Source organism: Haliotis rubra, unplaced genomic scaffold (assembly GCF_003918875.1).
Source record: "Haliotis rubra isolate DU_JTF1 unplaced genomic scaffold, ASM391887v1 Scf343, whole genome shotgun sequence".
NCBI classification, from domain to species: Eukaryota; Metazoa; Mollusca; class Gastropoda; order Lepetellida; family Haliotidae; genus Haliotis; species Haliotis rubra.
The window spans coordinates 985,468-1,129,646 of NW_025767017.1; the positions used below are offsets into that span (position 1 = coordinate 985,468).

At 40.5% G+C, this 144,179-nt stretch overlaps 1 protein-coding gene across 1 annotated transcript; it reads right to left on the reverse strand.

Moving 5' to 3' along the window:
* Window positions 1-13,654: 13,654 nt before the first annotated feature.
* LOC124284719 (protein WWC2-like) lies at window positions 13,655-103,499 on the reverse strand. Its single transcript, XM_046720825.1, has 25 exons — window positions 103,316-103,499; window positions 80,189-80,298; window positions 77,050-77,144; window positions 74,338-74,446; window positions 64,353-64,512; window positions 56,128-56,257; window positions 47,412-47,540; window positions 47,021-47,172; window positions 46,202-46,366; window positions 45,598-45,687; window positions 43,312-44,103; window positions 39,718-39,783; window positions 30,568-30,654; window positions 26,153-26,339; window positions 25,654-25,851; window positions 25,248-25,321; window positions 24,510-24,613; window positions 24,047-24,165; window positions 23,351-23,602; window positions 23,050-23,148; window positions 21,683-21,833; window positions 21,295-21,368; window positions 20,323-20,346; window positions 14,880-15,007; window positions 13,655-14,024 (listed from the first exon to the last, which is right to left on the reverse strand). The coding sequence occupies exons 1-25, from the start codon at window positions 103,441-103,443 to the stop codon at window positions 13,901-13,903; spliced, it is 3,747 nt and encodes a 1,248-aa protein (XP_046576781.1). The 5' UTR covers window positions 103,444-103,499; the 3' UTR covers window positions 13,655-13,900.
* Window positions 103,500-144,179: the final 40,680 nt, after the last annotated feature.

Consider the following 144,179-nt stretch of genomic DNA (forward strand, 5'->3'; position numbering starts at 1 on the left):
TAACAATGTAAGGATATTCAGGAGCACCGTTCGTCGACGTTTAAGGGCAGCCGAACTCCGCTGTAGGCGACATGCAGTTCGTCTACCACTAACACCATATCACAGGCAGGCGCGCATGAGATGAAGTGGACGTCATGGCCGCTGGAATCAACGTCGATGCTCTAGTGTGCTCTTCACAGATGAAGGCAGATTCAATTTGTCCTTCCATGATGCTCGGCAGAGGTTTTATCGACGCAAAGGAGAGCGAATCATAGATGCAACCGTGGCCACGCATAACCGATTTGTCAAGGGGTCGGTCATGGGCATGGATAACTCTTCTGGACGTACTCCACTGCACGTGGTCGACGGTAATCTTACCAGTCAGCGTTATCGGGACGAGATTCTGTCTCCTATAGCAGTAGCATTCTTGCAAGCTATGCATGGCTTTTATGGTCGACCCTCTTTACTGCAAGATGACAACACTAGGTCTCATAGGGACAGGATTGTCACGGAATTCCTTAGGCAGCAGGGCGTAGGGCGGATGGAGTGGCCATCCTGCTAGCCAGACCTCAACCCAATTGAACATGCCTGGGATGAACTCGGTCGGCGTGTGTACACACGTGCACGTCACCCAGCACTAGTGGATCTCCCAGGACTCCGCAGGGCTCTAGTAGAGGAATGGAATGCAATTCCGCAAGCTTTCTTTATGAAAGGAACATGAGAACAAGGTGCACCTGTGTCTTGGATGCGCGAGAAGGGTACACAAGATATTGAATGACCGAGTGCTTCATGTTTGTCATTTTCATTTATGATATTTGCTTGTGCTGTTTGAACTTTTGTCTGTATGTCACGATATGTCACGTTTGTCAACACATTAAACATTATGATGACACTCTTAGTTCTATTATCGCCAAGTATATATTGGGGTAAGTACTGATGTTGCAGCCTACTCGTGTGTATATATGTAATGTTTTAGTAACGTCAAAATCATAAACATGTAAACTGTATCACTGATCACTAAGGCCGCCTCCGTGTGGTGTAGTGGTTAGAGCGTCCGCCCGGAGAGCGGAAGGTCAGTGAGGGTTCGATCCCCGACCGCGTCATACCAAAACGTTACAACGTCGATGGTCTAGTGTGCTCTTCACAGATGAAAGCAGATTCAATTTGTCCCTCCATGATGGTCGGCAGAGGTTTTATCGTCGCAAAGGAGAGCGAATCACAGATGCAACTGTGGCCACGCATTTGTCAGGGGGTCGGTCATGGGCAGGGATAACTTCTACTGGACGTACTCCACTGCATGTGGTCGACGGTAATCTTACCGGACAGCGGTATCGGGAAGAGAGTCTGGCTCCTATAGCAGTACCATTCCTGCAAGCTATGCATGTCTTTTATGGTCGACCCTCTTTACTGCAAGATGACAACACTAGGTCTCATAGGGGCAGGATTGTCACGGAATTCCTTAGGCAGCAGGGATGGAGTGGCCAACATGCTAGCCAGACCTCAACCCAATTGAGCATGCCTGTGATGAACTCGGTGGACATGTGTACACACGTCACCCAGCACCAGTGGATCTCCCAGGACTCCACAGAGATCTAGTAGAGGAATGGAATGTGATTCCCAAGCTTTCTTTATGAGAACAGGGTGTACCTGTGTCTTGAACGCGGGAGGAGGGTAAACAAGATATTGAATGACTGAGTGCTTCATGTTTGTCATTTTCATTTTTTGGGGGGTGGTCTATACAAATGATATTTGCTTGTGCTGTTTGAACTTTTTGTCTGTATGTCACGATATGTCACGTTTGTCAACACATTAAACATTATGATGACACTCTTAGTTCTATTATCGCCAAGTATATATTGGGGGTAAAGTACTGATGTTGTAGCCTACTCGTGTATATATGTAATGTTTTAGTAACGTCAAAATCATAAACATGTAAACTGTATCACTGATCACTAAGGCCGCCTCCGTGGTGTAGTGGTTAGAGCGTCCGCCCGGAGAGCGGAAGGTCGAGGGTTCGATCCCCGACCGCGTCATACCAAAAGACGTTAAAATATGGTACTTGTTGGTCCCTGCCTGGCGCTCGGCATTAATGGGTACAACAAGGACTGGTCGGCTCGGAGTCAGTATAATGTGTCTGAGTGGGGTATTCATGCTTCACTGCGGGATGGTATCTCAGTATGCTAGCACTATAAAACCAGCTTCAGTCTGGGCTAGTACAAGCAGCCGCACATACACATACACACGCATGCACGTCGTCATATGAGCGAAATATTCTCAAGCACGACGTTAAACTCACTAAACCTCACCTTACCTCACTAAACCTCACCTCACTAAACCTCACCTCACTAAACCTCACCTCACTAAACCTCACTAAACCTCACTAAACCGGGGAACCTCAGGACCACATATTAGACTGTGTCCCATGGTATAAGTATTTGGGTGTTCCTCTTTCTCAAAGCTTGTCGTGGCATAAACATTTTGATTATTCCATTCTACAATCTGAAAAGGCCCTGTATAGTATTATTAGGTCACTATCGACGTAAAAACCTATTCGCGGTGACATCTTTTTCAGGATTTTTGATTCAAAAGTGTTACCAATTCTACTCTATGGGGCTGAAGTCTGGGGGTTGGATTGTGATATTAGTTCACCAATCGAGAAATTTCAAACTTTGGCTTGTAAATATCGGCTTAGTGTCAATATCAACCCCTAATCACATAGTTCGGGGTGAGTGTGGCAGATATCCTGTCTGTTCATGCTTACAAACGTTGTATTAGATATTGGTATAAATTGTTGAAGATGCCAGTATCTCGTCTGCCCAGAAAGTGTTTTAACTTATTATTGCTAGATGCTAGCCATGGTAAAACAAATTGGTATCAAAACTTAAGTTATTACTTTACAATAAGGGATTTGGATATGTATGGGAAAGACCGTATATTAGTAGCTTAAATTCCTTCCTGTCTGAATTTATGATCAGGGCTCAACATATATCCCATCAAGAATGGCATAACTCGTTATCATCAAGTTCTAAAACTTATTCATATTCTCTTTTCAAGTTAATCTATCTATGGAACCATATCTTAGTGTTATTAACATTAGTCACTTTCGTATTGCACTCACACAGTTTGGTTGTGGTTCATATCAATTAAATATTGAGACGGGGAGATACACAAATAAGCCCAGACATCACAGGTTATGTAACATGTGTGATAATGCATATATAGAAAACGAGTATCATTTCCTTTTAGTGTGTACTGCATACAGTTCTTTGCGCACTATATATATTCCTGCCAAGTTTTACACATAGCCTCCTTTGTCAAATTTCAATATATTGATGACCTAAAACAAAACCTTTGTCATCAGAAATGTTTATTTATTATGCTGCAAAGCACCGCCAATAAAATATGGCTGCAAATATGTAATATTTGTATTATGGGCCGATAGCCTACATACACTCTGGGAATAAATAAACAGATTCCGAAGAGTCGTATACAGAAGACTTGACATGTTAATCTGATCAAAATCCGTTAATGTGTCACCTTTCAGTTGGTTATATTTTCATGCACACACTTGCAGCTCACTACATATATATATCCGGCATTAATGGGTACAACAAGGACTGGTCGGCTCGGAGTCAGTATAATGTGTCTGAGTGGGGTATTCATGCTTCACTGCGGCATGGTATCTCAGTGGGCTAGCACTATAAAACCAGCTTCAGTCTGGGCTAGTACAAGCAGCCGCACATACACATACACACGCATGCACGTCGTCATATGAGCGAAATATTCTCAAGTACGAAGATAAACCCAATTTCCCCTCACATATATATCCATTTCAAAGCCAATACATCACCAGCCACTTGGAACAACACGAACGGTTACTTGCGGTCGGTTTTCCGAAGCGGACGTATAATATCCACACATTTGTCTGCTGTTAACGTCATTAAAATATGAATCACAGAAAATGAAACGTAAAATGTACAGAAAAACTAAACACTAAAACTATTTCCAACGCATTTTGTCTTTTGATAGTCTTTTTTTGTCTATAATGTGAGTTTCATGTTAATGTTCGTGACTCATTTGATTTTTCGGCGCTTTTTTGGTAATGTTAAAGATGTTCTACTGGTTCCAGTTGCAAGACGTTTAATAGTTGGAATGAGAATGTGTGATACTTGGAAAATTGTAAACATTTGTGATATTTTGATTTGTGACCTACAATGTGTGGACAGATCATCATCTCAGTGGGGTTATATATATTTTATGAAAACAAATTGCAAGTGTAACATATGTTATATTTGGGACTGAGTTACACTTTCTTAGTAAAGTACAGATTCTATCTAGTACTGTGGTTGGGTTGAGTCCCATCCGGGATTCGAACCCACACCTTTAGAGTCAGGCACCTAATCGCTAGCACAAAGAGTAAGCCGCCTAACCTAAGAAAGTGGAACCCCAAATATAACATATGTTACACTTGCAATTCTAATTGTGTATTCAAATTGCAAGTGATTCCTAGGCATTTGATTGACTTTAACCTACAAACAAATTACGCCGCGCCCACTTACGATCTAGTCTTTCCTAATTGGCTGACATGAGAATGAGCGCGGATATAATTCGAATTGTTGTTTACAGTGTTTTGTTTTGTTCGTTTGGTTTTTGTTACAGGCCGCATTCAGCAATATTCCAGCTATATGGCGGCGGTCTGTAAATAATCATGTCTGGGCCAGACAATCCAGTGATCAACTGTTATGTTATAACATCATGAGCATCGATCTCTGAAATTGGGATACGATGACATGTGTCAACCAAGTCAGCGAGCCTGACCACCCGATACCGTTAGTCGGCTCTTACACAGCAAGTATGGGTAGCTGAAGAGCAATTCTAACCCTGATCTTCACGGGCCTGTTGGGGGTTCTACAAGATCTAAACCTTTTAAAACAAATAGTCAGTTTATACAACTGGAGCCCGAGAGAATATATGTTTATCATCCAAAACTTTGTTCGCCAGGAGATATCGCTTGTGTGAGATCAAACGATATCTCCTAGGAGATATCGTTTTGACAGTAGATTTTGTACAAATGCCCTGACAATGCTATGACGTCATGTACTTGATGACGTCACAATGCTATGACGTCGCTGCACTGCAAGTCTAATGGCAGTACCATGTTCAGAGATGTACATTTTTCATTGAAAATTAATGAAGAGTGATTTTGGATGATAAATAGAATCTCACCCTCGTGTCTTCTGATATCAAATATATCAACACTCGTTGATAAAAGTAAAAATATCCTCGGCAAGCCTCGGATATTTGTAACTTTATCAACTCGTGTTGATATAATTGATATCAGAAGACACTTGGGTGAGATTCTCTATATATATGGATTAGTTGCCTTATTAGTCTGGTTACACAGATTAGTCGTTACCCGCGCTGTGTTTACAGATCGCTGTCCTTCCGGCTGATTAGGTCAACGAAGTTCAGTAATGGCAATATTCTGAGTTCATCAGTTTAGAGTCGTTTTATGACATCTTCCCCAGGCATGGGATTAAATGACTATAAAAGTACGCTTTATAGTCAGCCTTAACACCCATGCCTCGGGACGGTGCTTCGTGAAGAAACCCATTGTCATTCACCAAACACTTTTTCCCCTCAAAGCAAATTCCATTGGGATAACAATTAAAGCCAACTTTGATCAAGGTTCAAAGACGATTGAGTATATCTGTATATCTGCCCCTCGTGGGATTTAGGTTTCCGACAGGTAAGAGGAGACTGAATGAGTGGGTGAATTTAGCTTTTCGCTGCTTTAAGCAGTTATCATTGCGCGCGTGCGTGCGTGTGTGTGTGAACCAGATATGGGGAATCGAACCCGGGTCTCCAGAGAGACGAGCGAACGCTTTAACCTCTAGGCTACCCCCGCAACCCCTAGTGGGGATTGAAGGGATGACGTGGTGAGCCTCACTTGTTATTTGATAGGGTCATCATACTCTATAAAATCTATCACTGGGTTGTCTGCCGCATTTCTATAGCAACATTATATAACGCTCTGAAGATTCCTTTTCAACTGGTTTATTGCACGTTATCATATCCCAGTTGCATGCAATTGTGTTCACTTTTAAAACATTGGACTGGTTCAGGCCTGATTATATAGGGAATGCTGTCATAAATAGCTAAAATCTTGCTGACTGTAAGTGAAGAACTACATTTGTATGAATCAATATGTACTACTCACACGATGTTAAAGGGTGAGTGAGTGAGTGAGTTTAGTTTTACGCCGCACTCAGTTATATTCCAGCTATATGGCGGCGGTCTGTAAATAATCGAGTCTGGACCAGATAATCCAATGATCAACAGATGTTAAAGATTGGTTCTATTTACATGATGAGTGTTAATATATCACGGAGCCAGTTAACAAGTGTACAACCTTGACCTTTAGACATGGAGCATGTAAAAACCTCTTCAAGGTCAAGTGTACAATGTTGGCCTTGACACAGGGATAGTTATGACAATGCTACAATGTCCATCAAAACGATCAAAATCAACCTTTTTCTGGTCTCCGTCTGGTGTCCGCCTCAATGGAATCGAGGACATAAGCCCAAGGCCATCTTTACCCCACAGGATTTTATTTCATGGACAGTCTTTTTCAATTTCCGACCCATGAAATCCGGGTTGGAATTGATCTTCAGTAACCCATGCTTGTAAGAGGCGACTAACGGGATGGGGTGGTCAGGCCCGCTGACTGGGTTGACACATGTCATCGTATCCCAACTGAGTAGATCCATGCTCATGCTGTTGATCATTGGACTGTCTGGTCCAGAATCGTTTAGTTACAGACCGCCTCCATATAGCTGGAATATTGCTGAGTGCGGCATAAAACTAAACTCACTCACTTTCCAATTATAATTTCATGCCCTGACCAGCTACCTTGAGTGGCACATGTGGTGTAGCCACTTATGCAAAATAGTCATGTAGCAGAGGATTAAACAGGTACAAACAAATCCACATTATTTACCTGTGAAAAACATATTAAATTACAAAAAGTAGTTTCAATTGTTCACACTGTAGAGCCCAATTTGTGAATTCCATGTCAAACTTCGAATCAGCAAAGACTGGACAAGCAAACAGCTTCAGGTCATCTGTAGTGCACATGCTGCATGAAATTCTCAGGTGGCTAACAAAACATGGCGCAGGTCAGTTGAAACTACTAACATCCTCAATCTATAATACTCTGAGGAATGCAAAACATATCCTTGATTGCCACAAGTTGACCTTTGTACTGACAAACACAATTGTGAACTGTTTGTCAAAGTTTTGAATCCACATCATCATTCCCCAGCCTTGTGCAGGAAATCCAGATCCTATACTTGGGTCATTCCGTTGCGTCCCAGAGGGCAAACTGAATGCCTCTATATAGCTACTGTGGCCATGAAGAATCAAACCTGTCTCCAGCAAGACAAGGTCATCCAATAAAAACAAACAAATTCTATGTTTAATATGTCATTTTATGCAAAATATATAAATGTTACATTTAATTTAAACAGACAATGTGCTCATAATCAAACCTGAGTATGAAGATATTAAGTTTGGCTGTGTACAGGATGCTAGAGTCTACAGGGGCACCTGTCACCTGGTCACTAACACCCACCACAGACACCAGGACCTCAGTTATCCACAAACCTCTCTATACCAAACTCTATGATCCAATGTAAACAAGTAGTCATACGTTAATATTTGATAAAGATTAAAAATAAAGACAAAAGCACAATTAAACTTATTCATCTTAAATCACTGATAATTAACAGCCTAACATAGATGCATAATATTTTTCTTATACCAGAAAGAAAGTCTCATTTCAGTCTATGTAAAGTAGCTGGTGCCTTGCTGAGGGTGTTTATGACCAGGTGATGGCGACAGAAGGGGCACAGAAAGAGAGATGTCAACTCGCATAGAACAGTTAGTATGGTTTAACACTACTCCAACAACACTGCTTCAGCAAGCCTCTAGCAGTGTCACACTAAGACACAGGTAATGGGGAACACCCATGCTGTTCAGCATGGGAAGAATGAACCACTGCCCTCTTAACTGTAACACAGCTATGTACATCGCCTGCCTATGTTGGTGTTGAATACACAAAGTCAACAAGCTTCTTAGTCCAGAACATAGTAAATTAAAGTAATATTGCTTTAAAGAGTAACAAACAAGTACTGGGCTCCGTTTCACAAACAATCATAGCGCTGACTGTCGTATCTCCTATACTGTAACATAGACTTACAACAGTCCTAGCGCTACGACTGTCGTATCTCCTATACTGTAACATAGACTTGTGACAGTCGTAGCGCTACGACTATCGTAACTCCTATACTGTAACATAGACTTACAACAGTCCTAGAGCTACGATAGTTTTGTGAAACAGGGCCTCAATTTACACAAAAGGTCTGTTTTATTAAAACACTACTGTATCAAATTAAAACATAATCATATACTTCTTGATACTTAGTATTTATTAAGGATATTCAAAACTGATTTTCATCAGGTCAATAGATCTAACAATACTAATCATCCTATCAATGTTAAGTAGTATATTATGGTTATAATTTAGATAAATGCAAGGCAGTTTTCTTCTGTGCATTCAACACCAACTTTGAAGAAGCATTTTCAGAGATAATGTGGAACCACACTCAGGAACAGTAGGCTTGGGACAGGAACCAGCTAATGTCTCTTTAAGAGTACAGTCCATACTTCTTAAAGTATTTTAAATGCCACGGGAACAAGATAAAATCTGGAGTTAGATACACAATAAGATTAACATAGGATCCGATCAATACCCACTCCCATAGTCTATTGGATGTGTTTCTAGGTTAACTTGCATTTTCCTCCCAATTTAAATATCTTACAAACAAAATGCAACCTTCAGAAATATGCAGTTCAACTTCTGGATTGTCAGCAACATTCAACAAGGAATCTACAGCAAACCAAGAGGTTGGCACCTTTAATGTTAAGAGGATACTTGTATCATCTATTCTTCCTACCAGTGCAGGAGTTGACAGGAAGGAAGGAAGGAAGGAGGTGAAACTACTTTTGATAATAAGCTCGTGTATATAATTATGACAAAGCAGAGTTTTAGAAAAGACGGTTTCACACCAAGTCTCCACTATTTTGACAAAAAGACTTCGTAGCAATATTGTTGGAGTCACATGTAAAATGTATGACAGGAGCCTTTCAATATAATTTACAACATGAATTCTTATGAGTTTGGAAAATGTTGGAATCAGGTCAAGTAAAACTAATTTGTTGCAAAAATGATCAAATAAATTGTACACAAATTAAAAAAAAGAAATAATATCACTGAATGTTTTCATGATCAACTTGAAAAGTAAGAACTTTATATGGCAGGATTTTCAAATCAAAATGGAGTTTTGAAAAAACATTTATTTCGGCCATATGATAAATTTCAAATTATTTAAGTTAACTCATGTCTCAATTCCACATGTCACTCAAACAATAACATGTTTCAAGAGTTTGTGTCAAATTGCAGTTAATTCTTGATAAACGTATGACAGAAGCACATATAAACTTAATTTGTCTTTCAAGCAAGGAGTAAATATTCTTACTGAAACAATCCAATTGACTTAGCACCAAACCAAACTTACATACAATTTCAATTTTTTGACAAATACCTTTGTTAAAGTGAGAGTTGACATCCTGTCAAGAACTAACTGCAAAATGAACACAATTCTTAAAGCTAGGAGAAAAACTTCAAAACAGAGTATTATCAACAAGTCAACGCGACTTTTTGTAAAACTTGCTACATTCTAGACAGAGCACCCACCAGCTCTCCCAAACATGGGAGGGCATATGGAACAGACAGTGTCTTGCACAAGTTCCACTGAACAAAACAGTTCCTCACAAGCTTCTCACTATACTGGCCTTGTGCTAGAGAAATGCAGCTTTTCACTTACATTAAGCCACTGGTGCGGGGATTTGTTCCACTAATAACAGCCTACTAAATTTCAAAATATTTTCTGGTAAAAATAATGCTACCAAAAAACTGGACTTTTTAACCCATTTTGCTACAACTTATAAATTTCCACAAAATATGACCTAAATGTAACCCAAATATGCTGGGGCAAAAGGTCTGCTTTTGGGACAAGTTAAAAATGCAGCATTGATGAACTCCATGTGCACCTTGCACACAGTGCATACAGGACCACAATGGTGAGTTCACAACCAAAATTCCTAAGTTTGTTCTCCAGAAAACATAACTTTCTATTACCGATGCTATTAATTCTATAAAATACTTGTCCAAATTTAATTTAACACATATGTAAAAGAATTTGAAGGCACTGAGATAAGTTACTCCAGCCAAAGTTTGGACACTGGTACCCAGTGGATGGAAACCAATATTTGCGCTGTTTCCTCAAATTGTTCAAGCCTGTGAGGATGGTAATTGTGCAAGACTCATCTGTGAAAGAAACAGTACAGGTTGTTAAGATTGATCAATGACGTGAATGTACATGAAGGGGTGCAGATGGGTACTCAAGAACATCGTCGCGTAATTCTTACAAAAATAACCATAACTGGTGTCCAGTTTTTTTTAGCAAAACAATTATTTCAGTTTTCTTCTTGGATATAAGTGACAAAAGGAGCGAGATGACTCCCATGTGGGTCCTCGTGAGTATATGACTGCTGTGACAAACAACTCTATACATACATATCTACGTGTTGTAGATTCACCTCAAGTCCCGTTGACGGCCGTACGGTGTTATCAGAGTGGTTGTCATCATCGTGTTTCACGACAAACGTCCCCACCCTTCCCGATGAGTTATCATATAAAATACGCTATCAAATATCATATGGCGTGTTATGTATAACATGGTTAATATTGACACAAGTGGGCGATACCATAATGTTGAGTATGACGGATGATTCTATGAAAATGTATACAATATTCAATATCATGATGGCGATAGATACTATACACACAATGACTATAGACAGACGATGGATGATGATGATGATGATGATGATACTAATACAATGTGGATATGCTCTATGAGAAATAAATATGATCACAGGCAGGAGTAACCAAATATTCCTGTTTCTACAATAGACTATATACAGTTAGACTTTGGCATGCATGTATTGTCTCACTAAGTAGATCCTTTTTATTTACATATCGTACAAAAATCTAATAACCATGTTTAACAGACGAGACCAAGCCTCGTCATGTAGATCTTCCGTTAATGAGTTTTCTGGAATAAAATCAACGAACACAATGTTCCTATTGCATGGTTTGTGCAGCACAAACACCACACACGTTCAAGCATACGATTGTTATATATCTACAAAATATGTAACATACACATTTTGTACTATTCCATATATACTATTCAACATTTCATAGGGATATTTCAAATGTCAAGGTAGAGGCTAAATCTGAATTTTTTGGTGTTTGGAGATGATGTACAAATTGGATGCAATTTGAGTGAGTGTAGGGTTACGCCACTTTTAGCAATATTCCAGCAATATCATGGAGGAGGACACCAGAAATGGGCTTCACACATTGTACCCATGTGGGGAAGCAAACCCGGGTCTTCGGCGTGACGAGCGAACACTTTAATTACTAAGCTACCACCGCCCCTGGATGCAATTTGAACTGGATCTAACACGTTTAGATTTGTTTCATAATATCCAATGTATAAATTGAATTGTTGTCTCCCGGCTTTCACAAGCTTTGAAACGAAGCTCAATATATGTTGGTTCCATGCCTAATTGACATCCTACTTGCATGTGAAGATCTCCATACATCTGGTCAGACTTCTCCCCTCCCTGGACACTGAGCATCCCTACCAAAAGTTGAGTAGGATAACATATTAAGAGTCACTGATGCTGTACAGATACTGCCAGCAAGCTTTCACGTCACTGGTAAAATGTAAAAACTGCGATATCACAAGTTATCACATGCACATATATCGTCATCACCAAATATGGACGCAGATTTCAGTATTGCCATAGTAACACCAGCATTCATATTCACAGTGTTTATAATCAACATTCTAAAAACACCTTTGACAAAGAACCCTTACAACTCAACCCAGGAACAGAAAGTTTCAGAAGTTACTACAAAAATGCTGGTAATCGAAAACAGGTTAAAAATTTAAAAACCTCTGTATCCATGGCACCAGAATATTGGAGGAAATTATTCTATTGTTTCCCACATGAAGTTCATCCACAAACAGAAACTTAGTTTCTGTCAAGATCCTCAAAGCATCTTTAGTTCAACAGTAATTACCTGGCTGAGGCATTGTACGAAAAAATAAGAAATGTTTCTTTTCCAGAATCATTGGCAAGAACATTTTACAAATTCATTGCCTGAAAGTATCAGTTGAAAAAGGAAAGCTGAAATGTAATAAAAAGTGGTCGTCATGAAAAGTAAAATGAGTTACCTCCCTTTGCCTAATGCCCTTCTTTGAAGTTTTGTCCATAATAAAACTTGGTTAAAAACTGGCGCTTAAAAATTACAATTTTCTAAAATTTATTAAGGCCACATTTGAAAATTTGGTGGGTAGGCAGATCCATACACCAAATAAATTAATTTAAAATGCCTTAGATTCATAATATCATGTTCTGAGAGGACAGCCATATTGTACGAAGTCAAGCCAACATCGATTCCAAGATGGAACAATGCCACTGCACACATACCATTCCCAGTGTCCTGTCAGTCCTATTACTAAGTAACCATGGCAACCTGGGCTTCAGTTCAACTTGCTACTGAGACAATTACGATTACAACCACTGAAGCTTCAGAGTGCTGACTTATAACAGGTACGGAAAGCTACAATATTATTAACTCGAACTAAATTGCACGATTTAACTGAGACATTCATTTATATATGAATATTCATAAACCAAAATTCACCGCAACAAATTCACTTTTATAGGAGAAAGACAACTGCAAACTTAGTTTTTGCGTAATCAACAATCTTTCCTTCGAAAGAACTGAATATAGTATACATATAGCCAATATATATACCTTCAGGGAAATACTGAATACAATCTTTTGATGTCAACCACTGTCAGTTAAGACGTGTATCCTGAAGCAGTATCTAGTCATCAATACCAGTTCATCGTTTCCACGACAACAGTTCTTCATTCTTTCTGCAAGTGGTATCATATAAAATTTAATGAGAATACAAAATTTAGAAAATACTTTTTGAGCTTCATTTTCACATCCAGTAGTAATACTGAAAAAATATTCTGATAATGTTCTAGCCCTTCGAATGATGAACTGGTTGTATAATGCTGATCATGAAAATGAAACACAACCACTCACCTAAAAACAAATTGGAAGGCTTGTCTCCATTTCAACTTGATTTTTTGGAAGAAATTTAGAGGTATATTTCTTTCTGTTCAATACTGACATGACAAGGCATTCATGTATTATAAAAAATAAGCGTGAAAAACGAAGTAAAATTATCGAAAATGATTTAGATTGTAAACTTTCCATGAAAATTAGTTGCCAACATTTCCTCAGATCATGTAAGTACTGCTAATCACATGACTACCAAATATGGTACTTCTGATCACATGACTACCAAATATGGTACTGTTGATCATATGAGTATCAAACATGGCCATATGGCCACATGGCATTTGTCTTCAAAGATCATGTCACCAACACGATCTTCATAGCTGTGATTTTCTCTTTTCCACTTAGCTGTTACGTGGTCACATTCTTGTTCCGTGACTTCCACAAGCTTTACCTCACCATCAGTACAACCATTGGTGTGAACAGCAAAACTGTGCCTGTGTTCTGTCCAACCAGTTCACGGATGCCAGGCAGCTCGTAAATGTCTCTCAGTGCTGACGACTTCCTCAGGTGCAGGTAATTCAACTTATGACTTCTTTCACAAATGGACATTTGGTAAAGCAATCAGACTTCTTCTCCAACTCTGTCATCGTTGAGGAATTCCTCCAGTCTGTCGTCCGTTGTGGCTGTTTCACAGGGTATGACAGGCACCTTCATGTTGACTGTTGTGAAAAACGCCATCTTTTCTCTGCAAGAAATCAACATAAATATTCAAGGTTTCCCTGGCAATATGTTTATAACATGTTTCACTGTCCTATCACTTTCATTTCTTCTAATATTTGATACTAACGGCATCAGAATATTCAAACTCAAATCAAAGTGTGCTCATCTGAAACTTGACATGCATATGCAACAGTACTGTCAATACAAGCAGTTTGATGACGGAGGAAACCTCTAGCAAAAGAGTGATTATGGTTTTACGTCGCTTGTAGCAATATTGTGGCAGGGGACACAAAAAATGGGCTTCACATATTGTACCCATATGGGGAATCAAACCCGGGTTCTCGGTGTAACGAGCGGACGCTTTAACCACTAAACTAACCAACAGCCCCTCCAGCAAATAAAGAGTTAGATACTCAACAATTCAGTGAAACCCACAAGCAGATGCACATAGCTGACACTAGCAGTATTACCAGATCAAACCTAAACCCAGGACCATTAGTTTCTGGCCGCCACATCTGCACTTCAAACTCCAATGTTTTAGACTCTGCCACCCCTGCCGTTCAAGAAACGTCCACTGAAATCAAGTGCTCGTCCCAAACTGGGACAACAACCAACAAGATGTATTCTAATCAACATGTCTTTGCTATAACGTGCAACTCTAGATCTAGGCAGGGGTGGAAGGCATGCTTTCATCTTCATGTACATTCTTGAAGACACATTTCACTTGCTATCTCTCTAATGGTTTCTGAACAGGAGCAACCTTGTGTCACATGTAGTAGAATACTGATTTGTTTTTGGACATATGTCCAGGTGTAAAAAGGGCTTTCACTACCTTAGACCCCCAAAAGAAATGACCATGTAACTCGCTGATCAGTTTTACCTGAAGTTGATGGCATTACACTGCTGACTTCCTCTACGCATGCGTTGTACATCTCTTGTGACCTTCTTCATGAGCTGCTGGGCACGACGATCTTGCTTAGACACATTCTTTGACGTCTTCTTTTGACTCTGCAAAAGAAGTAAAGGATTAGCTTTAACTGAAGAATATCCATCCTTGAGCCATTCATTAGCACCTGCATCATCTTAGGAGAGGAGTACAAGAGTTGGCTCCCTTCAATACAGGTCACTTAACATCATTGCAGGAAATCATTGGAATGTCTTAATTACAATCAATTTGGCATATTAATTGTGAGTCCGATTAAGATAAATTCACAGCGGTTCACGAATCGCAGTTTACCCACACTACGCCTTTTGGTTTCTGTAAACCAGAAATTCAAAATGGCTAGTTTTAGGAAACCATGACTGACTGACTGAGTTTGGTTTTACGCCGCTTTTAGCAATATTCCAGCAACATCACGGCAGGGGACACCAGAAATGGGCTTCACACATTGTACCCATGCGAGGATTCGAACCCGGGTCTTCGGCGTGACGAGCCAACGCTTTAACCACTAGAATACCCCACCGCCCCAGGAAACCATGAATACCATTTCACTTATATCACAGCTATATGAAGGAGAAATATCACTGTGTTCATTCAGTATTGTAAAACTCATAAAACAGGTATTGTGCAGACAAATGGACCAAACTAAAGTCATTTTAAACTTAGGAGCCAGCAGATCCAGGGTGTTAAGGATCACGGACACACCGGATCACAAAATATCAGCCGCCATTTAAATAAATTAACTTAACAAAACACCTTACAGACAGATTACAATTATACTAGATAAATATTACAACTAATACCTAGCTTTTAATATACTGATACATATATATAAATACAACAGCAACATTAAAATATATTATTCAGAATTATACATAATTATACACATATATATATATATTCGGAAATAATTCATATTTAACAACAATTGTTTAGACTGTGACGAACAGTACACAGTTTTCATACCATGCATGGACCATGCTATCTGTCATGTCAGTCAGTATATGTATGACACACATTCCCGCAGTGTTTACAAACAAACAGCATACATTACTTGAAAGGTCGTTCACGTCAACATTCTGTGGAGTACAATGATCGGGTCATAATCCGGCATGCCAAACATCTCAACTATTCCCCTCAGGCCCAGATTAGTGTTAATAGGCCATACATATTGTTCATAGCAATAACTAGGTCACTGCAAGCAAATTCCACATGTTGATGTACACTTTGATGGGTAATGCATTTCACTGAAGTTTAGTCTACAAGTTGTCCAACTCCAAAACATCTTCATTATAAAACTATTAGATACCTGCTTCAAACCATTAAAACTAGTTCAAAGATAACACAAATAGCTTTCAAGAAGAATATACATGCTCCAGGGCTATTAGTGTGCTGTACTGACTCTAGAACATGTATTAACCTTGAGGCAGTATGATGGGGCATGTTAAAGATCAAAGTCATGCTTGGTGTGAATCAATCATGCACTGACATCAATCTTGACAGCTCAATACTATGCGCTTATGAATGAATGACCTACTTGCTGACATGGTTGTCAATAGCAACATGACCTAAATCTTTGCCATTCAAATTCCACAGATATAAAACTCACATAACAACTGCATATGACGAATACATTAACATTCACACTTGGAGTCAAGGGAGGTAACTCACTTCAACTGACTGGCAACTGATCCCAACTACGAGCCTGGTTGGATGCAATCTTCTAAGCCCAAATGATTATTGCGAAAATATAAACTTTTAGAACCATGTGGTCTTGTTTACTGTTACATGTAACTGAGTCGAGCTCCAGTTTCCTAGTGACAGGCTGATCCCTAGCTACAATTGCTGTAAGTATATGTTAAAGTGTGGCAGTTATGCTTGCCACATCTTTATCGGCCCTGGAAATGCTACAGACTTGTAGCTCACTACATGAACAAGTTAGTAATGTAACAGATGACAAGTTTAATGTGGATGTGTGCCCCTATATAATGGTATGAGTTAATCTGGGGTTCAAAAGCATGATCAGATCCTGTAACAACCAAGGGCCATAACTTCAGTGATATGCTACAATAACTGGAAGACCCATAGAAAAACAATGATGAGAATCAAACCTGGGACAAATACATTCCATGCAAGACAGACTACCCTTTAGGCTAACTATTAGTACAACCACCTGACTACCATCCTAGCCCTGACTCTCATATTCACATCCAACCACCTGACTCCAATCCTACCCCCAGTCTAAGTAAACTTAGGCTCAGTATTATTCACTGGTATATACTGAGTCTAACAAACCCTAGTAGAAGGTCGTGTCAGATAACCTTTGTGCAACCTATGACCATCCAATCAAACGGGAGACAGCCGAATGGAATTAACCAATCAGAAAATGGCTACTATTTAGGCTTAAGTGTGACATGCAAATGAAACAAGATGCAATTGACAGTGTGCTCGCTTTGGTGTTTTTGATGACATGGTTACTATTAGGTTATATTTCCGCAAGGTGACGTCCTTTAATAAAAGACAAAATGCAATTTTCAGCAAGAGTTTACTCACTGATGTGAACAATAGAGCCCAACATGTGTATCACTCGGAAGCGATCGTGTTGAAATTATAGTATTTGGAATCGTTTGATTACACACATTTTCAAGGTAAAAATTCAAACGGTGTGTGCGAATGTTAACTTTCACGATTTGGTAAGCTGTGGTCTGATTGGTCAATTCAAAAGGTTAGCTGACGCGATCTTCTACTAGGGTTTGTTAGATTCAGTATAGCAGTGTAGTATAGATTATAAGAAAACATGATCGATTGCTTGGTCGTTTAGTCACTGCGACCAATCTTCGATTATTTCAATTAATCGGACCACCACTACAACACAGCACTACTCCTTTCAACATGACCTATACTTTGTTATAATACTGTCAATAACCTATCAATCCTCTACATATTTCATGTTCACTAATAAAACCAAGTGTTCTTGTATCGTTGTACATAATCTGACATAAAATATTCATGCCTGCAAACAGAAACCAAATGCTATCTCCAGAACTATCAGTCTCACTGCCTGATGAGAGGCAAAACAATAGCATCCTCGAACACACATGCAGTAAAAGTAGTACTTCTGTCTGACACAAAGCAAGGCTAATTTGTATAAGACAAATATTCAGCTAATATTCAGCATACTGTATAGTGTCTATAAAGATGCAAGAGTCATGATACATCACATTATACACACTCACAACCAACACATAACCAAGATAATCTAAGAAACGGTTTACCCTATTTTTATGCAAGATGATTCTGAAATTCATATGCAAATTCTCATTTTCATGCAAACAATATGTTCAAGACACGAAGTTAATGTGTTATTAAAGATGAATGAAGGGGCTTCTAACTGAAAATACATCAACGTTTTCATTAGTTTGTTAGATTTTTAATGCTGCAGTCAGCAATATTCCAGCTTTCACAGCAGCCTGGACCAGACAATCAAGTGATTGACATTGTGAGCATCAACACATGCCACTGGTGAGGTGAGGTGAAATTGGATTTAACGTCGTGCTTGAGAATATTTCGCTCATATATGACGGCGTGCGTGTGTATGTGTATGTGTGCCTGCTTGTACTAGTACTAGACTGAAGCTGGTTTTATAGTGCTAGCCCACTGAGATACCATGCCACAGTGAAGCATGAACACCCCACTCAAACACATTATACTGATTCTGAGCCGACCAGTCCTTGTTGTACCCATTAATGCCGAGCGCCAGGCAGGGACCAACAAGTACCATATTATAACGTCTTTGGTATGACGCGGTCGGTGATCGAACCCGCGACCTTCCGCTCTCCGGGCGGACGCTCTAACCACTACACCACGGAGGCGGTCATACGCCAATGAAGTACAATGACACGGAATCTACCAAGTCACAGAGTCTGACCAATCTGGTTCCCTATTATGACCAGCATCAGATGCTAGGGACCAATTAAAACCCAGAATCTTCACTGGGTTTTCTTTACTGGTTCCTGTACAACTAAATACAAGATGACATGACACTCCCACCAGTGTCCTTCAAGTTTGATCTCAGATTATTCGAATGAAGACAAACTGACACATCTGACCCAGAAAGTTGGGAATAATGACAAGCTCAGAACAGATGCTGAGGGAGTCGGAGAATTATTTTCACAAAACATGTAACAGTGAGAACTGAATCAGATAGAGAACATGATCTGCAGACTCCGGCACAGGACAAGAATCAGAAGCAGAGCAGGTTGTAGCTGTAAAGACTGAGGGACATCCTGGCACATCAAGGTCTGGTGAGATTCAAGTGAATAGCTGGCAGTAGGGTTCCTGCTTGTAAGATTCAAGGTCAGTGAGTGAGTATGGTTTTATGCCGCTTTTAGCAATATTCCAGCAATATCATGGCGGGCACATCAGAAATGTGCTTCACACTTTGTGCCCATGTGTGAATCAAACCCGGCCTTCAGCGTGATGAGCGAACGCTTTAACCACTAGGCTACCCCACAGCCTCTATTCAAGGTCAGAACAGAATCGAAATCAGGTGTGAGTGGTGAGGAAGTTGGTTAATAGACTTTATCATGACAGTGAAAGCTGCTGCTTGCCAGTCAGCAATATTCCAGCTATGTCATTAATGATGAGAGACAGAGTTCTACATAAAGAGCCCCAAGATGACCTCAAGGAGGATGTTCTTCTGAACAAGGGGTGCATTTATGACAAAGTTGAGCATTGTTAGAAGATATGGGCTTGACTGTCTATAGATACAAAGGAGATCATAAACAGGCAAAACGGAGCATTGAAAATGTCAACATATGCATACCTACACTATACACTACATGTATACCAAAAACTGCAACAGACTTTAATAACCTGCTTAATGGAACACCATACAAAGAAGACAATATTTAACTTGCCAAACTGGAAACAACTACAAGTGATACAAACCCACAACACACCTTGTGCATTGTGGTGTTTCTGTAAATGTAAATTACCGTTTTAATTAAATTAGCCAACATTGACAAGATTATGAAGAAATATTTTTTTGGGTACAAAGACAACTTCTTTAACAATTTTGATATTTCATGTCAATGTCAAATGGGTCAATGACAATATGTTGCTATTTTCTACTCTAAGGAAAAAGTTGTTGCATTTTCTGCAAAACTGTGTTCTCAGTACTCCCATTTTCAAGCTTTTGTAGAGTTCAGCTGATCCAATACTTACTACACAAGCTAGTCTTCTTGTCACTATATGTTTCAGTTAAACAAACACATGCTATATGAGAGGGCAGGGGTTAAACTGGGGTTAGACTATGCATTAGCATCATGCTATCATGCTGATTGGTCAACTGACAGCAGGATTAAACCAATCAAAATCTTACATGATGTCGTAGAATTCCCAGTTTCTGTAATGAACATAGCATAATGAGGAAGGAGTCTATGGAAGTTTATTCAGGAGGTAACAGAAGAAGACATTGAGACGTCAAAAAACTTGTCTTGGGGAAGACAGTTCCCTAAACTGTTTCGCACACTCTGCTGAAGAAAGTAACGACTCGGCATTACTCAGCAGCCAATCATGTGACTGGACTTGTAAATTATAAATCTATGATCCTACAACTTTGATATTGAGGAGTATGACAATAAGTCTTCATACATAAGAGTGACAATATTGTTAGATGTGTCCAGTCTCCAAATGATGACAAAAAATGCAAATTGTTGAATGAAAGGCTTAAGATGTGACATATGATCAGATCCTGCCTTCCAGATGAAATAAACGCTGAGGGAGTGTGGACACGACCCAACTGCTCAAAGTCAATTTAACTTTAAATTAAGACAGTCACTAAGATTGCTTTGTGCATGTGGGCAAACAGTTATGGAATGAGAGTGACCACTACTTTAGTCAAGGCATGTAAGCGTGATGAACAATGAATCCCAAAGTAATGGAGGTCTGAGACATTCACCACTTCCATGAAACAAATGAGCTGGTGCGATTCCAACGCATCCAGAGACATGATCAGGGTGATTCTGTGATTCACCATGGTTTCGGATACCACAGAATCACCTTTGCAGAGCATTACATAGGTGCCTTACATGACTGGACCAACCGTGGCCCCAGTGAACAATGGAGCTTCATCTCCAGTTTTACCCTTAATCTCCATGGGACAAGTCAACGGGGTACTGATGATCTACTGTGATCTATGATCTCCAGCAGGACCACCAAACCAAAAACATACTATTGACAAGCCTTGCTCTGGCAAGTCTTTGGATACTCTAAGGTATGTCAAATTGTAAAGGTGACTCTCAACTGCCTAAATTGTTGTCATACTTCTTATCAGTCACTTGTTTGAACTCACCAACTTCTCAGCATCAGACAGCAGCTTCTGCAGCTGGTCATCGTCAGACAACCAATTGGGCAGCTCTGTGGCTCCTGGAGGAGAAAGTGCATTCAGGTTAAAGGCACACTGCAGATAAATCATGATTTTAGGGCATAACATAGTGTCTCAGCAAATCAATAAATCTTCAAATCCTTGCTGGTATCCCTGTTTAATCAGCCTGTAAATAATCAACTCTGGGATGGGTAAACTAGTGGTTGATAGCATGAGTGAATGGTAGAGTGAGTGAGTGAGTTTGATTTTACGCCGCTTTTAGCAATATTCCAGCAATATCACGGCGGGGACACCAGAAATGGCTTAACATATTTTGCCCATGGGAAGGAACGTGGGTACAGATTCCATCAAATACCTTTTGACTTGGCCTCCTCCATAAGTCGCTTCAGTTCTTTTAAGCGTGTGATTTCATCGTTGAGGTGTGACAGCTTGACGTGGGAGGCCTGCAGGTCCAGCTCCAGGTCCAAGGACGTCCTTGGGTTCAGGTGGGCGGAGGACGAGGACGACTGAAACATCGTGAGGAGGTGCAGAATAAAAAATGCCAACCAGTTTGTTTTATCAAGGAAAACAATAAAGCATCCGTAATATTGGATGAATATGATCAACAGTATATTCCAGCCCAAGAACATATAGAAACAAGTTTAGAAGTGAGCACAGTTCGATGACATACCCCTACAATTTCCTCACTTTGGGACATGGAAATAGTTGACTATGATGATGTGAGTGTGGCCAGGTAACCATTCAAACACATTTTGCACAGTGGTTTACCAAGTCATGTTTCCATGGAAACAATAAACAAAACAATTTCTGTAAAACTTTAAAATAGCAAAAGGCAAACATCAATGGGTAATGATTAACATGTGTGTGAAGTTTGGTGAACCTAGCATGTAAACTTTAAGTTGATATATCCGACAAAGTTTGGAAGGAGGTATTGACGGACAGAATGAAGAAAGCAGCACTATATAATTTCAGGCTAAGTTACTTTATAGCGGGGTATAATTACCTCAGCAGAATAGTTATAGTGAAGATTCAACAACAGTCATGACTTACAAGTACACATTAGAAAACTCATTTGATGGGAATGGAATCAAAATGCTATGACCATGAAAGGAGTGAGTGAGTGAGTTTAGTTTTACACCGCACTCAGCAATATTCCAGCTGTATGGCGGTGGTCACCATGAATGGAAGTATTCAAATCAATGATAAATAGTATCATAGCAAAGTGGTATCACAATAATACACAATAATAAGTACATTAACAAAGACTATAAATGGATGATCATAGCATTGATCTTTTAGATGGGGAACAAACCCGTGAAGGTCCGGGTTAGAATGAGTCTTCAGTAACCCATGCTTGTCGTAAGAGGCGACTAACGGGATCGGGTGGTCAGGCTCGCTGGCTTGGTTGACACATGTTATCGGTTCCCAATTGTGCAGATCGATGCTCATGATGTTGATCACTGGATTGTCTGGTCCAGACTCGATTATTTACAGCCCACCGCCATATAGCTGGAATATTGCTGAGTGTGGGGTAAAACTAAACTCACTCACTTACTTAGATGGGGAACAAGGTTTTCAGTGTGACAAGCCAATGCCTTAACCACTTGGATACTCCTACTCAGTTCTATAAATAATTTCCACTGGTAATACTTTATAATGGATATATGGGCAAGATTTTGGACACAGAAAGGTTGAATTGTGTCAAAATGTTGTCTATCATACCTTGCCTTTCCATCGAAGACTTCTTCTCTCCAATGCATTTCTCTGGAATGGCCCTCGTTTGTACAGTGGCATAGAACTATCACTGTCACTACGATTGAGCTGAAAAACAAGAAATTGATTTTCACATTAACAAATCTTTGCATGAAAAGGAAAATCACCCCATTTCATTGAACAGAAATTAATTAAATACATTCTCATGAAGAAGTTTTCACCCATAATTAATCCATTCATCAAAAACTCCTTTACAAACAGCACAGCAAGGGGAGACAACTCTTGTCCTACGTTTTCCACAGTTACGCACCTTGCACACATAGCCTGGCGCTTGTTGTCTGCATGCCGGTGAGAATGTCTGTGACCGACGGATGGTGCTGTTTCGAATGTGATGATTGTGTTGCCTCCGTTTGATTTCTTTCACCAAATAATCTCCTTCGGTATTCGTCTCAGCATCACAGGTTTTGACATGTAGAGATTCATCCGACTCAGAGAAGTGGTCGTCCAGGTTTTCAATGTTTTCCAGCTCAGCAAGAACCTCCTGCATCATTTCATTGTAGTCCTGAAGTAGAGAGCACAAACAGACTGATGCCAATACCATTTTATATTGGTTGGTGTAATTGGCCTTAAACTCAAAAAAGAGTTAAACTTCAGCTTTTCCAGATCAGCAGTTACAAATCAATGAAAACCAAACACATTCTAACATGGCCACGGTAAGATACCAAAAGATACATGGTTTTTCTTTGAGTTTGCATAAAAAGATTTATATGCAATATTCATCCCTCTAACGAACAGCAGTTACAAAAAAATGTTGTGGCTATTAATTGAAAAAGAAATTAGGGGCCACTTTTCGGCAAAACACAAATTATTTTCCTGCAGCTTCCTCAGAAACAAACACATTCATACTTCTAAAACTATACTAAAAGCCTGTGAATAGACTTAATTCTCCCTTGTATACAGTTAATACCTGTGATAAAAGTCTAATATCATGAAGCTCGACTGTTACCTTCTCATCTTCTTCCTCCAAATCTTCATCATCTTCATCGTCCTCATCATCGTTTTCCCCAAATCCAGCCAGACGTGGGCTTGTCTCCCTATCTTGGTGGCTGGCCATATCCTCAGGACCTGTGGTCAGAGGTAATTGTCATATATTTAACAGCCCATGCCTCCTGATCAGAGGTAAAACTAGTCTTGTAGGACTCCGAGAGTGAGTCACTTTCATAAATATTCCAGCAATATCCCCAGGAACTGGCTCCACACATTGTACCATGTGTGGAATCAAACCAGGCATTCAGCCTGACAAGCACTTAGTGGCCAAGGGACACAACTCTGCACTATGAACGATAGTGAATCAGACCGAGCCATGCATGCCCAGTTCAGGCACAGAACACTATGTAGATGATCTTGGGCATGGAATGTCTTGCGTTGTTCTGGGACTGAAAGCAGAGACGTGCCGAGTGTGTGCTTACCTTGGTTCCTTGTAAGGGTGGAGGTCTGTGAGGAGATGATGGTCGACTCATCGCTGCTCTCTTCCTTCACTGAAGACACGGCAGGATGGGGAGACTTGAAGTGACTGAAATAGGCCACACTTATATATAATACACATCAGATTACACCGTCATACAATACACACACTGTCTTACATTACACACACTGTCCTACATTGCACACACTGTCCTACATTGCACACTGTCCTACATTACACACACTGTCCTACACAACACACTGTCCTACATCACAGTCCTACATTACACACTGTTCTACACTGCAGTCCTACATTGCACACACTGTCCTACATTGCACACAGTCCTACATTGCACACTGTCCTACATTACACACACTGTCCTACATTACACACACTGTCCTACATCACACACTGTCCTACATTGCACACTGTCCTACATTGCACACACTGTCCTACACACAGTCCTACATTACAGTCCTACACAGTCCTACATTACACTGTCCTACACTGCACACACTGTCCTAAATTGCACACACTGTCCTACACTGCACACACTTTTCTACTTTGCACACACTGTCCTACATTGCGCACATCATCTTGCATTGAACACATCATGAAATAGACTATTAAATATTGCATACATCATCCAATATTGCATACTGCATTATATATTGTATATACCATCACATTTAGCACACCTACCTGGCCTCCTTCACGACAACATCCAGGACTGGCTTCTCATCACGGCAGAGACGACTTACGCAGTTTGGCTGAAGAAGCTTCGAGGAGCTGTGTTACTCTGTCTGATGATTCTCTCTGAAATAGAACACATGTCCGAAATGAAAAATAATGTTCCTGTCTTGGGTAAGGTCTGGCTGAACATACACAGAATGTATCAAGCCAAAAATACCCCATTCTGGAAAAACAGAACATCCAGATGCATGTAAAACAAGAAGGAATATTTGCTTATCTGTGATTATCCACAAAGAGGTACCATGAAAAGTCCACATATCTTTGGTGATCATTTTTGGAATTCAAACCCATGACAATATCTAGCACAAGTCAGCACTTAACCCACGGTGAGTGAGGTAAACATGCAAACAACCTGGCAGTAATGGATGTCATAATCCCCACAAGTAAAGTGTTACCTGTGTGAGAGTTTGGCTGGAGGAGTGGCGTGTGTCGTCTGAGCTGAGCGTACTGCTGGATGATGGCTGACTGGCTTCACTTGATTTCTTTGTTCCTGTCCTTAAGTCGGACTGCATGAACTTAAAACTTAAAATGTTGTACCATCGAGTAGACACTTCCTTCGGGTCGAAATCAGCCAGACTCACTTGAGCACAGCCCTGTCAACAGAACAAGTTGCATTTTCAAAGAATTTCTGAGACATGAATTATAAATTATGCCGATGAAAACTAAACATCACAAAACCAAACAATAACAGGTATCAAAGGGCAAAACATTTTGCATGAAATAGTATAAGACAAAAAACTCAATGAAAATATGAAGAACTCAAACAATGATCCTATCTCTATGTTTATCAATGCTACAGATTTTACATCTGCGTGCAAATGTATTTTCATAAATTTCAAAAAGGAAAAGTTTCCATCAATGGAATCTGACACAGCTCATTTCTGTGGCACTCACCAGACACTCCTCCTCCCTCGTGGGGTGTACACTCCACACGTTAACCTGTAGCGTCTTGGAAGACAACTTCTGCTCTGCCAGGATCACACGAAATGTCTCAGCAAATTTGGTGTTCTTCAGATCTGGTAGCGTCTTCGTCTTCCACGACGTCTCCATGTTGTGTGGCAACAGTGCAGCTTTAATACATCTGAAAACCAAGAATATTATCATCAAACTGGGAGGGACAAAGAGGATAGCAGCTCTAAAAAAGGGGGTCAGTTTATTTCTGTCTAAGTACAAAATATTGTAGCTTGTTAGTGAGTAAATGCAGTTCAAAACCACAGTCAGAAATATTCCTGCTATAAAAATCAGCCATGGGCAGGGAAGCCAGTGCTTAAAAAACAACTAGCAGATTACAACAAAGGGAGGTAACTCTGCACACCAACAATTTTGGAGGTGCAACTGGGTGAGGTGAGGTGAAATCGGGTTTTACGTCATGCTTGAGAATATTTCGCTTATATATCGATGTGCATACGTGTGTATGTGTATGTGCGGCGGCGTGTACTAGCCCAGACTGAAGCTGGTTTTATAGTGCTATCTCTCTGAGATACCATGCCGCAGTGAAGCATGAATACCCGACTCAGACACATTATACTGACTCCGAGCCGACCAGTCCTTGTTGTACCCATTAATGCCGAGCGCCAGGCAGGGACCAACAAGTACCATATTTTAACGTCTTTTGGTATGACGCGGTCGGGGATCGAACCCGCAACCTTCCGCTCTCCGGGCGGACGCTCTAACCACTACACCACGGAGGCGGTGAGGTGCAACTGGGAATGATATGAGCATTGTTGTAGGTGATGAATATAACTTTCATACTGTACAACAGGGTTTTCTCATTCCTTCCAGAGACTCGCAAATCAGTATCTCCCTCATTCAGCAGAAACCAAGGAGGAGGATACCACTCACATCTTGTGTGGCAAAATCAAAACAAAATAGTTTGCAGAGTCTAGTTAATGTATGACTGCCAGCTCATTATCACCTGAAGTCATTTCACAGTTGAGCCACTGCGATGCAATTTGTCATGTTTCTGAGCTGCGTCCATGTGGGTGGCCATGAAATGTGTGCATTACATGCCGGATTCATCTACACTCGTTAAATTCACATAAATTCCTGGAATTCCATCCAGTTCAATTTGGGCACTTTTCATGCAAATAACACATTTCCCTTGATGTAAACAGAGGAATATATATCATACGGGCCTTCTCATCGGGTGGACATATCAGACAATCTCAGACAATCTCTGTCAAGCTCTGAAGCACACAGTCTCTGATGAAGACAATCCCTGAAGCTGTTGAGTCTCTCAAGGTTGTTTATTTCAACATCATTCCAAATAAATGTAGACGTTTACAAGATACACAAACTCAGAAAAGAACTTACAAGTCAGAAACTTCATAGTAGTTTGCTCACTTTTTGATACCCACCATAAAATATTCCAGATGGCAGATTTATTAGATAAAAGATTGCTATGCAGTCAGATAATGGTGTATGACAGGGGCAGATAGATGAATGCATATGAATCCATAACTTATGGGTGCCAATAACTTATCAGAACTGTATGGATTCAATATTGGAACAATATCAATGTTTGGGGCAACGATTTTGTTGTCCTGGAGCTTACGCCTGATTGGTTTGATGATGACAAACATCAAAACACTGAAGCAAGTACATGTGTTGAGTTATCTTTAGGCTTGCTGAATCAAACATTTAATAAGTGCAAAACTATAAAAAACAGATCAATTTCAATGACTGATTAGTTGGACTGGTCCAGTCACCAATGATGCTTCAGCCAGTTTCCAGCATCAGACATAATACTTACACATGGCCTCCTTCTGGGAAAGCAAGTGCCATCAGATTGCGGGCTTGTTCGATCCCTATCAACAACATCTTCTCCACGCCTTCGTACCTGGAACCAGACACAACACAGATTAAAATTAAGTCCAATGACAACAGTACCAGGAAATATAGATTGTACATTGCACCAGACAAAATCGAGAAAAACAGATGCTGACATCAGATTATGCAGAATATGACACATAAAAATCTGATAGATTATTGAAAAATCAGCAGCATCACAACTGACTGATCCCACCCTCACATTTGAAAGATATCAATCACTATAGTGAATGAGTGAGTGAGTGAGTGAGTGAGTTTTATGCCGCACTCAGCAATATTCCAGCTATATGGCAGTGGTCTGTAAATAATAGAGTCTGGACCAGACAATCCAGTAATCAACAGCATGATCATCGATCTGCGCAATTGGGAACCGATAACATGTGTCAACCAAGCCAGCAAGCCTGACCACCCGATCCCATTAGTCGCCTCTTACGACAAGCATGGGTTACTGAAGGCTCATTCTAACCCAGACCTTCACCGGTCAATCACAATAGAATGATATCAATCACAATAAACAGATATCATATCACAATTTACAGATATCACCATCACAATCAACAGATATCACCATCACAACAGACAGATCACTCAGATATCACTATCACAATCAACAGATATCACCATCAGAGGTGGACATTGCCCACAATCTCTAGTTGTTGGACTCCTGCCATAGAGTACAGGAACACCATCACTGGCTACCTCACCACCCCAGGATTAATTCAATGGGGACAAACAGACATGCATCAGTGAAGTCAGCAAGCCTGACACACACACACCCCACCCCCATCCAAACCCAATCACACAAGCCCATTATGTGCTTCTTACAACAAGCATGGGTCCTTAATTCTGGCTAAATATGTGAAACTGTATGACATGAAGAAATAAACCTTTCTAAGTAAATACAAATAAAAGTCTTCAAAACTAATAGATCTTCTTCTAATATCAACTGCTAAACACTTCTTCATTCCATGTCAAACAAGAGACCAAGATTGATTAATAATCTTTTTGTTCAGAGTGAAAAACGACACAATTTCAAACTTCCAGTTAAAGAATCCTTGTAAGCAGACGCCATCTGTGTTGAAGTATATGGCAGATCACCATGACATAGGTCAGTGGAAACTCATCTCCATCCCAATAATAACCCATGACATGAATTCCTCCCATTTCATCTCCTACCACAGGAACTAAGAAAGACGCAACCTTCTGATGAACATATGTGTGTGTCATTCCGAACCCTTGGAGTAGATCTTATATTGAATTACTTTGCTCTGCAAACTCTGGAATCTTTCCAATTCATTTTTCCAGCAATGTATAGCAATCAACATCCTCCCAACAAAACTAGCAAAGAAAAATAACAGTCAAAACAAATTCAACAAAACGTTTTTAAAGTATTATCAAACATCTTTCAAACCCTGAACATCTCAAAAAGGGAAAGTGCATCCTCTTCAGTCTCTGACAATTCTATTCGTCAAAAACAGACACTTAGTTCCAGAAATATAGGTATCTTGTTTGAAAATATAAATAAACTCCAAAACGAGCACGGAAAAGTTCTTCACTTAAGAGGTGAGGCAATCTAGACTTGAGCAATCATTCTAGACTTGAGATAGACTCCATGAATACTTAAGTCTCTAGGGCCTGGAGACGGGCTAGGTCATGAGGTGCTCCCTTGATTGCCAGCAAGACTCAAAGACAACTGAAGATGCTGGTTTCATGTGCACTCAAAGAGGAAATAGCCAGAAGAGTGTGCATCACTAAACACACAGCTTTGGACTGATGCCAAGATCTGCACAGAGGAGAGATGACAGTTTATCGAACAAAAATGGCAGAATGCTCTAGCCCATCGGGGAGTCTGCTCCCCAGTCTGTAGTGGAGAAACAGGTACACCTCAGGGCTGCTTACCTAGTCCGAAGGAAATATGATCATAGCTCAAGGTGAAGGTGTTCCATCAGAACTGTCAAGTAGATAGTCAAACTGAGCTTAATACAGCTCTGACTTAACTCTACTTCTACAAGCTGACCTAGATTGTCATGAAGAAATTAATGAGGGGGGAGAGAGGGGTGTCCTCGTATTGTACAGTACTGGAAACTAAACCTGGATCTCTGGCAAAACACTGACCTCAGACGAGGTCTGCACGGGCATGGTGTTGACAAACCTAGAAACGATTGTGTGTGGAGTTGAGTGAGTGGTTGAGTGAATTGGTAAGTGAGTGGATGGATGAAGGAATGGCGAGTAAGTGAAGGAGTTGGTGAATGGATTAGCAAATGAGTGAATGGGTGGATGGATGGGCGAGTTGGCCGGTTTGTTGCTTGTTTTCAGTGGTTGATTGAATGGGCTGCAAGTAACAAACAAACCAAAACTGGACACGACCAGAAGAGATTGGCATAGATCGGAGATGATCCGTGCTGCTTGTTCAATACACATATATACTATTGGGATGCAATACCAACCAGTCACTTCTCAGCATCAGACATCATACTTACACATGGCCTCCTTCTGGGAAAGCAAGTGCCATCAGATTGCGGGCTTGTTCGATCCCTATCAACAACATCTTCTCCACGCCTTCGTACCTGGAACCAGACACAACACGGATTAAAATTAAGTCCCATGAAAACAGTATCGGGAAATATAGATTGTACATTGCACCAGGCAAAATCATGGAGAAAAACAGATACTGACATCAGATTATGCAGAAAATGACACATAAAAATCTGATAGTAGATTATGGAAAAAGCAGCAGCATCACAACTGACTGATCCCACCATCACATTTGAAAGATATCAATCACTATAGTGAATGAGTGAGTGAGTTTAGTTTTACGCCGCACTCAGCAATATTCCAGCTATATGGCGGCGGTCTGGAAATAATCCAGTCTGGACCAGACAATCCAGTGATCAACAGCATGAGCATCGATCTGCGTAATTGGGAACCGAAAACCACCCGATCCCGTTAGTCGCCTCTTACGACAATCATGGGTTACTGAAGGTCATTCTAACCCGGACCTTCACGGGTCAAACACAATAGAATGATATCAATTACAATAAACAGACATCACCATCACAATAAACAGATATCACATCACAATCAACAGATATCACCATCACAATCAACAGATATCACATCACAATCAACAGATATCACCATCACAATAGACAGATATCACCATCACAATAGACAGAGATCACTCAGATATCGCTATCACAATCGACAGATATCACCATCACAACAGACAGATTACTCAGATATCGCTATCACAATCAACAGATATCACCATCATAGGTGGACATTGTTCACAATCTCTAGTTATTGGACTCCTGCCATAGAGGACAGGAACACCATCACTAAACACAAGCCTCAGGTACAATGCCAAGTTGTATACAACAGCTGAATTAGAAATGATTGAAATAATCAAGTAAGGATCAGAGAGAGAAAGAGAGAGGGAGAGAGAAAGTGTGTGTAAGTGAGTGAGTGAAGTTTTATGCTGCTTCTAGCAATATTCCAGCAACATCACCCCAGGAGATTACCATGTAGGGGAATGGAACCCAGGTTTTCGGTGCGAGGAGCGAATGCTTTAACCACTAGGCTACTTCACCACCCCAGTCAGGATTAGAAAATCCAGCCAATGACATCATGGGCAACTATTAACTCAATGGAGAGACACAGACATGTATCAGTGAAGTCAGCAAGCCTGACCCCCCCACCCCCCACCCCACCCCAAGCCCAATATGTTCCTCTTACAACAAGCATGGGTCTTTAATTCTGGCTAAATATGTGAAACTGTATGACATGAAGAAATAAACTTTTCTAAGTAAATACAAATAAAAGTCTTCAAAACTAATAGATCTTCTTCTAATATCAACTGCTAAACACTTCTTCATTCCATGTCAAACAAGAGACCAAGATTGATTAATAATTTTTTTGTTCAGAGTGAAAAACGCCGCAATTTCAAACTTCCAGTTTAAAGAATCCTTGTAAGCAGACGCCATCTGTGTTGAAGTATATGGCAGATCACCATGACATAGGTCAGTGGAAACTCATCTCCATCCCAATAATAACCCATGACATACATTCCTCCCATTTCATCTCCAACCACAGGAACTAAGAAAGACGCAACCTTCTGATGAGCATGTGTGTGTGTCATTCCGAACCCTTGGAGTAGATCTTATATTGAATTACTTTGCTCTGCAAACTCTGGAATCTTTCCAATTCATTTTTCCAGCAATGTATAGCAATCAACATCCTCCCAACAAAACTAGCAAAGAAAAAATAACAGTCAAAACAAATTCAACAAAACTTTTTTAAAGTATTATTAAACATCTTTCAAACCCTGAACATCTCAAAAAGGGAAAGTGCTTCCTCCTCAGCCTCTGACAATTCTATTCGTCAAAAACGGAGATTAGTTCCAGAAATATAGATATCTTGTTTAAAAATATAAATAAACTCCAAAAGGAGCACGGAACAAATCTTCACTTAAGAGGTGAGGCAATCTAGACTTGAGCAATCATTCTAGACTTGAGATAGACTCCATGAATACTTAAGTCTCTAGGGCCTGGAGACGGGCTAGGTCATGAGGTGCTCCCTTCATTGCCAGCAAGACTCAAAGACAACTGAAGATGCTGGTTTCATGTGCACTCAAAGAGGAAATAGCCAGAAGAGTGTGCATCACTAAACACACAGCTTTGGACTGATGCCAAGATCTGCACAGAGGAGAGATGACAGTTTATCGCACAATAATGGCAGAATGCTCTAGCCCATCGGGGAGTTTGCTCTCCAGTCTGTAGTGGAGAAACAGGTACACCTTAGGGCTGCTTACCTATTCCGAAGGAAATATGATCATAGCTCAAGGTCAAGCTGTTCCATCAGAACTGTCAAGTAGATAGTCAAACTGAGCTTGATTCAGCTCTGACTTAACTTTACTTCTACAAGCTGACTAGATTGTCATGAAGAAATTAATGAGGGGGGAGAGAGGGGTGTCCTCATATTGTACAATACTGGAAACTAAACCTGGATCTCTGGCATAACACTGACCTCAGACGAGGTCTGCATTGGCATGGTGTTGACAAACCTAGAAACGATTGTGTGTGGAGTTCAGTGAGTGGTTGAGTGGTTGAGTGAATGGTTAAGTGAGTGGATGGATGAAGGAGTTGGCGAATGGATTAGCAAATGAGTGAATGGGTGGGTGGATGGGCGAGTTGGCAGGTTTGTTGCTTGTTTTCAGTGGTTGATTGAGTGGGCTGCAAGTAACAAGCAAACCAAATCTGGACACGACCAGAAGAGATTGGCATAGATCAGAGATGATCCGTGCTGCTTGTTCAATACACATATATACCATTGGGATGCAATACCAACCAGTCACTTCACACACAGTGAGCAGCTTATTCTCCCTTACAACAAGCATAGGATAATATTAGTCTCAGTCTCTAAATCGCATTTTTTTCCCTTCTGCCTTGATCTTTCTGCAGTGCTAAAGCCCTAAATGAAGCACGACTAAATTCATACAGGTTCTCCCAACAACTGGGGCTCCCTTTGGATTTAAAAGGAATTATTTCTTCTCACCAAAATTATACATATTGAAGAGACATAAGCGTTAGTCTAGGTACAGACTTCACACCTCCTGACCCTGAAACCTGGCAGGTATTAACTCCAGTACCGGTAAATGTAACCAAACACACTAAACCTACACCTACAGCAAGAAAACTCATGTTTAACTGAGAAAAGTCTACTCCAGACTGAGACCATCATCACGGAATGACAAATAAATTTAAGTTAAATAAACAAAAGAAATATCATATTTCAAACCCATGAAAAACAAATGGCAATGAAAAGTGAAGCACATGCTATAAAGAAAGCAGCAGGACTATTTCTGTCTGTACAGTGCAGACACCATGAATGTATGACAGTGTATGCCTGGCACGGCACCAAGGCATGCACACCGGCTTGTGGCCAACCGCCGTCGCCGCCAATAGAACAGCATACAGGGACTGGGTTACTATGTTCCTCTCAGAAAACAATCCACACTCATTCCGTAACCGCAATGTCCGATTTTTTAAACTTTGGGGATGCTGGCTGCAAGTTTGCCAAAGATTGAGGCACAGAGGTATCTTCTTCTGTATGACTCATGCTGTCTGAGACTGTATTCCCCGGTGCTGGAAGTCCATCAGTGTCTGGCGCCACCGCCAGCTTACCATATTCTTGATAATCAACACCCTGTCATCTGTAGTGAGGTTTATAGACAATATTCTTTAGGATCAACACCCTGTCATACAGAGTGGGGTTTATATACCATATTCCTTATAATCAACAACCTGTCATATAGAGTGAGGTTTATAAACCATATTCCTTACAATCAGCCCAATATCACATACAGTAAGATATATACCATATTCCTAATCATTAACATCATGTCACATGTGGGGTTCACAGGGGTGGAAATAACTTTAAAATTGCTAGTGTACTCCGGTACAGTAGCACATGTAAAGTCACTTGCCCTGAAAATTTTCCCACTATACCGACCGTTTTCTTGCTGATTTTTTAAATAAACAACATAATTAACATTTGAAACTCAACTGGACACCGATACAGTGTGATATACAAATTTGCTTGCCCGCCAGAAAAAAACACTGGACTCAGACGTCGGGCAATGGGTTATTTCCACCCCTGGGTTCATCATATCATCAAATGAACCGATAACATTCATATCCTGATACTTACACCCTAACATAGCTTACATATAATATTCTTTATTTATAACATAGTTATATACCATACTTCTTGCAATTAACAATCCCATAAGTGTAGCATTAAACAACAAATAAACAAGCATTGTCACTAAGGTGACATAATCCCCCGCCGCAAATTATCAAATCAAACTTATCAAATCAAACTTATAAAGTAATGAAAGTTTAAGATGAATATTATATGTCAACAGAAAAAGCAGGACCAGTCAACCCGGGTCTTGATATCTTGCTCTTTAGTTGTTCAAACAGTGACAAACATGAAACACATATTTTCAAGACAGGACCAGACCCTTGATATGAATGAAATATGCAAACACAAAATAGTAATATGCAAAATTAGTATTAAAGAAATTGCTTATTGAAAAACATTCAAGGGAAGTCTTGAAAGTCTATGAAGAAAATCCAGTGAACCGTTCTTGAAATATCTTGCTGACACTTCAGGTTAACATGCTGAAATCTTCAAAGTGTCGTCGTGACCCTGAAAATTATGTGAAGGTCACCAAAATTGACTGGGCCCTTTGCCTTCCCTGGATGAAGCTTGGTGTCAAACATGAAGAAAATCCAGTGAATATATTTTGAGATATCTTGCTGACTATCTTAACATGCAATTAAACATGCTGAAATCTTCAAAGTGTCGCCATGACCTTGAAAATTAAGTGAAGGTCACCAAAATCGACTGGGCCCTTTGCCTTCCCTGGATGAAGCTTTGTGTCAAATATGAAGAAAATCCAGTGAATGTTCTTGAGGTATCTCGGTGACAAACATAACATGCAGGTTAATATGCTGAAATCTTCAAAGTGTCTCTGTGACCTTGAAAATTATGTGAAGGTCACTAAAATTGACTGGGCCCTGTGCCTTCCCTAGATGAAGCTTGGTGTCAAATCTGAAGAAAATCCTGAGAACGTTTCTTGAGATAGCTTAACATGCAGGTTAACATGCTGAAATCTTCAGTGTCGCCATGACCTTGAAAATTACGTAACATGCACGTAAAACGTTAAAGTCCCCTTGTGAACTTGAAATGAAGGTCAAGGTCACAAACCTGACTTGGAGCTTTCTTATACTGTAATGAACCTAGGTACCAAATATGAAAAGAATCCTAGTGACCGGTTCTGACGGTTCTTAAGATATTCCAACATGAAAAGAATCGATCGGTTCTTAAAGATATTCCAATTGAAAATGACAATGGCAGAGCCTAATACTATATCCCCTGCTTCGAGCTAAACGGGCGGCGGGGGATAACAAACACAATTAACACCCAGTCTTACATAAAGAGGAACACTTTTTATGATCATTTGCTTGATAACAGTGTCAGTATCTACATCGAAAAGTTGCATCTATTGCTATAAAAAAGTTGTCTATCCATAATAAGTGTTCCTCTTCATCATACCAGCTTCTAAATGCCACTATAAGAAGATACAGTCTTACATAGGGGTGGAATACATAACCAAGGTATCTGTATGTCATGGTTCCTCAGTAGGCCCCTACACAGGCAGGGGCAGGTAATGGGGGACTGGGTACCACAGTAGTACATTCAGCCTCACAGCATATGTATGTATACCTACAAACGCTTACAAACGATACATACTGGCAATGTTAATCAGGAGTGGAAATAACTTTAAAATTGCTAGTGTACTCGGTACAGTGGCACATGTAAAATCTCTTGCCCTAATAATTTTCCCACTATACTGGGCGATTTTCTTGTTAATTTTTTAAATAAGAAACATAATGAACATAGAAAAGTCAACTGGACATCAGTACACCATGATATACAAATTGGCTTGCCCAATAGAAAAAAACACTGGACTGGGACGTCGAGCAACGGGTTCTTTTCCACCCCTGCTGTTACACTGACAGATAGCCCGGAGATTAATCTCTGTTGTTCAAATAGCTAACACTAACATTCTACCTAGATCATAGTGCCCTGGAAATATTCAAGTTTCGACCCAACAAACCAGAGGGTGATAGTATGAGCCACAGTCAAAGCCACTTTATATAACGACACACAATCCAAGCCTGATCCGTTTAGTTGCTTCAGAGGCTGCTGGGAACCTGTTGAGCCCCAGAACACCCAAGGGGTTATAGCCCATGGATCGAGTGATGGGCGAAACCTTGGCAAGTTGTTCTGCCTCTCATCAACAAGCTCATTTTCTAAATATTTCCCACGCTTCACGTAAAGTCGCTCTTGAACACAGTGGAACGATGAGTCAACATTGTTCAACATTGCCATTATTTTTAGCCGATAATATACAGAAGAAACATCCTTCCATCCACGCGATGAGGGTGTGTATCTGGTTCAACTTCACTTTGATCAGTAAGTTAGTTGTATCATGGCAGTCAAAGGATGAAACAAAACACCAACAGTATCATCATTCCAAGGAAAAAACTAACGACAAAAAATTCAGATGTAATGATTTTACATCTGAAAAAGAACATGCACTGCCAACCCTAATGGAAGCTTGAGCAATCAGTAGGGTAAGAAATAGATATTTTCATGTGAAAAAGGGGTAATGGTAACATTTTTAGAACGCATGCATCTTTGAGATTCCGGTTTTCACTTCAAGGTGTTTGATAGGTCTAGGTGTAAGGTAAAGAATTGGTCAAAGCTCCACACATAAAACTTTTCATGTGACATTAATGAGCTATTTTTCAGACTGACAACGTGGTGTTTTGATTTCTGAAGCAGTATCAGTGTACATGTAATTACATCCTTGTCTGCATCCTCAAACAACAAAATGAGAGAGTGTGTGTGAGTGAGTGAGTGAGTGAGTGAGGTATGCTGTTGTCCTGAACTGTATTTCTGTTACCTCCTTACTTGTCGTCTTAAGACAATACAATCTCTCACATCTACCAGTTCCTGGGCCTGACCTTACAAACCAGTGACTGACAACATGAGCATTAAACCAAACTGTTATCAGCTCCAGTGTTGTCACCACTAGGCAGTCATCCTCATCTCCATTAGCCATTACTTAAGTCTAGTGACATACCATGGCATGTAAATTAGAAACATAAGCATGTAATGGTATTTTCAGTTGCATCACTGTTTTGCAGGTTAGGTACTGGAGAAAGCCTATTAGTACATGTAGCTGTTTACCATGAAAATCAATAGGAAGGGAACACTTGATCAAACCAGGATTCAAACACACTACCATCAGATCCTAGCACTACCAAGGGAGGCAACTCACATAAAGATACAACTTTTCCATTTGGGTACAGAATTAGCATACATAGGACACTGACAAGCTTCCTGTTGCAGAAGTTACCCTGGTTTCTTCTTCTTTTTCATCATATTCTGCTGTTACTTCTACTTCTACTAAAGCTTCCCATTTTGACAATTGGACATGCATCCTTCCGAGAAAATACCAATGACCTTTATACAAATATTTCCACATCACTCATATGAAATACTGGATCAACATCAAAGATGAATTTAAACAGCCTACTTAAGTGCAATCCCACTGACAGGAAATTTAAATTTTCATTTTGGAGAAGCCGCAGTGTCAGCAGGAAGTGGAACAATGGGTAAATATTTCACTGGCTAACAGTGTTCCTATCACTATCAGCTTCCGGGTAGGAAAACTTCAAACTACACTATGAATCACTTGCAGTGGATTACTAACCACTTAGGAATGTAATAAACATAAATACTGTCTTAATGCAAAGCAATAAATAATAATGCAATTCAGCTGGATCAAAACCATCTGGTGAGCCTGTAGTAACCAGTCTCGGGTGGTAGCTCTCACACTGAAATACACTGTGGGACGGCTAGACAGGCAAATTATTTCCTAAAAATGACCCTTGATAGTCAGACTGCGTACTATGTACATCATAAGATATGCTCTGTATCTCCTAACAGTAAAACTTGATAGTCCAAACTGATCACTAGGACTGCTAGAGTTGCAACAGATTTCAAAAACATGAACAGCTTGATACACAGAATAAACAAATGATTTTAAATAATTGTACACTCTCACATCCAAAGATGATGTTATCGAACTACTGTTGATATAGAGGGTAATACAGAGTCCACGCTCACAACCAAGGCTGATGACATCAATACTGGTTTCATATACAGTACTACCAGTATGCTCTCCAAACCATCACTGATGTCATCCACCATACAGAGTAATACATTGTACACTCTCACAACCAACACTGATGGTACCAACCTGTTGATATACACAGTAATACATTGTACACTCTCACAACCAACACTGATGGTACGAACCTGTTGATATACACACAATACATTGTGTACACTCTCACAACCAACACTGATGGTACCAACCTGTTGATATACACAGTAATACATTGTACACTCTCACAACCAACACTGATGGTACCAACCTGTTGATATACACAGTAATACATTGTACACTCTCACAACCAACACTGATGGTACCAATCTGTTGATATACACAGTAATACATTGTACACTCTCACAACCAACACTGATGGTACCAACCTGTTGATATACACAGTAATACATTGTACCAACCTGTTGATATACACAGTAATACATTGTACCAACCTGTTGATATACACAGTAATACATTGTACACTCTCACATCCAACAATGACATCAATATTGGGTTGATATACAGTAGAATACTTTTATAACGAACACAGATATAATAAACTGACGGCTATAGCGAACTGTTTAAAAAGACCCAAATAAACCTTATATTATCGTATAAAAAAGTGAATAGCGAACTACGGATATAACGAACTAATTTCAGTGGTCCCTTAGAATTCGTTATAAAGGTATTTTACTGTACATTTATAAATAATACACTCTCACAACCAACATTGATGTCATTAACCTACTTTTGATACATATTGTAAACAATCCATAATACAATGAAACAATCCATAACACAATGACATAGTTTAACTTACTTGAGCTTTATCTGTATCTGTGCACTTTCCAGATTTGTTTCCAGCACCTCATCAATCACACCAGTCCTGCAACAACACCGACCCATTAACAATGTAGGATGTATATCACAATCTACACCATCACAACTTAACCACACCAGTCCTGCAACAACACCGACTCCATTAACAATGTAAGATGTATATCACAATTTACACCATCAACTTAACCAGACTTCTGTGGGGTCAGATTTCATCACTGACAAAAACACATCGATCACGGTTAATCCATCATTACTTAAGGAGTGACTGCACCACCAGGGCAAGACATGCTTACCCTTTCTGTCAACTGGTGTCACCACCAAACTAAAGACCAATTCACATGCACCTGCTTGCACACATATGTATAAATACACACATAAGCAAACTTTACATGGTGTGTGTGTAAATGTGTCAAGTAAACACATTTACACTTCTAAATGTAAAGAATATACAATAGGTTCAGAGCAAATTTGCACTTGTTTGAACACAATTTCTTACATAAATCCATGTGAATGCATAAAAAAATACTAGACAAGCATTTCTAGTGTTTCAATTGGTTAAATTCACTGTTTGGTTTAAAATCAAATCTAAAAAATGCCTCAATTTTCAGTTGACAAATTGCAGTATGTATAAAACAGTACGATTATCAGCCCATGAGACACTCCTGGTCACAAACACTGGAAGGTATTTCAAAACTAAGTCGCTATAGTCCGTTTGCTCAAAAGCATTATATGTTCGATTATGAGAAAATGATGAATTGCAATCTAACTTCGAAAACTAGTAAACATAAAATACTCAATGAAACACTGATCATAATGATGGGGCGTCAGACCAACTCTGAGAGATTCTTGCAGAATTTTTGTCCTAAAAATAAAAAAGTTGTTCAACAAACTATCATTAAAATATCGACACAGTTCACTATTTGTTACAAGGGAGGACTGCAGAGAAAGGGACAGCCGGGTGTGCAAGAAAGGATGCAGACGGCACAGCACAGGTTAATGAATCAATAACTTTGTCGGCACTTGTGCACGTGCTTCTCTAACACCTGGCTGTCCCTTTCTCTGCACTCTTCCCTCATAACAAATAGTGAACTGTGTCAATATTTTAATGATAGTTTGTTAAACAACTTTTTTCATTTTAGGACATAAATTCTGCAAACAAATCACANGAGTTGGTCTGATATTTTTATATGTTCATTAGTTTTTGAGTTAGATTATTCACTTGAGCCAAAACTATCTTAAGTAAATTAATCTTAAGGTTAACTATTAATGAACATGTTCCATGTTATCAAACATGCCAGACATATTTCATGAGAAGATCAGCAATTTTTAATTTCAACGTAAGTTTCCTCCCCAAGAGCTGGCTGGGGTGAAGGTTTCAGCGGTCTTAACTTGGGTTCCCATCTCAATGTTTATACACCATGTACATCTAACAGGTCAGTTGAGTGCGACAGACCAATCCCAGAAATCAGGCCTCACAAAGTCCCACATTTCCCCCTGATTACCATCTTGAACCAGCAATGGGGGTCTCCTGCCACAGCGGTTCTCAGCCTGTACCGTGATTGTAGATACTGTCAGCCATTAGGGAACCATTGTTCTACCAACATTTCCACTTTCTCAGGACATAAACTTAATTTTAATATGGGAAAGTGTCATGATTTGAATAAGGTAAGTGCGTGACTGTTGTTTTAAGCAGTTTTAAGCTATATTCCAGCCCAAACAAGGTAGGATGCCACAAACGACATTTGGGAATCGAACTCTGGTCTTCAGCATGGTGAGCAAACCAACCACTCTGCCTTCCAACTGCCTAAAACCATATGCAGGGAAAGGAAACCTACTTGGTCCCAGTGCAACCACAGCTCATAACCTTGTTGCATCAGACTAGCAGTTTGCAGCTTGTGCTCAATATATATATATATATACTCTCTCTCCTCACACATGAATGTCGTTTTCTGATTGGCTGAGCGCTCTTCTATTATTTTCAATGTACCCCACTTACAAGCGAATAACATTTTCATGAATGTACCCCGCTGAGAATGCCGAACTCATTTGGTACTTCGTAGTAGTAATTCTTTATCTCAAATAACATTGAATCACGTATGATGTACGGAAATTACCGATGTTTTGCGAATGCAAATCGATGGAAGGGAGATAACTCTAAATTTGTTTTTCTTGTCGTCTGGTACTCCATATCATGATCCGATACCCATGCTTCAAACAGTTCAAAATTACCATTAAGGTGTTCAGTAAGATAATACATTGTTCACTGGTCCCTCGGGGCCCATGGGTTGATGTACCCTCGATGTTGATCAACCCCCTATGGGGTTCGCTTGAAATACTATTCGGAGGGTATAGGGCGCGAGAGTAAATTTAATGCAACGTTGCATTCATTCATTAGAACTTTTAATTTAATATTGTAATCTAAACACGCAATTTTTCTAAAAATAAATTATATGGTAGCTTCCCTGAGGGCTGATAGTTAGTATTATTGAGAGAAATGCATTATTTATTTGAGAGAAATGCATTATTTATTTTAGAGAAGTGTGGTGTGATATAGTGCCTTCAAGTTTCAGCATTCATGATTTAGATCATCAGTACAATAACATTATTCTGGCGCTATTAGATTATGTTATTTTACTGCATAACATTTCATGACATTGCCAGAGAAGTCATTCAATTACTGTCCGGTCACTACCAAAGCCAGTTCCTCATCATTCCGTTTTCCAGCTGAAGTCTGCATTCTTTGAACATGCACTGGTTGCAAGTTGGTATAAACATGAGGTTTCGCGGTCTCTGGATGCACTAGTGTAAGTTCTAAATGCTTACATCAAGCCCTGATATAAAATAATACAGTATATTTTACAGACTGTTTGCTCTTCTCCATAGAATAACATGTACCAAGACCTGAAATCCAGTCAGTAAGAATTGTACATGATACACGTATGATCCGTCCCCATGCAATGCTTAAAAAAAACCCACAGATATGAAGACCTGACCTATCAAGTCAGGTCACAGTGACCTTTCATCCAACCAGAGAATCATTTGAGACATTGTGAAAAAACGAAAATCTGAATGGGTTTTCTGATCATGCACCGCTGAAAAGGTTAATGGGTTATTAAAACAGCACTTAAATTCCATGACTGATCCTGAATCCCAGACATAGCCTATCTCTTGATTAAATGGGACAAACATTTGAAAAGGATAAATTTCCGTAACTAGTGTACAGTTCCACACAATATCAGGCATAAAACAGGTATTCAAGAACTATCTATTTTTCTTTGATGTAGCTGATACTAATATTTAGAAAACGAGGAAAAAGATTCTTAGTACCATTTCATAAACATCAAAGGGTAATCATTGATGTTGTATTATTGTATCCTTGTCGGGAGTAAACTGTCTGTGACAAGCGACGGGTATAACCACTTCACTGTCTCATACTATCTTCAATATGAATGGAAGCCTGAGAGGTCAAGGTCACAATTAATGTTAACAGTATTCTCTCAGAAGCATACTTATAAAAGCAACATTTGCAAAACATTTACATCGTGTTGCTATTGATGTTGAGTTTGATACTAACCTTTTGACTGATGCTTCAAACACACCACTGTCACCAGCTACAGACTCATCACTCACTGCTGCAGAAACACTCCGTGTATTTCCACCAGACAAATTGTTGCACACACCGGAACTACTTTCACTGATTGGACTAAGAGGAGGGTTAGATGTGGAGTCCAAGTTCTCTAATCCTTGTGAACGTTTTGTGTTTATTTCACCACTCTCCGCTAGTAAAGATTGCGGAACCATTTGTCCGACCACTGGCACTCTAGTCCGAGAGTTATCTACCCTTGGGTATTGTGGAGAATTTTCTGTTAATTTTGATTGATCGCAGTTCGTAAGAGGTTGCCCACCAACCATCCAGTTGCCACCCAGGCTCACATGACGCTGCCGTTCCACGGCGTTCATGTGTTGCTCGTAAGTGGGCGGGGGAACTATTTCCATGGGCATATAAGGAGACACTGGCGGCGATGTTGATGAAAATGAAGATTTCGGGGACACTGATTTAACCGAAGGCACTTTATCCCCCGTTGCCATGACACTATGTAGGTAATTCCCTGTCGCTGCCGCTGTGATGTCTAAGTTGGACATTTGCGGAATGACCGCTTCCTGAATAGGGGCCATCACGTGACCCTGCAGAAGTTTCTCAACACGTTGATGAAGGTCCTGTAAATTTATATCACTTCCACTTTGGCTCTGATTGTAAATGTCCACAGCACTGAGGGAGTTGAGGGATCCCAGGCTGCTGGCCGAGAGAGACCCTAGTGATCCCAGGCTTGATCCCGAGGACATTGACAATGTGCTCAGCGACAAGCTGCAACATAACAAGGATAGTTGTAAGTCTTGACAAGGACACATCATCATGGAACGAGTGAATGTTGTTTTGTTCCCAGTTAGAATTATTCCAGCCATATCAAAGTAAAATCTAAATGATTGAGTCAAGACTACAAAAAACGTGACTAAAAACATGAGTGAGTGAGTGAGTTTACTTTCATGCCGATTTTAGCAATATTTGAGCAATATTTCAGCAAAATCACAGCAGAGGAACACCTGAAATGGGCTTCATGTATTACACCCATGTGGGGAATCGTACCCCGATCTTTGGCATGACGAGTGAACGATTTAACCACTAGGCTAACATACCACAACAACAGATAAAATGAGCACAGATCCCAGCCTAACCATCAGTTCCCCAGTTTGGTAGACAAGCACGAGGTACTGGGGGCCTCTACCACTGGAATCCCCAAAACGTGCTGTCATTTTGCTCTTTTTTTATTTTTACGCCGCTTTTAGCGATATTCCAGCAATATCACGGCAGGGGACACCAGAAATGGGCTTCACACATTGTGCCCATGTGGGGAATCGAACCCGGGTCTTCGGCGTGACGAGCGAACGCTTTAACCACTAGGCTACCCCACCGCCCTAATGATGGCATTGAAACACCTTTTGAAAGGGAAGCAGTGAGCGGATGAGTGGTGTTAAAAAATGCTTTGAAAAGTTTTCTAATTATATGACAGAATGTGAGATCAATGTGTAAGGAAAAACTGAAGTAATGCAGGTCCATTCTGTTGAAATCCACTACCACAGGTTTATGTTGTGAAAACACCAACACCGATTTGAGAGGCAAACCCAAGTGTGAGCATCAATTTGATATTACCATTGCAAGTATTTAACTGACTAGATGATGCACCATCAATCTATTTTGTAGTTAATGCAACTCATATCAATATTTCTGCTATATGATGGCTAACTATGAACAATATTTGGACCAGACATTAAGCAAGACCAGATCCTACAATCATTTTTGATTGCCTCAGATATTTTGCTGCCTTGTATGTAGGGGTGGGTATTGTCGAAAATTTTCATATTGCGATATATTGCGATGCGAAAGCATATATTGCGATATGTATTGCAATATATTGCAAGAATTATTTTTTTTAAAAACTACTTATAATCGAGTTAATGCTTGATTTACAAAGCAAAAACACAACAAAATCGCTATGCTTGATTAGGCTTTAATAAAAACTTTAAATCATGACAAAATAAAAATGCAAATAATGTTTGGAACAAATGAAACAAGGAAAGGAACAAATTAAAAAAACGGAAATATCCGAAAAATTTCTGAGTGTTATGAAGTTTTCCGAATGTATGTCAAAATACCGGTTTTCGATCAGCGTATCGTAATACGTATCGCTCTCATGCCTAAACCGGTTATATTGCGCAGCCCTACTTGTATGACATGCATTGTTTACTGAACGCACCTCCCGAACCATGAGTTCTGATGGGCATCGGCAGTAACAACACTCACCTCTTCAGCTGCGTCTCAAGGTACGACGTTAACTTGGTGGTCTCCGAAAGCTGATGCATCACAGTAACCTTCTCATTGTTTAGTTTTAATCTGAAATGTTCAGAAAAGTAGACATTTTGAAATATTCACACACGTTTAGATCCATGTTGTTAAAACATAACAGTGACAGTCAGAAGACTGTCAGAATATGGCACATATCCTTTGTGTGCTATTGCACATGAAACAAGCAAACTAGTGATTGATATCATAAGTAATTACCTGCAGTGTTTGTCTGGGTTGTGTGCATGCATCTGTGTCTGTGTGTCTCTGTGTGTGTATCTATCCTCATACTAGTCTGGAGCAATGCCAATTGATTGCGCTTGTCAACTGAGAAACCATGGCATAGCTTAACAAGGATACCCCACTCAGTAAAAAGCAGAAAGTATCCTAGTTGACCAGTCCTAGCATTTTCCTTCCAAAAACACAGTGTTCACCAGGCAGGGAAACAACAAATGCCATCTTTAATGTCTTTAGGTACGACATGGCCAAGCATGTCTTCGGGCAGACATGAAGTACAAGCACCTATTCTGTCCGAGAATCTGTCTGTAACTGATTCGTTTCCTACCTCTCTGCTATCTGCTTGTTGGAGATCGCCAAAGCATGGTTGATGTCATATTTCAACTGTGCGATTCGCTGTTGTATCTTAGCCAGCTCACTCTCACTGCGACCTTTAGGGTCAATACTTCTTAATTCACGTAGCAACTGTTCCTTTTCTTGCAGCAACAACAATCTGCAGAAAAAAAGAATCAATTTACAAATGCATCAAAAAGGAGTGATTCTATTATCATGATTCTGTATATCAACACTATTACAGCCTATTACACTAGAAAAGAGAAAAGTAAATCTGGACAGCAATTACATAACCTTGAACCTCTCTGACAACATATTTTTCATTTAATACATCAATTGCTGATTGTCCAGCAATATCGCAGCAACCTGTAAATAACCAAGATTGAACCAGACAATCCAGTGATCAATATTCTGAGCAGCGATCTACTTCATCAGGGTGCGGTGACTCCCCATACATTTCTCCTTTTAAAGCAGCACAGACAGCTGGTGACTATAGTCCGTTCGATTTCATTTGAGACCGATGAACTGCTCACTAACACAAAATCTAATAAATGCAACAAAACCAAATTTTGCACAGTCACATGAAATCGACAGACCAACTCTGATGATTTGTCTCATAATTTTGGACACCCAAGTAAAAAAGTTGTTTAACAAACGATTATTATTTTGTTGTCACTTTATGCTTTTTTTTGGAGGAAGACTTGCTGGTAGAACAGCCAGGTAATCAACAAGCGTGTACAGTGAAAGTTCAATTTCAGACGTGCAAGTCGCACACCTATCCCAGCAGCCCCTTGGGTGTTCACAAACACTGTACCTGTCTTTGTCGCACTCTGTCTGCCCAGGGATCATCTGATCTTCCACCTTGGCCAGTTGAACCTTCAGTTGACTGAGTTTCCGCCGTGCTTCATCGTACTGGAGACGGAGTCGTGTCTTCTCCGCAAAGATTCGATTCTGCTTCAAACCAAACTGAAATTGCATGATTTGTGAGAAATGCCACAACGTTATCTGACTTGGCTTACAGAAGTATTATACAGGACTCTTTGAGCTCATTCTAAATGCCATTGTTCAATGGCAAAATATTTAATTATTGACACAGTATTCATAATTTGTAGTGCTTCCCTAAATTCACTGCATTTTGAAGTTCCTTAGATACATCAACAAACACCTACTCTGAAGACACCCCCTGGTAACACACCCTGACTCACCTCTCCTCTCAGATCCGTTTGCGACGCCGTACTGGACCGCTCAGCCAGCGCCAACGAAAGTGTCGACACATCTGGTGAGGAGCCGCCATTCTTCCCAAGCATGAACTCCTCCTTCAGTCTGGCCAAGGACTGCAACAAGAAGGACAAACTGCATCACCATGTTACATTTGACGAGTTTCAAACTAAACCCATAAGCATTCCAATAATATATCAGTCCTAGTCATTTGTGACTGAGTGAGGCTTAATACAACTGTAGGCAACAAAGAAATAGCTTTGCTTGAATTCCCAAAACTGGATGGTGGGGAATCGAACTCAAGTCTTTGGCATGACAAGCAAATGCTTTACCCTATCGGCTATCCATTGAGCCATGTCATATAGATATCACTTTCTGAAACAAAGGTATGGAGATGTTTGCAGGCGATGTGAGTGAATGGGATAGCTTTGATCAGTATTTCAGTGTCTGGTTAAAGTTGGAGAAAATCCTGAAGTGATACGGATTTCAGACATTTACCAATGAGTGAGTGAGTTTAGTTTTACGCCGCACTCAGCAATATTCCAGCTATATGGCGGCGGTCTGTAAATAATCGAGTCTGACCAGACAATCCAGTGATCAACAGCATGAGCACCGATTTGCACAATTGGGAACCGATAACATGTGTCAACCAAGCCAGCGAGTCTGACCACCCGATCCCGTTAGTCGCCTCTTACGACAAGCATGGGTTACTGAAGGCTCATTCTAACCCAGACCTTCACGGGTCAGACATTTACCAATTGATGAAACCATGAGCACAGGTTAGGGCTGACAACCACGCTACACAATCATGTTACACCAAGATTCAAACCAACAATCGCGTTTCTGACCTTTCTAAGGGATACAACTCTGCACAGCAAATAATAGCACCATAGAAGACTGGGCCATCGGTGCCCATGGTTTAAATTGACCTTGGACAACCTTGGCATGAGACAAGCCACCCATAAGGATAAGTTGATGGTGTCAAATAACATAATGAAATTCATTTATCAACAGAAACTTCTCACATTACTTACATAAGAACACATAAAACAATTTCAAAGCTTTTATCAAAGTTCAAAACATCAAAAATATCATTTATTTTCGGCTCCTATGCTCAGTCTAATGTCTAAAACAGAGATTTCTCCATTCATGTTATTTTGTATGTTATCTACACGGTGCCTCCTACACCCCTCTCCTCCCACTGCAATCTTCAGCTGGTCGATAAATTCAATTAGAATGTCCCTAATTGGATCTACAACACTGAAGAAGTCTAGTTTCTGACAAACCACAATGAACAAACAGACGCAAACCTCTTTGAGACTACTGCAAAATTAAATCGTTAGCCACATTAGCTTATCAGGCTACAAGATACTTCCAGACAGACCCAATGCTGGATTTGCTGACATGAGATGGAGAGTTTTCAACCCAAAGCACAGAATTGACTGGACCAAAGTTGTTATTAACACTGGTGTGGAAAAGAAATGACTGTAGAAATATAGCTCACTCAAACCCACCCAAAAGGCTTCCCTGTCAAGTTCAATAGTTATCACAAAGGCTTGTGTCAATAGTCTTGGAAGTAAAACTACACTCACTCACTCACTCACCAAAACTCCTATCCAAAGATACATAGTTGTTACAAGTATGTTATTTGTGTCTTGAGGTAAAATGATACACGCTCACAGACTGAAACCAAGCCATTCGAATCACACACCCACAAGCAAATTCCCCATCTCTCACTCGCTAATATTTAACAAATGAAACATTTTGGCCTACAATTTACAGATATATGATAAAACAAAATACTAAGTCTTAAATGGCTGCATGGTTTAATATTACAATAACACCCTGCAAACTGAATTAACCTAAAACGTATTCACAACTTCATCAAGTCAAAAGATTTCACATTGAGATCTTCATTCTTCCAGATTACAAGTTTTATAATGTTGCAAGTTCCATATTCTTTCAGAAATCTAGTATCATCACTACAGCTCCCCTAAACATCAAACTAAAAACTTTTAAAAACCGTTGAAGAGAGACCGTGTTTATGTGACGTGGAAGAGTAGAGAGTTTATGGTTTATCTGCGAGTGTCGGGGTGCCGCACGACTTCCACCTACGCACTGTTGAAGGAGATAAGTACTACAGGTCTACAAGTGTTCCTCCCAGGATCCACAGTCATTCATAAAAACTAGCATTCACCATTCTGCCGACACAGCACATATCAAAGCACTGTATGAACGTAACATTACCACAACGTCTCCAATAAATGCTCAACCTTTTTCACATTAAACCCTTTCATTCATATTGCTCCACTTTTGACAGTGATATTTTTATCTTTCCATAATCCATTAGAGTGATCCTTCAGTGTCAAGTGCATATGTTAGCAGAATGGTATCTGATTATCCCTGTTATAAGTTGAGTAGTATATTAAGTTACCATTCTAAATGATAACAAGGTGATGCATTCTATTCATTATAATTGTTGATTTTTAATATGTGAAACCATTTAAGTCCATATTTTGCCTCTCTTGAATTAAATTTTCTCATTTTCAGAGCTACAGGTAACTTTTTGGGATATTGAGTTACATACTCACTTGTGTTCATCTCAATTGGGTATCCTAATTTTCCTTTGAGTAACCAAATAAATTGTACTCACCTCACTCAAACTTAATTGGGTATTTTGCCATTTTCCATTAAATTTGAAAATATAGTAAAGTTTAAATGTTAATGTTTGTTATTTATATTTGATCTGTAATAACGAGAAACGATAAGAAAGACTGCAAGTTGTCAAGTTCATGTCCTGAAATAGAACCTCTCAGTATACTTCAGTTATTTTATCTATCCACCGGTATGCAAACTAAGATTTGACATTTTTGTGTGTACGCATGTAAGATCACATTTATTGAGTATTTACAAAAATTCAAGCGTACTTGTACGCAATAGACTGAATAGAAATTGAGTTTTCACATAAATATTTGCATAATTTACGCAGATACGCAGCTTATCTGAGCATCTGCATTTTTCATCATGAACATTGCTTATAAAGAGTTAGTGAGTGAGTGAGTGAGTGAGTGAGTTTAAAACTGCTTTGAGCATCATTTCAGTTATATAGTGGCATACCAGGTTATTCTGGGAAACCCTGTAGTCATGCAAGTGATGGATGTTGACCACTTTGTTGAAACACTCAGGCACAGATTATACAAATCATAGGATTCTAGCATGACTAAGGGAGGCAACTGGAGGTCAGACCCACTGACTGGGTTGATTACCCCAATGTTCTACCATGACCAGAAGACCCCCAACTGCTCATGTCATGGATCTCTACAGGGTATATGAAAGCCCTGTAAAGTAATGAAATGGTGAAGTGTACTGAAATGTAAGATTTCTTAATTGTTTTAATTAATTTCTTGACACAAATTTGGTACAAAGAATATTATTGTGCATACTTAAGGAAAAACACTGGATGCTTTTTTCAGTGTGTCTTTTTCTCTGTCCAAAAAGTCAATCACTGGATTGTCTGTTCCACACTAAATTATTTATAGACTGCTGTCACATGGCAAGAATATAGCTGAGTTCAGCATCAGAAAAATCACTGCTGTAAATCTAGACCACAAAACAAGCTTGTGCTATTTATAATCACATATTCTTAATTCAGAGGACAGTCAAAATATGGAATATGTTATATTTATAAAATTAATTCATAAAACAATCATTACATATGCAAGTCATGACATGTTAAGATTTCTTAAATGATATTTATGCAAATCTGCATGTGTTGTACCAATGGAGTGTGACACTTGTGTGCTGGTATGAATGCATCTCTTCATCTCAAAGGACATCGTGCAAATCATTCACTGAAAAACGAACAATGAATATGTGTTCACAAAACACATAATTCACTGTGCCTGACAAGTACAGAAATCTCTCACGGTTACAGTTGTCATTCATTTTATCTCATCCGTACCATCATCTTCAACCTTCATACACAAACACATTTTATATTTCTCAGTTAGTGCTTCAGGGTTTAAGCAAGTCTGCAATTATCCTGATAGAGTGAGTGAGTGAGTTCACTTTTACTCCTTTTATAATTCCTGGTGCCATCCACTTCTAATTCCTCTAACCCATTACATCTCCCCTCCCCCTCAATACATCTCCCCCTCAATACATCTCCCCCTCATTACATCCCTTCCCTTCATTACATCTCCCCTCCCCTCAATACATCCCTCCATTACATCTCTCCTCCCCCTCAATACATCTCCCCCCCACATCCATTTTCCCCTATCTCCCCCCCACATCCCTTCCCCTTCATTACATCTCTCCCTCCCCTCAATACATCTCCCCCTCCCCACATCCCTTCCCCTTCATTTACATCTCCCTCCCTCAATACATCTCCCCCTCCCACATCCCTTCCCCTTCATTACATCTCTTCCTCCCCCCCTCAATACATCCCTCTCCCACATCCCCCCATTACATCTCCCCTCCCTCTCATTACATCCTTCCCTCCCATCCCACCCTCAATACATCTCCCCATCTCCCCTTCCCTCAATACATCATTCCCTTCCCCTCATTACATCTCCTCCCTCCCCTCTCATTACATTCCTTCTCATTACCCTTCCTCATTACATCTCCCCAATACATCTCCCCTTCCCCTCATTACATCTCCTCCCTCATTACATCTCCCCTCCCCTCATTACATCTCCCCTCACCCTCATTACATCTCCCCCTCCTTCATTACATCCCTTCTCCCCTCATTACATCTCCCTCCCCTCATTACATCTCCCCTCACCCCATTACATCTCCCCTCCTTCATAACATCCCTTCCCCTCATTACATCTCCCCCCTCCTCATTATATCTTCCCCTCCCATATAACATCCCTTCCCTCATTACATCTCCCCTCCCCTCATTACATCTCCCCTTCTCCTCATTACATCTTTTTTTTCCTCCCCTCATTACAACCACCTCTTATCCCCTTCATTTTCAAGGGTCCTTACAGGAAAATGAAGGTCCTGAAATAGTGTAGTGTACTGAAATTATTAAATCATTAAATAATTTCTTTGATTACACAAACTTCATATTTGTAACAAAATTGAAACAATGAATTTTATTGTGCATCTTTAAGAATGCAATATATATTTTCTCAGCGTCCATTCTGTCTTTGTGCATGAAACAATGCAACCATCTCTCCTCTCAGTCACATTGTACATGCTTCTCCATAAAAATCATCTCTCACTCACACACACACACACACACACACACACACACACACACACACACACACACACATAAATTATGAGCCGTTCCCAAGTCCAAATATACACATCCAATATGTATACGTTTTAAGGCTGTCTTTCAAATACCTAGGTAAAGTTGAAAACGTAATCACTCAAATTCTAAAACAATAGAATTATACAAATGATTCCGAAACATTGAATGTATGTTTTCAAGTTCTCAATCTGTCTATCATCCAGATAGCCAGTGAGATCTCCCCTATCATGGCAGCCACAAAGCGACAACCATAAGCCTGTTGCAAAGGAAATGGAGCTGACGAATTACAGCCAGTCTGACACCTTGTGTTAAAATGGCCAGCATAGCTAGGGAGTGACAAGAAAACTTGGAAGTTATTCCGTCAATGTAAATAAATATTGACAGGTAAATGTGCATGCATGCAGTGCACACAGGGCGCCGAGTTGCCCGGCACTGGCGAAGGGAGCTGTCCGCTGTATGGCTACACAACATTGCATCATGTAAGGCAGTTATGCCATCGATGAGTCACAGCATGTGTGTTCAACTGAATTCCATTCAAAACACAATTAATTATCTCTCGGTTAACAAGCCTGAGTGATGTTTGCTCAATACTCTTGACTGCTAATAGACCCTCTTCTAGCATCCTAACCCATCTTGTAGAAGCTTACACCGCCAGCATCCCTGTCCCTTCAAGGCATTGTGACCTATCACAGACTCTCCTGCAACTACCTACAACTCCATCACAGCTTCACCACTAAACCATCACACCCTAACACCCCTAACATTGTCCAGCCCTACACCCTCCTTGCCAAACCATCACCCCCAGCACCCTAACACCTCAAACCTCTTCCAACAGCACCCTAACACCTGTATGGTGATGACATTGTCCAGCCCTACACCCTCCTTGCCAACTAAACCATCACACCCCAGCCCTAACACCTGAACATCCACCCTCTTGCCAACTAAACCATCACACCTCAGCACCTGTTCCCCAGCACTAAACCTCACACCCCACCCTAACACCTGTATGGTGATAACATTGTCCAGCACCCTACACCCTCCAGCACCCACCAACTCAACCATCACACCTCTTCAAACCATGACAAACTAGCCATCACACCTTTTCCCAGCACCCTGACCACCAACTCAACCGCCATAGCATCCCTCAACCATCTTTTTTAGCATCCACTCTCAACCATCACACCTTTTTCCCTCAACCATCACACCTTTCCCAGCACACCCTCCCCACCAACTCAACCATCACATCTTCAAGCACCCAAACCATCACACCACTTAAGGAACCCTAACCATCACACCTTTTCCAGCACCCTACTCCCTTCCAACTGAACCATCACACCACTTTCAGCAATTCTGAACCCCACTTCCACACCCCACCTTCCCACCCCTAACCATTACATGTCCTCCAGACAACAAACCCCTCCTGCACCCCTCCACGTTACACCTCCTCAACACCCTACTCTACAGTAGCAATGGTAAGAGTCCTACATGTGGTACAAGCACCTGCAGATTAATCACACATAAGAGTCCCATTCACATTCCAGCATGACCCAGATCCCCCTGACCCAGCTCTTTACTCTCTACTGATGACAGGGGACACCCAGAGGTCTGTCCCTAGTCTGTCTCACAGTCCCTGAACCATATTATTTTCCCTACAGCCCTCCCTGTAATGCTAAAGCTCTAAATGAAGCAAGTCTAGATTTTCTCAGGTTCTGAATCTCTGGTCTCCCTGGGGCTCCTTTTCAATTTAAATGGGTTTATTTGTTACAATCAAAATCATATATATTCAGAGACTAACCACTAGTCTAATCTTTCCTTACAACAAACCTCTGTTTGGTTATGTAAATCTACAATAACATGGAGCATATAAATACTTTTTAATTACATTTCAATCACATACAGCAAACACCAAAACAAAACGTACCCTTCTGAACAGATTTATCTTCATGAACATAGAAGCATAATATCTTTAATATGAGTAATAAGTTTTTCTTGTATTCACTGACATGTATAGATAATCAAAGCTGCTGAATCACTGCAAATCTTTGTTGAATAGGTAAAACTTTGTCACATATATAAAAATACTGATACATATCCAAACTTTTAATATCAAATCTTGCCTAACATGCACCTCAGGGATGAGCAGACACATCATGCTTCATACTCCAGCATGAGATGAGATGATAAGACGGTGATACGCGATACTCTCCACCAAGGTACGTGTTTTGCATTACTTCGTGTTAGGCAAACTCCCACCATCCCTCGGTAACACAATATGTTTCAACTAATCGCCTCTAGCTTCTAATTTCTCCCCTTTCCTTTTTACCAATTGGCTGAAAATTCCAAGCATGCCATCGTATGCTCTGTACACAAGCAAGAAGATTTTGAAAAGATCTCGGAAGGATTGTAGGATGTGCAAAAACATGGCCGTCAGCAAGCTGATGAGTTCTGTTTTCCTCGTCAGAAGTGTTTGGAGGGAATATGATAACAACTGAGCTATGTAGAGGTGGTCAGTGTCGCACAAAGCCACAAATTACCTCCGATTTAGGTGAAGAAGACATGTAACCTTCAGTGACAAGCTATTCCGTATCCTTACATAAACAGAGTTCTTTCTATCTGGTCTCATGTAATGTTTCCTTACAGTTGCTTGCAGATTTGGTGATGATGCTATTGACATCATAGTTGTAGTACAGAGCATCAAGATATAAAGGATCCACAAAAATGAAAAGATTTTCATCTATTCAACAGTTCTTCTTTGGTTCACACAGAGTGTCACTTATGCCTGTCAGATTATACAGGGAGAAAGACCCAAGGTTTAAGTTGTTTACCATTTTAATGAGACACAAATATGAATGGATACATTTGTGCTGCTGGTGCCTGAGAACACCAAGATGTTGGGGACTGAACCTGGTCCATTATGATGCTGAGCCAACCCTTTACTACTAGTTTACCCCAACCTGACCTACTAAATAACGAATAAATATGATCTAGTATGTCACAATCCAAATCCTCAAAAGACACTGGATACTTAAGTGAGTGAGTGAGTTGTGTTTAATGCTACTTTGAAACGTATTTCACGTGTACATTAACAACAATGCAAATATGGTAGTGTGTGATCTTGTGCATCGAGCCAGGTCACAGATCAGTTGGTCAGAGAGAGTCCCTGGATGGGTGACCATGTTTGGCAGCTTGATTCCTGTTTCTAGGAATTTCAGTCCTGCCCCACAAAGAACATGTGACACAAGGGGTTCCACCTTTGGCAAATCAGTTTGTTCAACATTGCTTCTGTTAACCTAGCAGTGTATGGGTACCCGGTGGGATAAGATGGTCATATGACTGTTAACCTTGTGACATCCAACCATAATAATAATATGCATTTCATAAGATTTAAGACAAACTTTAACATGCATTCTCACAATTTTGATTGAACTACTGTTTGTTACCTGCATCAGGTCCATTTTCTCCTTCTCCCCTGTGTTGACATGTTGTTGCAACTGTCGGATCTCGGCGATGATGGCTTGGGCTTGCGTCACATTGTAACCTCCACCCAGTCCCGCCAACTTTTGGTCCACCCTGCACATACAACACATTACATTACTCTAGGATTGTCACAAGTCTATGTTCATTATAGTCATCTGTTTCAGAGTTTGTTGCTGAACACCACACTAAACGATATTCCAGCTTTACAATCATGTCTGGGGCAGACAATCCAGTGATTGAAACTGTAAGCTTCATGTACTAACCCCAACTGTCAATATGTAGATAATAGTAGAAGGTTCTCATCAAACTGCAAAGTGATGATTTATCCTTTGACACAGAACATATTACACATCAAAGACATACAAGACCAGGAAAACACCCCATTAAGAACATCAGACACCCTTTCAACCATGTTCACTCACAATGACTTAGTCACACCAAGTCTTTTCCACTACAAATGAGAGTGATTGAGTTGGGTGTTACTCCACTTTTCAGCAATATTACGGCTGGGGACACCAAGAATGGGCTTCATACATTGTCTGACTGACTGACTGACTGAGTTTAGTTTTACGCCGCTTTTAGCAATATTCCAGCAATATCACAGTGGGGGACACCAGAAAATGGGCTTAACACATTGTGCCCATGTGCGGAATCGAACCCAGGCCTTCGGGGTGATGAGTGAACGCTAGAACCACTAGGCCTACACTCCTAAAGAGAAGTTACTGAACATCTGATATTTCCATAGGTGTACAGTTAATACATCATGGCAGGTGGGTATTTCAACTTAAGTCTTCCAGTTGTGGTGTTTTTGAGTGACATGTATACCTTTCTTTAGATTGCAAACACCTTGTAACACATTTCTGGAATTTCAGTCAGCACATGAAAAATGAGAACCTCTGAAATATTACTAAAGCCAGTGGCATTACTCTTCTACATTACCTTCTTAAGAATCAAGGACAGCTATGACACACAGGAAGTGAATCTTCCCGCACAGTATACCATAATGTCATGTCTTCCAACTAAATGCCTACGTTTCAACAGGTAATACAAGAGCCAATACAAGCACCACAACAACAGCCAATACAAATATTCAATACAACCATCTTATAACAACACATAACAGGGTTATCTTTGATTTAGAGTGGGTGAGTGAGTTTAGTTTTACGCAGCACTCAGCAATATTCCAGCTATATGGCAGCGGTCTGTAAATAATCGAGTCTGGACCAGACAATCCAGTGATCAACAGCATGAGCATCGATCTGCGCAATTGGGAACCGATGACGTGTCAACCAAGTCAGCGAGCCTGACCACCCGAGCCCGTTAGTCGCCTCTTACGACAAGCATAGTCGCCTTTTGTGGCAAGCATGGGTTGCTGAAGACCTATTCTACCCCGGATCTTCACGGGTCTCTTTGATTTAGAAATAACTGCCCTTGGCAAGTAAATTGGGAAAAAGCTGCCAGTTCGTTCAAAACAGGTATTGTCAAAGCTGTTATTTTCATAACTTCAAAAGTATTTGTGCAAACACAAAAACTTTGCATTAAACCCCTTCCACTTTCTTGGTCTGGCTAACAGTGAAATACAAGCCACCCTTAGTTTTAACTTAACCCTTTCAACACCGCGGGCCGCTTTAGGCGGCCACAACGATTATGAGTCCCCAGACACTGGAGGCCGCTTTAAAGCGGCCAGGCAGTGGTCACGCCAAAATGAGACATAATTTTAGGAACTTACCTGACTTATGATTCATATATTAAATCCATCACATTTCACAATGTCTGGAAACACTTATTTAATTTCAATTGATCATATATTATCGGCAGAATTAAAATTATAAACTATTTTTCGCGAATGTAATTGAAAACAACGATTCTCGGACACATGCTTCGGGAGCTGGTCCACAATAACATTGTCAAAGAGCAAAGTAACGATGTTTCGAGGAAATGATTAAATAAATAGAATAAACTAATGAATAAAATCAACAACAGCATTCATAAAAGTTGTCAAACGCACATATAAAATTACTTTTCCATCTTTTGTGCGATCATGTAATGCAAGTCAAATCACTGACAAGTGACATCTCGCTCTCATTAAGCCTCAATCTTCATTTCGGACACGATGTTTAATGCGAAAATATATGCATGAAGCATTTTGTCACAGGTCATAACCTAGCACGACACGTGCAATAAGTCCATTAATTTTATGAATATGTAGCGATTTCTTGCTTAATATGTACAGAATAGCATTATTTTACCCAAAACTTTCGCCTAAAGTTTTGGGGTTTTCGCTTCTGAGGATGTATCCATTGCCGTAATATGATTGGCTGCCTTAGGTCCGCGGTCTGATTTTGACCAATCACGACCCTTATAGCAGACTGTAGCGAAAAAGCGTCATTAGAAACCAATTTGTATCCAATAAAATCGCTTCTTACAACTGTGAAAATACTCGGCAAGGGTTCAGTGATGTTGTTGATGTTCAGAGCTTCGAACGATACCCGGCATCAAGCGATTAAGCCTCCCATGTTATTCATCTGAAGCTCGAAAGCGGAGGTATTTTCTGTTGTTATGTCATGTTACCGGCGGAAAGCCACAGATATCGGGGAAATAGGCTGACCATACATATTATTTAAGAAATCTTTTATAATAATTTTCTGATTACGTAAAAGTGAAAATATAAAAGAAAAAGGCACGGGCATGTTATGACATGTCACAAATGGAAAAAATCGCCTTAGTTTTGTAGTTGTATTATTTGAATTATATTATAAATATAAACTTCATATTTATCAACAGTAGGATTAGATCTTTTAAATGGTGTATGGGATGTAGTAGCAATAACGTCTTACAAGCATATACTGAAAATCATGGAATATTTAACTTGAAATTTGTTGGAGATTTGGGCATGTGTATCAACCTCTGCATATGTATACTGACAGGTTTCATTTCAGTAAGTCAAACACAAAGACATATTTCCAAGGACAGGGTAAAATATTCCTGCCGCTGGTCTATCCTCCCTTTTGGACCCTCACTTGACATTCCTTCTACCTCCCTGAGTAAGCCCCCACATTCCGCCTGTTACGGCCATGGTTTATTATGACAGATAGTATGATGTAAGAAATACAGGCAATGCTTATATCGGCCTAATGTTTCCCCTTTCTTCTCCTTAATGGGAGCAGCTTCCTGTGGCCAAATACCTCCTGTCTCTTTGGCTCAAAATGTACATTTGGAATCCTGGCATACATATAACTTTCTATTTAAATGTCTAACTGTATGTGATAACCACACATCTACCTCCCCACAGCAAAGTATCTTCCATAAAATAGGTGTTGAATAGGGCTGGACAGAGTGTGGGTCACGGTGAAAAACAGCTTCTGTTTTAAGTACAGAGAATAAGTGGGTGACAGGGTCACCAATACCTCATATTCCATCCTGCCCATGAGTGAGGGAGTGAGTATGGTTTTACGCCGCCTTTAGCAATATTCCAGCAATATCACGGTGTGGAACACAGATATGGCTTCAAACATTGTACCCATGTGGAAAATTAAACCTGGATCTTTAGCGCGACAAGTGGATGCTTTAACTATTAGGCTACCCTACTGAGGAGTTGAGGTGAGGTGAGGTGAGTTTGGGTTTACGTCGGCTGTGAGAATATATTCGGCAGGAATATCACGTGTGGCTGCTTGTACTAGCCCAGAAAGCTGGTTTTATAGTGCTACATGAGATACCATGCCATGTGCATGAATACCCCACTCAGACACATTATACTGATCGAACCAGTCCTTGTTGTACTCCATTAATGCCAGTAGAGCGCCATGCATTGGGACCAACAAGTACCATATGTATGTGTGTACGCGGCTTTAACCACTGAACCAGGCTACGCCTAACCACTACACCACGGAGGCGGTTTACTGAGGATTTGAGGCAGAACAAAGCAGTGAGTGATAGCTCAACAACATTCCACTATGTTGTAGGTTGACACCTTTGCCAAACACTGGGAACTTACTGATCAGCAATATTGTAAAGACTCACAAGCAGCCTGATAAAATCTTATTCAAGTCCAAAGAATGCTTCTCATTCTGCCAACACAATTTTTGAATGTTTATCAATTAACCTTAATTAAACTGAGACAATATTTTATTACAGTAACACTTACAACATCAAGACTAGGAAACAGACACCAGACTGAGCAAAATATCCCCTTAAATAGCCTCAACATTTACACTTGTGTGTGTAACACTCACTGGCCTTGGACATTAACTGGGTCAGTGTATGATGCCCCTTTAAATGTGTGAGTGAGTTTAGTTTTACGCCGTACTCAGCAATATTCCAGCTATATGGCGGCGGTCTGTAAATAGTCGAGTCTGGACCAGACAATCCAGTGATCAACAGTGATCATGAGCATCGATCGATCTGAGTAAATTGGGAACTGATGACATATGACAACCAAGTCAGCGAGCCTGACCACCCGATCCCGTTAGTCGCCTCTTACGACAAGCATGGGTTGCTGAAGACCAGTCCTAGCCTGGATCTTCACGGGTGTCTCCCACTGGAGTACCTGGTTCGTTTGGGTTACTGAAGGCACATTCGAACCCGGACCTTCACGGGTTGTCCCTTAAAGGTGACTGTACCCAGTGTTATATCATGAAGCATAGTACCCCTTTAAAGATGACTGCACTGTTTCATAACAGCATTTTGCCTTTAAAAATGACAGCATTCAGTATTTAATGTCAGCATCATGTGCCTTCAAGCATGCACTAGTGCGTGGATATGTGCCTTCAAACACATTTGCAGTGTCTTATAACTGCATTGTGCCCCTTTAAAAGTGATTGCACTCAGCATTTTAAAGCAAATATAATGCTCACTTGAAAGCAACTGCAGCCTGTGTTTTCGTAACTTAAAGCTGAATGTTGTCAATACCTGTATGCAATCAACAATACATTGTTTTGTGCAGGGACAGAATACCTGTGTCCCTAAAATAACGAGGTCAGTCCCCCTGTGAAGAGGCAAGCAACAGGACAGGTAACACCGAGGAATTTAGCCTCCCGGATAACAATAGAGCCATTCTGCCATCTCTGCTAAGAGGGAAGACACAAAACAAAATGTCAGGATAAAATAACACGTCCATCAACTGGGAGACGTTTGGCTCAGATTTTCCTCTTCAGATATGTAAATAACAATTGTGAGGTAAAATATTTCCATTTCACTCGACGCAGCACTAAAAAATGTTACTTTTCAATTTCAACAATTAACAATAAGTTTTCATATTTATTTTTCAGTTAAGAAAGACAAAGACACAAGATAAACCTGACCAACAGATGACAAAAAGGTGAAGTTAATACCATACTCCAGGACCATGTTAGGTTACAAAATGTAGGACCGCCTCCGTGGTGTAGTGGTTAGAGCGTCCGCCACGGAGAGCGGAAGGTCGCGGGTTTGATCCCCGACCGCGTCATACCAAAAGACGTTAAAATATGGTACTTGTTGGTACCTGCCTGGCGCTCGGCATTAATGGGTACAACAAGGACTGGTCGGCTCGGAGTCAGTATAATGTGTCTGAGTGGGGTATTCATGCTTCACTGCGGCATGGTATCTCAGTGGGCTAGCACTATAAAACCAGCTTCAGTCTGGGCTAGTACAAGCAGCCACACATACACATACACAGGCATGCACGTCGTCATATGAGCGAAATATTCTCAAGCACGACGTTAAACCCAATTTCACCTCACCTCACCTACAAAATGTAGGCATGATGTGACAGAACATCCCGAAGTGATGCAGGTCTCTACTGAGCATACTTTCAATACTTTCAAAAATAATCCAGCAATATAACCAGGAGGGACATCAAAAAGGACTTCACATAATGTACCCAAAGTGGAAAATTAAACACAAACCTTCTGCATGACAAGTGAATGCTATAAAAACTAGCCTACACCGCCACCTGAGGCCTTAGACACTATCAACATTGGTAACAACTTTGGTAACAACCCTGAATGTACTGATCTGGAGCTGACAAACCAAGAATCATAATCAAGACACACTGGAAGTCAAACCATGAGTTTAGGTTCCTGAAACGCCAAGGGGAAGCAACTCTGCACAGCAAATTGTGCCTAGACACCTGGGTAACCCAGGCTTATGCATTGACTTTTGAAATACAGAACAAATTCATTTTCACCTAATTTAAACAATTCATTAATTTCAAAATTCCAACATAACCAATGTCAGAATAACAGTATGGACAAACTACTCAACTTCAGTAAGAGCCACAGCACTGACGCCAAACAGCTGAATGGCAATAGGTGCTTTAGATTAATTGATATTCCTCCTATTTTGGGCTTATCTTCGTATTGTTTTATTTTCACTTAAGTTTTATCACAATAGCCAGATACCTGTCTCGTAACTGTGTGCACTTCACAAGTCTACATAGACAAAGCTTATCCAGTCATCCAGACTGATATTTGGAGCCTGTTCTCAACACAAGCCAAGATCACCCACAATGCAATGTCTGACTTTGTGCCAAATCGTGATGTTCCCACCAGAACAATTAGCAACAAGACGCAATGATAGAGAGCGCCCGAAGCCATCTCCTCTCACAGATGAACTGTGGGTAATTAAAGCTTGATCTTTAGCTTGTACCGGCTCCTTGTATATAATGTTAATTTATGAAGGCATGTTCAACTCGGAAGGAATTACGTGAGTCTTACATTGTTGAGTGAATCCAGTATACAGCCTAATGACGCCTGTTAGGACATACATGATGAGTAATGTGTTCAGTCATTACAAGAATTTCACCATGGTTAGCCAGTGCATGGCATCCGTACTGCCCTATATTTCAAGTGTCTACACACCAGAAGTTGCAGGATCAACAGTCCAAGTTCACTGCTGTTTCCTTGCAGGATCTTAACCTCAGAAAGTTCAATCAACAACATATATGTTCAGTAAACTGTTTGTAAAATTAACCTGGAGCCACTTAGGTTTAAAGTTAAATTAAGAAGATATTTGGTGATGCTTTTCACTCAAATTTAACAGGAGCCACTTAGGATTTTGTGTTAGATTGTGAATATTTAGTGATGCTTTCCACATACCATATCACCTTACAAATAAATGTTGGAATGGCAATGTTGCAAACTGAAGAGGTATCAATCAGCCATTTTGTGAGTTTGCCTGCTCCTTCTACCATACTTGTTTGCCCATTAAGATCTGCTGTTAAACCTGATACGGTGTGTTGGTGCCTCCATTTACTCAACAGTGAACCATAGCTCCGTTTCAGCTAGTCACAAACAGCCCTTGACTGTGGAGCTGGGTGACAGGGTTGATGGTTTAACATCAAACCAAACAGTATGGGATATAATGCAAAATGTCACCCATTGACGTAAATGGTCCAGACTCAACTATTCGCAAGCCACATTTACTAAGCTGGAATACTGATAGTCCAGTGTATTATGTATGATGCAACTTTTCATTCAGAAATAAAGGATATCTGTAGATATTTGTACTGATTGAAAACATAGACCTTAATCAGTATATCTATTTTTCAATTTTATAACTGCCTCTTTAGCAAGTGGGATCTCAAGGCTGGCTGACTCATACCCAAGATGAGTTATACAGTAGCAAGTTACTATCACTAAAGTCAGTTATCTCCCTTTCTGACACTGACCTTGGCCTTCAACATGACTTGCAAAACAGACTAGGATTTAACAGACAGTAATTAGGCCCTATCAGCCACAGGGGACATATATAATCAACTCTGGATCAGTAAAACTATTATTAAGTGATATAAAACACCAAAGAAACAAAAAAAGGAATTAAGCCCCTTCGTTTGAGTGAGTTGCAAACAGAATTTCAGACATATTGCAGCTAAAAGATGCGGCAGGAAGCCCATCATGATGCTTAAAGTTCTCGTTTCCAATGTCGAACACATGAACATTTACAGTTTGGGCAAATTACGTTATTGTCTTTTCTCATAAAAGACTGCATCATTTTTCAGTTTTCAGCACATGATGAAATTGACAATAAATCATTGACTGACATAAGACAAGAACAAGCCCGGGCCCTGTTTCACAAAGACATCGTAGTGTTACGACTGTCGTAACTCCTATACTGTAATACAGACTTACGACAGTCGTAGCGCTGCGATAGCTTTGAGAAACGGGGCCCTGAGTGGTAACTTAGGTAACGTGAACATCAAGAGTTATCTCACCTTGTTAGTGTCTCCACTCCTCTCTCCTTGTACTGCATTTCAGCCCGAATCTGTTCAAGTTCATTTTTGAGTCGAGCGACACTTTTCCGTGCCAGGCAAATGTCAGACTTGAGGAGGTCAGGGTCATACTTTGTACTGCCCACGCTGGAGTTGGAATTTACTGGAGAAAAAAGAAATCAATATTAAGTGAAGAACGATTTTGTCAGCAATATTCAATAAAACACTTTTATCATATAAAGGCTTGAAATTGCAATACAATAAACCGATCCTAATACGTTTGGTATCATATTACGATATGCAAATGAGCTGTTTTGTCAGTGATATTTCATGGTGATATGCCATTTTCTCAATGAATTAATGAGTAATGGTTCCAATATGCTCAGACAGGGGTTCCCAACGAGTCAGTGAAGCATGGCACTAAGCACAGCTGCAATTCATGTCACACTATATAAGTCAGGCGATTGACAGAAAAACTGCATTAATGCATAGTTTCCACAGCAGCTTTAGTGAGTGAAATTACGTCTTAAACCTTCATTGTCAGTTCCCATATCGCAAATACCAAACATTAGGAACAGAAAATATTCATTATGCAAGTGGCACTCATGACACAATTTTTATTCTTAATATATTACATTTACACACAGACACACCTGGCTTATAAGCCCTATTTATTACAACAGACTTTTATTAATCAAATGATGACCAGAGCGTCCATGAGGTCATGGCATGGACTGAAATGGATTTGTTTTCATTTGCCATGGGGCATTCATCCACTCACTGCTCACAACCAGCTTACAAACATAGGTTTAAGAACATAATTATATTTTTTTTTAAATAATTGAGTGAGTATGGTTTTATACCGCTTTTAGCAATATTCCCACTCCCACGGCAGGGGACACCAGAAATGGACTTCACAAATAGTACCCATGTGGGGAATAGTGTTGGGAATTGGTTAAAATCCAATAATTGATGATTGGTCCATTACAACCGATCAATCATCGAAAATAATTGGTTAGCGTCATTTATCAAATGTTCCTGTTATTTTTGTTAATGCACACAAAAATAAAGAAAAAACATGTAGTAATTTGGGTTTTTTGCAAATTGCATAAAGTCCATTTGCAAATTTTGCATATTTAAATGATGATTAGTATGTTAGGAACACATATTTCCTGGATTCTTTAAGATAAATTCAATCATGACTTGGAACGAGCTTGTACATGTAGTGCTTATGAAATGTAAATTTAATGACACAGACAAAACCAGCCTTGTGAAAAATATTGTTAATGCAAACAAGTGTTCCAAGATTGGTCGTGTTCGATTATGAGAAAACATGTTCGATTGCTTGGTCGTTTAGTCACTGCGACCAATCTTCGATTATTTCAATTAATCGGACCACCACTAGTGGGGAATCAAACTCAGGCCCTCGGCATGACAAACCAATGCTTTAACCATTTGGCTACCCCATTGCCCCTCCAAAATATAGCAGCCTCATAGCTGGAAAACTGCTGAGTGCGGCGTAAAACTAACCTAAACTAAAACTCCAAAATATAGATGAGACACAAATTCACGTTTGATTCAACTTAGCCACAATTTTTTCTCATGTAATTACCAAGAAGATCCTGATGAAGTTGTTAGTGAACAAGAACACACAGCCACCTAGCCATTAATCTCCCCTGAAAGCTGACGCTGCTTTCAATAGACTTGCCACTGTTACACCAGTCTGCCATTTAGGCAGGTAAGAGCTTATAGTGGCAGTGGAAGCCCATCTACCTGGCACACTCCTGCCTAAATAGACTACTTTGCGATACACTGGTCAAGAATGTAGCCCTTATCTGCTCAACTAGTCTCCATAAGCCAGGGGAGAATACTGTTTTGTTTCACATTTTCAACCTCACAAGAAGATAGACTTCTACGTGCCAAATATCCAGACAAGTGCAAGTCAGTAATGTCTGGTAGTATTTGTAATATTTACATATATGTTTTCACTGTACAATAGGGCCTGTTTAAATGGGGAGAAACCACTGTAGTGGATTTATGAAAAAGGAAGGGAATTAGAAGAAGGGGAGGGGGGAATGGGTATCAGCAGATGAAAGGAGGGGAGGGGGTAGTTGGAGAAAAAGAGTCAAAGAGTCCAAAGAACGGAGGGGAAGGGGGATGAGAGTAAGAAGATGAGGGCAGAGGAGAAAGAGTCAGAAGAGTGAGTGAGTTTAGTTTTATGTCACTTCTAGCAATATTCCAGCAATATCAGGGCAGGGAACACCAGAAATGGGCTTCACACATTGTACCCATGTGGAGAACCGAACTCGGGTCTTCAACATGATGAGCAAACACTTTACCCAATAGGCTATCCCACCGTCCTAAAAGTCGGAAGAGGGGAAGGGATGAAGAGTTGGAAGATGATGGGAAGGGGAAGGAGTCAGAAGATGAGAGGGGAAGGAAAAAGAATTGGAGATGGGACATTGGGAGAAGTGGTAGAGGGCATTCAGAATAAGTGGACCGCCTCCGTGGTGTAGTGGTTAGAGAGTTAGACGTTAAAATATGGTACTTGTTGGTCCCTGTCTGGCGCGCTCGGCATTAATGGGTACAACAAGGACTGGTCGGCTCGGAGTCAGTATAATGTGTCCGAGTGGGGTATTCATGCTATCTCAGTGGGCTAGCACTATAAAACCAGCTTCAGTCTGGGCTAGTACAAGCAGCCGCACATACACATACACACGCATGCACGTCGTCATATGAGCGAAATATTCTCAAGCACGACGTTAAACCCAATTTCACGTGGTTGATATAGTGTTTATTACGCCACTCTCCCTTCCCTTCCAACAACAATACAGTAAGCTGGACCAAGGACACCAGTGACCGACAGCATGAAATCCTCAAGGTTACACACTGCGTCCACCAATGTCAGTGAACTCTTACATCAAGCAAGGGGACCCATTCAGGGCCTGTACAACCAGGAAACAGTGAACGTGTACTATCACATTTCAATGCTGCTGTGTTTGCACTTAGCAAGGCAGACAGTACATTCTAGCACTGCTTCATGGTATGTGTGCTGTAGTCGACACATCTCACTATGTCCCCCTTCACTCAGACCTCCCACTCACAAAGTCACAGCACCCACAGTGACAAATTCCACATGCTTCCTCAAAAGGCTCGGAAATGACTTCCAAGATATTGATCGTCCTTATCAAAACAAAGAGCCAAAATACCTAGCTGGATTCTTTCAAGTTTTAATATCTGTACCAGAGTCAAATTCCTAATATCAAACCCTCAAATCTGATCCTTAACCATGTATTTGAATGCAAATCTCAAATTAAGCATCTATGATTTTCACCACTAAATGCTAAGGGGCTAAAGAGCAACATAACATATTTCTCAAAAAACTAAAATTTCAACACATGCTCAGGTATCCTCCTTAAAAGACTCAAAAGATAATGTTTAAACACATGTTATTCATCACTTGAACATAATAATCTTTCCTATTTAGAGATTCCAACAGCCATTTATCCCTTAGTCCCTAAGAGCAATTTTCAGAGAAAGCGTTCAACCTAACATTTCAAAGCCTGCCGAGCAATTGAGAAATCGGAAGAGGCTTGTCGCAATTATGTGGAATGTATGCAATTAAGCGGGCATTGTAGTGTCAGTATCCTGATTGGCTGTCCTGAAGGACTAGACCCTCTTAGATAGGTCAGCTAGCGCCAACATCAAAAACCTTGTACAAAGATGGGATCAGTTGCAGATCTCAATTCAGTACTATTACATGAAATTCAAAAATAAAAGCACTGACAAATATACTTTACATTTTTAATTTAAGTGAAATTAGCAACTAAAAAACTCATTATCAATCTGATATATTTTTTAACACAATTCTTGTGAAATGTTTTGTTAAAATACAAAAATATATAAAATCGGTCTGTCCTTTGTCTATTAAATTCTTTTATTCACAGACATTTATTTAGCCAAATTGAAAACATAAATAAAACAAAGATGTTTTTTCATTTCAACCAACAAAATAATTATGTAACTAAAAAAATACTAACAAATTCAATTTTTCACTATTTCAATCAACAAAATAACTGTAACTAATTAAGAATCACCATAATTACTTTAAGAATCCAAATCCAACATCATCGATGCCAATAACTTGAGTGTATGAATATTCATTCATTAGACTTCAATCATCTCCCACAACATAAATTCTTAAGGCAAAATATCTTTGTGTTGGAATAGACCACGCGTGGTGATTCTGCAGTTCCGTCATGGTATTTAAGTCTTAAGACAGTAGTCATTAATTATCCACAGAAGCTGTAGTGATATGTGGTGCAACACAATGGCAATGGGAATGAATCGCCCAGCAGTGCTACAATAGAGATGAGAGAGTGGAGGGAGACCCAGTGTCATACAGTCTAACAGACTGTTACCTTTAACACTGTTTGAATAATGCAGGCCTTACATCTGGACAAACAATTTCAGGAAATATTTGCAAAAACTTAACAAAAAGAAAGGTTTTCATTCACTTTAATTGTTTGGTTCCTCCTTGAACTTAAGACCCTCTTGAATTATAAACATGCATGAATTATGTTTCTGTCCCTTACAGAGAATAATGCATTTTCAGAATCTCTTTCACCCCAAAGGATACTGTTATTCATTAACAAGCTATTATTTTCATGGTAGAATAATTGCATGTTCAAATTAGGCAAGACCTGATGACAATCACTAGCAACTGTATGGCTGGTGTAAAAGTGGGAAACATGCAGGCAGAAAGTCTCCTTCGTCCCTAACACAGTGGCCCAACCAGTTGATGATCTGGTGCCTATTTTTATAATGTATAGTTGTGTATAATATCATTAACAGTTGCATAATAGATCTAAATAGAATTTTATGATACTATAGCTGTTTTACTGTCCTCTGTCAACAGGTTATGCATTATTCTTTCAATGTAGAACTTGTTTTAGTCACTTTTTTGGCGGAAATACTGATGTAACTTACAATTTTATCTACTTGCTGAATTAGACTGTAAACTTTATATGGTGACATCAAGTGTTGCTCATAACCATTTGGAAATATGGACTTAAAAACCCAACCAACCTCATCAAAAATTATGATTTACCCAAGTGGATTCCAAGTTAAAACTGTTTCCTAGCAACCAATACCGGTCATAACACACAGAAAACAAAATAAAACTTGCATAACAAACACTGTTTCATTAACATTCTGCCCCTGGGTATTTTTCTCCAACACAGTCTCAAGCTAAAACTACAGCATTACAAAATCAAAACTGGGAGAATTTTCTCTGAGCGTATTTGTCCTAACAATTATCTCCCTACAACAGCTGGAGCCAGCAACTCACAATCCTCCTCTGGGCAACAATATCAGGAAATCCAATAATCTTGCATTAAGACAAATTCTGATTTTGTTCTACAGAACAGGTGGCATTGTGCCTGAATATGCCACCTGGCCTATACTACGCTCCACAGCTAATAATAAGGCTTATGGAACCATACCAGACTGCAATAACATAACGTTATTACATCGATTGAGCAATATAGTTAATTACATGACAAACAGGTGTTCTTGACAGATATTTCGATTTTTAAAAATTATTGCTTTTATAAATTACTTGACAAGCAGGTTAAAACTGTATCCCTAGAAGCATATTATTATTGAAAACATGCAATTCTTGATTTCGATTTTTTAAATTATCACTTTTATAAATTACTTTACCAGCAGTTAAAACTGTTTCCCTAGAAGTATATTATTATTATTGAAAACATAATAACATTCTTGATTGTGAGTCTCAAACCTGCATTTCTCAAATAGCCAAGTTCCATAGAAAAGGGGGAATTGGGTTTGTTTTTAAAAAAGACAACTTAACCACGGTCAACCTTGACCCAAAAATGTTTGGCAAACTGCAGCAAGAATGTACATGTGGCAGAAGATATCATCAGCTCACTCACTCACACACTCTATCTTATACAGACGTGCACATAAAATGTTAATCCCAAATAATTAACCATTCAGACCAGGCAATTACTAAGCAATGCATTGCATCTTGTGAGACTTATCTGATTAATAACATTTTTAGCAGACTTGGCTTCTTAAACCCTTTGGTCTCATTACAGCTGCCCAATATTAATGAATCCAAGAATATAAATCCCCGACTAGCCAACAGTAGGATATAAATACCCACAAAAGTAATGCCAGAGCTTAAGCCTGCTCGGCCACCCAGCCCCCGAAGCAACTGACTGCCAGAAGAATTGGCCTCTGAGAACTATGGTAAACCAAGCGAAAATATGTTTTTTCATCCATTAGCACATTCCAGTAATAGTCGAGATAGCAGTAGCATCTTTCCATTAACCCTCCTGCCTCTGACCCAACACTCACTTCCAACAAACACTACAGGGGTTATCAGCGCTGAGATATGTGTAGGACTTGCTTCATAACAGTATCATCTCAATGGGTCTTTTCACCATTTAATGTGTGTTGGGAAAACCTCCTTGTAGTTAAAGAGAGGTAAAGACGCGACACTGCTAGAGTTAAAGTGATTGGATATATCAGTGCTCAATAAACAGTCTGACACTTCCTACACAAAGATAAGAGCTTCTCAGGGAAACAGTATGTAGACTTTGTTGTGTTGGGGATCGTAAACGTGAGTGAGTGAGTGAGTTTGGTTAAACTCTGACTTGAACAATATCATGCCATGTCTGTGGGTGAGCACTTACACAATACTTCAGTTATATCATAGCATTACAGCGAGTTTAGTTCAGCACCTCCTTAAACAATACTTCTGTTATATCATAGCATTACAGTGAGTTTAGTTCAGCACCTCCTTAAACAATACTTCAGTTATGTCACAGGATGTCTGCTTCATTTATTTGTTACTTATTACCTTTGGGGTGGGGGGTATTTGTTGCTTTACATCACATTCTGCAACATCCCAGGTATATGACCTTGACCTATAATGAACCAATCTGGACCAGACAATCCAGTGACTGATACAGTGAACACCGATCCATGGCATCGTTCTATGATGACACCAACCAACAAGTCTCTGACACTGACAACCTGATCCATTGCTTGAACCTCATGACCAGCATAGGCTGCTGGGGGCATATTCCTCATTTACTATTTCATTTTGGAGGGGTAAGCATGAAATGAACAAAACCAGTTTTAAGTTGGCATTAAAAGAGTCTGAAAAAAGGTGTGCAACTAGTGAATAACCTGTTTGTATCCGGCAGCATTTTCCATGAAACACCTGACAAGCAGTACGGTGCATACAGACTACGGACCTTGATCAGGGTAAATCTGAGATTCAAACCCATGACATAGTGTGATGCCCTGTTCCATAAAGCCATCTGGGCACTATGACTCTCTTATGCCAAGTTAAAGTACAATCACCCAACACTATGACAGTCTTCTGGACCCAGAACCCAAACATATGGCAACATCTGAAGACTGACTGACTGAGTTTGGTTTTACGCCGCTTTTAGCAATATTCCAGCAGCATCACGGCGGGGGACACCAGAAATGGGCTTCACACAATGTACCCATGTGGGGATTCAAACCCGGGTCTTCGGCGTGACGAGACAACGCTTTGACCAATAGGCTACACCACCGCCCGGCAACATCTGAAGATGTTCAAAAGCTGTTCAACACTAGTTGTACAACTCAGTATGCATGGTACTCTTAGGTAGAGGGCAAGAAGCCAAAAAAGAATCACTGTTCCTTAGAATCCCAGCACTTCGGAAAACTTAGAAACTTAGAAAAAAAAATTTCACATCCACAAAAAATCGTCACTAAAAGGAAAGTTGATTGTACAATTCCAACAATATCCTTACTTACAATCAAACAGTCATGATGCCAGGTGTTCACACAAAAAATGAGCGTATCCCCACTAGATAAACAATATTTTTTATAGAAAAAAGAAGACATCACAGACTGAGCTATAATGAACATCAGAAACAACAAGGCTAATTTCCATGTCCATTATGGTGGCAGAGACAACATCCTGAAGATACTGATGCCTCAGACCTCCCATTACCTTGTCTTTCCATCACAAGGAACAAGCACCTGATGACTATGATCCCTTGTTAAAGAAGTTAGGATCTTACAGCACTGATACCAGTTTGGCTGACAAGAAATGGCAACTCCCCATGACAGGATACTGTTGGAGCCTCACAGAAAGTCTACCAGTGAGGGGATTCCCTGCATAGCTGACCACATTTCTCCTGTCCAGCAGTATCTGGTCTGACCAACACAGAACGCCATCCATCACTGGCGGCTACAAGAATGTGCAACATAAGACCGAAATAGAAACCCCTTGTTTCTCTCCATGTATCATGTGGCTTGTTGACCTTATTATAGTCAGACATAATTTAGGTGTATTCTGGAGTAGGGAATACTCGACATGGAAATGAAAAGTACAATAATGCTGTTTTTAGTCATATGTGAAGTTTACCGGCACTGGTTTGAAGAACAATGTTTAGCTCGTTTCAGGATGGTGTTGACTGCCATAGAGATTAGTCTAACACTTCTACCTCCCACTTCAGTTTGGCAAAGCTTGGATGTCATAATTAAAGAGACAGTTTCCTCATTAAACACAGCATGCTAAACAGGCAGTCTAGACAGACACCTGTTAAAGACAACACGCAATAGCAGCAAACATGGATGGAAACTCACACTTATCCTCTACCCAAGTGAAAAGGTGAACATTTCCTGGACAAAGAAATCACAGTCTCTTTGGGGCGATTTCCTTACATTACATGTCTCCCAAGCCTAGAAAATACTTCGGGATGATGTCTAATGATGAATGAGCTCATCTCTAGTCTTGAAATAATATTTTTGAAAAAAAATAATAATTAAGAAAGATATGAATCACCTTTCCATGTAAGTAAGACAAAACATGTTTTTATAATTATTTTTTAGGAAATTCTTCACTTTTAAGTTGATAACCAGAGAATGAAGCCGATAACTGCTGGGCAGATACATAGGAACTGTTAATACTCTTCCTCTGGTATTGCTCTGCAGAAACATAGGGACTGTTAATACCCTGTAACTTGGGCGATGCTGCTTCTGTTTTCCTTCGTTACTTCAAAGTATTTATAGCCTGGTGTAATTAAGTGCACTTAAGGTTTTCTGCTGTGTAACAAGGAAATAGTGTTGATGTGGCATAAAATTTCACAGAGAAATATTCTATAGACTTGGAGTGCGTGTCCATTGTCAAGATGTAGCTCAACAGATCTGAACTGTGATTTATGTTTGGGTGAATGTTGTTCGGCCACATTCATCAATATTGCAACAAATCATGGAAGTCTGCATGTAAACAAATCCAGTCCAAGCAAACCAGTTACCAATACTCACTGCCAGCAGAGAGGAAGACAAGGAATCAACAAAGTCAAAGAGCTCTACCAACAAATCCACAGAGGATGTATTCTGACCCGAACTCAGGTTATAGCTGGTCTGTTCAATGTATGAGTGAGCTGGGGTTATAACTACCCCCTCCATAGTATTTCAGTTACAATGCATTACAAAAGCAGAGAAATAAGATTATTAACTAACGCAAAAAAAACATGGGTGCAGTGTTGAGAAACCCAGCAACATAATCTGGATGAAGTGGGATTCGAAACTATAATCGCAGATTTTTGGCAGCCCAAGGGTGAGTGAGTGAGTTTAGTTTTACGCAGCACTCAGCAATATTCCAGATAAATGGCGGCGGTCTGTAAATAATCGAGTCTGGACCAGACAATCCAGTGATCAACAGCATGAGCATCGATCTGCGCAATTGGGAACCGATGACATGTGTCAACCAAGTCAGCGAGCCTGACCACCCGATCCCTTACGACAAGCATGAGTTACTGAAGGCTCATTCTAACCCAGACCTTCACGGGTCGGCTGCCCAAGGGACATAAGTGGGACCCCAAACTGCAGACCACTAGATGACTGGGCTCTGCCCATCCGCAGTATTTGTGGAGGAAGTATGGGTACTTACAGCTGGTTCTGGATGACTTCCATCCCGACAGTGTCTCGTTGAGGTGAAGGAACTCATCCTGCGCCAGCATCAACCTCTGCTCCTTCACTGCATATATCTCCTTCTTGGCCTGGAAATAACATATACAGGTAAATAATGGTTGGATTGAGAATAGTATTAGACCATATCTCCTTCTTGGCCTGGAAATAACACATACAGGTAAATAATGGCTGGATTGAGAATAGTATTAGACCATATCTCCTTCTTGGCCTGGAAATAACACATACAGGTAAATAATGGCTGGATTGAGAATAGTATTAGACCATATCTCCTTCTTGGCCTGGAAATAACACATACAGGTAAATAATGGCTGGATTGAGAATAGTATTAGACCATATCTCCTTCTTGGCCTGGAAATAACACATACAGGTAAATAATGGCTGGATTGAGAATAGTATTAGACCATATCTCCTTCTTGGCCTGGAATTAACACATACAGGTAAATAATGGTGGATTGTTGAATAGTATTAGACCATATCTCCTTCTTGGCCTGGAAATAACACATACAGGTAAATAATGGCTGGATTGAGAATAGTATTAGACCATATCTCCTTCTTGGCCTGGAAATAACATATACAGGTAAATAATGGTTGGATTGAGAATAGTATTAGACCATATCTCCTTCTTGGCCTGGAAATAACACATACAGAATGTAAATACAAGTAGGCCATATCTCCTTCTTGGCCTGAAACCACACATACAGGTAAATAATGGCTGGATTGAGAATAGTATTAGACCATATCTCCTTCTTGGCCTGGAAATAACACATACAGGTAAATAATGGCTGGATTGAGAATAGTATTAGAACATATCTCCTTCTTGGCCTTGAAATAACATATACAGGTAAATAATGGTTGGATTGAGAATAGTATTAGAACATATCTCCTTCTTGGGAAGCTCGATTGCAAATAGTGCAGGCATATCTCCTTCTTGGCCGGGATGTAATGCATGCAGGTGAATGACAATAGTATTGCAAATAGTATCAGAATATATTTCATCCTTGGCGTGAAAACATGCATACAGTTAAATAGTATCAGGATATATTATATCTGGGTTTTTTTTATTAAAAACAATGCATCCGTGTACAAAACAATTGTATTGCAAATGTATCAGCATAATAGGTGCTGAGGGTTGGGCACAGTTATAGCACAACTTACATTTCCAAGAGTGAGTGAGTGAGTGAGTGAGTGAGTGTGAACGAACACAATATAAAAGCAAGAGTGAGTGAGTGAGTGAGTGATTGTGAACGAACACAATATAAAAGCAAGAGTGAGTGAGTGAGTGAGTGAACGAACACAATATAAAAGCAAGAGTGAGTGAGTGAGTGAACGAACACAATCTCAAAGCAAGAGTGAGTGAGTGAGAGTAGGTGAACGAACACAATATAAAAGCAAGTGTGAGTGAGTGAGTGAGTGAGTATGGTTTTACGCCACTTTTAGCAATATTCCAGCAATATCGGGGCAGGGGACATAAAAGCAAGACACAAGTTTACGATGAAATTCCAACATGATATACAAACAATGCTTTATAATTCCCCAGGTTCCCCTGGTGAGCAGCCCAGTATGGCCGCCTGTCAGCCCTGCCATGTACTGGGAGACACATACATCACCAAATGTCAAGCCCACAAGACAGATGGGCGCTGATCAATGGCAGGCTCTCACTTGTCCTGTGTTCTAGACCCAACTGGAGGTTAGTCCATAATCACATCTCATCAAAACCAGTAATATCTCCATACACTTCCATCAGTGGATACGGCAAAGGTTACATCACGACAAACAAGCAAATTAATTTGATCATTTCCTCTTCAGTCACAGCGTGTTAAAGTGCCATGTCGCCAAATTTATCAATTTTGAGAATTCAGTATAGTAAAAAAAAAAACGTAAAAATTTGTGTTAAATGTCATCAATTTTGAGTGAGTGACTGAGTGAGTGACTGAGTGAGTGACTGAGTGATCGATCTGGCATAACATTGGCAATATTTCGGCCATTGTGAACACATCCATTAATTTTGTCTGTCATCTATATTTTTGTTGCTATGATGTAATCAGCTATATATTGTCCTGCAAATACCTGAAATCTATGCCAACAAGTGGTTGAAGTCATGAGCAAAATGACAAATAACCAGATAGGGCACAAGAAAAGGTATCTGGTGACATAATCCTGCCACCAACCCACTGCTGCTGACACTCTGAAGACCATGGATAACAGAAACCCACATTCAAACCCACCACCATCCCTCAGCATTTTAGCACACCAATGTGTTCTTGCACCTTCTACATTCCTAGGTCCTTAAATGTGGTGCTTCTGTTTTCATGGCTTCTAAAGTAACATTCAGGAAATTGTATGAAATGTATTTTTGACAAAGAACTTGTCATGCTATTTATATGAATGTCAACAAAATTATCAGGGTCGTGTTTGAAACCACAAGATCACAGATTCCACATGGATTTTGTCAATTTTGGATATCAACCCTTCATATTTCTGGAGCAAGGAGCTGCCCATTATGAAGGCAGTATTTGTATTCAGCTGTCTGTTGTATCTCCATAACATCCCTCAACCTTCATCACTGATGGTGTCAAGCCTGTATCAATAGGGAAGTGTTTGTGAACCACACAAAGTGCAAGGATACAAGGTGGAAGTGGAAGTGCAAACAATCCTCAGCCTAATTGCTCACCTCCAGATCTTCTTGCGCTGTGACAAGATAGTCCTTTAGCATCAGTTCCTGTTCTTTTCGCCATTGTTGCCTTGGGTCTTCTAACTGATTTGTTTCTGAATAACAAAGTAACAATAACATATCAAAAATATCTAATTCAATGACAATTCAAAGAAATAAGGTCAAAACACCCCACCACTCCATTTTGCTAGCTTGCAAAATGTTTCTTCGATTTACAATGTCCTCAAGCCAGGATTCTGGTAAACAATTCATGGAATTTTTCTCTGCGCAAATTATATGTTGTGATAGGCTGTACAATGCAAACCACTCAATTGTTAAAAGCAGTCAATTTTACACGAAAATACCATTTACTTTGCAATACATACACACACTACATGTTGTTTATTTACCGAGCTGGATGATAATTCTTTAAATGCTACAAAAATGTCGGCAATATGTTACACTATGGGACAGGAAGTTTTTTCAAGGGACACTGGTGACCTAAATATTTTTGCCAGGTAGCTGCTGACATGGTTGAGAGAGCTTGGCCAAACAGTCTGGCCTGCAGACAAAGACGCATAGCGCGACAATCAAGCAGTCCTAACGCGCTAGTTATTTCAGCGAGGTGGCGTAAGGTTGAAGCAGCCATTGTACCACAGAGTAGGCACACACATAAATACACTGTTAGCAAGTTCAGCTTTTGTTCAACACTTGTTAGGCTTTTACTTGAAAATATTTTCGTTTCCCACGGAGGGAACATAAAAGATGTCGAAGTGGCTTTGATCATGGTATATAGAGTTTTATTCAATACATGGGATATAAGTTCTAAGTGCGTAATACGAAATGGGGATCAACAGTCTTAGTGTGATAAGTAACTACACGACAGCCCTGTCATCTTAACACAATTGAATGCAGGGTGTTCTCATAAGTTTATAAGGTTTGAACAAAACCTCATAATGTTTTCAAGTGTTTACAATAAACTCTTGGAACTCATCAATTCATTACATACAAATAATACTGACCCTTTCAGCCTCAGCATTAAGTCATTAAGCTCTATTAAGCAGTTCAGCTGACACACTGAACAATGAATAAACCCTAAGCTAAGATTTTATGAAAATATACCCATTAACCAACAACAGAAAAATATGTTTTTATTCATCCGAATTTAGAAGAAACATTATTATCAAATGAAAAAAATACTTTTTCCTGCAGAAAAAAAATATCTGACACTACTGGAGCTCTCCCCCACTGGCCACTTAACGTAATAAAAGTCCCATGGATCAATGTTCACACTGCGTGATCTCTTTCAATAAAAAATAAATTCAATGCATGTCACAATATTTAATTTTGGAAGGGGAAACATAGCTTGCAGTTGCAGACAGCCTATCCCATCATCTTGGGCGTACCATACACAAATGTTCCTGGAAATTTATCAATGAACTTCAGATAAGATCTCCTAACATCATGCTCTGATCCTGAAATACTGCATAAACATTTTTCTGGAAACATAGTAGTTGGCTGTTCATGAGATAGGGAGATTCAGATCCACTGACAAGTTTATCAAGCCCTACAAACGTGGGTTTGACAAGGAAACACTATATTTCCTTTACACTTATTTCATTCAGGGCATTTCATATTTGACAAGAAATCATTGAAATTACACCCTAGGGATGGATCTCAAAGGAATCCTCTGGTCAGGAAGATGGATATATGTTTTGTTCATTTATCTGTGTTTATTAAATTGGGATGGGTACTGAAGCTCACCTTCAAAATATAAGAAAACAGACAAATCATTGTGTAACATCTTGAAAATGAAGGGAAAATGAGGCTTGAGATGATAGTTATGCCTGAGTGACATAATCAACGCTGGGCCAGGTAAACCATATCCTCAGGGTACGATGGTAGTCATCCTCAGGGTATGAACGCAGTCATGACATGCAATCAGCCACGTCCATTCAATGGATTTAAGTCAGCTCATACAGCAACATAAGAGGCACTGAGGAATGATCCTGGCAAATCAATTTCCCCCTGTGCTAAAGAACTAACTACACCTTCTAAAACTAACTCCAATCAAGGCTGGCCTTCCTTCAACCAAAAGGCTGTAAAGTCAAGGTTGGCCATCCTTCAGCCAAAAGGCTGTAAAGTCAAGGTTGGCCTTCCTTCAGCCAAAAGGCTGTAAAGTCAAGGTTGGCCTTCCTTCAGCCAAAAGGCTGTAAAGTCAAGGTTGGCCTTCCTTCAGCCAAAAGGCTGTAAAGTCAAGGTTGGCCTTCCTTCAGCCAAAAGGCTGTAAAGTCAAGGTTGGCCTTCCTTCAGCCAAAAGGCTGTAAAGTCAAGGTTGACCTTCCTTCAGCCAAAAGGCTGTAAAGTCAAGGTTGGCCTTCCTTCAGCCAAAAGGCTGTAAAGTCAAGGTTGGCTGTCCTTCAGGGTTGGCCTTCCTTCAGCCAAAAGGCTGTAATGTCAAGGTTGGCCATCCTTCAGCCAAAGGCTGAAAATGTTCAATTATCATCTGACACACAGAAGACCAACTGAAATATCTAAAAATATAAGACGAAGTGGTTCTGGCAAAACCCTTTCTAACATCTAATAACAATGGTTACTATATACAAATAAAATCTCAAGGAAGATGAGGTGAGGTGAGGTGAAATTGGGTTTAACTCGTGCTTGAGAATATTTCGCTCATATGACGGCGTGCATGCGTGTGTATGTGTATGTGCGGCTGCTTGTACTAGCCCAGACTGAAGCTGGTTTTATAGTGCTAGCCCAATGAGATACCATGCCACAGTGAAGCATGAATACCCCACTCAGACACATTATACTGACTCCGAGCCGACCAGTCCTTGTTGTACCCATTAATGCCGAGCGCCAGACAGGGACCAACAAGTACCATATTTTAACGTCTTTTGGTATGACGCGGTGGGGGATAGAACCCGCGACCTTCCGCTCTCCGGGCAGACGCTCTAACCACTACACCACGAAATCTCAAGGAAAGCAATGTTGACAATGAAAGACTATCCAATAAACTACTCTCAGCTTCATGAGATTTCAGAGGAATCAGGTGGTGACGTCCCGCCTGAGTGTGCTACTGTAGCTACAGACTGAAGCGAGGTCTCACAAAACCTAGTATAACACTTCCATGAAACATGCAGCTATTGAAACTTACGATTCATATGATTGATGTAGTATATTCCCACGTTGGGGTCATATGACTCCTCCCAGCCAATGGGCAGTTCATCTCCAACACAGTCTGCAAATGTCTGAGGCTTTGTGTATCTGAAATAGGACAAAGTAGGTTGAAAACAAATAATTATATTTAAAACAGTAGTCACTTCTCAAAGTGTCAGCTTAATGGTGAGAGATACGACAGTAAATCTCTGCAAAATCCTAACCCTCCCTTTAAATCCCCAAAACATCCCTTCCCTAATCTCACGTGAACCGTTGACAAATGAACTAACAAATCATATATTTTCTTCCTTTTAACTTTAAATTGTTGAAAACTTGTGTAGTTGTCAAAGTAATCCATCAAACAGGGTACCCGTGAAGATCCAGGTTAGAGCTGGTCTTCAGTAACCCATGCTTGTTCTGACCCATGCTACAGGTCGTCAGGCTCGCTGGCTTGGTGAACACATGTCATCGCATCCTAATTGCATAGATTGATGCTCATGATGTTGATTACTGGATTGTCTGGTTCAGATTATTTACAGATTGCCGCCATATAGCTGGAATATTGCCGAATATGGCGTTAAACAACCAACCAACAAATAGGCCATGACAGGGGATAAAATCCATAAATTCCACAAATATAAATTCCATACTAGACAGCAATACCATATCTTTACACAGACCTCCACAAATACCAACCAATACCAACCAAGTCTGATCTGGCAGCAAAGGACTTCAGGTTTATATCTCTGTCATAACATTTGCTTCCATTTTTACACATTTGTGTTTACACATGAGATTTTTCCTCAACCCACACCCATTCACGTAAAAATAGGCTGTCAAGTTCAACCAGAGTACTTGTGCTATTGTCACCTGAAAAGTGATACTTAAAATTACAACCAAAAAATACCGGGCAATATTGGGGTTATTCCCACATGTAAGTGACAATGTAACAATGCGTCTGGCAGTGGGATACAAGTGCAAATCATTTACTGTAAACGCAAGCCAGGTGTGCTGCAGATTACCCTGCAAGCATGGTGAAGTTCAAACTCTCACATTTTAAAAAATGACAATTATGTATTTCAGTGTAACCTTCAGTTTACACTAAAGTGCTAGGCGTAGTTCTGAACAGAAAGTGTCTCCATTAATAAGGATGCACATTTGCTACCCATCAGACTAACTTACTGGAACTTGATATGCTTAGCAGAAATATTACACCAAGGTTAGGAAAGGCCACAAACAAAAACTATTTGTTCTCTTTACATGCTGCGAAAAAGGTGAGAACGTAGGTAGATGGTTAAACTGGGTGGGAGGATAGATAGGGAAAACAGGGTTGATCGATGGACAAAACAGGACGGGTTGAAGGGAAAATAGGTAAAAAAGGAATTAATTCAGCATTTTATAAATCTATTCACAATCTTTGCTCAAATTACCATATCTTGATACAAATATGGAAAACAAAGTACCTCATTATATACACTAGGATTCTCAGAGCGATACTAGATCAAGTCAGTTCCCAGCTTAAGGTCAAGCAATTGTCAACATTCAGAAGACATACAGACATACTCAAGTCCACTGAAGACTCAGTTTAGCAGTTGAACACAAGATAACACCAGAATCAACCTAGTTCACACCCAACAAATGATTACCATTTAATTTGAAACCTTATATTCTTAAACAGCACTCTTGGAAGATAAAACAAACATACTGTAAATAGACTCGACAAAAAGAGAATAATGATGAAAACACAGCTCACATGCAACAACCCTGGAGCACTCCTCTCTGATCTGCCATACAAATACTACAACATTGCCTCCACAATCAATGTCTGGACCAGACAGTCCTGTGACTGACAAACCATGAGCCTTTATCCTCGAAATTTGGATCCAATAAAAGGCAATCATCCAAATCCCAGAACAAGACCACCAAATCACCACCAGGGGAACTATGACTTAGGGATCGCTTTTTCTTTTCCATTTTTTCTGTATGTGTCTGTGGTAACCACAGGAATAAGGCAACCATAATCCAGAGGGAATGTTTACGCTTATAATTAAAAGCAATCATCCAAATCCCAAACCATGACCACCAAATCCACATAGCAACCTCTTATAACAAGCTTAGGTTGCAGGAGACCAATATTCTTTTGCAGGCACACAATGAACAGGATGACGGCTGATATGCAATGAGAAGGCTAAACTACAGCAAAATACACCTTTTTTAGGATAAAATGATTGTTTAACTTCAACTCATGATGTCGACATTTATTTCTTATGTACTATGTACAGCTTCTACATGAATAACAACCAAACGATGTAATCATTATTTGTCTTTATAAAGAGAGGTGTTCACATAAGCTTATAGCTTGTTCACCGAACCCTATTCAATTTTGTTTGAATAAAAATATGCTTAAACCAAACAAAGCAGCAGTCTCGTACTACAGGAAAGACCTCAGCCATTCTGATCATAGATGTTCAGTACCTGGGTGAAACCCAAATGTCCATGAAGTATGAACATGTTCCTGAACCTCTCATCATGGTCGGTCGGTGCGGTAGCCTAGTGGTTAAAGCGTTGGCTCGTCACGCCGAAGACCCGGGTTCGAATCCCCACATGGGCACAATGTGTAAAGCCTATTTCTGGTGTTCTCCGCCGTGATGTTGCTGGAACATTGCTAAAAGCGGCGTAAAACCAAACTCACTCACTCACTCTGATCATGGCACACCAAAGGGATGCAATCTGTACAACAAAATTCAGATATTAATGACAAGGTCCCTATTATACCATACCCACCTATTAGCCACACACCTCCCTAATCATACTGTCCAATCTGTTTCACTTGTGTATCATAGCATTTGTTTCAATTCAACAGTCCAGTTCACATACTGTTAGATGAAATACTTACTGATAGATGACATTGTTTCTTTATATCTCACTTTATTTATAGATGGTAAGTTGGTTTAACACTGCTTTAAACAGTAATGCAGTAATACCAGCATGTCATCCTAATATGTTATGGAAACCTGCAGTGATGCACTGCTTCGATATTGACCACTTTGTTGAAACCTATGAGAACAGGTATGGTGCTAATAACCCTAAAAACATAATCAGAGAAAACTGGGAGGAAGCCTTGATAATATGGTTCTGGACTGCCCGGGTGATGGAACTACCTTGAACGACTTGGACAGTATTTAAAAGAAAACCTTGCACTTCCTTCCTAAGCAGCGCCTGACCCACCTCTCCATGAACTCCCCCTTCCAACTACGGCATGTTCCCCACAGCTGTAACTACTTGTTGATACAAGTAATGGGTGATAAAGTAAAACTGAAGCACAAGTCTCAGCCAGCTTCCAGCTGTCTCCCCTCCTTCCCCTCATCCCCCTCCACCCACTGTCACAATCAGCAGGATGTCATCTCATAACAGGCAGGCTCAAACACCTGCGATATAACTGTATACACCAGCGGTATAACTGTATACACCAGCGGTATAACTGTATACACCAGCAGTATAACTATATACTAGCGGTATAACTGTATACACCAGCGGTATAACTGTATACACCAGTGGTATAACTGTATACACCAGCAGTGTAACTGTATACACCAGCGGTATAACTGTATACACCAGCGGTATAACTGTATACACCAGCGGTATAACTGTATACACCAGCGGTATAACTGTATACACCAGCGGTATAACTGTATACACCAGCGGTATAACTGTATACACCAGCAGTATAACTGTATACACCAGCGGTATAACTATATACTAGCGGTATAACTGTATACACCAGCGGTATAACTATACACCAGCGGTATAACTGTATACACCAGCGGTATAACTATATACTAGCGGTATAACTGTATACACCAGCGGTATAACTGTATACACCAGTGGTATAACTGTATACACCAGCAGTGTAACTGTATACACCAGCAGTATGACTGTATACACCAGTGGTATAACTATATACTTAGCGGTATAACTGTATACACCAGCCGTATAACTATATACCAGCGGTATAACTGTATACACCAGCGGTATAACTATATACTAGCGGTATAACTGTATACACCAGCGGTATAACTATATACCAGCGGTATAACTGTATACACCAGCGGTATAACTATATACCAGCGGTATAACTGTATACACCAGCAGTGTAACTGTATACACCAGCAGTATATGTATACACTGTATAACTATATACAGTGGTATAACTGTATACACCAGCGGTGTAACTGTATACACCAGCGGTATAACTGTATACACCAGCGGTATAACTGTATACATCAGCGGTATAACTGTATACACCAGCGGTATAACTATACACCAGCGGTATAACTGTATACACCAGCAGTATAACTGTATACACCAACACTATAACTGTATACACCAACACTATAACTGTATACACCAGTAAAACTCTGTATAACTAGTGGTATAACTGTCATCTGAACACTAACAATAAACTAACAGTATAACTACAGCCGTAGAATCTTAAATAATTGCACATATGTAAACTGGTGGTAAAAAGGCAAACTAGGAGTATCACTAAACTATAAACTAGCCGTATTCATACCCTAACTACTGCAGCAGAACTATGTAAACTAGTAGTTCAAACGCATAGACTAATAGTAGAACAGTTAAGGAGGACATAAAGCAGCTTCAACAAAACGGTTGACACTGCATATACCCTAAAGAATGTAGCTGACCTCATTCTGACTTCAAACAGCTTTTGTTATGGATGGATATTCAGTGTATCTTTCCCATGCCAGCTTGTTATGAAAACATGAGGGTGGCATTGATTAGTATAATTTGTTGTATACAATGAAGCTCAACACATTATCCTTGAGGCCCACGCATGTAGTGAGGGGTGCCGCGTCCAGACTATACCTGCCTTCATCATACAGTATCTATATCCCCCAGATAGAAGCCTACAATCTTGACAGCTTGAAGCAGAGAAACATATTAGGTCCTTTTTGACTCAGTTGTCCTCTAAATATCATATCCAGTTAGACAAAGTTGTTCTTTTAGAAACAGTTGTCCTCTGAATATCATGTCCAATCAGACAAAGTTGTTCTTTCGGAAACAGTTGTCCTCTGAATATCATGTCCAATCAGACAAAGTTGTTCTTTCAGAAACAGTTGTCCTCTGAATATCATGTCCAATCAGACAAAGTTGTTCTTTCAGACAAAGTTGTCACTAGATATGTCTTCCTGTATACAGCTGTCATCTAGATATCATGTTATGTTTGATACAGCAGTCATTCAGACAGTTAGTTTGAAACTGTTATGATCCCTCAGGGTTTTACATAGCTCTTTGAAACTGGGAGTCCTGGGGACTCAGGGCATATGTATTCTGAGAGTCCATTTCCAAATTTGGAGTCCATCAATTTGCATGAAATCAATGATCATGGATGTTTCCCATTTGATAATGATTATGTTATAATATGTGTTACTTTCAATGTCATTAGAATAATGATTGTAACCAGAATGTTTATATGTTAATATGGGATATCATTACAAACTCAGAAAGTTCTTTCCTAGAAAAAAATTATATTCGTCCATAAGGACTCACTGGATTTTAATTTAGGGGTACTTCATCAAATTTCTGCATCCAATGCTTGGGAATCGTCCCGTAAAACCCTGATCCCTACTTATCCTACCTTATTTAACAATTGTCACTCAAATATGATTTCAAACTGTTAATTTTTCCATTCACTGCATCATCTCACTCAGTAACGTCTGGACCACAAGACTTATCTCCTGTGTGTCTGTCAGTAACGTCTGGACCACAAGACTTATCTCCTGTGTGTCTGTCAGTAACGTCTGGACCACAAGACTTATCTCCTGTGTGTCTGTCAGTAACGTCTGGACCACAAGACTTATCTCCTGTGTGTCTGTCAGTAACGTCTGGACCACAAGACTTATCTCCTGTGTGTGTCTGTCAGTACACGTCTGGACCACAAGACTCCAGTCCTGTGTGTCTGTCAGTAACGTCTGGACCATAAGACTTATCTCCTGTGTGTCTGTCAGTAACGTCTGGACCACAAGACTTATCTCCTGTACTGTCTGTCAGTAACTGAAAATATAAACCATTCCTGGATGATTCAGGACCTTATACTTGACTCCATGTCATAAACTCACTGCATTATGATGATACAGTGCTGGTTGACTAGTGCTGTATGATACAGTACTGGTTGACACCGTATGATACAGTACTGATGTTGTACAATTACTGGTTGATGCTGTATGATACAGTACTGGTTGATGCTGTATGATACAGTACTGGTTGATGCTGTATGATACAGTACTGGTTGATGCTGTATGATACAGTACTGGTTGATGCTGTATGATACAGTACTGGTTGATGCTGTATGATACAGTACTGGTTGATGCTGTATGATACACTGGTTGATGTTTACGATACAGTACTGGTTGATGCTGTATGATACAGTGCTGGTTGAAGTTGTCTGGGATGACAGGAAAACAACATGCCAAGGACTAAATAGTGAAATAATAAATCAGCATTGAACATTGATTGTTTTCACTTTCTAAGCATAAACACAACCAAATAACTTGTGATATGTCTGTTACAGTGGAGTGGAGTGGACTAATGAGTGGAGGAGTTAGTGGAGTGGAGAACATTGAGTGGAGTGAGTCCCTTTTCTGAGAATAGAGTTAGAGTGGAGTCTTTGTAGTGGAGGAAACGGAGGTGGAGTGGAGTCTATTGGATTGATGCATGTTAGATGTCCTATATTGTCTAAATAAGCACCTGTCAACATGCCAAGCAGTGGTGAGTGAGTGAGTGAGTGAGTGAGTGAGTGGGTAGTGAGTGGTGAGTGAGTGAGTGGTGAGTGAGTGAGTGAGTGAGTGAGTGAGTGAGTGAGTGAGTGAGTGAGTGAGTGAGTGAGTGAGTGAGTGAGTGAGTGAGTGAGTGAGTGAGTTCCTCAGCTTCAGTTGACAACCACTGATAAATATAGCCCGGAATTACACAATATCTAAAGCGATCAAGTATGCCCCCATATTTCAGGCATGTCATTCACAGTCTGAGGACAGAGTGCTTCAGAGGGGTAATAATTCAAAGTGAAAATATTTTATGCCCACCAAGACATTTAACACTGACTATCATCTGAATATATGTATGATGTAGATGCATTAACTGGCAGGAACTGGATGTTCAGAGTCACTGATGACTCCAGATAGTCGAAAACTCAGACTGTTGATTACAATTGTGAGTGAGTGAGTGAGTGAGTGAGTGAGTGAGTGAGTGAGTGAGTGAGTGAGTGAGTGAGAGGAGTGAGTGAGTGAGTGAGTGAGTGAGTATTTGAATTTTTCAGTATAAGTGATATAACCTGAGGTACAGTGAGAAAAGATGAGGTGAGGTGAAATTGGGTTTAACGTCGTTCTTGAGAATGATTTCGCACCATATGAACATGCATGCGCAGTGTAACTCAAGGGTACACCAGAAAAGAGTTTCAGATATTGTATTAAATGGAGGTGACCAGCTAGGATTTCACATGGACTTCACACATTGAACCCAAGTGGGGAAATGAACCCAAGTCTTCACTGTGACAAGCTAACACTTGAACCATTAAGATAACCCACCCATTCTCAGATACGCAGAGAAACAAACAGGGCCTTCAAGATTGTGTGGAAGATTTTCAGCATTTTCAACTCTCCCAATTAACAGATCATCAATGGATAGAAATTGTTTTCTGTACTTTAAGCCATTTTTATACATAATAATGCAAAGTTATTCCGTAAACAACCAATAAAGATGCCATTTTACTGTTAGGTATGTTCAAGGTTACAGACGGTAAGATCACACAATAAGAAAAGTATGTACAAGTGCTGCACAACATTCACAGAAAATGATCCTCATCACAAGAAAAGAATGCAACCAAATACCACAGTGCCAATATCATCCCCATACTGAACTGAAACATCTCCATACTGAACTACCAACATCCAATCAGGAACCATTAGTTCTGGCATTAACTTGTCACTGATGACCCAGAGTCAGAATGAAAACCTGGGTTTTCCTGACAATGAACGCATACAAATATGTGAATTCCTAGAATCGACATTCCAGTGCCTGTTGTCTTCATCATAGCCGAGCTCGAGTCATCCCGACCTTGGCGTGAAAAAACCCAGCAAGTCGGTTCATCTGCAGAAAGCATGCATAAAGTGCACACAATTGTCGGAATGTGACTGGCGTTTGGCTACATATCCCAAATGTATCAAGGGTCTCGAAGGCTGGAGAAGACAATTCCTATAATGGGATCACATATCTACACCAGGTCATGGTAGACCTGAGGGGATATACTGACACCTGCTTGGCTGATCTAACATAGAATAGTCTACACTGAGTTGTGTGGAACTATACATTGATTCTGTAATGCATGGCAAAATTCTTATCACAATTTGATACTCCACATGAGGAAACAGATATTAGTTGACCTGAGGGTTGAGTGGAAACAATGTGTCGGTGCATCAAAATACCTGTATCATTATACCATATGTGGTATGAAAAGATATGAAAATATATTACTTGTCTGCACAGAGGATAGGGTAGATACAATGCAATACTTGGCATAGGATAGACAGATATAATGCAATACGATACTTGACATAGGGTGGATAGATACAATGCGATACTTGACATAAGTTGGATAGATACAATGCAATACTTGACGTAAGTTGGACAGATAAAATGTGATACTTGACATAGGATAGATATGTGATATTTGACACAGGGTAGATAGATACAATGCAGTACTAAACATAAGTTGGATAGATACAATGCAATACTTGACATACAGGAACTGACACATATGATAAAAGATATTTCAGAGAATATACATCAGCTCATACAGAAGTTACACAGTAAGATTCACCAAGGTATCATGATATTCACAAATATCAATAAACATATGTTTAGAATAGCCACAAGCAAATCCACCAAGTATTCACTGTAAGCAGCCGAGCGCAATATTTCACTGCACAACAGCCTATGCCATCAGACTGAAACGTTCAAGTTTAAAGTTAATTGCTACTACCAAAGCAGATCACAAAACTGGAATATGATGAATGGGTATCTCACTGTGACCACTAGTCCAAGGCCGAGTCTAGTCAAACACTGTCTGGTCTGGAAAGATCAGCTAATACAGTATGAGGAGTTTGTTGCTTAATGTCCCACTAAGTAACATTTCAGTGTGAGTGATGAGTGAGTGAGTGAGTGAGTGAGTGAGTGAGTGAGTGAGTGAGTGAGTGAGTGAGTGAGTGAGTGAGTGAGTGAGTGAGTGAGTGAGTGAGTGAGTGAGTGATTCACACATTGTACCCATGTGGGGAACTGAACGCAGGTCTTCAGTGAGTGAGTGAGTGAGTGAGCAATTCACAAATTGTACCCATGTGGGGAATGGAACCCAGGTCTTCAGCGTGATGAACGAACGCATTAACCACTAGGCTACCCTACCACCCCCATTCCAGCTATATGACAGGTCTGTACCTAATGAAGACTAAACAATCCAGTGATTGATATCATGAGCAACAATCCATGCAATAGGGTTACAGAAACAGTACACAAAGTCACCAAGCCTCACTAATCCAGTCCATTAGGTCACCTCTGAATGCCAGTATTGATGGCTGGAGGAAACAACCAGCCTCGGTATCTACAGAAAATATTCTGACCCGAAACCCTACAGGGTACCAACTAATAAGAAAGATGAAAATCCATAGTAACATGTAAATAACACCGGGATGGAAGGTGACTGTGTACTAAATGAAAATCATCTGCGTTGTTGCAGCTCAGATGACTATCTGCTTATATATTGAAATCTGTGTCATGAACAGGACTGTTTTCAGCGAGTGAGTGAGTGGTCTGTTCACTTTTACCAAATTCCAGTAATATCATGGCAGGAGACACCAGAAATGTCATTCACACATAGTACCCATGTAGAGAATCGAACCCAGCATGACAAGCAAACACTTTAACCACTAGGCTACCTCACCACAAACGAGTGAACCATGTCTGAAACAGCAACAATATTCCAGTGAAACCCTGGCTGCTCTTTTACAAAAGATAAATATCACATTAGTTACAGCAACATCTCCACTTGCATTGATAGGTGTAAAGTTTCTTGTCATTCACAGAACGCTGCTCTACGCTAGGGAAGATAAGACGCTTAATGCATCACGCGGCTCAGAAGTAAGCAGAAACAATTTTTCGCTTGTCAAAACATTCTAATGGTAGACTAAACAGAAACTATTAGATCAGACTCGCACTAAGCAGAATTTGAAAGTTTTAATTTAAAATAATTAATTTTATTGCAATTGAAAATGAAGAATAATCACACATTAAGTAATGCCTTGTTTCATAAAAAATTACCTGCATGGTCTAAGACTTAGTGTAACCATGGTAACCTAAATATGGCTACTGTTTCTTATGAATGATGAGAGAGTAGTGCAACTCCTTGCCTGGATCAATGCCTGTTTCACAGCGTTTCCCCTTGCAGAAATAATACCATTGTCACAACTGTTAGTATTTGGAAATATTAAATTGATGAGTGGGTAGAAAATTTAAAAAGCTAAATATCACAGTCTAACATACCAGGTTTTAAGCAATACAGCATTTCTTTTTAAAATTGTAACACATTACACATGCCTGTTCATTTATAAACACAAATCATTTTGGACGATCAGTTAACCTCTCAAACATTTGGGACTTCAACTTACAAAAGCCTAGTCCTTTAAAATCACAATCCCTCTTTTGGATGATCGGTTAAACGCTATTACATTTGGGACTTCACTTGCAATACCTTACTCCTTTGGATGATCAAAATCACAATCCCTCTTTTGGATGATCAGTTAAACTCTCAAACATTTGGGATTTTATAATTACAATATGATCAGTTATTCCATTTATTTTAAATTACACTATCCCTTTAAAATCACAATCCCTCTTTTGAATGATCAGCTGAACTCTAAAACATTTTCTACTTCAAATTACAATAGCCCACAGGATGAGGATGTTTAACACTGGAACAGTGAACCTATCACATTGGGTGCATTGTAAATGGAACCGGATGGCAGTTTTTGCTTGCCAGGGGTTTACTACAAATAACATTTAATCAAACCAAAACAATTTTCTATGGGAAAATAGTTAGTGAGCTATCTGCAACAAAGATGATTTCCTTCAAGTCTGCATATGTTTCAGTTTCTTTGAAAGGGCAGATTTCATTAAGATTAGAGGATGTTTATTTTGGGCTTCAAATCACTGCTAATGGTATTTCAGCTATAAGGTTTTGCTGACATGAACAATTTTGTCTGTATACATAAAAGCTCAAAGTTTTTATTTTTTATTTTATAAAGCTTAAACAGTGCTTGATTCACAATCAAACACACACATTTACATAGAGAACTTGACAATTTGTTTCACAAATATTTTCCCAGATTTGACGTTTCTTATCTCAAAGCTTATCGCTATTCCAAGCAATGTCTGGGATGATTAAAGAAGAGACAATGAAAGATTTCATCAGAGACAACAGCCAAGAATGTTTAGGAGTGAGTGGATGTTAATGTTGCAGTCAGCAGTATTTCAGCTATGTCACATCAACCTGGAAACTGTCAGGTCTGGATCAAGCAAACCATTGACTAAAACCTTCACCTACATGTCACTGTGACATGCTGATCACTGAAAAGGTATGTTGTTTGTTGCTGACTCAGTCAGCAATAGTCCAACAATAGTGTGTGAATGAGTATGTTTTTATGCCACTTTTAGCAATATTCCAGCAATATCACGATGGTGTACACCAGAAATGGGCTTCACACATTCTATCCATGTGGGGAATCAAACCCAGGTCTTCAGCACGACAAACGAACGCTCTAACCACTAGACTACCCCACCCTATTCCAGCTATAAGAGGCAGGGATTGTTATTAACCAACAACAATAACTAGCCGGTATGTAGTAAATGCCCTAAAATGTTTGAGGTGTACCTTAGAAAGAAACTGATCTGGCCTAGAGCTAATTTTCATCCATACTAATTTCAGATCAGACAATCCAGTGATTTATATTGCAAAGCAACCTAAGCAACCAAAACTAACACCGTCAACCAAATCCCATAGTCAGACAACCTGATAAATTAAGTGGCCTTATACAACCAGTACTGGTAGATAGGAACCAATTCTAACCTGGACACACCCCGGGATAACAGGCAGCCTTTCCCAAGACAGAAGAGAAGAATCCAAAAGCTTGTACGATTTCATAAAAGAAGATGATGAGGCAAGTCAAATAATTACTTATGTTTTTCACCTTATAGAAATGTCAGCAACAACATAGAAATCAATATACATATGAAATTGAACCTAGGTCTTTGGTGTGACAAGCAAACACATCAACCACTGGGCTACCCGATCCCCTAACAAAGAATGAATTCAAGGGTCTGTTGTTACATATCTCGGTGCTATGGTGAATTGTCCCAGTCTCCGGACCTAACCTTGATTCCCAAGACAGACTAACATCATGCACTTGCTATTGTATACAGGGTAGAAATGCCAGACAGCTAGCATGAAAGACAGGCCGACTATATAAACACTCCCCGACATGAAAAACAGGTGCTTGTTCTTCCTCTGTATCATACTACTTGACACAGACAGAGGATTGCACAAACTTCACCAGTGGCTGTGTCAAAGTTGAAATATCTATTTCCATTTATTTTAGTTGTTTGTTAAGAGGAACACCAAGTATAGTCTGTGAGACATTGTGATTGAATCTCAGGTCAGATTGACTGTACCGGCAGCAATACCATGTATTGTGGTAAGAGGTGAGGTGAGGTGAAATTGGGTTTAACATCGTGCTTGAGAATATTTCGCTCATATGACGATGTGCATGCGTGTGTATGTGTATGTGCGGCTGCTTGTACTAGCCCAGACTGAAGCTGGTTTTATAGTGCTAGCCCACTGAGATACCATGCCGCAGTGAAGCATGAATACCCCACTCAGACACATTTTCCTGACTCCGAGCCGACCAGTCCTTGTTGTACCCATCAATGCCGAGCGACAGGCAGGGACCAACAAGTACCATATTTTAACGTCTTTTGGTATGACACGGAGGCGGTTATTGTGGTATGAATGTCAAAGACCAATGCACCAAGTTCTTATGGACAAAAATAATAAGTATTTGGTATTTCATACATCCAAAATAGGGTGTGTAGATAGGTCAGATGGGCCTGGTGGGATTCGGGGGGTTTGATTAGTGTTCTATTTTCAAAAGAGGTAATAAGGATTGTCAAGATAGGCATGCTTTTAAGTATCAAATAAGGGTTGCTATGTTGAAATAATGACTAGTTTAAACACAGTCAAATACATTAACACTACCAGCATACATGTCAAAAAGCTTTAGAAAAAAGTGTTACATATTTCATGACCACGGCATGCTTGAAACTGATACTTTTCTGTTCAAGCATTAAGGGTTTAATATTACTTGGCTTAAGGATACAATGTTCAATGACATGAACAGACTCAGGCAAGCGACAATTTCTACATCTGTTTGTATCATTCTGTATCAATATGAGATACAAATTTTGTACCATGGCACCAGCGACAATCAAAACATACCTGCTGAACAAGAGCTTCAACACCTATGCCAATATCAAGACTGTACGTGACCGCAATAACAAATATGTTTCACCAATACCATGTTCAACATCACTGCTCCTACCATGCCAACCAACAAGTATTTTATGTTCATAATGCTTCCACTACAAAAAAAAAAACAATCCATACACACTTATTGAGCTGTTTACATACAAAACACTCACCATCAATTCACATTGATAATGACATACATTCTGTCAGGGGTATCAATAACAGCACAATGACGATTCACTGGCAACATATGTTCCTGGTTCCATAAAAATGGTAATATTTCAAGAAATAGATCACCAATATGGAACACCACACAAGTGACCCAGTTTCCCTTGAACACATGGCCATACACTGGGTCTTTATTTGCGACATATCTCTGATGAATGGCCTTTTGTGACTTATTTTTATAAGTGTTCCAGGAGGGTACATGATTCACACCCTATCCGCTCCAGTACACTGTGCATCTGAAGCCAAGGTAGTTTGGACATGTGATTAAAAGATATATATCACTGTAACCTACTTCCATATAATGCACTATCAACCTTCTAGGATATATTTCTATTTTCAACCACCAAATGAAAAGATTCATAAACAGGAGAAAATGAGTTTATACTGTGAGCAAATCAATGAATTTACTGTTGGATGCTACACTGTTCTAATTGCTCACTGAAACACTGCTGGAAGCCTCTGCCTCATGTTATCTGATGATACAGGGAACCAGGAACTTCAGAAACACAGCTGACTGACTGACTGACTGAGTTTGGTTTTACGCCGCTTTTAGCAATATTCCAGCAACATCACGGAGGGGGACACCAGAAATGGGCTTCACACAATGTACCCATGTGGGGAATCGAACCCGGGTCTTCGGCGTGACGAGCAAACGCTTTCACCACTAGGCTACCCCACTGCCCAAACACAGCTGACAGTGCAACTAACAATTCATGATTCATGTAGAAGAAGCTAAAAAGCTGTTTGTTTAATGCCGCAATATTACAGCTATATGACTGCCATCTTTAAAAATCAAATCTGGACCAAACAATTCAGTGATTGATATCATGAGCACTGATCAAAGAACTTTTAATATAACATACATGAGCCACTTTAAGTCAAGAGCCACCTCTTACAACAAGCATGAGTTGCTGAATATCACTTCAAAGCTTGATCTTCATAGGTGTTAAGCAAGACAAGGAACCTGTGACAGCAAATTACTGATGTATAGAGATAGTGAGTGCGTGAGTGAGTGAGTATGGTTTTACGCCGCTTTTTAGCAATATTCCAGCAACATCACGGCGGGGGACACCAGAAATGGGCTTCACACATTGTACCCATGTGGGGAATCCAACCCAGGTCTTTGGCGTGACGAGCGAACGCTTTAACCACTAGACTACCCCACCGCCCCGATGTATAGAGATAGTGACCAATGTGTGCGAGATTTTCACACCACTTTTAACAATAAACAGAAATGGGTTGCCTGACAGATCACCCATATGGAAACAGAACCAAATCTTAAACCTGAAGAATCAGCACTTTAACCACTTGGCCGCCAGTACACTGGTTTAATTTACCTCACATTGCTGTATCCTTATCAGTTCCCAAGTTCGGAACTATTAAAACATAACTTCATACATGTTAAACATCCCACTTACAACAACATGCAATTCAACTTAAGTCCATGAAACATTAAAATTTAATGATAAATTCAACAAATTTCAGCTTGCCATACAGGTGGCATTACCCCCCAGGCAATCAAGAATAGAATAATCTAGATTGCCAGAGATAGGAAACTTAAGTATTATTCTGGGTGAGATTCTATTTTTCATGTTCAGAATATATTTTTAAATAAGATAATGTTATTTCTGGGATTAAATGTTCGTCAAGCAAGTCTTTGAGGGAGGCAGACACATGGCCTAATAAATCTACATTCATATTTAATACTGTCAACAGTTGCATGTGAGAATTGTATGGATTTGTTTGAAGACAGCTGCTGATACAGGGCCAGCTCTACTTGCTACGTGATCTGCTGGATGAAGAACAAGGACAAATGCTCTGTGAATAATTCAAAGTGGCAGGTGCTTCCTAGTGATGAAAATGTCATTTTCACTGGGTCGTAAAACTGCAACTTCAAACCCATAGGCCTGAAATTAACAACATAAATACTGCTAGCACTTCAGTTGAATGTCACTTAGGCCATACATAAAACTTGTGTTTCAGGTAATGGATAAGTAACAGCATGTTCTGCTGCTTGTAGCAGTATTTTTGCCATAAAGGTATTTCAGCAATACTGAAGCTGATGGCATGAAGAACTGAGATTACACTTCACAACTATGGCTACCCTACCACCCCTTAAAACATAGGACCTGTGAAGATCTGGGTTAGAATTGGTCTTCAGCAACCCATGCTTGTCGTAAGAAGCTGCTAATGGCATCGGGTGGTCAGGCTTCGCTGACTTGGTTGACACATGTCACCATATCCCAATTGCGTCTGGTCACTGGATCACTGGATTCTCTGGTCCAGACTTGATTATTTACAGACTGCCACCATATCGCTGGAATATTGCTGAGTGTGGCGTTAAACTAACTCACTCACTCGCTTAAAACATACAGAAAGATTTGTTGACTTAAGGAGTCAGGACTAATGCTGCTCTATACTTCAGTTATATCACAGTATGCCAGCTTGACGTGGGAGGTAAACGCCACATGATGCAGGTATTTATCGTTTACCACATGGCAAAATGAATAAGTAAGTGTATAGTGCTAACAAACCTAAAACCTTCGTGAGGGCAAAACTGAGACTGTGGAAGATAAATAAAAAATAAATATAAATTAATGATTTTCCTTTCCCTGTGTTACATCTATAATGCTGGATCATCTCATTACAAGAAACTCGTGCAGTATAATGTCGGCCCTAGGAGTGAGTGAGTGAGTTTAGTTTTACGCCGCACTCAGCAATATTCCAGCTATATGGCGGCGGTCTGTAAATAATCGAGTCTGGACCAGACAATCCAGTGATCAACAGCATGAGCATCGGTTGGGAACAGATGACATGTGTCAACCAAGTCAGCGAGCCTGACCACCCGATCCTGTTAGTCACCTCTAACGACAAGCATAGTCGCTTTTGTGGCAACAGCCTTAGGAAGTCAAATATTGATGATAAATAGCAATGAAGCACAATACCAATGGATTCTTGTAGGAACTAGACTATAGCTATAATTGTGAAAGCATGGAAGTGTTTCAAATCACTCCCAGACATGTACTGGTCAAATCCTGACACAGGGGATCTAGACACTGGACCCCAGAATCAAGTGCTAGTGTAAGAGGTAACAAAATGAATTGGGTGGCCAGACTTTTCAACTTGGATCAGAGCTCCAGATAAGATTTAGCTCATGTGGGTACTGTACCCACTGTATTTTTTGGGAGTGGGTATTATGAATGTATTTCATTTTCCGTTACCCACTGCTTTCAAATATGTGCGTATTTCAGTCATTTTACTCACCTAAGTATATGTCATTGAGTAAGTTTACTAAGCAGGTATGTTCTACCTTATGTCATACCTAATCAAAACCAACTTTAATATAATGGAAATGATCACTCATCCTATACTGACAATACAACACTCATCCTATACTAACAGTACAACTTGATAGCAATCGATGTCTTTTTCATTACGCAAGCGATTTTTATAAATATATTCTGTACGCATTTGTTTTAAACTTTTTGCGTATCTAACATTTTAAATGCGTAATTGGTACGCAACAATTATTTTTTCAATGCGAAATTGGAAATATTCTAAGCGTATTTTACCCTCTGTTGGATGATTGGTAATGTAACCCATCAGTGTGAATCATTGCTCACAAATCAACCACTGGACAGGAATGTTTATAGGATGCAGTCACGTAGCTTGAATATTGCTGAGGATATCATTAAACAATTAACACAAACATGGCATTTGTACCCATATGGGATATCATATTCATTTTCAAATTTTTGGCAAGACAAGTCCACACCACAACCTCCAAGCCAAAAAACATTTCTTGCGTCGTAGTAAAATAATCTCAATTGTACCATTTTAGCAAGAGTGGCCATGAAGCTCAATAGCAATGACACTAAAAGCTAGCCTCTCTATAAGACGAATAAAAAAAGCACTCCTATTTAAGTATAGTGAGTGAGTGAGTTTAGTTTTACGCCGCACTCAGCAATATTCCAGCTATATGGCGGCGGCCTATTTAAGTATAGAACGACTGGGCAAGTCTAGACTTTAAATTAAGAATTGTTCTGTGCTGTAAAATGTTTTTGGTGACATATTTATTTCTAAAAGGTGAACTTTTTCTAGGACTAATATCAATCTATGGAAAAGCCTTCATGCTAACATATTGTTTTGCATTTAACTGGTAAGATAATCCCAACCTTCACAACATACGATCAACTCTTCCAAGAATGTCAGCACAAGATGAACTCCTTGCACCGAGACTTCTCTTCAACATGTTCAAGCTGAAATCTTTCCCTTGGGAGTGAGACTGCATTTTGATTGTAAGTTTAATAACAAATGTTTCAAGCAATGGCTGATATGCGGCAAAGAATTCTATCTCTCTACAATCTTCACCTGCAACTACAACCATTAAAAGGGAATAGAGACACACTAATAATAGAGGCATACTGCTTACTCCACTTAACTAGCAGACGTTTGTCCACCATCGTTTCTGGTAATTGGACCCAGCAATATTTCATTTGGAACACAAATGTTTTCAACAACTTGTAAGTAGTTTTTCGCACCTAATGGGTTTCAGGGCTTAGAACAGATCCCAAGCACTTGCCTGTTGCAAGAGGTGACATAATAAGATTGGGTGGTCAGGCTTGGTGACTTGCTTGATTGCGTGTCATGCAAATATTTCCCATTGACTACAGGCAGCCATGATTTAACTAGGATATGCTCTCTGTAGTGTAACACAAAGTTTTCAATAAATCATCTGAGCTATTCATTCATGTTTAACGATACAGTACAAAGCGAGTACAGCATTGAATAGTATTTCAGGTCTATCATGGCATGCTAGCTTGTTGTGGGAGGAAACCCTGAGGTGAACCAGGTCTCAGACGGTCACACCACAAATTAAAGTTCAAAGCCACAAATAGGTATGGGATCTACAAACCATGAAACGTAATAAGGAGAACAGGATTCAAACTCACTATCACAAGTTTCTGGAATGCCTTAGCAAATAATGTACTAAAGTAGAATCACTAGTTAGTGAGTGATTATGTTTTACGCCGCTTTTAGCAATATTTCAGCAATATCACGGCAGGGGACACCAGAAATGGGCTTCCCACTAGTTAGTATTAGAATAAGCAAGTGGATGAGTTAAGTTTTAGACTTTAGCAATATTCCAACAAGATCACAGCTGGGGCAATGAAATGGGCTTCACACATTGAACCTTGGAGGGTATGCAAACCCAAATCTTCAACAGGATCATTCAAATTAACCAACAGGCAACTCCTCTGTCCCATGATCTGGATAAAGCATATATAATTCAGACTCTTCAAAATATAATAAATGTTCAAACAACTACAAATCGCCACGACAAAATTATGCTGAGCTCTATTGACCAACTGTCCCATGTAACAAGCTACCTGCTAATTAGGCCTCATCAAATACCAATTAGTACTAATTACTGGTCACACCTGATGATGTAATAACATAAACAGCCAGTCATTGAGTTGGGGCCCAAGTGTTAATGGCTATGTGATGAGTGGAGGGTTAATTCAAACAGCTGTATTCTCACAGACCAGAACAGTTCCCATATGACATTTGGAGCTTGCTAATGAAATAATTGCACTTTGGAATTATGGACCCTAACATAATGGAATGATTGTATTTGCTGTGATACTCAATGGTATGATTGTCAGATGATTGTTTTCAAGTCTTATTAAACAAAGCATTTTAAGCATAGCACACTCTGGACAAAACTGCATTTAGTTCAAGGATCCGGGATTTCTCTAGGAATTCCAGCTAGCTGCCGATGGATGGAAAAATAGGAAGAATGGTTCTTTGCCCTGAAATGCTTTCATAATTTTTTAAATTCTATCTAAACTTTTGCACTATACAAGTATTATTGTTGATCAAATTATCGCAAACAAGTTCTTAAAGTTTTTACCTCTTCACTGCATTTGTAATGAGTGACATATGTGTATGTTTGTAAAACAAACTTTAACACTGGAATACAATTATCACAACCTAAAATTATGGACTCAAAATTTAGAAAATGTTTACTGACATTTTCCAGGGATAACTAGTAACATGGAAAATCGCCTTGATAGTATTAGCTCACTCAATGTAGATGATTGTTTTAAGCCAATATTATCAGTAAGGACAAAATAAAGAGAACTGCCAGCTTGAAACGTGTACCTGTATAATACTGATAACATGAAATGTATGGCCATTTAGATAAACATAGCTTTTTCAAGACTTGTGGGTGTTACCAAGTATTTGATGACTGGCAATATCATCAGGAGCCTATGGAACATTATGCACTGACATCTACACTACAAAAGTTATCATTAATATTCTGTAGTACATTCTATGATGAACTTTATGAGATGAACATGACATCACTCTGGAACACTGTAACGTCAAGAAACAGTTAACGTCATCTGCTTCTGTGACAACTACCCTGGCAGAACGTGGAGTGAAAAAATTAGGGTTAGGTTAGGGGTTTGGTTTAGGTTAGGATTAGGGTTATTTTAATCTCAGTTATATATTTTTTCACCTTTCTGCAGTTCGCATCATTTGACCTAATTAAATATGGCAGGCAGGTATCTGATATAATTTGTTCTGTTCAGGACTTAGCAAGCTTGATATGAGAAAGGTGTATAGGTATTGTATTTTAGAAAATATTCAATCAATGAAAAGTACTCTAAAGTTTTCCAAGATCCAAACCCATTCAAGATAAATTTGAACCAATTAGATGACACACCTCCATTCATTAAACGATCACAGATCAACATCATAACCATGGTGTTAGTTGTGTGGAAACGGTATGAAACAAACATCCCTTGAAATCTAACGCATCAAAAATATTTATGAATATATTCAGCCTCAATTAGAAACTGCTATGAAAAAACATACTGATCATGTTTATTGTTTCACAATGACCCTGTCTGAACTGTGAATAGTCCAACTTTAACCCCCTACTTCAACATACTGATTAAACATCACTGTCAAACTAATAATGGCACTAATCTTGATATTAAAGAGTACTATCACCTCAGCTCAAGTTTCTGTTGCACCTACTTTGTAAATACTGTCATAATAAGTCTTTCCAATCTATCTACTACTACACAATGTTATAAATATATGTTATATTAATATGTTGTGTTTTTTAAGCTGTGCTCCAAGGTAAGAAAGAGGTCTATGTTATGGGGACATTGATTATGGCTGAATGTAGGTAACCTTACCAGATGAGTGGATAGATGCTCATACCATTGACAACTGGTTTATCTGGCTGCTAGTTGATTATTTACACGCCAGTGAACAATAATGTACTTACATTAACTTAAAGGCTGTGTGAAAATACTGGAAACTGCATAATAAATGATTATTACTAACACAACACTATTATTTTCAAATTTTCAAATCATAAAATAAACAATGCATAAAATTGACTTTTCAAGATTGAAGTGTTCTATAGTTTAATCAATTATTGTCCTGAGAACTGACACAAAAATGTAGTGGCAATACAGATATATGGGTGAGTATTTTAAATATCTGAAACGACAGCACTTGAAAATCACAAAGCTCTTATCGTGTTGGACTCAATTGTTCTGGTTGAACAGTTTCAAAATTGAGCCTAAGGGGGAAAGCTATTTTACACGCATATTGTACATTCTTGAGACAGGCATACTGGTAATTAAATCAAGCTATTTGGGAAGGAATATCAGTCTTTACACCTCAGTGAAACGAAGCCATTGTCACCGGCAAGGATGTTGAAAACACAGTTTTCACAAACAGAATATGAAAAGCTGAACACATTCCAACATTAATTAAAATTAACACTGTCTAAAGCATTTCACAATACGTATCGGGACATTCTCGAGAGCGTTCTACTTTCATTGTAGCACGACTCTTGACAGGCTCACAACATAGGAAGTTGGAGAAAGGAAATTGGTCTGAAGAGGGGAGGGGTCAGCTTTGTAGTGTGCAATGTAGCCTAGTTTCTACTGTTCACCGGATAGCATTACTTTCCTGTTTCAAAAGTGTTTCATTGTTGCCATAAACACTTAATTTGTGAAATAATACACTTGAAAGGGGAACCCATATCAAATGGTTATTTCCCATAGTGTAACAGTATTGTCACTAGTTCCTATTTTCCCATAGTCACTATATATAGTATTGTTTGAAAATTGTAAAAAATGTTCAACATTTTATATACTAGACAATGGTTATCATATAAGTATAACATTGAAATGGATGAGAAAACAAATATTGAAGAAGGGAGTACTGCACTTTACCAGGCGCACTTTTTCAGATTAATTAGCGCTGCTGCGGTTCCCTAACCCTAAGGATCGTAAAGGGTGCCTAACCCTAAACCCTAAGGATCGTAAAGGGTGCCTAACCCTAAACCCTAACCCTAAGGATCGTAAAGGGTGGCATACCCTAAACCCTAAGGATCGTAAAGGGAGCAGCGAGGGCTGCACCCGGTAAAGTGCATTCTAGTCTTGAAGTATAATGATATTTTCATATTCCAGCTATTATATTATGGGTCTATATTAAATACAAAAACAGTACTGAACAAAACACAACCTGTTGAATCTAAACATTACAGCAATAGCGGTTCAGTGGCACAATAATATTTCGTTATCATCGACCCACTATTTACATAGTAGAAATATGTAGCACTTGACTATGGCAATGTCACAATCAAACATGAATAGCATAATCTGTAAGTAACTAATGATGGCAACAATGTGTGAGTAAACTCAGAGAGAAACACTCGTCATCTGTCACATCCCAATGACTTTTATACCCGCCCCGACAGCCTTCATGTAAAACGCGCGCCTAGGTGTGAATGTAGCATTGGTCGTTACAATAAGCAACATGTGTATTGATGCGATAAACAACACAATTAATTGTGTATAAGTGAAAGTCCATCCCTACATATACCACTGTATTCCGTGAGGAGTACTTGTAAACGAAATTTACCGACTGACCGGGTCGAGATCGGATAGTTGAGTGCCGTTTGTATTTCCCACCTCGAACCCCACGTCTCTCGGGATTAGCTCAAACAGAATGGAATGTTGGCTCGCGAAGAATCATCACATATTTTACACACTGAATGAAACACAAAATAAATAGTCCATTATATGCACTTTGAAGATACATGCTTCCTTCGACGTAAAACCACTTCCACATAGTATAGACAGCCGATGGAAAAGTCAACGGTCTGACTCTGTCCCTCGCTCTCTTGACAGAGTGCACCATGTCAGGCGTTAGACTCACCTATCTCGCGGGTCGATCCAAGTTGTTTGGCCATTATTATGATCAATATAAAACACTTTTCCATCATAATCTATCGCCTCTTCCCATCCGTCGGGAAGGAGGATCTCTCCATTACGGCCCTTTGGCATAGTTCATCAGTAAAATTCGCTATCGTCTCCCGACACTTCTCACAGTACTGTCCACCATTTTGACTGGGGATATTAACATACGTCACGTGATGCTGACAGCCAATGAGAGGAGACAATAGATCTATTCGCGAGATCGGAATGCATATCTAAATAGCAAAACATTTCTATGTGGGTTAACAGGGGGAAAGTATTTCATCACTAGAAAACTCATAAACAATATGGAAAATAATAACATGCTTTCGGTGGAATTCGATCGGAGATAGCATTTTGTCAATAAACGTACAACACCAGCATTCCAGGGAAGAAAGCATGCATAATCGTATCGGATATAAGTTCGAGTTGGCAATGTAGAAATGCCCCCTACTAAGCAAGATTGGCCGATTTTAAGTACACGAGTCGTTCTTTCACAAGTATTATTCAAAGTGGATCCATTCAAACAACCAAGAGGGTTGTAACGTGTCAGATTCTAAAACTGGAAAGTCAGATTCTATAACTGCATTTATCCGAGAACAACTAAGTATTGGCTACAATTATCACATTCGTGTTATTGTGTGAATTTGAGTGTGTTTGGTTTTTTAATGTCCTATGTATGGTCTTTTTAGCCTTGTTTATTCATACTGGTATTACCATACAAGCTCGATGGTATGTCTAGGTAAGTACAATAGTAAACACTCGACCGGTATGTTGTTTACAACAAGGCTGTTGGATTATATTTAAAGCACCTGCGCACTCGACCATAGACAAATAGTGGAAATATTTAGTCACTAAATAGATAACATTAATATATTCAGGAATTCCAATGCATTGTCTGTCTCAGCCAGTGTGCAGTGAGGCGCTAGTCATGCATGTACACGGATGTATTTTTATCGTGTTTTTGTTTATGGTAATAGCATTTTGAATGGAAACCAGTGACTATTTCCATCCTGAGTTAAGAGCTCGGATTGTATACGCATTAAGGATGTGAATACGTAACGACGCTTTCAATGCATGGCGCTTACGAACATCATAAAGATTATGCGATCTGTTTCAAAGCGGAATCTGTTTGATTGTTCTGTAATATTCTACTGACGGAATACTCAGCAATTTCCCAGCTGTATGACGGCGTTTTTTGAATGTCTAGACAAATTCTAACCCGGCTCTTTGCGGGTCTTGTGGTAGTAGTCGTCGTCGTAGCAGTAGTAGTAGAAGTGAGTGAATATGGTTTTACGCCGCTTTAGCAATATTCCAGCAATATCACGGCGGACACCAGGAATGTCTTCACACATTGTACGCATGTGTGGAATCGAACCCTTGGCGTGACGAGCGAACGCTTTAACCACTAGGCCACCCCACCGCCCCTTCTTGTTGTTGTTGTAGTAGTAGTAGTAGTAGTAGTGGTAGTAGTAGTAGTAGTAGTAGTGGTAGTAGTAGTGGTAGTAGTAGTAGTAGTAGTAGTTTGTTGTTGTTTTGTTTAATGTCAGACTCGGCATACCCCAGCTATATGACAACCGTCTGTATATAACTAATCGAGTCTGAACCCGATAATCCAGGGGTTGAAGTCATGAGCATCGATCTAAGCGATCGTGCATCATCAACCTGACCGCCTGATCCGCAATAATAGTAATTGTGTAGAAGTAGTAGTAGTAGTCGTCGTGGTCGTCGTCGTCATAGTGGTGGTGGTGTGGTAGTCGTGCCTGAAATAATCGGGAAAAACTGTAGCGCTATGAATGCACTTCTCGCACAAAACTGAGCAATATTTCACAAAACAACGCACGAACAATACATCTAGAAACAAAACACTAAGCTTCAACTCAGTATTGTATTCTACAACACGCCAGATTCTTCCAATGGTGAAACACGAGCCAGATATTAATGCATACATTCCGCCAATAGCGCCGTGAATAGTGCGGACAACTGTATTAACGAATATATAAAGTGAGTGTTTTAAGTCACATTCAACATAGCGTAAACCACGCACTGATACAAAATCGTAATTTATGCAGACATGTCGAATATTTACAAGACATAAAACACCGCAGCGGAAGGTAAACACATCCGTGTTGGGACATCTGCCGTCAGTGTTGCAGTATACTAGGGGACGGTGGCTTTAACGCCAGCACTGAGTCACCTCTCATTGTTAACAGGTTCAAACCCTATAGTACAGCATTACTCTCAGGAATGCCCTCCTCTCGTGGACTCTACATACTGGAGGCATTCGCCACCGCGCCGTCAACACAAGGTATATCAACTGGCCGGTTATACTAGATATATTCAACAGTATTTATAGTTTGAAATTGTAGTAGTACAATGCAGTCCAAGCTTGCGTGGAATGCATCAAACTATAATTACATCGGTGACTAAGCTCATGTAAAGCTTGAAACATGGTTACTGTTGTAGTAGAACGTTGGTGTTTATTGCTCTAGCATTGCATTAAGTATTTCATTAGGGACACGTATAGGTGTGTGTGTACATAGCTAGAGAAGCTTCTGCTTATAGAAGGCATTGAGACGGCACTCCACGGGAAGCTGTTGGTTTATTATGTACAGGAATTCCTCCATTCAGCTTGAGGGAACGGTGTGTGTGGTTGACTGGAACAACGGACACGGGGGTCTTATTAGCGCTTGAATGAAAATATATGAAGTACTGACGGAAGGGAGAAGGAAGGAATAAATCGGTTAAAAGTATCTACAACATGAAATGATTTAAGAGTGAGTGAGAGAGCATGATTTTACGTTGCCTTTAGCAATATTCCAGCAATATCATGGCGGGGGACACCAGATATGGGCTTCACACATGTGGAGAATCGAACCCGGGTCTTCGGCGTGACGAGCGAACGCTCTAACCACTAGGCTACCCCGCCGGAAAACCGGGGAACATCATACATGAGGGAACTATGAAAATGTAATAAACGAATGAATGATGACGGAGAAAAACAGGAAAGTTTTATCTTCGTCATGAAATGAATGATGATTGAATAAGCACATGAATGATTGATGGAAGGAATAAGCACATGAATGATTGATGGAAGGAATAATCACATGAATGGTTGATGGAAGGAATAATCACATGAATGGTTGATGGAAGGAATAATCACATGAATGGTTGATGGAAGGAATAATCACATGAATAGTTGATGGAAGGAATAAGCACATGTATGGTTGATGGAAGGAATAATCACATGAATGGTTGATGGAAGGAATAAGCACATGAATGATTGATGGAAGGAATAATCACATGAATGGTTGATGGAAGGAATAAGCACATGAATGATTGATGGAAGGAATAAGCACATGAATGGTTGATGGAAGGAATAATCACATGAATGGTTGATGGAAGGAATAATCACATGAATGGTTGATGGAATGAATAAGCACAAGAATGATTGATGGAAGGAGCACATGAAGCACATGAATGGTTGATGGAAGGAATAAGCACACGCACATGAATGGTTGATGGAAGGAATAATCACATGAATGGTTGATGGAAGGAATAATCACATGAATGGTTGATGGAAGGAATAATCACAAGAATGGTTGATGGAAGGAATAATCACATGAATGATTGATGGAAGGAATAATCACATGAATGGTTGATGGAAGGAATAATCACAAGAATGATTGATGGAAGGAATAAGCACAAGAATGATTGATGGAAGGAATAAGCACATGGATGATTGATAACAGGAGGAAGAAAGAAGTGTAAAGAATATCTAAGGAACGGATATTGAATTCGTGATTGAACGAATGAGTGTAAAAAGAAGGAATGAGAGAAAAGTATGGAAACAGTATGTACGTCGATAAGGGAATCACGAATGATTGATAACGGTAAGAAGAGTGAGAGTGTTTTTACGCCACCTTTACAAACATCCAAGCCATATCACAGCAGGGTCACCATAAATGGGCTTAACACACAGAACCCCATGCTGAGCAAACCCTTCAACTACAACCCGTGAAGATCGGGTTATTAGATGTGGTCTTCAGCAGCCCATGCTTGTCGTAACAGGCGACTAATCGGGTGGTCAGGCTCGCTGACTTGGTTGACACATACCATCGTATCCCAATTGCGTAGATCAATGTTCATGCTGTCGATCACTGGATTATCTGATCCAGACTAGAATATTTACAGACCACCGCTATATAGCTGGGATAATGCTGAGTGCGGCGTAAAACAACAAAACAACCAACCTTTAAAGATTTATACCCGGACTGTCGACAACAACAAATAATCCGTCCAAATTACTTGTCGACAGTCCGGGGAAAGGGAGATGATGTTTACATGAGTGACTTCACGCCCAGTGTTCTCGAAATTAACAAACCAATTAAAACAGAGTGTGATATATATAGTAGACAATATATTTATTTAGTCAATATAACAACATGTATGTATCATATGTCACACAATATAACATATTTGTATACATATTTCATAAATCTCACACAATATATATTTGTATATTACATAAGTCAAATAGGTAGGTAACATTTGAAAATTGTAATGATTCATAAATCATAATGATTCATCCATTTTAGTTATCTGAATGTTCAGCCAAGATGAAGCAACTCTGACACATGGTCTGGGTAGTTCAAGTCAGTGAGTCTGTCGGAAAGACTGACTGACGGACTGAGTTTGGTTTTACGCCGCTTTTAGCAATATTCCAGCAACATCAAGGCGGGGGACACCAGAAATGGGCTTCACACAATGTACCACTGTCGGGATTTGAACCCGGGTCTTCGGCGTGACGAGCCAACGCTTTAACCACTAGGCTACCCCACCGCCCCTGTCGGCAAGAAGGTCGGCCTTCAAGGAGCGAACTACGAGGCTACCACAGAAGCCAACGGAAGGAATAATTGAGCGGATGAAATGTAACGAAAGGGGGATACATTCACATTGAAAAACCGAAGGAATTAAGAAAGGGCGTGAGGAACGACATACATGTTTTTGCGATATTCTTTAAGAATATTCCAGCGAAGGCAAAAGCAGTGATTTTGTATTCCATGGCCTAGGTTTTCGAAAGATCGTAGCCATGTGTTAAGAATGAGCTTAAGATGTTCGTAGGGCTACGAACGATTCGAAAAGTTTGGGCCCATGCTTTTAACGTGTTCAATATATATCAAAGCATGTATGCATAATGTGGGAGGGAACCACTAAGTAATGTAGGTGTCGCACGAGGACGGTTATGGTGTAGAAAAACCAACAGACATGCTCGGGGCAAAACGGGACTCGAACTCATTACCATTTGCTTCTGGTATGCCCAAAGGACCCTTTACAATTTCGGCGTCTTGGACGACTGGGCCAGTGCCTGGTGGTCTCGGGAACAATGGGGGTAGGGGCTGACTTCACACACGATTAACTTTAGAATCGAACCCGGTCGTCGATGGGGTGAGAGAACACCCCAAGAGGAAAGGAATATACTTCTGAAATACTGGATCAAGGTACAAAACAGTTCAAGATCGTGAGGAAAAAATAGCATACATCACTAAGACGTTAAATGAGTGAGTGAGAAAGTTTAGTTTTACGCTGCTTTTAGCAATATTCCAGCAATATCACGGCGGCGGACACCAGAAATAGGCTTCACACATTGTACCCATGTGGGGAATAGAACCCGGGTCTTCGGTGTGACGATCGAACGCTTTAACCACTATGCTATCGCCGTTATATTACTGGAATATTGCAATAAGCGGCGTAAAACTAAACTCACTCACTCAATTCACTCCCACAGCTAAAGATTGTACTCGAACTATAAATAACATAATATATACATATATCCAGCCCATTACGCATCGGAAATGGATATTAGAAACCATTTTCACTCTAAAAGAGACAAGGAAAGTTCCGTACGCTGTCAGTGATGACGGTGATAATTGTATGACGGTGTTTAACGTGCATGATCGCCTCCGCTGTTCAATGGCGCATGGTGCGTTTCAGTCGTCTCTGCGGGTGGCATGACTCGCTACATGCTATTTCTCAGGTGGAGTATTGATGAATAACCGCAGAAAAATGTGATCCGGGAGAGTGGTACACAGAGGACATATCTCCCGACTGACACACGCGGTATTCCTGTCTACCGAGATATGTCCGCTATCTTTGACTTGACACCCCCAGCAGACGCCGGTTGTCACTGTATGGGGGAGGGTTCGGGGGGAGACGGAACAGGTAATTAGGCAAGGGGATGTTTTGTCAGTTTCATTATTGGTTTATTTCAGCACTTCTATGATAGATTTGACATGGTGGACTTGTTATAAGATTTTATGAACACTGTAAAACAGTAACACTTAGTGTAATCATTTATAAGATTGTTTTGTTGTTTTGGGGATGATTGTTTTTCAAACAGAACCTTTCCTAATCGGCTGTTTTAATTTGTATGGATTCAAGGAAATTAGACATGGGTTAATTCGATATAGACCTGCCTAGGCTTTAAATACAAACAATAGATTTTCAAGGCGCTGATTGATTTTAACACTGCGCACCTTAGTCCCAGTGCAGATCAAGACATTGTTATTTGTAGTCCCAGTGCAGTATTTATTTAATTTATTTATTTATTTATTTACATTATTATTTGTAGGTATTTACATGCATGTGGGGAACATTACAGCAGTATTTTAAAATTTATTTATTCATATTTTGTCTGAATCTCCCAACTCACAGGGGCTCATATTCAATTGATTCTAGTTATTTCTGTAAATTATAATTGTCGGAGGGACAACAGCTTTCTCGTAGGATGAATGTTTCACATGTATCAACTGAACAATCAATCTCGTTATCGTTGTTGAATGTTCGTCATCCCCGAATACTCGTCATACAAGAGATAGTCCTTGCCGCTGGTGCCCGGATGACGAACCGGAAGTGGTCAAAGGGTGCGGTTGGGTCAAGACAGGATCAGGAGACCTGTCATCATTGATTCCACCATGGATCATCCTCTGAATCATATATAGACTGGTAATACATGAAATTGGTGTGGTTCGTTGAAATTGAGGTGTGGCGTTGTATTTGTCAGTAACTTGTGGTAGATTATACAGTAATGCTTATAATGGTTCTAACGGAATAGGGTAGTGGGGTAGCCTAATGGTTAAAGTGTTGGGTTCGAATCCCCACATGGGCACAATGCGCGAAGCCCATTTCTGGTGTCCCCCGCCGTGATATTGCTGGAATATTGCTAAAAGCGGCGTAAAACCAAACTCAGTCAGTCAGTTTAACGGAATAAGTCAGTAAATGTGATTTTTACTGCAATATAATTGCATACTGTAGTTACATAATTGTATATTATAACGGTTAAACTGACGACACCCTTCCTCGTCAGCCAATGAGAATTCGTGGAATATGTCCCCACAACTGTACGTTTTGTTAGTTGTTTAACGCTGCGACGTTCCAAGTGCATAAAGGCGGTATGTGAATAATCGAATCTGGACAAGACAATCCAGTGATTGACATCATAAGCATCGATTCACGCTTTGAGGCTACGATGACTTACTAGTTAACAGAGTTAGCGAGCCTGTCCATCCGATCCTTTAAGTCGCTTCGTATACAGTTGGATTATTGAGACAGAATACCACCCCGTTCACTCGCCAAACCCCAGTTGGATTATTGTGACAGAATACCATCCGTTCACTCGCCCAAACCCAGTTGGATTATTGAGACAGAATACCACCCCGTTCACTCGCCCAAACCCAGTTGGATTATTGTGACAGAATACCACCCCGTTCACTCGCCCAAACCCAGTTGGATTCATTGTGACAGAATACCACCCTGTTCACTCGCCCAAACCCAGTTGGATTATTGTGACAGAATACCATCCGTTCACTCGCACAAACCCAGTTGGATTATTGTGACAGAATACCATCCCGTTCACTCGCACAAACCCAGTTGGATTATTGTGACAGAATACCACCCGATTATTGTCACTCGCCCAAACCCAGTTGGATTATTGTGACAGAATACCATCCCGTTCACTCGTTCACTCAAACCCAGTTGGATTATTGTGACAGAATACCATCCCGTTACCACTTCACTCGCCCAAACCCAGTTGGATTATTGTGACAGAATACCAATCGCCCAAACCAGTTGGATTATTGTGACAGAATACCACCCGTTCACTCGCCCAAACCCACAGTTGGATTATTGTGACAGAATACCACCCGTTCACTCCCAAACCCAGTTGGATTATTGTGACAGAATACCACCCGTTCACTCGCACAAACCCAGTTGGATTATTGTGACAGAATACCACCCGTTCACTCGCCCAAACCCAGTTGGATTATTGTGACAGAATACCATCCCGTTCACTCGCCCAAACCCAGATTATTTTGGATTATTGTGACACAACCCATTTGGATTATTGTGACAGAATACCATTCAAGAACCCAGTTGGATTATTGTGACAGAATACCATTCCCGTTCACCCAAACCCAGTTGGATTATTGTGACAGAATACCATCCCGTTCACTCGCCCAAACCCAGTTGGATTATTGTGACAGAATACCATCCCGTTCACTCGCCCAAACCCAGTTGGATTATTGTGACAGAATACCACCCCGTTCACTCGCCCAAACCCAGTTGGATTATTGTGACAGAATACCACCCGTTCACTCGCCCAAACCCAGTTGGATTATTGTGACAGAATACCATCCGTTCACTCGCCCAAACCCAGTTGGATTATTGTGACAGAATACCATCCCGTTCACTCGCCCAAACCCAGTTGGATTATTGTGACAGAATACCATCCCGTTCACTCGCCCAAACCCAGTTGGATTATTGTGACAGAATACCATCCCGTTCACCATCCGCCCAAACCCAGTTGGATTATTGTGACAGAATACCATCCCGTTCACTCGCCCAAACCCAGTTGGATTATTGTGACAGAATACCACCCCGTTCACTCGCCCAAACCCAGTTGGATTATTGTGACAGAATACCACTCGCCCAAATCCGTGTCACTCGTTCCTCCACAAACCCAGTTGGATTATTGTGACAGAATACCATCCCGTTCACTCGCCCAAACCCAGTTGGATTATTGTGACAGAATACCATCCCGTCAACTCGCCCAAACCCAGTTGGATTATTGTGACAGAATGGATTATTGTGACAGTACCACCCGTTCACTCGCCCAAACCCAGTTGGATTATTGTGACAGAATACCATCCCGTTCACTCGCCCAAACCCAGTTGGATTATTGTGACAGAATACCATCCCGTTCACTCGCCAAACCCAGTTGGATTATTGTGACAGAATACCATCCCGTTCACTCGCCCAAACCCAGTTGGATTATTGTGACAGAATACCATCCCGTTCACTCGCCCAAACCCAGTTGGATTATTGTGACAGAATACCACAGTTGGTTCACTCACTCGCCCAAACCCAGTTGGATTATTTGTTCACTGACCCAGAATACCATCCGTTCACTCGCCCAAACCCAGTTGGATTATTGTGACAGAATACCGCCCAAACCCGTTCACTGTGCAGAATAACCCCCACTCGCCCAAACCCAGTTGGATTATTGTGACAGAATACCATCCCGTTCACTCGCCCAAACCCAGTTGGATTATTGTGACAGAATACCATCCCGTTCACTCGCCCAAACCCAGTTGGATTATTGTGACAGAATACCATCCCGTCAACTCGCCCAAACCCAGTTGGATAATTGTGACAGAATACCACCCGTCAACTCGGAGTTGGATTATTGTGACAGAATACCATCCCGTCAACTCGCCCAAACCCAGTTGGATAATTGTGACAGAATACCATCCCGTCAACTCGCCCAAACCCAGTTGGATAATTGTGACAGAATACCATCCCGTCAACTCGCCAAACCCAGTTGGATAATTGTGACAGAATACCATCCCGTTCACTCGCCCAAACCCAGTTGGATTATTGTGACAGAATGCCACCCCGTTCACTCGCCCAAACCCAGTTGGATTATTGTGAGAGAATACCACCCCGTTCACTCGCCCAACCCGAGTTGGATTATTGTGACAGAATACCACCCCGTTCACTCGCCCAGTCCCAGTTGGATTATTGTGACAGAATACCACCCCGTTCACTCGCCCAACCCCAGTTGGATACTAATAATGAAATACCATCCCAGTCTAATGTTGAATATCATATATCACCGATACGATGTCAGGTACACGATTCTGGGCATGTGGGCATGTGGTTAAAGCCATCACTTTCCACGCCGAAAGTTCGGGTTCGATTCCCAGCATGAGTACATACTTTTCCTCTTAGTATGTTACAATCAATGCCTAAAATGTTATTCACTTAGATAATTTACGAAATGTCTAAATAATAGAGTTGCAACTGGGCTGAAAAAAAATGACAAATTGATTAAAAAGTTCGAAAAGGCTAAATCATCTCAACAGACTTCTTACACTAGGATATGAAGCCAAATATTACATAAATACATACATACACTGACTTTCAATTTCTTTTAATCCTATCAGTTCTGTCCCCAATGATAAAATTCAACGTCAACATGTTTGGAATTCAATATCATAACAAAATAATATACGTTTATGTCATTTCATAAAATGACTGTCATAAAAGTGCTTTTTGTAAATTGACAAATAAATTTCAGTTAATTTAAACATTGTCTGATTTAAAAATTGAATATAACATATGTCTTCACTGCCCAGCATGGTACGCACTGATAACAGTCTGTTGTTTTGACGCGAAATAACAACATGGCCGTGTTTTCACAGCCGCTGTCCCGATCGATTCGTTCCTGCCCACCGTCACGCAAAACAAACAATACATCAGTTTGTCAATAAAATCAAGAGACTGTATCATCGTGTTACGTGTATTGATCTGACTTCTCTCATTACAAATATACCACAAAGCATAGTTGTGTGTCATTACCAGATGGTCATTCGCGGATTAATGTTCACGCCATGTTGTGTCACGTGACCATTCACTCACCATGCAAGTGTGAGATGGACCGTTTGCACGAAGAGCGAAAGTTGTCTCTTGTGGGCCATTCCTTGAATTAACAGGTCACCATCCCCACCCCTAGACTAACGCTTAGAATATGTAATTTTGACAGTAACAAATAATTCCTTTTAAATTGAAAAGGATCCCCAGTGAGATGGGAGATTCAGACCCTGAACCAGAGGAAATCTAGACTTGCTTCATTTAGGGCTTTAGTATTGCAGAAAGGGCTAGGCAGAAGGGAAATAAGACTAAGGGCTCAGGGACTATGAGACAGACTATCCCCACCCCCAACCACAAATACACTCATCCTCTGAATCAGTGCCCCGTGTCAAAGAGCGATCTTAGTGGTATGCCTGATATGTTAAAGTGTGGGCGTCACAGGTGTTCCGTCTTTTTGGAACGGGTACCAGTACCTGAAAAGCTTTTTAATTTCAACTTTGGCAATTTTGATACACGTTTTAAGTTTTACTCTTCAATATTGGGTACATACGTCTTCGTCAATATTTCTGAAATGCTTATATTTATTATTAACCTAACGGGGAGTATAAGAGATTTCATCGAAACGCTGTGTTCTGAAGCTGAAAACCATAGTTTATTCTAAACTTGTTTCTTTGTGGAGACCAACTTGCAGAAGTTTGTTGAAGAGACAGACACAAATATAGATTGTTTATTAAAGTTTCAGCTCAATATGTAATAGATACAGTACAAAATGCCATAATCGTTGAGCCACTCCTACATTGGCCATACGTCATCAATGGCTCACGACAATCCTAGCACTGATACCGTGGATACGGCTCTGCGGAAATGAGCCTGACTTACAATATTAGATACTAGTATGTCAATAGTACTTAAATTTGACGGAAAACAGAAAAGTACTATGTTAATTCTCCACTGATTGCTTAAAATTAATTCTGGAAAAATACATTACATTAATATACAAAAAAATTGTATGCGTAAATTAAGCATAATGTATGTTGGGTTTTGGTTTGTTTTATACATTGTTGTTGTTTGTCTGTCGTGTTGTTCTTGCTTTTTGTTGTTGTTGTTTTTGTTGTTTTTTGTTGCTTTTTTGTTTGTTTTTTATTTATTTATTTATTTATTTTTTGGGGGTGTATTTTGTATGTAGAGCTGAAATGTGTGTGTGTGTGTGGGTTCAATTGACTTTTCTTTTCATTGTGTGTATGTGTGTTGTGTGGAATCCTAGAAGGGACATTGTGTGTGTGTGTGTGTGTGTATTTTGTGACAATGGTGGAGCTGGGAAATGAGGTATTAGGGTGAAATAACCCCAAAAAGGTTCAATTGATTTTTCTTTTCACTATCGTAGTCAAACACTATGATTTTTTTATATGGAATCCTAGAAAGGGCTGGTTGGACATTGTCTTATGCTGTAATCCTCTATATTGTAAAACAGGTGAAAGTGGAATAAAGATCAAAGCGCGACAACGCGACAATGTCCCTTCTAGGAATCCATAGTTTTGTGTATATTGAATGTGTAATGTTCTCTCGACGTTAATTCACAGCAACAAAGATTTTTCATTTGTCCTAGTGGCTCGGACTGGTAGCTTCACACCTGGCACACCCTATAACAACACATCGTCCTCTATGATCCTTTATACAAGTGGCAATTAACTACTTTGCCACTAATAGATTAAAGTACCTCTTGACAGGTCACGTGGCCCACAACCAATCACATTCTCCGCTTTAAGACTCGATTGTTCTCATTCGGAAATTAAGATATCCTAAAATCTATATCCTTTGCCGGCGTTCAGGTATCATTTTAACCCCGAGAACACAATCTCGTTGATTTGGTTAACACTCTAATCAATCAGGTAGGTCATTGTCAGGTGAACGGAGCACGGGGGGCACGTGCAGACAATGCAGCACGTGGGCTACTGATGGTACTTTTGATAAGTCGTCCTATTTGGAGATACCGTTAGCGAAACCATTAACGACCCGAGAGGCACTGGTTAATGACAGACAGGGTTGATGTGCACGTGGGACTTTGGACCGCACGCGGCTTATGATCGGTCATGGCTTGGCTGAATGGCTTGGTTTTAAAGGACGGGTGTTTGATGACGGCCATTTTTCGTCCACTACTTTTATTGCGAATATTTAACTTCGGTAGGTCTATGTCACTGAAGCCATATTTTTTTTTTGCTAAAAGACACAGAATTAGGACAGAAAATTAATTAGAAAGCCCGATATTTGTAAGTTCTCGGGAAAACTTATTATGATCAAACGGACAACACTACTGCTCAAAACAACCCAGAGATGATTGAGGAAACTAAAATGTTAGACAAACATCTATTCTCTGAAATACACTTATGTTACGAAAAAAACGATTCCTAAATTATTTTCATAAACTATAATTAAAAGGAGCCCAAAGACGTTCTCCATTTTCAGCCTGAAATTGTGGTAATCTGGGCTTGCATGTCCAGTGAGCAACTCGTCAGATGGATACTAGGCGCTATATAAATGAATTATTATTATTATTATGTTATTGTTTATCACCTAAAAGAATAATATTCTTAAGTAGTGATTATCATGGTCTTCCCAACTTCCAAGCATCAACGTTTGTTTACAACCAGTCACACATAGATAGTATGTCTCCTGAATGAGTGAGTGAGTTTAGTTTTACGTCGCTTTTTGGAACATTTCAGCAATATCACGGCGGGGAACATTAGAAATGGGCTTCACACACTGAGGAATCGAACCGGGTCTTCGGCATGACGAGCGATAGCCTTAACCACTTGGCCACCCCATCGCCCCTTGTGTCGCCTGAACAAAGAGAGAAGATGCATAATTATTATTATTAGATATTTATATAGAGAAGATGCATAAATCACTTTAAAATGAATGTCCATGATAATTATGTCCATAGTTTATTCACACCTTTCTTTGTGGTGTCATTGGCTCAAAATAATATCTTTCTGACAGTAATATATACTCATGCCAATAATGGTTGTCACCCCCTGCCCACCCACCCCCCACCCACCCCACCCCTCTCCAATTAAAATAATTGAAGGGGGTGACAACCATTATTATGAGTATATATGTATATGTATAAAATGAGTTTATGGGATAACGGTAAAATACATGACAAAGAACATTAAACACGTTTGAGACGTGTCATTTAGTGCTCAAATGGTGCTCTGTGGTACCAAAGGGCTATCCCATTATTTCGGTAAATATAGGCCAACGGCCTATAATGTTACATTTGATTATACGTCGTGCATCTACACACAGCTTATTTATAGTTGGAGTTAAAGAGTTAAATTAGAGTTAACAATACAGAGGATATATGAGTTATTATGTATACATGCATTATATAGTGAGATCTTATCCTGCCTTTTGTTTTGTTTTTAGAGAGCATCTGCGACAACCAAAATAAACCAAATTTTTCAATACATAATCTTTGTTATGCTTATGGATTCAGCGATATGAATATATTTGAATATCTAAAATACAAATATTCTTCGTTGTTTAACCTGTATTTGGTCATTCGTTCAGATATAACCGGCAATCTGATAATATTCAGACCGCACAATCCAGTGATTGTCATCGTGAACTTTGATCGCAATCGGAATACGGCAGCATGCATCAACACGAATTGTGATCTAAAGTTTCGAAATAATTGAAATGAGAAACCGAAAAACAAAACAGGAAGCCCCAAAACAACTGATTTGTCACATGACGAGATTAATAGGTAAATCCTATAACAAGACCGTTCCCACATTAATCCCACAGACCTGAACTCCACACGACTCGTGCCACTCACAAACATAAACATTGCACATCAATCTCACGGTAAGAGGAATCAGAAACTCCACACCTCATTCTCTAAAGTCTAAAGTAACACATTTATAAGAATATATTTGTTATGACAGCCCATCCATCACCATCTCCACACCATCCCACCCACCCTCGCCCCCTACCCCTACCCACCCCTCTCCCCGGAATCACCTCCAGCCAGTCACCTGTCATACGACACCCCACATAGGTTATTCGCTCCCCTATTCAAGTGGTCGCGGATTTTACCAAAATGCCACAAATTCCGAGGTAATTGTGTATATATTTTGCAATTAGTAAACCTGGCGTGCCGCCTTTAAGTGCAATGTACGCGGGCCGCCCCTGATTATGATGGAGTTATTTTGACAAAGGTTAACGGCGGTGCGAATGTATAAATGTTTATATATTTGTAACCTTTTTTGGATGGGTTTGAAAGTTTCTTACTAAATGTCAGCCCAACCGTGACATTTGCAAATGCGTGTTAATGTCATAATTGTCAGAAAGTAGGTTATGTTTGTATACCCTCGCACCCACGTGATCTTCTGTGTATATGTATTAGATCCTGAGAGGTTTGAATTCAAATGATATACACATGGCGTCAGTGAATGTATAGTTAATATAGGCCTTTGTACGCATACCTCTTGCTGTAATGACATCACGAGAAGATACGTTACATGGCGCTGCTAAAACGATGTAATCCAAAATTTAAAAAACAAAATAAATAGCTGTGATATCAAACATGAAACATACAACTTTTTGGATGACAACTTCTTATTTATTGCATCCATAAAGTTGTATGTTTCATTTTTGAGTCACCAACTTCTAGAATGCCGAACCCGTGAAGGTCTGGGTTAGAATATTGATCTTCAGGAACCCATGCTTGTGAGAGGCGACTAACGGGATTGGCTGGTCAGGCTCGCTGGCTTGGTTGACACATGTCATCGGTTCCCAATTGCGCAGATCGATGCTCATGATGTTGATCACTGGATTGTCTGGTCCAGACTCGATTATTTACAGACCGCCGCCATATAGCTGGAATATTGCTGAGTGCGGCGTAAAACTAAACTCACTCACTTCATTCATTCATTCATTCATTCATTTATATTACGGAGATCCCTGTTACAGATATGGATTCCTGTCCATGGAAGCAGGAGACCTATGAAGGGTTATATCATACAAGTATGGATTTTAGTTGGGTTTTTATTTCATAACAAGGTTGGTTGGTTTGTTGTTTATCGCCAATTCAGCAATATTCCAGCTATATGCCAGTGGTCTGTAAATAATCGAGTCTGGACCAGACAATCCAGTGATCAACAGCATCAGCATCGTTCTACGCAATTGGGATACGATGGCATGTGTCAACCAATTACGAGCCTGACCACCCGATCCCGTTAGTCGCCTCTTACGACAAGCATGGGTTACTGAAGATCAATTCTAACCCGGATCTTCACGGGTTCATAACAAGGGAGAAGACAACTCATTCACTCACACACATCCACACTGAAATAAGTAATGAATGTACAATGTTCATTCACAGAGATTATGGTAGAGCATCCATTTCTGATAAAACTTTCTTTTTGACTTTTAGCATAATACCTGTTTTTATCAACATAATATCTGTTCTGAAGACCTGCTTTGAAATGTTTTGAGGAATGGTGGTGGAAAGTTTACGTCTATAAATGTAAAATTTTGCTATTAAGAGTATCAAAGCAAGGGCTTCATTTGAGACAAATTCCTTTTTAAATCCAAAAATTACAAGTTCAAAACTCAGATTTAAGTTTCAAGGTGAGGTGAGGTGAAATGGGGTTTAACGTCGTACTTAAGAATATTTCGCTCATTTGACGACGTGCATGCATGTGCATGTTTGATTGCTTGTACTAGCCCAGACTTAAGCTGGTGTTATAGTGCTGGCTCACTGAGATACCATGCCGCAGTTAAGCATTATACTGACTCCGAGCCGACCAGTCCTTGTTGTACCCATTAATGCCGAGCGCCAGGCAGGGATCAACAAGTAGCATATTTTAACGTCTTTTTGTATAACGCGGCCGGGGATCGAACCCGCGACCTTCCGCCCTCCGGGCGTTCGCCTTTCGTTTTTATGCCCAAAACTGAAGAGTGACAGCAGAAACGAACATCGGTGTACCGATGTGGGAATCGAACCCGATGACGATCCCTTTAAATTATAGCTCGTGAGTGAGTTCAGTTTTACGCCGCTTTTGGCAATATTCCAGCAATATCACGGCGGGGGACACCAGAAATGGGCTTCACACATTGTGCCCATGTTGGGAATCGAACCCGGATCTTCAGCGTGACGAGAGAAAGCTTTAACCACTAGGCTACCTCACTATGCCACCGTCCCTTTGTGCTGGAGAGCGTCACGGGGAAGTGGTGTCAACGTGTCGGCGCGCGTTCGATTCTGACTCAGAAGTAGATTGTAAGTTTTTATTTAACATTCTTTAAACTGCAGTCATGCAAACAACGTGCGTTTATCTTCGGTTTATAAGCGTGCGGTATTCGTGCACGGAGCGCTTCATTGTTCAATTACAAAAAGCTTTTCTGTTTAGTTCAACGTAATTACGAGAAATGCATTTGTAACCATCGAGCGTGTCTCGTGGAAAAAATACGACTACACGGCTTCAGATATTCCCAACAATTACAAATTCCACTTGAAGTTTGAACAAAGGTTTCTACAGGGGTGTAGTCGACGCGAAGAGACATGCGTGTGCGCATGACTTGTGATACACGTCATGCGCGTGTTACGTGCCACGTGGTATGGATACGGTCTTGTGCCAACAACAATGTGCACCTATCCGAGATCAGGTGATGATATACCTGTAATAAGCCTGTGCCTTTTGTAGGATGAGATTCATGGGAATCTTGTGATTGCAATATCTGATGTGTTTGGGCTTATATTTCGAAATATTTATGCTAATTTGACTGGAGTGTGGTGAAAGTCCGAGGTCAGAAACGATGCTACGATTACTCTTATCTTCCACTCAAACTGACCTTGTATTGTTGGGATTTTGCAAGAAACAGAGGAAAATACCAATTTCACTAATAAATGAGTTTCTCTTTGTCAGAGCCACATTATAAGTTGTTCACTGGTCACGAGGGGGGCATGGGTTGATGTACCCTCAATGTTTGTTTATGTTCCCCTCGCCCATGGGCCCCGAGGGACCAGTGAACAACGTATTTATCTTACCGAACACTTTAATGTTAATTTTGAATTGTTTGAAGCACGGGTACAAATCTTTTTGTAACCATCGCTAGATTTTGCTGACAAGAAAAACAGATTTAGAGTTACATGTATCTCTCTTCCATCAATTTGCATTCGCAAATCATCGGTAATTTCCGTACATCATACGTGATTCATTGTTATTCGAGATAAACAATTACTACCAAGAAGTACCAAATGAGTTGCCATTGACAGCGGGGTACATTGAAATGTTATTCGCTTGTAATCAGGGTACATTGAAAATAATAGAAGAGCGCTCAGCCAATCAGAAAGCGACATTTATGTGCGAGGTAAGATAAATATTTATAACAACCTTTGTCTGAATGAACATTTAATTACAAAGACTGATTACCATGTTGTGCCTGTTCTTTAACACCTCACTGTGCCATGACATGGCATGACTGTATGACGGCGGTTTGTCAATAATCGCTAGTGCACCAGACAAACAGTGACTGACATCAAGATTTGTTTGTATGTTTGTTTGTTTGTTTGTTTGTTTGTTTGTTTGGTGTTTAATGCCACATTCAGCAATATTCCAGCTACATGACAACGGTCTGTAAATAATCGGGTCTTGACCAGACAATCCAGTGATTGTCATCAGGAGCATCCACTCATTTAGTGACTGACATATTTGTTTGTTTGTTTGCGTTTAATGCCACATTCAGCAATATTCCAGCTACATGACACCGGTCTGTAAAATAAGTCTTCAGCAGTGATTGTCCTGATCCACTCATTTAATATACGATGATCCCAGGTCAGCGAGCCTGACCACCCGATCCCGTCAGTCGCCTCTTACGACAAGCATGGGTTACTGCAAAACAATTATAGCCTGGATCTTCACGGGTTTGACATCATGAACACCGACCCAAGCAACTAGGGTACGATGACGCATTCAACCCAGTGGCCGGACCTGACAACCGGTTCCATCAATTCATCTTTTAGAAGAGGCGTGATTACCAAGTTTGTATAACTGAACTGACATCGACTGAAAGATTCTTATCCTTTTTGGTAATCGCCATTGTACACTTACCGTCGGGCATCCGGAATACAAAAGAGCAACTTCATTACTAAATATGTGCGACTTAAGCCGTGTCAGGTTACCATGGTTACATGAGCCTTGGGCGGTCTTTGAGTGTCTTTTTAGAAGCTGGGACGTACAATACTGAACAGACTTTATGGATAACATCAGGCCTTGAGCCTTCTTGTGGTACAGAGATACATATATAGACCCGCGAAGGTCCGGGTTAGAATTGGTCTTCAGCAACCCATGATTGTCGTAAGAGGCGACTAACATGATCGGGTGGTCAAGCTCGCCGACTTAGTTGATACATGTCATCGTATCTCAGTTGCGTAGATCGATACTCATGCTTTTGATCATTGGACTCCCTACACACCCCATGCCAACTCCCTGCACACCCCATGCCAACTCCCTACACACCCCATGCCAACTCCCTACACTCCCCATGCCAACTCCCTACACACCCCATGCCAACTCCCTACACAACTCTATGTCATGCACCTCCCACACACCCATGCCAACTCCCTACACACCCCATGCCAACTCCCTGCACACTCATGCCAACTCCCCACACCCTATGTCAACTCCCTACACACCCCATGCCAACTCCCTACACACCCCATGCCAACTCCCTACACACCCCATGCCAACTCCCTACACACCCCATGTCAACTCCCTACACACCCCATGCCAACTCCCTACACACCCCATGCCAACTCCCTACACACCCCATGTCAACTCCCTACACACCCCATGCCAACTCCCTACACACCCCATGTCAACTCCCTACACACCCCATGTCAACTCCCTACACACCCCATGTCAACTCCCTACACACCCCATGTCAACTCCCTACACACCCCATGCCAACTCCCTACACACCCCATGCCAACTCCCTACACACCCCATGCCAACACCCTACACACCTAGACCGCCTCCGTGGTGTAGTGGTTAGAGCGTCCGCCCGGAGAGCGGAAGGTCGCTGGTTCGATCCCCGACCGCGTCATACCAAAATACGTTACAATACGTTACAATATGTTACTTGTTGGTTCCTGCCTGGCGCTCGGCATTAATGGGTACAACAAGGACTGGTTGGCTCAGAGTCAGTATAATGTGTCTCAGAGGGGTGTTCATGCTTCACTGCGGCATGGTATCTCAGTGGGCTAGCACTATAAAACCAGCTTCAGTCTGGGCTAGTACAAGCAGCCGCACATACACATACACACACATGCACGTCGTCATTTTAGTGAAATATTCTCAAGCACGACGTTAAACCCAATTTCACCTCACCTCACCTCACCTCACCCTACACACCCCATACCAACCTACCACCTCCCACACAACCAATGTCACAAAGATAACCGTAAACGCTTTAACTCCCTAACCCCTCACCCAGCGCGATCTCCAGCCACCCCACTGCGAACCACGGCGATCACGTCTTCAACTGCATGAGTGCTTCCAGACAAGCAACGACTTCTTGAACGGACGCCTACCATCTGTCGCCAACCGCCACCCGAAATGCTCATTCACCAACGGGTAGTGGCGTACATAATTACACTCCCTTCATGAATAGACTCTGAAGTCCGTTCATTCGTATGCAGTCAATAAAACTATTCCCCATTCAGCAAAGTCTTTATCATATAAAACCAGCTAATCCTATTCATAAAGTCCCCTATTGGCTGGCTGCAGAGCTCTCTCAAAAAAACGTCTTTGCCATTTTTCGCTACAATAAAACGTTTACATTTGTCATATCTTTAAAGAGCCATCTTCAATTATTTAATCTTCAGTTTGAAAGCCACGAATGGTTCAACAGTCAGGTCAGACTTCGTCAACGGTCTTTATGGAAGGAAACCGGATGTTGCCTTTTTTTCTGTCAACCAGGACGTGTCCTATAGAGTCATCCTAAAGGATTTAAATTTTGCTTCTAGAAACGGAATGTGTTTGCAAAAGAATGTGTTGCAAAAAAACATGTTTTTAGCGGTTAAATGCTTCCTGTATTTATTGGTTCCCCTTCACACACATGCAGGGCGACAGTCTCTCTCTGTGGATCGTCCTCACCTTAATCACTCTCATTGAATGGACGTATAAAACACCGGACAATGGAGGCATGGCCTCTGAAACAGAAACATCCGAAAATTCCGCAAAACTGAAGACGTTATAAAAACGGAAGTTTCCATAACGTATGAAAATACAATTGAAGAGAAAAGTTTTAACTATAATCTTATACATAAACTAACCTTAAGGGTTTTGGTTTAAACATATTTATTCAAGAGAACGGATTGGGGACATTTCAACTTAGTGAATCCCTCTCTTATCTACAGTGCTTACATGCAAAAGTGAAACACACTATATGTACAGGGATAGAAAGATACATGTGTATATACAAAAGGAGAATAAGACATTTAAAATAAAGTAATACAATGAATACATGATATTTAGATCATAAACATTATATTCAATTACTGAACCTATTGGAGTTTGATACATATTTTTGAACGTCCTTAAAAATCTGAATATTGTCACTGTAGGGAAGATCTGCACTGCCATTTAATGGTACGTCTAGGTTTGTTGGTGCTCTAATGCTACAGGTCGGTGGGGTAGTCTAGTTGTTAAAGCGTTGGCTCATCACGCCGAAGACCCGGGTTCGAAGCCGCACATGGGTACAATGAGTGAAGCCCATTTCTGGTGTCCCCCGCCGTGATATTGCTGGAATATTGCTAAAAGCGGCGTAAAACCAAACTCAGTCAGTCAGTCTACTGCTACAAATTCTGCTAGTATTTTGAAACATTTCCTATCTGATATTAGAATACAAAGAACATTTTATAAAATAATGATAAGAATTTTCACAGGTAAATTTACAATTACATTCAGGGTTCTCTTTTAGACCAATCCTATATAGATCATCATTTAATCTACTATTTGAATATCTTAGCAGGGTATTGGGGACAAGGAAGTAGCATGATGGAGGAGGACGGGGGGTTGCCGGGGTGGGTGGTGGTGGGGAAGGGTTATTTTATATAATTCAATGGGGATATGACTCGCTAGGTAACCGAGGGTTGATTTTCCTTAGCGCCTATGGAATGTCTTCTCGCCGTGCCTTTAAAAACCACAGAGAATCACATACAACCTTCCTTCCATATTTACTTCCTTGGTATGGAATCCGAGAAGGGACATTGTTACGTTGTCGCATTGTCGCGTTGTCGCCCTCTCAAAAACAAGCAAAATGAGGCAAAATTAACCAAAGCGTGACAATGCGACAACGCGACATTTCGGCCATTTGTCGCATTGTCGCGATGTCGCATGTCGCGTTTTGAATAATATTTTTCTATTCCTCCAAAGGGCGACATAGCGACAATTTTCAAGGTCAAAATATGTCGCGTTGTCGCATTGTCGCCCCATCTAAGGTGCGTAAAAAAAAGCCTAAAAATGCGCGACAACGCAATAATGCGACAACGCGACAATGTCCCTTCCAGCATTCCATACCTTGGGGAGTCAGGAACACGTCACGACTACAATACCCAATGGTTTTCCTTGGATCCAAAGTATCTAATTAGATCTTACTGAAAAAAGGGGAAAAAGTTGGGGATCCTGGGTATTTTTGGGACTATTTTCATGAAGTTGTTTGCTTTGTCGTCACAAACAAACCAAATATCATTAAATTATTCACGATCGTCTTTGGGTTCAGAGTTTTAGATGGGAATTGCAGTAGCGGAGCGTATCTTTCAAGGTTGAGCTTTGCTCATGTTATCATCCACTCGTTTTGTGCGTCTGGCTTGGTTTTGTAGATACCGCGGTGAATGCAATAATACTTCTGATCGTAACGGGGCTGTGGGGTAGCCTAGTGGTTAAAGCGTTCGCTCGTCACGCCGAGGACACGGTTCGAATCCCCATATGGTTACAATGCGTGAGACCCATTTCTGGTGTCCCCCGCCGCCACTCTCTCACTTCTGATCGTAGGGCAAAAACAGCATTCACTCACCCATTGTCACTCACTCTGAACTTAATAGTCCGTCTCACAGTCCCTGAACCATATTATTTTTCCTTCCACCCAGCCCTCCCTGCAATACTAAAGCCATAAATGAAGCAAGTCTAGATTTCCCCATGAATCTCCCAAATCACTGGGGCTCCTTTTCAATTTAAATGGGTTAATTTGTTTCTCTCAAAATTATATATATTCAGGGACTAAGCGTTATTCTATGAACTTAACTGCGTTCCATATACCGAATGCACATATAAGCTGTATGTATAATGTCCTGTTTACGTTTTTTTCTAATATTTAACAAGGACCTTATTAGAATATCATGGAAATTTATGTTAACTTTAAACCAGTTACAAAAGACCCAAGTCCAACGTCTCGACCAAATCTGATACGCTTGTGCCTCTGTTTATTTGAGATGACGTCATCGCTGGCTAATTCTTTGTTATGAATGGCATGCAGAATGTAAATAAATTATCTGAAATGGTCACCATCTGAGTGGAAAACATCGGAGACCAGCATCACTCCGGCTTCTTATCCACTTCAAGCTGACACGTCGTTATATAACTGTAGTACTGTTGAACGTGGCATCAAGAAACCAAAACATGGCAGCAAGTCTCACTCATACCCCCGACCGGGACTTCAGCTGAACAACACTTAATTATTATTCTTGACAAAAACCAATTGTGTCAAACTTTGCAGTGCACCTTACCCCAAATCTGGAAAGAACATCCGTTACATGATTGTAACGTTATTGGTTGAACACTTTGTGATAAATGAAAAAATATCAAAAACAAAAAATAAAAGAGGGTGATCCAAAAGATCCATTCAAATGTGTTCAAGTTTTTGATCGAACATAAATTCGGTTGGATTTGTCAACGTTCAAAACACGTAAATTGGAGCAAATGTTTTAGAAAATTAGAAAATCAGAACGAAGCTTTGCACTGTACCTCTCCTTTAGACTAAGAAGGTGGTCCCCAAATTTGAAAACAATCCAAACAATAACTTTCAAATTATTGTTGGAACAAACATATCTTTGGACGAACGGAGGGACTGACGGAATTCCTTGGTATGCCTCAAAAGGTCTGAGGTAAAAAGAAACTCACTAATTGAGTTTGGAACACATGTTATTATTCGGAGTTTTTATCAACGTTTGGCAAACCGAACAAACAATGAGGTTATGTTTCGAGAAACGTGACCAGTCGCTCTCCACAATCAGGGGTGACAGGCACAGGCCCTCGTGTCTTTGCGAGGATTAAAGATTTTTAAAAAAGATATAAAAATTTGAGATGACCCCCGACTTGAAATGCTTCACAGTACAATACATAATGACCTTGTGATCTGTATATGTACTGTGAAGCTTTTTGAGTCGGGGTCGTCTCAAAAACAATATGTTTTCATCTTTAAGACCCGAGGGCCTGGGGTGACAGGCGGCCATCTCATCGAAGGCACCGTAATTCGCTGTCGCACATCAGAAACATATGATATTGCGTTCGAAACATATGATAGTACGATTACGTATCTTGGTTTGTCTGTACCATACTCGTGCTCGTGGGTGACACTAAAGTTTTATACGTTGAAGACCTGCGTAACATAGGTTTACAATCATCACACATTCCATAGAGCGAAACCAGTGTAGTTAGAACTGGTCTTCAGTAACCCATGCTTGTTGCAAGCGGCGACTAACGGATCGAGTGGTGAGGCTCGCTGACTTGGTTGACACACGTCATCGTATTCCAATTGCGTACATCGATGCACATCACGTCAATCGCTGGATTGTCTGGTCCACACTCGATTATTTACAGAACGCCGTCATATAGCTGGAAAATTGCTGAACCTCAGCGATACGATGTCGCTTGTTAAAAGTATGTAAGTTACGATCACCTTCGAGTTAAGGAGAATTCGTGGAGCAGTGTTCGAGCTGTTGACGTGTGTACACGATCACGGTTACTGCTGTTGGCAAGATATATCTACCGTCCACTGATATAAATCACCACGATCTGCGAACTCGAGGAGCTCCGTTCCAGGGAGGACATGAATGAATTGCATTGTCGCCACGCCTTCGCTCGTAATGACAGCGAGCAATGTTTGTGGTTTATGATAAAAGCGTGCCGCACCAGAAACGAAACCAGCTGTAGAAAAAATTATGTGAAATGATTGTCGACAGAGCCGGTTTGTATAACATCGCGGTACACGTGTCCCAAGTGTCATGTTCTGTAGACAACAGGAGCCAGTAATTATGACTATCCTCGACAATCTACAAGAGCATAGAGTGCAGTTTCTCCCATTTCTCGTATTTTTTTTGAATTCATGCGCTTGAAATCGTTCTCTCTTTGTGGCTATTTTGACAGATTCTTATATTCAGTTTACATCTCGTTTCGTTTTTGTACCAGCCGAGTCCAACATGTATACCCACTAACCGCCTAAACCCCCGACTTCCTATTTTGTTCACTCGCAAATTTCCCCACTCGGAATTTAATGCTGCTGCTATTGTAGTAGTAGTAGTAGTAGTAGTAGTAGTAGTAGTGGTGGTAGTAGTAGTAGTAGTGGTAGTAGTGTAGTAGTAGTAGTAGTAGTTATAGTAGTAGTAGTGGTGGTAGTAGTAGTAGTGGTGGAGGTAGTAGTAGTAGTAGTAATGGTGGTGTTAGTAGTGGTAGTAGTAGTAGTAGTGGTGGTGGCAGTAGTAGTAGTAGTAGTAGTGGTAGTAGAAGTAATAGTAGTAGTAGTTGTAGTGGGGGTGGCAGTAGTAGTGGGGCGGTGGGGTAGCCTAGTGGTTCAGAATCCCCACATGGGCACAATGTGTGAAGCCCATTTCTGGTGTCCCCCGCCGTGATGTTGCTGGAATATTGCTAAAAGCGGCGTAAAACCAAACTCAGTCAGTCAGTCAGTAGTAGTGGTGGTGGTAGTAGTAGTAATAGTAGTAGTAGTGGTAGTGGTGGTGGTAGTAGTAGTAATAGTAGTAGTAGTGGTGGTGGTAGTGGTGGTGGTAGTATCAGTGGTAGTAGTAGGAGTGGTAGTGGTGGTGGTAGTAGTAGTGGTGGTGGTAGTAGTAGTGGTAGTGGTAGTAGTAGTAGAAGTAGTGGTGGTAGTAGTAGAAGTAGTGGTTAGTAGTAGTAGTGGTGGTAGTAGTAGTAGTAGTAGCAGTAGTAGTGGTAGTAGTAGTGGTAGGAGTAGTGGTGGTGGTGGTAGTAGTAGTAGTGAGTAGAAATAGTGGTGGTAGTAGTGGTGGTGGTGGTAGTGGTAGTGGTAGTAGTAGTAGAAGTGTAAGTGGTGGTGAAAGTAGTAGTAGTGGTGGCAGTAGTAGTAGTGAGTGGTGGTGGTGGTGGTGGTGGTGGTGGTAGTAGTAGTAGTAGTAGTAGCAGTGGTCAGTGGAGTAGTAGTAATAGCGATTGGTAGTAGTAGCAGTAGTAGTAGAGGTGGTGGTGATAGTAGTAGTAGCAGTAGTAGTAGTAGTGGTGTTGGTAGTAGTAGTGGTAGTAGTAGTAGTAGAAATAGTGGTGGTAGTAGTAGTAGTAGTGGTAGTAGTAATGGTGGTGGTGTTAGTAGTAGTAGTAGTTGCAGTAGTAGTGGTAGTAGTAGTGGTAGTAGTAGTAGTAGTAGAAATGGTGGTGGTAGTAGTAGTAGTGGTGGTGGTAGTAGTAGTAATAGTAGTAGTAGTAGTGGTGGTGGTAGTAGTAGTAGTAGTAGCAGTAGTAGTGGTGGTAGTAGTGGTAGTAGTAATAGTGTTGGTGGGGTGGTAGTAGTAGTAATAGTAGTAGTAGTAGTGGTAGTAGTAGTAGTGGTGGTGGTAGTAGTAGTAATAGTAGTGGTAGTGGTTGTAGTAGTGGTAGTAGTAGTAGTGGTAGTAGTAGTAATAGTAGTGGTGGTGGCATTGGTAGTAGGCCTAATGGTAGTGGTAGTAGTAGTGGTGGTAGTAGTAATGGGTGGTGGTTGTAGTAGTAGTAGTGGTAGTAGTGGTAGTAGTAGTGGTAGTGGTAGTAGTAGTAGTGGTAGTAGTAGTAATAGTAGTGGTGGTGGCATTGGTAGTAGGCCTAATGGTAGTGGTAGTAGTAGTGGTGGTAGTAGTAATGGGTGGTGGTTGTAGTAGTAGTGGTGGTGAGGTGAGGTGAGGTGAAATTGGGTTTAACGTCGTACTTGAGAATATTTCGCTCATGTGACGACGTGGATGTGTGTATGTGTATGTGCGGCTGCTTGTACTAGCCCAGACTTAAGCTGGTTTTATAGTGCTAGCCCACTGAGATACCATGCCCCAGTGAAGCATGAATACCCCACTCAGACACATTATACTGACTCCGAGCCGACCAGTCCTTGTTGTACCCATTAATGCCGAGCGCCAGGCAGGGACCAACAAGTACCATATTTTAATGTCTTTTGGTATGACGCAGTCGGGGATCGAACCCGAGTAGTGGTGGTGGTGGTAGTAGTATTCCAGTATTTTGATATTCCAGTCATACGGCAGCTTTCTGTAAATAATCGAGTCTGCAAGTGACAATCCAGTGATCAACAGCATGAGTACCAATTTAATACTCCTGGTTTCGTAGTAGTAGTAGTAGTAGTAGTAGTAGTAGTAGTAGTAGTAGTAGCAGTAGTAAGAAGAAGTAGAAAGAAGAGAAGCAGAAGTTCTGGTAGTCTCAAAATTGAATCAGAAAAGGTCGTAGAAGTTGTGGCTGCAGCAGTAGTAGTAGTCGTGTTTTGTGATAGGTGCAGTGCCATCATCATCGATATACTCCAAGCACTTAGTGATTGCATTTAAAAAGGATAGTTTTAGCGATGATTGTGATGATGGCGGTGGCCAACTTCAACAAGACTGTGTGCAAATGTTGTTTAACGCCACAGACAACCGGTCAAATCCATAGCCAAGAACAGTCAAACCAATCACTGAACCATGAACTCCGACTAACTCAATCGGGAAGCCACGACAGTAAAGTAGGGCTGTGCAATATAACCGGTTTACCGGTATTTATCGGTTCAGACATGAAAACGATACGTATTGCGATACGCTGATCGAAAACCGGTATTTTGACTTGCATTCGGAAAACTTCGTAACACTCGGAAATCTTCGGATATATCCTTGTTTCATTTGTGCCAAATATTATTCACATTTTATTTTTATCATGATAAAAAGTTGTTATTAAAGCTTAATCAAGCATAGTGATTTTGCTGTGTTTTGCTCTATAAATCAAGCATTAACTCGATTATAAGTAGTTTTTGTTTAAAAATACTTCATGCAATATATTACAATACATATCGCAATACATGCTTTCGCATCGCAATATATCGCAATATGAAAATTCTCTGCAATACCCACCCCTACAGTAAAGTAACAGTCCTTGACCAACCAATCCACATTTCCTTCTTCGACAACTGCATTACGGCACTGGGGTTATTCGGACCCATAAACCTGACAAGGAGATGGTGGTGGTCCAATACTACGCTATCATTACTCGAGGCATATCCACGCCATATTGTGTGTTGCTTTATACAGCAGTCCCGTTGAGTAAACAAATGCCGGAATCTTCTCACGGGAAACTGCACACATATTCTGAACGTTGCGGTGAAATTGTGAAAATAAAAATGTATCTATATAAACTAATTCCAAGAGGAGATTATGTCTACAAATAGGATCCAATTTTATACAGGAACAAAATACGTATAGCCAAACATCGGGCATGGTTGAATTCCGCTTTGGCCAGCAAATGAAAGAAAATGGCATCAACACGAGCATTGCGAAAATGATTACACGCTTATACAATATGGAGGCTTCCGAAAATGAACGTATATCAGAAGCACCCGTTCCCCTACACCTCCTATGGCTTTTGTTTTCAATACGAGACGCGGTAGAAATGAATGTTAAATCATCGTCGATTATATCCAGTTCTGGGACAGATAAACATCCTACTTCTTATCACAGTTCCGTTTGCATCATACTCTATCTTCATTCCGAACCCGCCCTGTCAGAACTTATCTCATCCACCAGCATCCGAAACCTGGAGTCGTAAGTTTAATTCCTTTCCTTGTAAGATAGTTTGTAAAGATGCGCCATATTATTGTTCACTAAATTCCAATTTATATCATACATTGGAAACCGCTCTATAGCGAGATCCATATTTTACTATATATTGTTTTCTATATATACCATTCATTAATAGTTAAGAATCCACAACCCCTCGTATTCCTGCAAATATATACTACTCAGGGACTTCATTGATCACCAGATTCTTTTGTATATTACTATACATGTATTCAATCTGTCTAAAGACATGCCTAGTGTCTTTAATAGTAGTGCCCAATTGCTTAGATCGATGTTCATGCTGTTGATCACTGGAGTGTCTGGTCCAGATTCGATTATATACAGACCGCTGCTATATAGCTGGAATATTGCTGAGTGCGGCGTAAAACTTAACTCATTCACTAACTCACTTTTGAGTAGTATATATCTGAAAGTATACCTGGTGGTTGTTAATCGAGGCCCGTGTGCACAAAGTGATCTTAGCGTAAGACCATCATGATTAATCCAGGATAACAGGATTTTAGTTTAGTGGCAGCACTGGTGTCACTTTGTGCAAACTGGGCCCGTTTTAGGACTGTTAGTCTCTTGTGATTATATCATGGGATGACGCTCCCTGTAATAATTCACCCACTGACACCGATAAAAACACACACACGGCAAAATGAAATGTTCCATATTTTTATATTTACTGCATGTTTCCGATGTTACTGACCAGAAGAGCGAGACTACATGTACTTGTATCTTTGTTCGTCAGTCCGGCTTAACATCAAGGTACAATCGGGGTACCCTGACACCCTCTCACCCGAGTAGTCATCCCTCCAAGCCCTGCCTACAAATTTTTGTAGTCGATGTTAACCCCTTAAGTTGTAACAACGTGGCCGCCTCCGTGGTGTAGTGGTTAGAGCGTCCGCCCGGAGAGCGGAAGGTCACGGGTTCGATCCCCGACCGCGTCATACCAAAAGACGTTAAAATATGGTACTTGTTGGTCCTTGCCTGGCGCTCGGAATTATTGGGTACAACAAGGACTGGTCGGCTCGGAGTCAGTATAATGTGTCTGAGTGGGGTATTCATGCTTCACTGCGGCATGGTATCTCAGTGGGCTAGCACTATAAAACCAGCTTCAGTCTGGGCTAGTACAAGTAGCCGCACATACACATACACACGCATGCACGTCGTCATATGAGCGAAATATTCTCAAGCACGACGTAAAACCCAATTTTACCTCACCTCACCTCACCTCACCTCACCTCACCTGTAACTCACAACTAAGGGTGTAACGATTGAAACTCTGTGCGAAGTATGCTGGGATCGCTTTGTGGGAGACATCTTAAGGCTCAGAGCGTAAAAGGGCAAGGCGCCCAAATGCCGTAAATGAAACAGTAGTATAATAGTATTCCGTAGCAGAAGTAGCAGTAGCACAAGAAGAAGCAATAGAAGAAAAAAAGAAGAAGAAATAGAATAAAAATTAAAAATAAGTCGTTCTGGTCTCATGGTCTCAAAATAGAAGTTGTAGCTGCAGCAGCAGTAGTAGTAATAGTAGTAGTAGTTGTTGTTGAAATAATAGTAGTAGTAGTAGTTGTAGTTAAGGGGCGGTGGGGTAGCCTAGAGGTTAAAGCGTTGGCTCGTCACGCCGAAGACCCGGGTTCGAATCCCCACATGGGTACATTGCGTGAAGCCCATTTCTGGTGTCCCCCGCCGTAATGTTGCTGGAATATTGCTAAAAGCGGCGTAAAACCAAACTCAGTCAGTCAGTCAGTCAGTTGTAGTTGATGAAATAGTAGTAGTAGTAGTAGTAGTAGTAGTTGTTGTTGTTGTTGAAATAGTAGTAGTAGTAGTAGTAGTAGATTGTTTAATTTTTGTTTAACGTCGCACTCAGCAATATTCGAGCTAAATGTCAGTAGATAAACGAGCCTGGACCAAATAAACCAGTGATCAACAACATGAGCATCGGTCTAAACGCAACTGGGATACGATGACATGCACCAACCAAGCCAGCGAGTCTGACCACCCGATCCCGCTAGTCGCCTCACGGTTTTCTGAAGACCAATCTAACCCGGATCTTCACGGGTAAGTAGTACCGCTGGTGAGTGAGTGAGTTTAGTTTTACGCCGCACTCAGCAATATTCCAGCTCTATGGCAAATAAAAAACGTATACGTTCAGTTGTTTCATTGGAGACTCGAACTCGGATCTTCGTCTTGACGAGCGAACTGTTGCACCGCTGGACCCCACGTATAGACTTACGACTGTACTCATTGTCCGGGTAAGCGCACAGCCAGAGGGCAGCATGCTATTGAATCTCAGAAGGTGACGTCATGGTGCATTAACCACCACAGTACGTATCGATCAACCAATTCATGATCACCAGGTATGCGGCGAATGTAAGCATTGTAAGTGCCCCTCAGTCAACTGAAGCGTGAGCTCCGACCCGCTATTCTGTAAAACATCTTTCACCCAAAACGACCCAAAGTTCGTTTATATCAGTTTAGGACCTCACATGTTCTCCTAATCCGGATTTGTCACCCCCTTGTAACGCCCAAACAACAACAGCGAATTATACAAGACAGTCCACTCGTACACACGCACAGGTGCGCTTCATTTAGGTATGTGAGGGTGGGGTTCAAAGTTCACTGGGTACAGTGGGATTCTCGGTAGAAAGGTGAATAGAGAAATCTGGCGTCAGGCACATAACATTAACTGGATCTGACTGTGTGAACGAATCGCTTCTTCTTCTCTGTCCCCTCCAACCTCTACATATATACATAATACACGCGCGCGCATAATCACATACATACATACGTGTGTGCGTGCGTGCGAGCGCGCGCGTGTCTGTGTGCCCATACCTACGTTCACACGTACGCACGTTTCCCTCTTGTTCCACAAGCACCACTCACTTATGTTCATTTTCATCTATTTTCGTCAACTTTCGTCTTGAAGTAAGAACATGCTCTTAATCGAACACTACAACACGGTTTTTTTGTGGTTTGTGTCGGTTTCTTGCAAGGAAGGCCTTCTGTTGAAGACAGTTCGTGCTGAAGAACCCCTACAAAGCCGGTAAAAAGCGGCGTCCAACCAAACTCACCAAGTGCCTCACGGCACTGAGAATAATATCGGGAAATATTTTGAAACTGTCAAATATCTAATCTTACGTTGTATTTTCTGTTCATTAAACACAGAAAAGATAGTCAAAACATTTCGACAAAAAAAACAAACTTGCTTTGGTCATAGCACCAACATGTTTCATATCACCATTTCAGACTGTTTTTCTTCACAATGACGGAGCTGACTTCTTGAGAATAAAATGTCAAAGCATAGGATTGCCAAGCCTAAGATCCAAGCTGCATTACATGTGACCAGTCCCAAGTTGAAGGTTATAGGTTTGCACTGAACACTGCATACCCCTTCCCTTGGGCTCACCTCAGCAGGAATGTGAAGCATTCTCCTCGCAATGAACTTGAAAGGAAGAAACGGAAAACGAGAAAACGTGAAAATGGGCTTTGTAATTGGTTAAAGTTGTACTTAGAAACGAAAAAAAATACACTTGCATTAGTGTAATGCATTGTCTAATTATCAAAGTCCTACCCAACGCAAGAATGTGACTATATATAATTCACAGAACAGTGGAAGTGGAGATGCTCTAACTTGTTAACGTAGAATGATTAGGTGGATAACTTCTATAAATACTATTGGAAGGTGACATGCTGAATAAGTGAGATGGTTCTATAGACATGCAGTTTCTATATAACAGATTACTACATGAGATACCGAGTGGATAGATAGTGGCCTAGTGGTTAAAGCGTCCGCCCGTCACGCTGAAGAGCCGGGTTCGATTCCCCAAATGAGTACAATGTGTGAACCCAATTTCTGGAATATTGCTAAATTGGACCATAAGACCATACTCACTCACTCACTATAATGAGTGAGTGAGTGAATTTAGTTTTACGCCGCACTCAGCAATATTCCAGCTATATGGCGGCGGTCTGTAAATAATCGAGTCTGGACCAGACAATCCAGTGATCAACAGCATGAGCATCGATCTGCGCAATTGGGAACCGATGACATGTGTCAACCAAGCCAGCGAATCTGACCACCCGTTAGTCGCCTGTTACGACAAGCATGGATTACTGAAGATCAATTCTAACCCGGGATCTTCACGGGTCCACTCACTATAACATATTGGTGGATAATACTAGTAGTTAGTATTTACATCGAAACGTCTCATTCATTGCAGTAAGAAGTTTAGTCTGTCTCACAGTCCCTGAACCGCATTCTGTTTCTTTCCGCCCAGCCCTTCTGCAATGCTAAAGCCCTAAATGAAGCAAGTCTAGATTTCCTCAGGATATTGTCTGAATCTGCCATCCCACTGGGGCTTCTTTTCATTTTAAAAGAATTTTTGTTTTTGGTCAAAATTTATACATGTATATTCAGATCCTAAGTGTTAGTCTATAAGAAGTTTCCAAAGAACCGCTTCAGTTGTTCAATAATGAGGTAGTGAGTGGTTGTGAATTAAGAAGGAGCTCCATCAAAACACTTAGATTACCGTGTTATACAGTGGAAGCCCTCTAAACCGGCATTCGTTGGGACCGGCAAAAAATACCGGTATAGAGGGCATGCCGGTTTAGAGAATTTGTCCCTTTTCAACCTTAGAATGATCTTCCGTGTGCCGTAAAATACGACTGAACAACGTGTTGCGAGTAATAACGTTACTTCGCTTGTCAAAGCAAAGAATCTGATGTCTTTCAGCATATCAAGCAAGTATACACGTGACACGTATCACTCACCAATTTACCATAAATTAACTAGCTTCATCCGGGACCAAATTCTAGTGCCGATACTGAGAGCATGCCGGATTGGAGGGCTTCCGGTTTTGAGAGCTTCCATTGTATATAGTAAATGTTTTGAGTTTCGTCAAAATGGCGCGTTCATGGGTCTGTTGGATTTACCTCCCGTTGTCTAATATTGTCCTATCGATCTTGTCTATCATGATACCCCACCAATATTAATTATCGATTGGTGATATCGGTTCTTATAATGGCTCTGACAAATCGCACAATGGTGTTGACAATCGTGAAGAGGAACAGCCACCGATGTATAGATGTATCGACGATTTCATCGTTAAAAGTTTATAACTTTATCGTTCTAAACGAAATAAAGAAATACTTTTTTCCGCTCTCTCTTTGGAATCAGAGAAAGGATTGTTGGTATTCTCAGTAACCGATGGGTAAAAACTGTTTATTATACTGAAACATTTGTTATAGGATGACATCGACCATCTCTTCCAGACGTACACAACCCCTGGCTGATGTGGGGTAACTTAGTGCTTCAAACGTTGAAAACCTGGTTTCGATCCCCCGTAAATGCGCGAAGCCCCACTGGAATATTGCTAAGAAGCGGCGTAGAAACATATTCCCTTATAAACTAGTGTTCGTCCCACAGTAGCCGCAGACTAGACTAAGGCTTAGTCTCTGAATATATATAATTTTGATAGTAACAAACAAGCCCATTTATATTGAAAAGGAGCCCTAGGGACACCTGAGGAAATCTAGACTTGCTTTATTTAGGGCTTTAGCACTGCAGAGAGGGCTTGGCAGTAGGGAAATTAATGTGGTTCAGGGACTTTGAGACAGACTAGCCGCAGACCTGTACGGGTTGGTGTCCAAGGAATATCTCTGGACATAGAGTGATGAGTGGGTTTAGTTTTACGCCGCACTCAACAATATTCCAGCTACATGGCGGCGGTCTGTAAATAATGGAGTCTGGACCAGACACTCCAGTGATCAACAGCATCAGCATCGACCTACACAATTGGGTACCAAGTCAGCGAGCCTGACCACACGACCCCTTAGTCGCCTCTTACGACAAGCATGGGTTGCTGAAGACCAATTCTATAACCCGGATCTTTACGGGCTCTAGATATAGAAGTTTGACTTTACTATGTTGCTAAACGTACCACCCAACATGCGCTTATGTAAAACGATTGCTCGTTCCTCTGTGTGCGTATGTATGTGCGTGCGTGCGTTATTTTGATTGTGATCAAAAGACATTCTTGTTTCATAGGCTACAAAGCCAGATACTGCATAATTATACTAATGTTTTGAAAATTGAATTGAAAGACAGAATACGCACTCGCGTACTACTTAAAACTAAAGACAATACAATAATTAATTATTGCACGATTAACACGCGTTTATGTTTCTTTTCGAAGAATATCCGACAAGCTATTGTCATACCCAAGATAACATTGGACTTACATAAATCGTAAATCCATCACCAAATTATAAAATCCGTATTCCAAAACAATAAAATAACGGGTTCGTGTATTCACCTGAACAGGTATAGACCATAGCTGAAACCAACAACAGGACGCAGTCAAACCGCTGCGGACCGTGAACGTTAAGAGCGCGTTAAAGCGGTGATTACTGAGTGTGTTTATACTTTATCTACAGATAAGTAAACACCTACATACCTCCAGACGCTTGTTTATTCTCCGACCTAATTGCACAAGAGATCATTCCGAATGACCTTGCTCTTGACCTTCCAAGGTACTTAAAATTCCCGTGATCATTTGATATGGTAAGTGCGTGCCCTGATTTAATGTCCTGGCTGAAAGAGCGTTATGTAACTTTATCGTTGTAGGTAAGTTTGGACAAGCGTTGTCTAGATCGGATCTAAGTGTCTGTCATGTGTTGTAGATTTATAATGGAAAGAGATGTATTTAATGTTCACCATTGTACTTTGAGCGTGTACCTAGCGCTGCACGGTCCACATACTAGTAACAGAAATTAGCACCACACTGGGATATAGGGGGTTGTGCATTTCATTATTTTTACGTGTGGACGTGTGGATTTTAACGTATACCCCAACGTAAACATTTTATAGTTTACACTGTAAAGATTCTAACGTTCATCCCATGTAAAAAAATTTAATGTTACCGCTATATAAAGGAGCACCCCAAAGAACGCTCATGGCTGAAACACGCTCAGTGCCAACAATGCTCTATTGTACTATTTTATAGGCAGTGTTATGACAGTCGTGCGTATAGGTCTGGTGGTGAATATATTAGCGTATAAAGTGACAGTTGTGTGAAATGTCGGAGGGAACAATGGAGGGGGATTTCTTTCAGCTTTTTTACGCTGAATCATCAAATGTCCACTAATTTTCAAGAAAGTTCAATGAAGTTAAATGCCAACTCAGTTACGTTAGCATACAGAGGTTGAATACTACCGAACGTGCATCCAGCCGTCCTTCCTCAAGTTCAGAATCTCCCCTGCACCACGTGGCCTAGGCAGGTTGTCTAGGCAATACAATGGGCAGATTATGTCACCCTATGGTAAGCCAGGGTGCAGTGGTGTGACACACTACTGAGGAAAAGGCCGTGACTGGCTGGGTATGGGGTGGTTGAACCAGGGAGACTATATTGTCGAGTATCCCTGGATAGATACACCATTGTTGACGTAAGAAAGATACCAACTTTGTGTGAAAACGCCAGAGTATCCCTGTTGTAGAGTATCCCTGGTTGAACGTATAATGGGTTTCCAGGTTTTTTTTGACTTTGTGTCGTGGTAACCCGACGACGTTGGAACAGTGGTTACAATACCCATCACTGGGTTGTCTGATTGCCTTCATAGCTTGGTAATCATCTGACATAATATCCTTCCGCACCCCCCATTTCCTCTATACCCGCTTCTTCACCACTCCTTAATTGTCTAGTCGCAACGCACATACACACACGCACGCTGATTAACTCTTTCTCTCTCTCTCTCTCTCTCTCACACACACACACACACACACAACACACACATGAACAGGCACTAGCACCTTTCGCCTGATTTAACTCTCTCTCACTCACACACACACACACACACGACACACATGAACATGCACTAGCACCTTTCGACTGATTTAACTTATCTCTCTCTCTCACACACACGACACACATGAACATGCACTAACACCTTTCGCCTGATTTAACTCTCTCTCTCTCTCTCTCTCTCTCTCACTCTCACACACACACATGAACATGCTCTCTCACCTTTCGCCTCTCTCTCTCACACACACACACACGCACACACTCTCACTCTCTCTCTCTCTCTCTCTCTCTCTCTCACACACACACACACACATTCTGATGTGGTTCTTTTTATATGCATCAGTCAAATCAGCACCCCACCCCGTTTCCACAAAGGGATAAAGGTGATGAAGAGTAGGTCATACTGATGTCCATTGTCACCCGGCATCCTGCGAGTCACACGGCCCCAACACCGTGTTCTGTTTGACGCAGACCAACGAAGACAACTGACACATATTTCAGGGTCACATTCGCTGTCATTCAAGCCACTCACCTGGAACGTCGTATGAAATCCTTTCAATTGATTAATATTCATGATTCATGCCCTTTGATGCAAAAGAAACCATACCTCTTTATGCAGAAAATCATATCGTTGGAAACCGTTTGAATTCATATTGAGCATGGCAATATAAGTGAAATAATAGCCCCAAGGTCAGCACCCGGCCAAACTGTTGCCATTTCTCCTGAAGTCAGCTTTGTATGTGGTAGACATTGACTATGTGACTGAATGGATTAACGGATTTCGGGACGGTATCGCCCTGCACAATGGGCCGGAAATGGGATAAATATGTGTAACTTTATATTCATATCCTAGTCATGATTAATAATCCCCAGCCATTCAGACACGCTGTATATCGCACTGTCACTGTGATTATATATACTCACTGATGTATAAGGTTACACGGGTGCTGACGGAGTAGTCTATACCATTGTCCGATCTTTGATATCCATTGTATGGTGCTAAATACCCTGGCCCATTCGCCGCTGTGGCTTTGTTCCGGAAGTGACGTCATCGTCACCGTATATCCGCACAAAATTTCTTTTGCTCAAGTGAGTAATTATATTGGACGGTTACTTATAGCACCGTAATATTCGAATCGGCTAAAACACAGCGACATTGTCGAGTTGTTCACGTGCATTTATCGTAACCGAAACGCAGATCAGCCTGGTTCCCTAGAGTCTGTTGCGCCTGCGCTAACGGTCGGAGCGTTAGCGCAGGCGCAACAGACCCAGGGAACCAGGCTGAACGCAGATATGATAGCGTAAGGACTAGAATGTTTTTTTAGTCCAGGCATAGTTCGGACTGAACTCAGATTTACAGCCTAAGAAGGGAGTGATGTTACCAATGGTCCACCCTCGTTTTGAATAGAGCCTATTGTTATTTGGCATGAACCCTTTCAATGTAGGCTGTTTTTCGTGAAAGAGGTCCTGAAGTGATGTATGTCCTTTCTGTGTGATATTAACGCAGTGTTCGAATGGTCAGTTGTGTCTAGCTAGCCAGATTATGTTGACCAGTGGGTGATCGTTCCACTGAACTCGAAATAGTGGATCGAAACTCAGTGTTTGAGGCTCGATAACTGAAGAGTGAGTGAGTGAGTATGGTTTTACACCGCTTTAGTAATATTCCAGCAATATCATGGTGGGGGTGGGGGGGGGGTTGTTAGCCTAGTGGTTAAGGCGTTCGCTCGTCACGCCGAAAACCCGGGTTGATTCCCCACATGGGCACATTGTGTTAAGTCCATTTCTGGTGTCCCCCGCCGTGATATTGCTGGAATATTGCTAAAAGCGGCGTAAAACTAAACTCACTCACTCACTCACTCATGGCGGGGGACACCAGAAATGGGCTTCACACATTGTACCCATGTGGGGAATAGAACGATAACAGAAGAATATACCGACTTGAAATGGTGACAACAATATCGGGACATTTGTGATTCAGTCGTCTCTTGGGCACGCCAGAAACCTACGATCGTGTGTTCGAATCCAAGTTCAACACGATACCCGTAGGTTTCATCAAAGTGGTAAAACCTCTGAGATCGGCATTGGTTCGGGGTTTTCTCCCAGATAAAGCTGCCAGGCTGTGATATAACTCGAGTAGTCGAGTTCCAAGGGGCAATGGAGTCAACTTAGTTACCAAAAATCCAACTCTGAGGCAGTGGGGCAGCCTGGTGGTTAAAGCGTTCGCTCGTCACGCCGAAGACCCGGGTTCGATTCCCCACATGGGTACAATGTGTGAAGCCCATTTCTGGTGTCCCCCGCCGTGATATTGCTGGAATATTGCTAAAAGCGGCGTAAAACTAAACACACTCACTCACTCACTCACACAAGTCTGTAGGGATTTGGCGGCCTTCAGTGGTAATCCAGGCATAACGTGAACCATCCCATAGAATGGATTGCACGCTCTACCGGAACCATCTTATTTTCCTATTGGTCAAGGCCATGCTGTAAAGCAAAACCCAAGGGGCAATGGAGTCAAATAAAATCTGATTTTCTTCATAAAACTCCCCCTCACTGGGCTCCTTGGCAATATAAAAGAAGTGATTTGTTTTCATCAAAATTACATGTTTTCAGAGTCTAACCCTTTGTCTATCCCTGTCGTGCATGCTATGCTCCCGTTTGTCTGATTGTTGTTTTACGCCGCAATATCCCAACTACCAGTGAACAATGTTCCAACTTCTAGTATATGACAGCCATATGTCAACAATCACGACTGGACCAAGTGGTTGATATCGTGAACACCGATATTTGTTTGTTAGAACATGTTTTATTCAGTATTGAAAGGGATTGGCACAAGTTATTAAACTTATTAAAACCCGCTCCCGAAAATTACATGGCAAAAATACATGTAATGGCGATGAACAGGGGGCAAGACTAGTCTGCGGTACAGACCCTGAAGCAAATATATCCAAGAAAGCCCACGCAAGTTTAGAAAATGTGGCAAGTCTAGATTTCCTCAGCTGAAAATGAATAAAGTCTCAGGGCTCCTTTTCATTATATATTTTTTTTTTTACTATGAACTTTTTTTCAGTAAAATATGTTCATTTCAGAGACTAATTGTTAGTCTAGGGCAAGACATATTACACATTAATTGAAACGCTTACTACGCACAATGAATTTATGACTATTAATCAAACCATATGTACAAACCATGACAATCAGTAATAAAAATTTGTTTAAAAATACAAATGCCACTTCCGTGAATGTATGAGACCATAAAAATAATAATTGATAATTAAACAACACAAATAATGGTTCAGAACAAATCTTTGTCACTCTTTTAAAACCTATTAATTATGTCTGCATATTGTTATAGAAATGATCTGGGGCCAATTTGGGGTGAACTTCCGGAACAATGTATGGCAATTTTCTTGAACAAATATTTTTATTAAATTCGATATGAATCAGTTAACATGAGTACCTAAAGGAAATAATTCACAATATAACAAAACATACTAGTTCTTGGTTATTGTTAATTCAGTGCAGGTTTTCTATTAATATATGTTTAACACAAAGGATGGTGCAGATGATATTTCAACATCGTTCCACAAGCATACGGAGTGGTTAAGATCGGCTGAAGCAGGGCACTGATTTCTTTGTTCGACTAATATATTGGGACTCTCGTCTGTATAATTATCCCCATAACTGACGATGCTATTGCTCATTTCGATGGCCCCCTAATGAGATAACATACAGATGAAAGAGACCGACACGAGCACCTGCGGCTGCGCGTCGCTGTTAAGCCACGCCCCCTTCGCGTTCCGACATGGGGCGCGTTCCTTGTTACAGAATAGACATGTATTAATGGTGTCACTTCAAGGGGTCTTGTTATAAGTGGCCTTTGTGGTTAATAATCATATGCCTGGCTTTGTTTGCAAGTAATTTAGTTGTAGCATCTGTCTCGTGTGTGCTGAAACGTGAAAAGAATGACTTTTCAAGTCGACAATTTGACATACACTGTTTAA

Coding starts and splice junctions, on each gene's coding strand:
- LOC124284719 (XM_046720825.1), bottom strand. CDS start 103,443: ATGCCAAAGGGCCGTAATGGAGAGATCCTCCTTCCCGACGGATGGGAA. Junction 56,258..64,352: donor GGAGTGGAGACACTAACAAG/GTGAGATAACTC, acceptor TTGTATGTGCAG/GGTGGACCAAAAGTTGGCGG. Junction 45,688..46,201: donor AACAAGCAGATAGCAGAGAG/GTAGGAAACGAA, acceptor TGAACATTTCAG/ATTAAAACTAAACAATGAGA.